Genomic DNA, 144,179 nt, shown 5'->3' with positions numbered 1-144,179 from the left:
AAAGAATAATTTGAATGACAATTGTTATTTTAAAACATTTTATTGTGTGTTGTCATTTAAAGAAAAAAAAAGGATTTACAGGGATAAAAGATGTTTCTGATCTATATGTATAATTTTCAGGTACCCCTTTTAGTATATTCAGCATTTCACTTATCTGCCCCATGTAAGCCCTCCTTGTATATTAATGCATTGTTAAGTTGGCCATGAACATGTATACACTATGAATACATACTGCCCATATCACACAGTGAGGCATCTTCTGGTTCTTTTCCAAGTTCTTTCAATGCTTTATTCAGGTTGTTCAGTGAGGCAAGTCTTCTTGCAGGTATACAGGATTCCTGATACGTGTGATAGTGCCGGACCAATAGAAGGGAAAATGTGTTCCGATGGATATACCGTAAAGGGATTTTTCATTCATACAAGTAGATCCATGATTGAAATATAGTATAGGTAGACCCTATTCTATTTTTTGTGCTATCAAGAGATATTAGAATTTATCAAGCCTTAAAGGATAAGTTCAACTTTCAGAACAAGTGGCATATTCCATCCTTATTTTTGGGTTAAACATGTATATGTTCCAGCTCCTGCAGCCTCTCTCCCTCCCTGTGATAGTGGACAGGGGATCCTCTCCCCGCACCCGCTGTCCCACACAGCCAAATCATGCATTCACCGTTTCCTGTGAATGGATAGACTACAGCTACTGACAGCCACTGTGGCTGATGGCTTGCAGTTCTGAATAGACTGAGAGGGCGCTCATGAGTGCTCTCGTAGTTCATTCACAAGCCCTGAAGCTTGTAAACAGTCAGCCAATACAGAGGTTTAAGCCTCGTACACACGCACCGATTGTTGGCCGTAAATTTTCGGCCAACGTCCGATCGGCCGATTGTCGGCTTGTTAGTATGATGCTTCCGACAACCGACTGCGACTTTTCGGCCGAACAAAATCTGGTGTGCATGCTATAAAATTTTTGTTGGCCGTCAACAGAACAGCCGATTGTTCCTCAGTCAGTACAGATTTCGGCATACAAAAATCAGATGAGCAAGACTGGGCATGCTCAGAGAAGAAAAAACACACGGAAAGTAAACCATCACGTGACATCACTTCTGAAGTTGGTTGTTGTTGGCCGAAAAAATTTGTGTGCAGTCTAGAGCACATTTCAACCAACACAACAACACTGGACAAAAGAAGGCCGATCGGTCGACCAACAATCGGTGCGTGTGTACGAGGCTTTAAGCTGAAAGCTACAGGGCTTGTCTGCAGAAGCTTGACATTGCACCCTTATTCCACTGATCACAGGTGCAATGCTTTTCAGGCTCCTTCAGAAAAAAAATAAGAAATGTAAATTTTTTTCTGCAAAAAATGGACATTTATCATTTTTTCTTAAAAGGTGAACTTATACTTTAACCACTTGCCCACCGCCATCGCATATATACTACGGCGGGCTGGCTCGGCTGCGCAAATCGCTGTATCTGTACGACGATCCGCGGTATCGCTCCTGGGGGTGAGGGTGCGCCGCCAGCGGCATGTTTCTGCCCCCCACTAGGCAGCGGGGATGCCTATCCACGGGATCGGCAGCACCGATTGCTGCCGGGCACCCGCGATCACTCCACGCTGAGAGAGAACACCGGTCAGCTGTTGTAATCTCTCTCTCTCTGTAAACTCTCTCTCTGAAATGATCACAGAGTGCCTGTGACCCTTCTATATAGGAACACAGATCTCTGTGGTCATTTCACAATTCCCTCTCCCCACAGTTAGAAAACACTCCCCTAAGCTCACAATTAACCCTTTGATCACCCCTAGGTTAACCCCTTCCCTACCAGTGTAATTTTTACAGTAACAGTGCGTATTTTTAGCACTGATTACTGTAGTAATGTCACTGGTCCCCCCAAAAGTGTCAAAAATGTCATTAGGGGTCCAATCTGTCTGCCGCAATGTCGCAGTCCTGCTAAAAATTGCAGATCGCCGCCATTACTAGTTAAAAATAAATAAATAAATAAAAATTACATAAATCTTTCTAGTTTGTAGACGCGCAAACCAGTCAAAATATGCTTATTGGGATATTATTTACCAAAAATATGTAGCAGAATACAAATTGGCCTAAAAGGATGAAAAAAAAAGATTTTTAAATTTTTCTTCTGGGCAATGTTATATAGCAGAAAGTGAAAAATATAGTTTTTTTGTTCAGAATTGTTGCTCATTTTTTTGTTTATAGCGCAAAAAATAAAAATTTCAAAGGTGATCAAATACCACGTGGGAAAAAAAGGACATCAATTTTATTTAGGTACAGTGTCGCACAACCGCGCAATAGTCCGTTAAAATAATTCAGTGCCAAATCGCAAAAAAATGGCCTGGTCATTAAGGGGGCAAATCCTACTGGTCCAGAACTGGTTAACACATGTCCCTTGATGCATTCTGTTGTGATTTTATTAACATCAACTGCTGAAACCCTGGGAAAGAGGAATGCCCCCCCCCCCCCCTGAAATGCATTGGCTGTATTTATTTTTCTTAGCCATTAAACATTTCAAAAAGTCCTTCAAGTGAGATTAACTTTTGTACCAGGCACTCCTCCATACACATCCAAGATCCAAGAATTTGCAGTGATACAGAAGGAAATTATCGCCCTGAAAACGTTTTTATGTAAGATACTTTAGCACCCCTCTGAAATCCCAAAGGCAGGATAGCACCTCCAGAGGCCAGAGGCAGGCTAGCATTTCACCCCAGGGCTGAGACCATGGCTAAAATAGGGAGGCAGAGAAAAGATACTTGGCACCTGTCATTTTTGTCTTTTTAAAGTTTTATTGCAAAACAGTTAAGGAGGTAGGGTTAGGGTGGTGTTGCGGCTGCACAGAGAAGTGCAGGATCTGAAGGAGTAGTTCTGCCCTCCTCTCTGCTGCGGACTTCTGAGAAGGGGGGGGGGTGAGTGGGAAAAGATGGAGGAGTAAAGGATCTTGCAAAGGAGTTCTGTCTTCTCTGCTGCCAACTACTGAGACAAGGTGGGGGCAGAGACAAGGGGGTGCCGCAGCTGCAGGAGAGGTGCGAGGGCCACATAAAATGGCCTGGGGGGCCGCATTTGAACCGAGGACCTTGTGTTTGACACCTGTGCCATAGAAGATCACTTGCAGACTCCAGATTCAGATCAATCTCCAGTTTTACAGTGTCAAAATCTTTAAGCTGACATGGCAACACTGTAAATACTTTCCCAAATGTCAGAGCATCCTCAAAATGAGTCACCAGGCCCTTCTGAGAGACCAGCCTTTTTCCTAGCTCTTTCCAGCAAGGAGCCTCCCCTGGGTCTCCTCTTAGGCACCGCTTCCAGCAAACCAGGCAGGACAGCTTCAGGACCACTCCAGCACACATTTGGCCCAAAACAGGCTGTTGGGCTTAACAGCAGAGCTCCATCCAGCAGTACTTCCCTATGCTAAGTGAGAGGGCACATTGCCTGTCCCAAATATTTACATGCTTTCCCAGCATGCACCAGTGGCATAAACCTCCTACTGGATTGACTGAAGGAAATATAAACATTCATAACTTAGTTTTGTTTGTGAAATCTCATTATAAGACCATTGATACCAGTGACACCTACTGGTGACAGTGAGAAATCACAAGCCAATTTAAAGCGGAGTTCCAGCCATTTACTCACCTGTCCAACGGTCCAGCGATGCGGCCGCCGGAAGCCTCGATCCTCTCCCTCGGCGCCGGCATCACTGCTGTGGGCACCCGGCTGTTACAGTTTGCGGCTTCACAGCCGGGTACCCACTGCGCATGCGCGAGTCGCGCTGCGCGCCGTGATTGGCCGGCAATCTTCTGGGACCTCTGACGTGTCCCAGAAGATTGCAGGGAGGGAGGGGGAGAGGAGAACTTCCGCTCAGGGCGCCGCGGCGCTCCGAGCGGAAGTGGGAGCGGGTACCTGTCAAAACTAGGTACCCGCTCCCCCCCCCAAAAAATGACATGCCAAATGTGGCATGTCGGGGGGTCAGGACTCCCTAAAGCGGAAGTTCCACTTTTGGGTGGAACTCCGCTTTAAGCTTAGGGAAAAACCAGGTGAAAAACTTTACAATCATTTTGAGCTAACTATAGCGCAGCTAAAAACAAAACTGACATAGTATGCACTGTTTAGGACAAGTGCTCTACAATACATTTGTAGTATATTTTTCTTCCTCATGTTCAAAAGAAATCTTTAAACACTTACCGACTGCCCGCCGCAGTTGTATGTCGGTACTTTGACGCTAAATACCAAGGTTATGGCAGCAGATAGCTGCCATGACCCCAGTATTTTTTAAAATGGCGGGTAATCGGCTTTCAGGTAAGGGTGGTCCCAGCGGCGTATTTGCCGCGGGATCACACTTACGGTGTGGCGGAAGAGGTGCCCCCCTCCTGCCTCGCCCCGGCCGTTTTCCCTGCTTACCAGACCCGCCGGCAGCAGGGAAAATGACCGGCTTAAAGAGGCGATTTTTTTTTTAAACCCCCTTTTTTTTTTTGTGTCCTTGTGAGGTCTGAGGACTTTTTGACCCCAGATCTCACAATAAAGAGGTCCTGTCATGGCTATTTCTATTGCAAGGAATGTTTACATTAAATAGGTATAAAAATTATCAAATTAAAAAAAAAAAGTGTAAAAAATAAAAATAATTAATAAAATAAATAGCGAAAAAAATAAAAAATAAAAGTGCCCGTTAGCTCGCACGAAGAAGCAAATGCATACATAAGTCCCGCCCACATATGTAAACGGTGTTCAAACCACGCATGTGAGGTATCGCCGCGATCGTTAGAGCAAGAGCAATAATTTGAGCCCCAGACCCCCTCTGTAACTCTAAGCTGGTAACCTATAAAAAAAATTTAAATGTCGCCTATGGGGATTTTTAAGTACCAAAGTTTGTCGCCATTCCGCGAGCGTGCACAATTTTGAAGCATGACATGTTGAGTATCTATTTACTCAGCGTAACATTATCTTTCTTATTATAGAAAAAATTGGGCTAACTTTACTGTTTTCTTATTTTTTAATTAAAAAAAGTGAATTTTTTTTTTTAAAAATTGCGTATGGAATTCAGCTGCGCAAATACGGTGTGATAAAAAATATTGCAACAATCTCTATTTTATTCTATAGGGTCTCTGAAAAAAATATATAGAATGTTTGGAGGTTCTAAGTAGTTTTCTAGCAAAAAAAAAAACAGATTTTAGCTTGTAAACACCAAGTGTCAAAAATAGGCCTGGTGGGTAAGTGGTTACCTGATGAAATATGAAGGGTGCAATTACTAAAATCTCTGTCTGCCTTTTATGCTTCCTCTTTGGCTTCAATAAGTTTACATTGAAGACACTGACCCAGAACAATCGTGCAGCTCAGGAGTTACGATTTTTCTCCAACTTTTGTGATATGCAAATTTCTTTGGGTCAAGGCCTGTTTACGTGTTTCACTAGCTGGTGCATTTCATTATGAATGTTACCTAACACACCTTCTACTAAGGTTGCATTGCAAATTTTCAGTCAGCTGTGCGATGGGCAAGCAGTTCAAATAAATAGGCTGTTCTAATGTTAAGCACTTTAAAGTATGAATCAACATGAGTTTAATGCACTGCAGTGACAAGGCTGGTGTGAATGTGGGGAATACTCCCATAAAAAAAAACAATACCAATGGCTCACCCTATTTATGCTCCAGAGCTGCCAAATGTATCAACCTCCCTTGTCCAGTGCCAGTCCTTTTCCATGCTGAATGTCTCTCAGCATCATACAAATCTCTTCCTGTAAGCTCTGGGTATCAAGGACACAGAATTTACCAGAAAAAAGACCCAAAGGAATGGGTTAACTGATCTCCCAAGGCTCAAGGGCATGTACCCCTGCGGATATTGCAATATATGTAAGTTTGTGGATAAATCAAATTCCTTTACGGACTCTAGTGGTGTAAAAATGTATGAAATAACATCTTTCATTAACTGTGGCACTTCACGCCTATTATACCTAATTGAATGTTCGTGTCACAAACTGTACCTCGGAAAAACTAAGAGGCAACTTCAGGTAAGAATAGGGGAGCATCTCAAAAGTATCCGCCTAAAAGAGGAAACACCCCTAGGATTACACTTTGCCGAAAAACACAACGGCAACCCGAAAGGATTAAAAGTAAAAGGATTCTGGGCATTAAATATATCTCCCAGAAGGTGCTTTTACGGGAAGAAAAAGCCTGGATTTTTAGGTTACATACCTTATCTCCAGTAGGACTCAACACTGAGATGAGTCTCAAAATATTCTTGGAACCTTAGTGATTACTCCCCCTTTCTCTGAGTCAATCTGTCTCTTTTTAGGATTTTTTTTCCTGAATTAAATAGCATAAATATTAAGGTTTCCCCTCCTCTTCTCCTTTTGATAGCCTTTTAAATTCTAGTCTGTACTAGGTACATTATGCAGGCACCGATACTAGGATATGTTCCTAGCAATATGCTCCAATAAGTACGCAATCTTTTTCTGGGGTAGGGACTTTTGTGGTCCTCCTTAGCCCTGTAAGTTTGTTTACAGTTTCTCTGTGCTTCCTCTGTGTGTATATTTTCAAACAACCATGGGTCAAGTTTTTGGATTGCATTTTGGTATAAAAGTGTAATTAAATTTGGTCCAGGGATATTATTATTAATTGTTAATTTTCAGCATTATAGAATATGAGTATGCCCATTTGAATATTGCCTCACAATGCCTTGATAGGCCAGAGGCCTTCTGCGTCTTTATATGTGTGTTATATATTTTTTTTAATTACCAGCAAATGGTTGCTCTGAATTGTTATAGTATCCTTGCACTCTTATTTTTAACATTCCGTAATGTGTACTGTAATATCCTTGAGGCACCACTAGATGGCTCATGACATGATACCCGCAAGAGTTTCTGACCTGGAGCCTAATTTGAGTGATTGAGCGCCAGGGTAAAAAAACGAAGACCGGCGGGCATCATGACGTCCAGAAGAAGCGTGCGCCACGCACGCGAAATGTGTTGACGTCACGCACCACGTCCCGCCCACCAACGTGGCGGTACGACGGGAGTGTATCTGCACCCACAGAGCGACAGGGATCTGCCGAAGCAGGCAATTTGAGCAGCAACCATCACTTCACATCCATCGGATACTAGAGATAAACAACAGGTACCGAACTGACCCTTGGCAACAATGAGATGGACCGGTAAGATTGTTCTTTATTTTTCCCATGGGGGATGCCTGTAATGCCTTTGAGGTTGTAATCAGCTTACCCGTATAGAGACTTTCTCTTAATTGGATCATCTACATGTATAGCCATCCGGTGACCTGTTGAATGCTTTTCATCGCTCTGTTATACTCAGCCTGCATTTTGTGATCCTCCCAGCTACCCGCTCATCTACCCGATGTACTAACAATTACGAATATGAATGCCTGTTATGTTTTCCGCTTGTTGTGCCTACCTAATTAGTCTCCACCTCAATATAAGACTAATCCTAAAAAGGGACGATTTTCCAGCCCACTACACGGCTACACAGGGCCATCTACTGCTCTGTCATTGTGATTCACACCCCTCCAAGATAGGAGTTCTATCCAATTTCTTTCTCTATAGACTTGAGCTAAGTCACGAATCAAGGATCTAGACGTGTCCTCTGACAGATATTCATTCCATGGACGTTTGCAGTGGCTGAGCCCTATAACCACAGCTGTCAATATTACAGCATTCTCTTTTGAGGTGCCCCTAGTGGGTTTTTAGCAGTCATAGGTAATAGGCATGCCAGCACCTATCCTTTGAGCAGGTTGAAGTGACCTATAGTCGGGTGTCGACTGGTCACTCCTTACTTTGGATATTGTGCCTTTCTGGGTGTGGTTGGTGGGTGGGATGGTGGCGTGTGGATTGTTTTGTACGGTGTGTCATCTGGATGCCCTTACGGGCCCTCAAGGTCCAATTGCATCCTATTAGTATGCGATTCTTATTCTTATTGTTTTGGAAATTAATAAAGTTGTTTTTGTCCTGTATTTAGCTACCAATAAAGGTTATTTTGTACTTTAACCTGAGTTGAGCCTCACTTCAATGCAGCCATTCTGAGGCGATCTATTTGACCACCTCTACCCCCTCCCCTTTTTTATCTTGTCTATTTAGGTTGCTGAGGCTCCCCTGCAAAAATTTTTAGCCGTTAGGTAAAGTTGGATGATACATCTCTCAGTCATATTACCTGAGGGAGAATTATTCTCATACCGACTCTCTTTTTTCTTACATATCATGGACACATCCCATGGGGAAGGATCATCAAGAACAAGAGAATGCTGCACTGATGCACTGGACTAATGTCATCATGTCAGCACTGCTCTTTGTAGTATTGAGGACTGTCTACAAATGCAGGACCAAGAAGACCCCAAGCAACACATGACCATGACCTCAGGAAAAAATCAATAATAGATGGAGGGTGAAAACTGGGGTTGAGACACATTTACAACTGGAATTAGGTTTTAATTACTGTGGAGGTTTAAAGGTTGCCACAAAATACCAACTCCCCCTTCACCCGACAGCCTGGCTGCCTGAGAATGAATATATACTTTTTCTAACCCAATGGCTTTCAGATGGCAAGCATAATTTATTCCCCTTCCTGCAAGCCCAGCATATTAAGGACATATCCCTGGGGTATGTGTCATAAAGCTGCCCCACACTCACAGGAAGATGGTGCAAAAAACTGCACTGATGTCAGTGTTCCTGCTTGGCTTTCTGTAACATTGAGCCCACTGATGTTCAGAATTGGAACTAGGCTTTAATTATTTTAAACATTCACAGGACCAACCTATTATGCCCTACATGCCCGCCAGAGCCTACTGTGGTAGACCGGGACTCTCTCCGGGCACCCACTATGCCCTCCCCTGCCCTGTCCCTTCCCCTCCTTCTAGTTCCCTCCTTACCCCCCTCACTCCCCCCCCCTCTTTCCCCGTCACTCTCTACAGCTCTGTACCTACTCTGTGTACCCACTGTGACTGGGCCCCTTACCCAGGTTATACTTGAGTCCACAACTATACCCTGCAATCTTGCCCACTCCTAAATCTTGTGGTTATCCTATGTTATTGATGTTACTGTTGCACCACGCTTTAACCAATTTTATTGTTACCTGCTTATTTTTTATAATGTGTTTCTTATGTGTTTTTTGAGAACTGTCCATACCCTCTGTATACCATATGACAATATTCTCTTGTACCACTTTTCACTTTTCTCAAATAAAATTGTTTGAAAAGAAACATTTACAGGATTCCACAGAATATCATCGCCCCCTTAACCACTATGACACAGCCAGTCTGGGGGTAATATGATTACTCTAACCCCCCAGCTTTACCTTTTTCCTAAAACAATATTCACTCATGGTGGCCAAACAGATCTACAAAAGGCAAGGTGAACATACACTTAAGAATGGAATATATTGTGTATACTTTTTCTTTTTGTATTACCATTTGCATGAAAACAAACATTTTTACACATGTTGTTCTTTTTAATAAGGTAAATATATTTTATATTTTATATATATTTTTCAATTTCATAGGCAGCCAGCAGTTGGAGCTCTGGGTTCCTCTTCATATGTTTTCCTGTTTCTCCTTATTTTCAGTTGAAAATAGAAACATGTTTACCTAAATCAAGCAGAAAGTCACACAAATGAATGTGTCAAAATATTGGCTACTTAAACACCCCCCGCTCACCGCCACCCAAAGATTCAATCGAAGCCAGCATCTGAAAGGAAACACATTTCACAATGCAATCTCCTACAAAACCCACAGTGCTCTGTGAATCCTGTGTCAAGGGTGCATCCTGCATGAAATGTTCATTTGTAAAGCAAAGATTGTGTGTATATAGTGAAAACAGATCTAAACATAAGTTTGAATACTGCACACAAAAATATATTCAATTCAACCCAAACCATTATAGTTTCTATTGAATAAGAAAAGCATGCAAGGATTAGTGATAGAAAGCTAAACCAGTGTAAATAAATTAGCCTTGCTGTATAATATATATATATATATATATATATATATATATATATATATATATATATATATATATATAAAACACCTCACCCAATTAAATACTAATATATATATATATATATATATATATATATATATACAGTGCCTTGCGAAAGTATTAGGCCCCCTTGAACTTTTCGACCTTTTGCCACATTTCAGGCTTCAAACATAAAGATATAAAATTGTAATTTTTTGTGAAGAATCAACAAGTGGGACACAATCATGAAGTGAAGTGAAATTTATTGGATATTTCAAAATTTGTTAACAAATAAAAAACTGGAAAAATTGGGCGTGCAAAATTATTCAGCCCCTTTACTTTCAGTACAGAAAACTCTCTCCAGAAGTTCAGTGAGGATCTCTGAATGATCCAATGTTGACCTAAATGACTAATGATGATAAATAGAATCCACCTGTGTGTAATCAAGTCTCCGTATAAATGCACCTGCACTGTGATAGTCTCAGAGATCCGTTTAAAGCACAGAGAGCATCATGAAGAACAAGGAACACACCAGACAGGTCCAAGATACTGTTGTGGAGAATTTTAAAGCCGTATTTGGATACAAAAAGATTTCCCAAGCTTTAAACATCCCAAGGAGCACTGTGCAAGCGATAATATTGAAATGGAAGGAGTATCAGACCACTGCAAATCTACGAAGACCTGGCCGTCCCTCTAAACTTTCAGCTCATACAAGGAGAAGACTGATCAGAGATGCAGCCAAGAGGCCCATGATTACTCTGGATGAACTGCTGAGATCTACAGCTGAGGTGAGAGACTCTGTCCATAGGACAACAATCAGTTGTATACTGCACAAATCTGGCCTTTATGGAAGAGTGGCAAGAAGAAAGCCATTTCTTAAAGATATCCATAAAAAGTGTCGTTTAAAGTTTGCCGCAAGCCACCTGGGAGACACACCAAACATGTGGAAGAAGGTCCTCTGGTCAGATGAAACCAAAATCAAACCTTTTGGCAACAATGCAAAACGTTATGTTTTGAACCCTGAACACACCATCCCCACTGTCAAACATGGTGGTGGCAGCATCATGGTTTGGGCCTGCTTTTCTTCAGCCGGGACAGGGAAGATGGTTAAAATTGATGGGAAGATGGATGGAGCCAAATACAGGACCATTCTGGAAGAAAACCTGATGGAGTCTGCAAAAGACCTGAGACGGAGATTTGTCTTCCAACAAGACAATGATCCAAAACATAAAGCAAAATCTACATTGGAATGGTTCACTAATAAACATCCAGGTGTTAGAATGGCAGAGTCAAAGTCCAGACCTAAAACCAATCGAGAATCTGTGGAAAGAACTGAAAACTGCTGTTCACAAATGCTCTCCATCCAACCTCACTGAGCTCGAGCTGTTTTGCAAGGAGGAATGGGAAAAAATTTCAGTCTCTCGATGTGCAAAACTGATAGAGACATACCTAAAGCGACTTACAGCTGTAATCGCAGCAAAAGGTAGCGCTACAAAGTATTAACTTAAGGGGGCTGAATAATTTTGCACGCCCAATTTTTCAGTTTTTTATTTGTTAAAAAAGTTTGAAATATCCAATAAATTTCGTTCCACTTCATGATTGTGTCCCACTTGTTGATTCTTCACAAAAAATGACAGTTTTATATCTTTATGTTTGAAGCCTGAAATGTGGCAAAAGGTCGAAAAGTTCATGGGGGCTGAATACTTTCGCAAAGCACTGAATATATATATATATATATATATATATATATATATATATATATATATATATAGAGATAGATAGAGAGAGAGAGTAAATATTAGTATATTTATAGAGGGATATAGTATAAATATTAGTATATACATATAGAGTAAAATAATATATATATATATATATATATATATATATATATATATATATATATACTGTATATAGAGAGAGAGTAAAATTTTATATATATATATATATATATATATATATATATATTTTTTTTTTTTTTTTTTTTGTAATTGGCAATATATTTTTGTTGGTTTTACTTTTATTTTTAATTTTCATCCCCAATGGATGCTCTCTCATCTATATTCTAATAGTAGTAATAAAGGTGCTCTGTTTTAATATGCATAACTGCCCGATTCTTCCCTATAAAATAAAGGTGTCAAATGTAGGCTGAGATCTGTTACGGGTACAATACTAATTTATTGTTATTGATTTTAAGTTTCTATAAAAATATTTATTTTCTTTACATTGCTTACTATATATATATATATATATATATATATATATATATATATATATATATATATATGTACACTGTTTTAAACCAATACCTAAACCCCCTACTGAAAAATACTACAGGTTATCACTTATAACTTTCCAAACCATTTCCAACAAAGAAACCATTTCTAACCTTTAGACTTTACATTCCCACTTTGGCTTCTAGGGTATAAAATGTGTAATTAACAACTTCTTTATTGCGTCCGCAATAGTAATTGCCATGTATAGCCTAAAGGTAAAAAAGTATAAAAAAAAAAGAAAGAAAGAAAAGGTCCCTCTTGGCCCCCTCCTCGTACACTTCCCACATTTAACTACCTCTGTGTACTTGTTATTAGAATCTTACAAACACTTCACCTCTAACAAGGACCTTGTGATGAACACGTAATCTCCACAGAGCAACCTTTGTGTGCAGTAATCAATACATATTCAGTAATATTTCCCTTGCTAACTGTGCTAAGTCAGGCTCAAAAACACTTGCTGGGCAAAGATTAGATTATCAGTTTTCATGAAATTGTCTGCAACTTCAAAGGGCTGTAGAGCTAGGGAAAGCACAGTTTATCAGAGCTCTAAGCGTCCCTTTCATGTCACCCAGATGTACAGCAGTTGTAGGGGGGTATCTTGGATCTGAATTGAGACACTGAGCCACTGGAAAAAATATACAAGGCAGCGTTTTCTTTGGAACATGAATCATTGGTTTTGGGTCAGATATTGACAATAAAGTCTCTTGAATTTGTTAAACAAGGGAAGCTTAATTCAAGATCCTGGTCTGTCTACACTGCATGAACATTTTATCGATAAGCATGAATTGGATGCTCCTTTTTTCTTCCTGTTTTTAAATGTCAATTTTCCCCTAGGTCAACAGATTGTTAATAGTCTGTCAAAGGATGATATATTGATAGTCAGTAAAAGTGCAAGATGTTAGTCCTCACTTATTTCTTTGAGTATGCCAGCAACCTTAGATTGTACGCCAATGTCATTGTCAGATAAATCACCATAAGAGCTATTTATCAAATCTACTGGCTGTACAAGCAGTTCACGATGAAGCAAACACGGAACTATATTCATCATAGAAAAGAAAATTAAGTGGGATTGAAAGTTTCTGTGTTAGAAACATGTAATTATGTGCTGGGGTCAGCCAACTTTGATAAATAGATCTGTAGCAGGCAACCCTAACTGCAGAGGTGAGCTAATGAAAACTATTCTTCACATGAATAACTGATGAACAGTGAGAGATTAACAAAATGCATTAAATCAAAGTAAAAACAAGGCCATCAATATAGAAAGGTTGTTCAGTTACAAAATGCTGCTATAGACCTTTACAGTGTAACTCCATTTTTGTGGGGGGAAAAAATTAGCGCATGAAAAAAAATAAAATAATAATAATATAAGCTTATACAACTGCAACTCAAGTCATATTGTAATTGAATATTATTAAAAATGAACTTTCCTTTTATGTGCAGTTCTGTACTTTTCTGTAAAATACAATGCTACCTGTGTTCTGTACAGTCTGCACGAAAGGCCCGTACACACGTAGCGATTGTCGGCCTTAAATATTCGGCCACCGACCGATCGGCCAATTGTCGGCTTGTTAGTATGATGCTTCCGACAACCGACTGCGACTTTTCGGCCGAACAGAATCTGGTGTGCAGGCTATAAAATTTTTGTTGGCCAACACCAGAACGGCCGATTGTTCGTCAGTCAGTACAGAATTCGGCCGACAAACAGCAGATGAGCAAGACTGGGCATGCTCAGAAAAGAAAAAAACACACGGAAAGTTAACCATCACATGACATCACTTCTGCAGTCGGCTGTTGTTGGCCGACAAAATTCGTGTGCAGTCTTTAGCACTTTTCAGCCGACAGGACAGCACCGGACAAAAGACGGCCGATCGTTCGGCCGACAATCGGTACGTGTGTACGGGGCTTAAGTCTGCACTAAGTCTGCACTAAGATATAAGTCCGATTTTTGCCATAGCCTGCAATAAAAATGTCATTTTTGGTGAGATACTCCCAATAGGAAATCACATCTAAAGGGATGCAGACCCAGCAATTGTCCTCATTAGCGCTCTGTGGGTGCAGCAGCTGATAGATAATTATAAAGACTCTCCCATTAGATTCACTGAGCAAATGGACACAGACAAACAAACAGCTATTCCTTCAAAATAAAATAAGGTAGGAATCTGCAATAAAGTTTGTTATAATCCTTGTAATGTACATAGATCACCCAGAGGGGAATGTTTTTTCTCAACAAAACATACTTAAAGTTTTGTTCTCTTCAGAGCCACTGAAGAAGAGGAATTCCTCGAAACGTGTCAGCCTATGGGGTCTTCAGTGACTATTACACCCATACGTATTGATACATTGGATGGAATGTACAGTGATCTGTGATGCGCAATTTCTTGCTGTCGTTGTGAGTACATTACTTACCGTGCTTTTATCTAATAAATTATTTGTCTCAGGATAATGCGCTAGGTCAGTGCGCCCTCTGTGTGTTTTATATAGCTACTTATATCGTATATCTGATTAGTGTGTGATGACAATAATACTATTTTTACATGAAATGTGCACCAATAATCTCAATCTCTTCATTCATATAAATTGAGCCTATAAACAGTTCTTTGAGGCCTAAAGTGATACTCAGCAGACCATACACTATACAAGCTGATTGTACAATCTCCTTTAGATCAATCAACAATGATGTAATGCATGGTCCCATGTGTATGGATAGAAATAGTTTGAATTTTATAGGTTTGTCCTCATATAGTAAAAGTATTACATTTTTGGCGTTTTTGCAAAGAGAGATCACACAAACACTTTTAGGCAAAATCAAACTGTACATAACATTTAATCAAATAATAACAGATAAAGATATCAAATGTAATAATATTGGAAAATGTAAAAAGAATACTTAGCTTTAGATGCTTTTTTTTTGCCACGTAGTCCCCCGCTTCTAGCTAGTTTTTTTTTCAGTTTTGGCTGTGGTATATACAGGACTAGTGGGTAGCATTTGACTAATTGTAAACCTTAAATAGCAGTGATAGCATACATCCCTGAAAGGGCTTTATATTCCTATAGTGTAAAGTCATCTGAAGAAACTAGGCTTAGAATATAAATATTGTGAGCAAAAATAAAGAAATATTAATATATATAAATATAATATATTAATATATTATATTATATATATATATATTATATATTCATATATATAAATATAATTTTCCATCAGTATGGTACAATTAGGTTGTAGTGTGTATTGCCACCCTTAAACCCAAAAACAAAAAATGTATATATTTTATTTTGCCAATTCTTAGATGTAGTAGTTGTTTTTGTTGCATTAGTTTTCTTTCTTGGTGATCTTAAAGTGGTTATAAAGGCCTAGAAGTTTTTTAACCTTATTGCAATGTATGCATTAAGGTAAAAAAAACCCTCACCACCCTTATATTTTCCTGAGCCCAATCCCAATCCCAATCCAGTGCTGTGCATGAGAGCAGTGGCTCTCCCGGGTCTCTGTATCTCCTCACTGCACAGATTGTTAACAGCCATAGGCTTTCGCTGCTATCAATAAAATTATGTGATGAGCGAGTGGAGGAGGGAGGGGGTGCGGGGTCCCAGCCACCCTGTCTATGTCAATGGGCACAGAATAGAAGGCTTGGGAGCAAGCCTGCACCAGTGCCCCCATAGTAAGCAGCTTCCTATGGGGGCACTTGCCAAAGATGAGGAGCCTAGAGCACTGGTGCGGGACCCGAAAAGAGTTTTTTATTTTAAAGGTACAAAAAAATTGCATTTGTAGCTACTTTAAATCTATAGTTTTAAACCTCCCTTTCCCAGACCATGCTGACCCAAAAAAAAGAAAAACAATTGTGTGCTGTAACTGTTTAGAAAATATATAAATCTGAGATTCAGTTAATTTTTTAGCCAAGTCCTCTAAATCTGCTAGTGCATGAAACACTACCTCTCCCCAGACTGACAATGCTTCTGTTCAAAGGTTTACTCTATTGCTTCTCCATCCAAAGTGGAGACACTCTAAGACAGGAAATGTGTTACTGGATGATCATCAGGTAAAAACAAAAGTAAAATCCCTAAAAAAAAATTAATGCAGCCACCACATTTTAAATGGATGTAAACCCTCACATTTACCCAGTGAAGTGAACAGCCTCAGATGATAGACAAATCCTCCTACATAAGTTTTATTTGTATATTTGCTGTCTTCAGCTTTCTATTCCGTTTAGAAAGTGAACATCATGGTATATTCTTTTCTTCCTGTTCCAGCACTGGGTGTGGAGTCTTGGCATAAACTGTGTGACAGCTGATTGAAGGAAAGGCACCCCCCCCCCCTCCACATGGGCAGAGGAAGGAAGAAACATGCAGAGCTGTGCTGTGCTGTGAATTGACCAGCTCTCTGCTAATCTATCTCTATGTCTATACACCAAACCCAACATATATTTCCAGCTGCTTTTATCTCCTGTGTTGGAGAACTTGTCAGAAGTTATTGTGCTGATAACAGAGGAATGGAGCAGCAGAAAGACACAGGACTTCTGGAGAGATATAAGTGAACACTACTGATATATGTGCCCCAGGTCAAATTTGATGAATGGGGTTTACATCCACTTTAAGGATCAGTAAACTGCACTATCTTACATTTTTGTTTTTGGGTTTAATACCACTTTAAATTGGTTATGAAGGTAAAACGTATTAAGAACGTAAAACGTATTAAAAAAAAAAAAAAGCAGTTCAACAGTAGCAGACCCCATGTTTTTGCTGATGACATATTTATTTTTACCCCTGAATTTAATATTGTTTAATTAATGACAGGAAACTAACATATCCAGGAAGCCAGAAAGCTAACATATTTATCAGGAAAAAAACAAAATCTGGTGCAGCTGTGCATGTAAGCCAATCAGCTTCTAACGTCAGCTTGTTCAATAAAGCTTTGACAATAAATCCTGGAAGCTGATTGGTTTCTATGCAGAACTGCACCGAATTTTTCACTTTCACTGCACACATTTTTCACGCACAAGAGCACTCGTCTGCTCTCATCTTTAACCACTTCAGGATCCTGGACCGGAAGGTTTTACCCCCTTAATGACCAGGCCATTTTTTGAGTTAAATTTAACTGACAATTGTGTGGTCGTGCGATGCTGTACCCAAAAAAAAAAAAAAAATGTATGTCCTTTTTTCCCACAAATAGGGCTTCCTTTTAGTGGTATTTGATCACCTCTGTGTTTTTTATTATTTGCGCTATAAACAAAAAAGGAGCAACAATTCTGGAAAAAAAAACAATATTTTTTTACATTCTGCTATAAAACACAGCCAATAAAAAAAATTGAAAAAAACCTAACTTTTACATCAATTTAGGCTAATTTGTGTTCTGCTACATATTTTTGGTAAAAAAATTCCAATAAGTGTATATTGATTGTTTTGGGCAACAGTTATTGCGTCTAAAAACTAGGGGATAGATTTATGTCATTTTTATTTATTTTTTTTTTTTTACTAGTAATGGCGATTTTTAGCAGGACTGCGACATTGCAGCAGACAGATCGGACACCTAACTAACACCTAACTGACATTTTTGACACTTTGGAGGAGACCAGTCACATTATTAAAGTAATCAGTGCTACAAATATGCACTGTTATTGTACTAATGGCACTGGCAGGGAAAGGGGTTAACACCAGGGGCGATCAAAGGGTTAAATGTGTGCCTAGGGGATGCTTTCTAACTGTATGGGGATGGACTCACTAGATGAACATAAAGATCTGTGTTCCTAAACAGCAGGAACACAGAATCTCTGTGTTCATCTGAGACAGAACGGCGGTCTGCCTTGTTTACATAGGCAGACCGCCGTTCTGTCTCTATGAGGAGCAATCGCGGGTGGCCAGCGAACATCGCGTCCGCCAGACCCGCTAATTGGCTCCCCCTCTGGTGAATCGGCATGTGCGCACCCCCACTGGCTATTACTTGAAATGAAGTACAGGTACGTTGTTTCCCATAATAGAGCCGACTTGCCGCAGTAAAAGTGCAGCGGCTGGTCAGCAAGTGGTTAACCAGTTAATCAACTAAAATAAAGTTTTCAAGCCCTCTAATGTTATAAATCATCAAACAATAAATATATTCTAATACATACAGCGCTATATCCACCTAAAAGCTTCTAAGTGCAATGTGACAAAAAAGGTGGAACTTTATAAAACAATGGTAATGGTACAGCAAAGACAACACAAAGTGCAATACAATGATCAAGCAAGAGAAAGTAATATTTATTCTGGCTTTTAGTAGTTAAAGAAGAACTGCTGTCTACTCACATAATTTGTAATAAAAACATCTTTGCCATTCTGAAGCTTCGCTCCAACATATTGCACTATGCATTGTGATTCTGTACTTGCCACATATGCTGCAGAAATCTCCCTCCACTAAGACAAACAGACACACCTACACCACTGCTTGCCTGCACATTTCTCCTCTCTTGATGAATACACATGGATCTCTGCAGTCTCCTGTTATCTCCACCCTCGTCCAGCCCCCTCCAGCTCTGCAGCTCTCATTGACCCTCCTATGACTCATCCCTCGCTGGCAAACTCTCATGAGAGTGTGAGAGAGAGCTGTGCATGATGTCATTAGCCTAGGCTTTTTACCAGAAAAGAAAGAGGAAGTGGGCTGTATAAGGTATTTACTGGCAAAAAAAAAAAAATTTTTACTATTCAAAGTTAAAACAAAAAAGGGCAGAAAATATTGAATAGATGTAAAGATGAAAAATGACTAAAGAGCTGCTTTAAATGGTTTGGTTTATTTTGTTTAAACCACTACACTTTTGTCTGCCCATCCCTTTTTTTAATTCTGAGTTTTGTTTTTTCACTTGTTTTTATAATGGACCATGCAGTGAGAAATATCAAATGTGGCATAGGTCATTTTTAGGAGGGATGTAGGGAACACAAATGTGTGAGCCTTGAATTGTAAAGGGCCTGTAATAGCCATGGTCTCTAGTAGTCTCAAAAAATTGCCTCTAGTCTATAACTGTCTTCTGAAGGACGTTCCCAGTCTCCAACAACTCCTATATCATGCTCGCAGTCTCCGACCATCTCTTGTTGCATGTCTGCAATCTCTGACAGCTTTTTTTAGCAATACCTTGACTGAATATTTTGTGTGGCCCTTTGGTAATGTCAGGGGCCACAGCTGAGACCGTAGATCAAGAAGGTGAACCCCCATTGGCCTTATAGGATGTGCATTCCTACAAAATTTACACTCCTGTACATGTTCTGGCTTCATGACCTGGCTTTTTCTAAGAATCCCAGGGATTTTGTCAGAATCCAGTCAGGGTCAGTGATCAAGTGACAAACAGTGATATAAAAGCACTGTTTTATACCCATGTCTCTAACTCTCTCTGTGCTCATTTGGAGCTGCACAGTTGAGTTAGAAAGTCATAGGATACAGGGGTTTTTCCTACCGTGTGTGAAATATTTTCCTGAAAAAAGTATATATTTTTAGGGAAATTATTATGCTGCTCTGACTCATTCACTTGTGTGTGGTAATTTAAGCTTGAACTATAGAACTCAGTAAACAGGCTTTTTACATCAAAGTAGCCAAAAAAAAAAAGGAAAATTTCAAAAAAGGAGCTGAGAGCTCCACCTACTGGCCAGATAAAAAACGAAAAACGTTTTATATGAAATCTTTTTTCTTTGTCTAATAAAAAAAATAATTATATTTTTACCATACTTAGGAAAGTATTTGAAGCATACACTGTATTGTTTAAAGCATAGACTGTACAAGATTGACTTATGCTTGCACATAGGGGTTGATTTACTAAAACTAGAGAGTGCAAAATCTGGTGCAGCTGTGTCAATCAGCTTCTAACTTCAACTTGTTCAATTAAGCTTTGACAAAAAAATGGACACTTATTGGGTTCTGTGCAGGGCTGCACCAGATTTTGCACTCTGCAGTTTTCGGAAACAAACCCCATAATGGGAAGAACACAAATATGTTCAGCATCCTTTAAATCAGAAAAGTTGGTTTTAAAAGGCTTTAAGAGATATATCTGAGCAAAAAAAGAAAAAAAATACAGTTGACAAAATTCTTTGGATAAATTGATAGAAGTATTATTTGATTTTCAAATGTTTCATTTTTGAAAAAAAAATAAAACTAACTAAAAAGTTATTATCCGTTAAATTACACATCAAAGTAAAAAAAACATGTTCTTGTCATAAAAATTGATGATTGAAATGATTCATGCGAACTCTGAGACTCCAGCAAAAGCTGAGGTTCCCTGCCAAATGGCATTTTAATTTGCCATAGAACCAAATTCCCTCATGAGAACTATCTAAATGGCTCAAAGACCACCTACCAGTTCACATGCAGCTGTAAATGTAGAACAATGTCTCAGAGTATTTTTTATTTTTCACTTCTCTCAATTTATGAAAGAGTTAATCAGCTGATTTATTTAATGTATTTTACAGTTTAGACATTATAATACACTGAAATCCTAGGATCATAATTAAGAAATGCACAGTAGGTATCAGGTACAGAGCAGAGGGAAATGATTCCTAGCCCATTATGTGTGTAGGGATCTGCTGTCCTCTACTGTTAACTTCTACTATCACAGTTTTATTTATAGTTATGTATGACCCCTTTCTGTGCCGGGGGGGGGGGGGGGATTGCTTCAAAACCCCAAAAGGAGGAAATATAGAGAGGAGAGCTGACACCACATGCACATTACTGCAATACTGTATTTCATCCAGACCAGAAGTAGAGACCATTAAGTAATTGTCTATGTGTTCTGACTGTTTAACAGTAGCTGCCCATAACTTCAGAATCCTGGTCTTTGTCCTATTGTTATTATCTCACATGCACAGAGCCAGGTAGCTAGCTCTGCACTACTATATGTGCATAGTAGTCACCTTCCAGTATATTAACAGGTGAACCTGTTTATTGCAATAGAGTTTATATGCAGCATCTGTTATTTTGGTTAACCCTGTCCCTTCTGTTCTGGGATGTTTTAGCTAGTTTTAGGTTAGAGGTGGAAAACCAGCATAGGCAAGAGCCAGGTTTAGCATCCTACTGCCATTTCTGGTAGTTAGTGGTCTGGTTGTATGTCATATTAGAAACTACTAGGGAGGGACAAAAGCACAGAGTAGATAGGTTGACTGTGAGTTCAAGAGCCACACCACAGCTGCATCCCAGGCTGATTGGACAACAGTTAGAGGATCCCCCCATCACCACTGATCTTGCCTTCAAGTCTCCAGCACAAGAACGGACAACACATTGTAATCATCCTTAGGGGCATCTGCAGCTGGGCTTTGCTGCAACATTCATCTGAAGGTATCTCTAATAATAACTATATATACCCAGGTATATGTGCATCAGGACTCCTATTGGGCCCTTTGCTGACAATACATGTTTGTACTGTATGCACTGTTGGATGTAAGTACTTTTATTATTCTTTTCTTATAAAAAGCTTGTATTATTTCCATACGGGTGTGCATCTATATTCTTGTGGTTATTGTTATACGTGGGTTGCAGCAGTTTCTCTGCTCCCAATAGCTTTGATTAGATAATTTCTGAATTTTCCAGGAAGGAAATTCCCTCTGTTCCCAGAGGCCCTGTGCTGGGTGGAGGTAATGCTAACTTTATTATCAAACCCACTCTTCCATATTCTGAAGGTTCTTGTTTTCTTATTTACCTACAGGTTTAGCACACTATCCTGCTTTAGGAGATTCATTTTTCATGCCCCATCCAAAAAGAGGACTACCAGTGCATTACTCTACATTTGTGTATTTGTTGAAATAGGTAGGGAGCGCTCGCTCACCCCCCCCCCTCCTTTTCCTGGCCTGCCAGGCTGCATGATCCTGGTATGGATTTGGGGGGGGGGCACGCTGTTTTGTTTTAAAATTTTGTTTTAAAATTTTGGCGTAGGGGTCCCCTTAAAACCTAAACAGACCATAGTATAGATTGGGGGGCACGCTGTTTTTTTCTGACTTTTCTATTGCCATCATTCTTTTATTTACATTTACGATGATGCCTGCCCTGCTGCCTAACAACCAACTATTCTTCATAGAAAATTCAAATTGGTTGATTGTTTTTTGACCAATCCAAAACTAATTGCACATGTCTATCCTCTCCCTCTCCTCCTCCTGATGCATTCTATTGGCTAAATAAAACCGCCTGAAGCTGTAATACGCTTGTAAAAGGCTGCAAAAATGCTTTAAAAGCCCAAAAAATGCAAGTAAATTGCTATGCTCATATGTGAATGCTTAGCTGCAAGCTTATGAGATGCTTTAGTTATAGAAAGTACAGAAATAAGAAATGTTGCATTTATCATGCAAATGTATTAACAGCATAAAACATGTAAATGACCATTCACAATCTTTACAAATCTTATTCTAGATCAGTACCATGGACAGGGATGGGCCAACAAGACCATATACAGTCTGTGATATACTGACAACAAAAATACTTCCCATTAAATTTGATACAGCATGTAAGAACATTCATGTTTAAGTCAGTTCAAAATAAACATTATATTTAGGGACAATATAGTATAGACGAATGCCTACCTTAATTGCATATTGTTGTAAATTGGATAGATACTTGGGTCAGATCTCATCTATATGCACTCAATACTTTCAAACATACAATTTTCTGTAATCTATAACAAAAAAATGATCTCAACTGTCATTTTGAATCATATTCTACTAAAAATGGCCCAAAGGTCTGTACATGAGTGTGAATGCTCTTAGGGCTCTTTCACACGGTCCGCCTCCGTAGGCAGATCCGTGTTGCTCAGCAGGGGATCGTAAACACAGATCCTCGCTGAGCAGGAAGGTGACATCTCCCTCTCCTCTCTGTGTGTGGAGAGGGAGGTGTCAGAGCCCCATGCATCTCTATGGGGGAATCGGATGCGAGCGGACCGCTTGTCCGCTCTCATCCGATCCCATCCAAACTGATCCCCTGGACGGATGGAAAATAGGGTTTCCATCCATCTGGATTTCACGGACAAGATCGGATGCGGATGGCAGCGGGTGTCAGCGGACATGCCTCTGCTGACATCCGCTGCCCCATAGGGATGCATGGAGGATCCGATCAGGTCCGCCTAAAAAACTGACAGGCGGATCTGATCGGAGCGCTCCTGTGAAAGGACCCTTATTATACTCTAGTGATTAATCAGCTAAGATAAAAAAAAAAAAAATGGGGACATGATCGTTGAATCCAACTTAGAAAATATTTTTACCAAAAAAGTAGTTGATGCTAGTAATAGACTTCCACCAGGGGTAGTAAGTCAGTCATCAGTAAGTGAATTTTAAGAATTCCAGGTATTATATATTTCTATATTGTTAAATAGGTCTAGCTGGAATCATAGTTACAAAATGAGTCTGGTTAAAAAAAGACACAAGTCCATCTAGTTCAACCAATTAAGGGAAAAAAGTAATAAATATATATGTATGTGTATATATATATATATATATATATATATATATATATATATATATATATATATACAATCCTATACATACAATCCTATACCCACAGTTGATCCAGAGGAAGGCAAAAACAAAAAATAACGCATGATCCAATATGCTTTAGAAGGGGAAAAAATTCCTTCCTGTTCCCCCAAGAGGCAATCAGATTTTTACTGGATCAACTTTACCTATAAATGTTAGTATTCATTTATATTATATGTATCTAGGACATAATCCAGGCCTTTCTTAAAACAATCTACTGAGCTGGCCAAAACCAGCTATTGAGGAAGCCTATTCCACATTTTCACAGTTACTGGGAAGAAGCCTTTCCATATTTGGAGATGAAATCTCTTTTCCTCCAGGTGTAAGGAGTGCCCCAAATCAGTGTAACTATGTATATACTATACCTGCCTGATGCCCCTGGAAGCTGGAAATCACTAAATTGTTTGAATTGGATGCGTGGATGCGCTGGATCTAGTGCCTCCCTGTGCCTTTAAGGAGGGATGGGCTCCCTCCAGGCAACCCTGCCCTTAATCTATCCACTGCTATATGTGCTCCAATTTGGGAGAAAGTTATAGATTTAGGACCGCAGTACACAGAGGGGCCTTTACATAAGCACTGTGGTTCACGCACATACATATTTGCAAATGTGTGCAAACAAAACCCACTGTTTTTAACAAAAACGTCTAGATAGAATCGGTTTGGCTGTTTTGCAGGCTAGCTGGTAAGTGTGCTGGGAAATATTTGTTTGTGATTCTCTGTATGGTGCTTGTTCTAAACAGTTGATGTCCTCCTGTGTTCATGATGCATCTGGCTGACTGCTGTGGAGAATAGTGCATGCTTCGTGCTACCAGTTGCACACCAAGAAGGAGAAGTGTTCTCTAACATAAGTTGTGTCTGAAGTGCATAGTTTTAACAGTGTTGGGCCCCTTTCACACAGGGATCCAATCCGCCTGTCAGTTTTTCAGGCGGACCTGATCGGATGCTCCATGCATCCCTATGGGGCAGCGGATGTCAGTGGAGACATGTCCGCTGACACCTGCTGCTATCCGCTTCCGATCCTATCTGTGAAATCCGGACGGATGGAAACCCTATTTTCCATCTGTCTGGAAGATGGGATCAGATGAGAGCAGACAGGCGGTCCGTTCTCATCCAATCTCCCTATAGAGGACAGCGGGGATCTGACAGCTTCGTCTGTGCACACAGAGCGAAGAGGGAGCTGTCATCCACCTGCTCAGCGGGGATCGGCGGATCGATCTCCCGCTGAGCAGAACGGACTCTGTCGGGCGGTGCGCCCGTGTGAAAGAGTCCTAAGAAGTATGGCCACTAATTACAAGGAGTTAAAGTATAACTAAAGGGGAGAGGATCTAGAACACCTGTGAGTTTGTATTGCTGTCTGTCTCTGTTAGGGAGATTAAACCCTCTCTATTTGTCCTGTTTATCATTTACATTGACAGTGAAAGTAAAAAAAAATCCCAAATTGTGGGTTGTTCCTAGAAAAGTGATAGAGGGGAAATCTTCCAATGAGTACACTAGTTCTGGCGACCTGGGGGTCTCCAAGGAATTACCTTAATTTGCAGGGATTTCTTTTCACTTCCTGTTTGGGCTATGGGACAGGAAGTGAAGGGAAATCTCTGCAATGGTGAAAGAAAATCTGACAGGGGTTATAACCCTCCCTTGCTCTATCCAAAATGAAAAAAAAAAAAGTTTTGCCCTAAGTTCTTTAGCTGTGCAGGTGTACTGCTCACTTCTAAGTCAGGAGTTCTGCCTTAATGTTAACTTCACATAATAGCAGCTACTGCCTATGGTTTAGGCATTAGTGAGTGCAGTGCCACAGTGTCCCAGCTAGGGCTGCTTAAGCCCTGCTCACAGTTGCAGCGCTGTGTTATTTAAAAAAATCTATGCCCATACAGCCATATCATACATTCACAGCGATCTGCTAATTAATGAACTACAAGCACCATCAGCCACTGCAGCAGATGGCTTGTAGTTCTCAATGAACTACCAGGGCACTCATGAGTCATCACCACCCTCGTAGTCCACTGACACTTTCTGCTGTTGGGCAAGGCCCCTTTCACATGGGGTGGACTCTGTTCACAACAGTAGGGGATCTGTCTGCTGATCCCCTGCTGATCAGAGCAGAGTGGGCGGATGACAGGTCCATGACAGGTCCGGACAGAGACTGCTCTGCTCTGTGGGCTGCCCTCTGATCCCATCTGCCTAGATGGAAGAGCGACGGATCCCCTTTCATTTGTTTTAGCAGACCAGAATGGATCAGAGGTAGACAGGTGTAAATGAACACAAGTCATTTTACAGTCGCCAGTCCATAGGTGTGAATGGACCATCTGATCTGGTCTATCTGAAGAACTGACAGGCGGACCTGGTTGGAACAGTGATGTGAAAGGGGCCTAACTGTTTGCTTGCATGTAGGTACAGGCAGAGAGCTGTCAGCAGTGACTGCAGGAGCCTGACATTGCACCCGCAATATACTGATTCTTTGCAGGCTAAATGGTAAAGAGATAAATGCACATTTTTTTAAAAAGCAAAATTATGTGCATTTACTTTATTAATTTTTTCTTCACAAAAGGTGAGCTTGGCTTTTAAACATTTGGCTGGCCTGAAATAACATTTTTACATACTCAACAATTTTTTTTTCAAGTAACTTCAAGAATCCAAATACACAAATTTAAATGGCTCATTCAGAAGGGCATTCTGTTATGGATATCTGGGATAGAAGAGGTGGCTAAATACTGTGTGCATGCCCGTGGGCAGGAATTTTTACTGGTGGCCATCCCAGATCACCCATCTGAATACACACTAAATCACTTGAAAAAAAAACAAATATTCTCTGACCACACCAGTCTGTACAATAATTTTTTATAAAAAAAAAATTATATATTTAGAAATATTATAAATAGGTTTATTGTGTTTTTTAACTTTGTGGTTTGTACTATTGCAGCATATTTTCCATCATTTAGACTGAACGAAGACTATCAGTAGCAGATGGAAGTTTTCTTTGGATGGAATTTGTAACAGGAAGTCAACTGTGTATAGGAAAATCTCTCCCCTCTTCCGCCACAGCACCATTTTTATCTTCATGATCTTCTGTTCTACTGACCTCCTCAAATTTGTTTTCATACAATTGCGAAGAGTAGAAAAAAAGCTGTTTAGTTAAAAAAACAATATGGCATTTATGTTGGCCTATTAAAATGAAACATCTTTTTACCAAAGAAAATGTGTAAAAAAAAATCTTTCATTTTATGAAATGCAAAATACTTTATTTTAAAACAGCACTGTTCTTTATATTTTGGAATTTTCTACAAAGCTGTGTACCAAAGACATTTTATTCTGTTATGTTGGGAAAGCTGAATATACAAAATGAATATTACAATTATCAATAATCTGTCACTTGCAAATAGAAGAATGATAGAGCTGGTAGAAGAATGATAGAGCTGGTAGAATTTTTAAAACTATTTTAAGAACAACCCCCCACCCAAAAAAAAAAAAAAAACAATGGGATGACTAGTAGTCAATTTACCCAGCGATTTACATATACATTGCACATTCACATCAGTCCCTGCCCTCAAGGAGCTTACAATCTCAGATCCCTATCTCGCATTCGTACATACACATAGTAAGGCCAATTTAGACAGGGGCCAAATAACCTACCAGCATGTATTTGGAGATTTACTAAGGGTCCTTTCACACGGGCGGTCCGTATGTCCGTTTTTCATCCCATTTTTTTTGCGGATGAAAAACTGACATAATGCATGTCAATGGGATTGCGGATGTCAGCGGATGACCATCCGCTGACATCCGATTTGCGTCATTTCCTATTAGTTCAGTTTTTTGGAACCCTATTTTTCTTTCGTTTAAAAAAACGGAACGGACGCAAAAACGGATGTCAGCGGTGTCATCCGCTGACGTCCGCAATCCCATTGACATACATTATCTCCGTTTATCATCCGCAAACGGATGGTATGATAAACGGACATACGGACCGGATGACACAAGTGTCATCCGTGTCCGTTAAAAAAAAAGTGCCAGAGCGGATCAAAAAACGGTCCGCCCCGTATGAAAGGACCCTAAAACTGATGCACCCAAAATCTGGTGAAGCTGTGCATAGTAATCAATCAGCTTCTAACTTTGGCTTGTTCAATTAGGCTTTGACAATAAGCCCCCGTTCACATCCGCATAATTTGACATGTGATTAGATAGGTCAAATTGCATGTCGAATTGCAGTCTATGGCTGTCAATGGGAGAGTCCCATTTGTTGTGAGATCGACTTTGTGGCACCGCACCAATTTCCAAAAGTAGTTCCTGCACTACTTTTGACGACTTCAGGGGCGACTTTATTAGACATCTGTGCATGAACCCGCATAGATGTCTTTAAAGTCACCCCCGAAGTCGGACTGAAATGCGAGTTTGAAATTGTGTGAGGTTAGGTGAAGTTGCACGATTTCAAAGCCGTTTTCAGTGTGAATGAGGGCTAAAACCTAGAAGATGATTGGTTACTATGCACACCTGCACCAGATTCTATGTGCACAAGCTTTGATAAATCTCCCCGCCTGTGTTTTTGGGACTGAAAGGACAATAGAAGGACTGATTCTGCTTTGTCATTCTATGAAAAAAATACATTTAACAGTTTTTTTAAAAAGAGCTCTCCAGTTCCCCACATTCAAGTCTGTTGAGACGGGGGGGATTATTTGTTGCACCAATATCACATTTGATTTACTAATATTATTATTATTATTAATATTATTATACAGGATTTATATACCGCCAACAGTTTGTGCAATGCTTTTTTTTTTTTACTAGAGACTAAAGGCAACAAGCTATTCACTTTGCAGAGAAATTTGTTCCAGAGCTTAGTGAATGAGGTGAGCATATGCTCACGTTCATCATCCAATAATGGGTAGGTAAACTTTTTTTTTTTTTTTCCTTGGAAGTGATTGGGTATTCTTTGCAAAGTGAAACTTCATCTCATTTACTAGGCACTGGGGCAAATTCTCTTACAAAGCAAACAGCCTATTTGCCATTAGTAAATCACCCCTTATATAAAAATATATAAAACTGAGCCACAAGAAAAAAAGAGACGCAGGGGTTGATTTACTAAAGGCAAAAAGGCTGGTTAATTTCCAATGTTCCCAAGTTTAATGGATGTGGTGAAGATTAATTTTGCAAAGAATACCTAATCCCATACAAGGAAGATAAAAAAAAAAAAAAATTTTGCTTGCACATGATTGGATGATTAAGGTCAGCAGAGCTTCACCTCAATCACTAAAGGCTCATACACACTGAATGAAAATCGGACGAAATATCGTCCGATTTTTCGCGCTCTTGCTCAGCGGTCATAACCGTTTTTATTTGACAGTGCATAATGTTGCACGAAATTTCTCGTCTTATCTCTTTTTTTTCTTGGGACGTTTGATCGCAGATTGTGATGTAAGTACATGTACTTCCAATCATGCGCGGTCTTTCGTATTCGATTTTTCGCGGACGTATTGCATACACATTAAATGAAAATTGGTAGTGCTGAGGATGGACAATGAAAATTTTGGAGTTTGTCGGAATCGTCTGCTGAAAGTTGTGTACACACTAGCCGATTGTTCCTCGGACAAAGATTTTCGGCCGATTTTCTTATAGTGTGTACCCCACTTAACCCCTTGCCGACTGCCACACGACTATTTACTGCGGCAGTCAGCCTCTCCTGAGCAAAGATAAGTAGGGGTACGTCGCTCGCCGCAGGCGGCGCGCTCCCGCCCCCGTTCGTTTCCTGCCTAGCCAGGGCGTGTGACCGGCGGCTCTGATGTCCACCGGCCACTCGCAATCTCCCACAGGAGAGGGAGAAAGACAGACGGCTGATGTAAACACAGCCGCCTGTCATTCTCCCTGAAGTAATGACAGAGGCTATGCGATCCTGCTATGTAGGATCGTATGTCTCTGTGATTACTTCACTAGCCACGCCCCCTAACAGTTAGAATAATGCCCCTAGGGACACACTTAACCCCTTGATCACCAATAAAGTTAACCCCTTCCTTGCCAGTGTCATTTTTACAGTAACAGTGCATATTTATAGCACTGATTACTGAAGTAATGTCACTGGTACCCCCAAAAGTGTCAAAAATGTCAGTCAGGGGTCCGATCTGTCCACCGCAATGTAGCAGTCCCGCAAAAAAAATCGCAGATCGCCGCCATTACTAGTTAAAAAAAAACAATAAAAATGACATAAATCTTTCTCGTAGTTAGTAAACGCAATAACTTTTGCGCAAACCAATCAAAATACGCTTATTGAGATTTTGTTTACCAAAAATATGTAGCAGAAAACAAATTGGCCTAAAATTTTTAAAAAAATTAGATTTTTACTTTTTTTTTGTTGAGAATTTCATATAAAAAAATTTGAAAAATATTGCTATATCCGTTAAATTCACGCAGTGCCGAATCGCAAATTAGGGCCTGGTCTTTGAGCAGCCAAATCTTCCGGGGCTTAAGTGGCTAAGCTCTGGAGATAGTTCCCTTGCAGAGTATAACCTTCCTTGCAAAGTGAACAGCCTAATCGTCTTTAGTAAATCAACCCTATAATGTTCAAAAAGAGGGAAACGAAGTAGGTCAATATAACAGAAAAAAAAAAAAAAAACAGCAAAGTAAGAAGGTGGATTTTAAATATTTACTCCAGCACCATAACTTTATACATTACAAGATTACAGGTATAAAGAGGCAGTCGGAAATATTTCCCAGGGAGAGAAAAGTAATGGGAATTACAGGAATACTGAGGAAACCCCCAATCCCCCCCCCCCCCCAATACAGGTGGCGGTTTTAATTGTAACCATTTTAACCCAATCAGCATTACAGACACCTGTGGATCAGTGAGGTTAGAAGCAGACACATCACAGATGCCTCCAAGGTGACGAGAGACGAATATATTATTTTCCCACAGCCATTTTTTATAGGAGTTCCACTTGCTTAGCTAAGGGTAAAGTTCCTGAAGAGTATTTCTCACCAAATCATAAACCTTTGACTGCTAGTTTATGGGATACCATTTCACCATAGGCCGGTCTCATTCAGATGCAGAACATCTACTGGCTCATAAAGGAAGCCTTTGATTCAAGAAACAGTATAATATTTACCATAACAATCAAAACAGTCACACATTCTTTACTCAGAGATCTAAACTAAACATACAAACTAGCCCGGCAGATTTTTTACAAGACTGCCAAATTGAAGTCGTCGAACGTGTGACGCTTTGTAAGAATGAAATCCTAAAATATAGGCATCGCTTAAAAAAGGCGAATGAGAAATAAAAATGGTTGTTATAGTTCATTTACAGTACTGGTGGTGGGAACATTATCATTTGATCTGTAATGTTAGAAGGCTGTGTGGAATGCTCGGCAAACACGATTTCTCATGAATTATACATAATAATGAAAATGATACTTAATGGAAAGGCTGGGAAGAGGGCAGGTATTTCCATCACCTAGGGGTGAAAGACCTGCAAATTAACAACAAGACGGTTCATTGAAGCAGGTAATGGACTGGTGTGTGAACACAAGGAGTCTTTGTGGGAAGGAGTGTGATTATTAGTTTAGTTGATGCTAATTATTTCTACATGAACATTGCATGGAGCTACAGTAACAATGGTAGAGTGGATGGGATTTTCAATATTAGCAGATCCACTTTTCTCTGCGCAGAATTAAGCAGGTCAATAAATGTATGTATTTGGGGTTTATTGTTATATATTATCACTAAATGATTATTACAGCCTGCATGCGAGAACCATTTCATCAGCAGCAGTGACCTATCCGACATGTGTACAGGGAAAAGCTATAATTGGCCATCAAGCAGTGTAGCAAAGGACAATTTAAGGCCAAGTTCACCTTTTTTCACATTTTTGTGCATTTAACAAATAAGTCAGCATTCTTCCCTTCTCAATTATATTTAAAGCATATCTGAAGCTATGAATAGTGAGTGAGGTTTTCATTGCTTTCTTGGGAGATTCACTTTCCCTATGGAGTTGATTTACTAAAGACAAATAGGCTGTTCATTTTGCAAGGGAAGCTGCACTTTGCAATGGAATTTTCCCCAGAGCTAATGAATGTGGGGATGTTTCACTTTGCAAAGAAAACCTAATCACATGCATTACAAAAAAAAATGCAATTTGTATTATTATTATATAGGGTTTATATAGCGCTAACAGTTTGCGCAGTGCTTTACAACATGAGGGCAGACAAAACAGTTACAAGACAATTCAATACAGGAGGAATCAGAGAGTGTGGGGGCAGAATAGGTGGGGGCAGAATAGGCTGAAGTTGGACAGATTGGGGTAGGGAGTTGCATAGGAAAGGAGAGGCTTGGGAAAAGTCCGGGAGCCGAGCATGGGAGGAGGTGACGAGGGAACTAGAGAGCAGGAGGTCTTGGGAGGACTGAAGAGAACTAGTAGGATGGTATTTTGAGACCTAAGTTAGTGATGTAGCTGGGGGCCGAGTTGTGGATGGCTTTGTAAGTTATTGTTTTGAATTTTTAATTTAATTTACTGGGTGAGTGGAAGCCAGTGTAGGGACTGGCAGAGAGGGGTACCAGACACTGAACGGTTGGAAAGATGGATGAGCCTGGCAGCAGCATTTATGATAGACTGAAGTGGGGGTAGTCTATGTAAAGGTAATCCCGTGAGGAGGGTGTTGCAGTAATCGAGGCGGGAGATGACCAGGGAGTGAACTAGCTTTGTGGTTTTATTGGTTAGGAAGGGGTGTATTTTGGAGTCGTTGGGGAGGTTAAGGCAGCAAGATTTGGACAGTGTTTGGATGTGGGGCCAAAAGGATGTTTCAGAGTCCAGGGTTACACCTAGAACCTTGGCATGTGGAGATGAGCTGATAGTAATGCTATCAATCTTGACAGAGAAATCAGGGGAAGGGGCACGTGGGGGATTCATTTTTACAAATGAGTGAATGATGAAATTCAGCAGGGCTTCACCTAATTTACAAACTGTAAAGTGCACCACTGCAAGGGTTAAACGCTAGGGGACTTGTTAAAACAGATTTACTTACTTGATCCTTCGCTCCTGCATGCTGCTAGACCAGTCCCTGCAGTGTCTCCCCTATGCCCCTGCAGTCTAAAGTCCTGACATTATCAAGACCAATGTGGGATCCATATCCCTTCATTGGACAGATGATGCCAAAAGACAGTCCACAGCTGGAGCATGGGGGAGTGCCACCTGCTGGGGACCTGCAGGTAAGTTAAAGAGTTTACTTTCCTCTAGACTAAACATGCAATTTACCCTTACAGTGTAGGTGCACATTTTCAAATTTCTCATTTTTCTCATAGCTCATCTATTGAGAAAGATTAGAGGTACTGAATTTATTCTCTCTTGAGGAAGAGGCAATTAAGAGGGGATATGATTAACATGTATAAATACATTAGTGGTCTATATAGTAAACTTGGTGTAGAGTATTTCACTTACAGACGGTAAGGGGGCAGGCACTTTTTAAGTTTGGAGTAAAATAAATTTACCCTTCACATGCAGAAAGGCTTCTTCAAGAGCAGTGAAACTATGCGATAGACTCCCTCAAGAACTAGTTCTGGGCAGCTCAGTAGATTATTTAACCACTTGCCGACCAGTCATGTTGACTGTACTGCGGCAAAGTGGCTCGTTATCGTCGACCTACGATTTTGCGATTTCTTTTACCAAAAATATGTAGCAGAAAACAAATTGGCCTAAAATAATAAAAAATTTTGATTTTTACATTTTTTTTTGGGGGGGGGGGGGATTTCATATAAAAAATGTGAAAAATATTGTTATTTTTTCAAAATTGTCGCTTTTTTTGTTTATAGCGCAAAAAGTAAAAATCGCACAGGTGATCAAATGCCACCAAAAGAAAGCTCTATTTGTGGGGAAAAAAATGACATAAATTTAATTTGGGTACAGCCTTGCCACGACCGCGCAATTGTCCATTAAAATAACACAGTGCCGAATCGCAAAATATGGTCTGGTCAGGAATGGGGTAAAACCTTCCGGTCATAAAGCGGTTAAAAATACGCTCATTGAAAATTCAAAGACATGTAGCTAAATACATTTTGGCCTAAATATATGACAAAAATTTAATATATTGGATTTTTTTTAACTGTCAAAGTAGAAAAATATTGTTATTTTTTCAAAATTGTCGCATTTTTTAATTAATATCGCAAAAAATGAAAATTGCACAGGTGATCAAATACCACCAAAAGAAAGCTCTGTTTGTGAAAAAAAAAGGACGTAAATTTAGTTTGGGTACGGCATTGCATGACCGTGCAATTGTCAGTTAAATTCGCACAGTGCCGAATCGCAAAAAGTGGCCTGGACGTAAGACAGTAAAATCCTCCGGTGGTAAAGTGGTTAAAAAAGGGCTGGATGCATTCCTAAATGTACAAAATCTAACTGGCTACTAATTTTTAGAGGTAATAATGCCAGAGAAGTTGATCAAGGGAATATCTAATTGCCTCTTGGAGGATCAGGATGACGTTTTTTTCCCCCAATAGAGTGATTTGGACCGTGCTTTATTGGGTTTTTTGCCTTCCTCTGGATCAAATCTGGGTATAAGATAGTGTGTATAGAGTTTTTCTTTTTGTGTTTGTGTATTTTTTGTTTCAATTGGTTGAACTAGATGGACTAGTGTCTTTTTTCCCACCTGACTATGTAGCTATGTATTTCTTAAAAAAAAAAAAAAAAACCAAGCCTGCCCCAAACTAAGTAACTTTTTTGAGTGGATTTAACTTTCCAATTTTACAAATAAAATTTTTTTTCAACAAGATGCAATGGATAAAGGTAAAAAAAAAAAAAAAATGCAAAAGTATACTTGTAGCAGAAAAACAAAAACACAGACATGCAAAATAAAACTTTGATTTTGATACCTTAATTACCAAATTTTCCCTTGCAGTAACTTTACGTTAAGTTACATACTGTTGGCATTTAATAAATTCACCGCTGCTCAACAAAACTGAAGCTGTATATTTCTATTGAAGAAAATAAAATCTGCACATCAGTCAAGTATCGAGGCAGAAAACAGTTCAGCTTTGTGAAGACTTTCCACCTCTTAATGTTGGCAGGGTCACCATTTGCAAAGCTAAGCTTGGGTTATATGCTGTGTAAAGTGCCAAATGCACAGAATAAACCAGCCTGGGGGTGTTTATAGTTATCTGTTCTCTCCTCAGTAAATGAATACGAGAGCTTTATGGATGTTTCAGCATTCCTAATTCCTTATGCTTATGGTATTTTTTATTTTTTTTGAACTGGCTAAAATGCGGAGGCTATCTACAGATCTAAAATGTCTGCATCTATACAAAAGCTTCATTTCAGCAAGAGACTACAGTAATACCTCTATTTGTGACTGTTCTTGAAAACAATAGCAGCTAATACTGTGGCTCTTTCACAGTGGGTGGGATTTATGACATCACCATGATGTCATTATACATTACGCAGTTAATACTTAGCGATGCTGTTTAACCACTTCTGGACCCGAAAGATTTGCCCACCTTAATGACCAGGCCATTTTTTTGCGATTCAGCACTGCGTTACTTTAACGGACAATTGCGCGGTCGTGAGATGCTGTACCTAAATGCAATTGATGTAATTGTTTTCCCACAAATAGAGCTTTCTTTTGATGGTATTTGATCACCTGTTCGATTTTTTATTTTTTTTTGCGCTATAAACTAAAAAAGAGCGACAACTCTGAAAAAAAAAAAAAAAAATAATATTTTTCACATTCTGCTATATAACATTCCCAAAAAAATAAAAAAAAATCTATTTTTTTCATCCTTTCAGGCGAATTTGTATTCTGCTACATATTTTTGTTAAAAAAAAAAATCCCAGTAAGCTTATTTTGGTTTGCACAAAAGTTATCGCGCCTACAAACTAGGGGAAAGATTTATATGTCATATATTTTTATTTTTTTGCTAGTAATGGCAGCGATCTGCATTTTTTTAGCGGACTGCGACATTGCAGATCGGACCCCTAACTGACATTTTTGAAACTTTTAGGGGGACCAGTGACATTACTACAGTAATCAGTGCTAACAATATGCACTGTTGCTGTAGTAATGACACTGGCAGGGAAGGGGGTTAACCTAGGGGTGATCAAGGGGTTAAGTGTGAGCCTAGGGGAGTGTTTTCTAACTGTATGGGGGGGGCCTTGTAAAATGAACATAGTGACTTATGATCCTATATAGGAGGATCACAGGAGCTCTGTGATCATTTCAGAGAGAAGGACGGTTAGCTGTGTTTACAACAGCAGACCGTCGTTCTCTATCAGCGGGGAGTGATTGTGGGTGCCTGGCGGCAATCGGTGCCACCGGTCCCGTAGATTGGCATCCTTGCTGCCTAGTTGGGGGGGGGGCACACGTTTGCCTCCAGGAGCGCTCCCGCGGATCACTGTACAGCTACGACGATTCACACAGCCGAGCCAGCCTGCCGCAGTATATATGCGGTGGGCGGTCATCAAGTGGTTCATTGTATAACTAGAAATTGTATTATTCCTACCTTTTAGATGATAGGGGTTTGTACCACTAAAAAAAATATATTCTAGGTCATCCAATTTTCCAATCTGTTCAGATATGTAAACCTGTCTTTTTGGCAATCATAAAGAAATAAGTCTTTAATGATGATCATTGCCACTCTCAACAGTATCATTTGTATCTGGAATATTCAACTTTCCTAAGTCCATAATGCACATTCTGATTTGAGTCTAATAGGTTATATGTAACCTCTGAATGAGCCTCAGATGCTGCAGTGCTGATTATTGACATTTGGACCCTGAGGAGTTGAAAATGTTCACTGAAAAAAGATTGAAGATTCACTTCAATTATCCAATCATGCGAAGATGAAATAAATAAACAGCAATTTGCTTTTCACAAGATTGGATAATTGAAGTGAACCTTCACTCTTTTTTTGAGTGAATATTATCAATTCCTTTAGTGAATTGGCCATCTTGTGTTCTTTATCGGTTATTATATACTTCCAGTTTAGAAAGTGGCTAATTTTTTGTAATGGAAAAAAAATGACATTATTTTATATTTCTTGGATTTGCAGTATTTAGGTCTCATATCTTATGCAAGGCTTTAGAGATTACATAGAACATTCTGCATCATTTTTAGTTTAGTTTAAAATCAAATGTCTTTATGTCATCAGAGCTTGAATGTGACAATAAGATCAGGTATCTAGATATTTATAATCTACCTAGAGAACTGATCCTATGCCCCTTCTCCCACCAACTAAAAACAATTAAAGGTCCAGTTTACTCTCCAATCTATAAGCATGGGCCTTCTGCTCTCACACTCTCACTTCCAGGCAGAGAGCAAGTATACCAGTAGGAATTACGCAGGGCTTTTTTTCTCAAGGAATAGGTGCAGGAACTGCCCTCTTGTGAGTCGCTGCTTGTCGCTGCCCCCTACCCTCCTCTGATCACCATCTCTTGGTTCCACCCCCTACCCACCACCCAGTACTGCTCCTTTCAGAGAATACAGACTCAAGTATCGTTTAGTGGTGCTATATAATGTGTACGGAATTTGTTAACCTCCCTGGCGGTATGATTCTTTTGGATTTTAGGTGCTGAAAGCGGTACCATTATTTTGCATGTACTTCTTGTGAATGAGCAGCCCAAACCAACTGTATACATTTATTATATATATATATATATATATATATATATATATATATATATACACATATATACATACATATATACATACATATATATATATATATATATATATATATATACATAAAAAGTACAGTAAAACTGCAGGAAGGGCACTAGGGGGAAAACTAATGTGATTTTTTTTTTCATTTTTTTATTGTATCAGTGTGTTTGGTGTGTTTTACATTTGAATTTGCCGCCGGTTCCACCCCCCCTGTGAACGTCACGTCGCAGGAGACGGAAGCCGGGGCACGGAAACGATCGGGAGGAAGAACCGCCGCTAGACACCGCCGGGACACATCGCTGGATCCCGGTGACAAGGTAAGTAACCCTGCTTACAGGATCCAGCGATGCTTCTGGCAGTAGGGTGTGTGAGTGTGGCTCAGGGTTACCGCTTTTGGCTCTGAAATTTAACCCCGAGCCACACTCGGGAATACCGCTAAGAAGGTTAATGATAACAAGAAAAGCAGTAAAATAAATCCCTTGTAGCCAGCAACAATATACCCCACCTCAGCAAAAATAGATCCACCACAACAATTAACTCCCCCAGCATCCATAGGTCCCTCCAGCAATAATAGACCTCATTCCAGCAACAATGGTTCCCCCACACAACTATAGACCTCCCCACACAGCAGCAATGAACCACCCACAACAATATACCACTCCGCCCCCTACCCTCCTCTGAGCACTATCTCTTGGTTCCACCCCCTACCCACCATCCAGTACTGCTTCTTTAAGAGAATTTAGAAACAAGAATTGTTTTGTGGTGCTAAAAAATTTGTATAGAATTTAACCATAACAAGAAAAGCAGTAAAATAGATCCCTTGCAGTCAGCAACAATAGACCCCGCCCCAGCAATAATAGATCCCCCACATAACAATATACCCCTCCACACAGCAGCAATGGACCATCCACAACAAAATACCACTCCTCACAACAAAATACCACTCCCCACAACAAAAGATCCACCCCAGCAACAGTAGACCCCCCCTGCAGCAACAACAGATCTCCCAGAAGCCTGCATCAATAGACCCTCAAGGAGCCAGAAACAATAGACCTCTCCCTCAAAAGTGGTTCCCTACCAGCAATACAAGACCCCCAGCAACAATAGATCTCCCACCAGCAACAACAGACCCTCATACAAAAAACAAATCTCCCTAGTGACAATATATCCCCCAGAAGCCAGCATTATTAGACCCTCCAGCACACCCCATACCCCTTGCTATTACATACATTCAGTGCTGGAGGTGCCGGACCTGCGTTCCTCCACATTCCCGCTGAAAAAAAGCCCTGGAATTACGTATTTATATAAATCATGCCATATGGAATATTTTCAAGCTCCGATGTTGCCCTTGGTCCCAACGTTGCACGTTTATGTTATTTGACGGTTGCTATTAATAGAACAAAAATCTGTAGAATCGAAATAGTGACAGATTCCTCCAATTAAGATACATTTTGGTTGATTTACTAAAATTGGTGAGTGCAAAATCTGGTGCAGCTCAGCATAGAAAACCCTTTAGCTTTTAGGTTTTTATTGTCAAAGCTTAATTGAACAATCTGAAGTTAGAAGCTGATTGACTACAATGCACAGTTGCACCAGATTTTGTACTCTCCAGTTTTAGTAAATCAACCCCAATGCTTATACACAAAATTGCTATCTTCTGTGAAACTGCTGATCCAAATCCAGAGTCCCAGTGGCAATTATATATTTTTTCCAAAAAAAAGAAAGAACTCATACGTGTGAAGGAAAAGCTTCCTGTCTCCTGTTACATATACTTCAGGACAGGATGGTGTAAATATTCAACAATATGTATGTGAAAACCTTGCCAGAATACATTTACATCTACAGAGATTTTTATTGTGTGGCCAACCTACACAGCCTTTGCTTTATAAACCTTCATAGCAGTACTCACTCATGCAAACTTTGCCCTCCACTTACTTGCCCTCCCATTAATTGCCCTCTATTTAATAGAAACATTATCTGTCAGCCTATCAGGCTGCAGACAGGCTTTTCCATAGCAACCATAACCCTTAAAGCTCAGTAAGGAAAGATCAGTGAAACATGAATTCCATTTAGTTGCTAGTGGTTACTAACCCTTGACATTACCCAGATAAAGTCTTAAAAAATAAAAAACATGAATCTGAAATTAAAAAGTTGACCTATAGACACAAATTACAAGACAAATATACAAAGATTAGTCATATCATTAAAATCACTAACAGGTAAAGTGACTAAGATTGAATATCTCATTAAAGTGGCACCTGAAAGTGGGTGGGATATATTAGGTAGCAAGTGAATATGCTTTCCTTGAGGTTGATGTGTTGAAAGCTGAAAAAATTGGCAGGGGTAAGGATTTGAGCAACGTTGACTCTGACAATGGCTAGCTGACGAAGTCAAATTATCTTTAAAACTGCAGTTCTTGTGAGGTGTTCCTGGTCTGCAGTGGTCAGGACCTGGTCTGCAGTGATTTCCTTCCTTGGACCCAAAATTGGTCCAAGGAAGGAAAACCAGCTAACCAGTAACAGGGTCATGGGCGCCCAAGGCTCAGAACACACAGTCTATCTCAGTTTGCTGCGTTTGGGGCTGCGTAACCACAGACTGCTAAGGCGTTCCCATAATGACCCATGTCCACAGCCAAAATTGCCCACAATGATCATGTGTGCATCAGAACCAAATCACAAAGCAATGCACTGAGGTAACCTGGTCTGAGGAATTAAAGGATGGTTTTAGGAACCCAACAACTTTGAGGTGTTGATCACCAAAATTCTTTGGATCTCAATCCAATAGAGTATCTGTGTTATGTGCTGGAAAAACAAGTCTGATCCATGAAGGCCCAAACTCATAACTTACAGAACTTTAAGGAAATTCTACTGATGGCTTGGTGCCAGATTCCCCAGCATACCTTCAGAGGTCTAGTGGAGGCTATGTCTCACACGGGTTATGGTGGGTGGTTATAATACAAGAGCAAAATTCACTATTGTCCAAAGTAAGCATCTGCAGTCACCAGGATCAAACATCTATCTAGTTTAATATTATCAATTCTTTAGATGGTTGCTGTTGCCTCACCTGTCTTTAAGTCTAATTGTGACCCTCTCTGTAAATGGCCTCTTTAAGATCCAGGCAAGGGGAGGAGTTAGGTTTTCTGTATCTATTACACGTTGGTTGCAGGGTGGGCGTGACCTGACAAAGGAGATCTTGCAACCGTGGCATAAATTCCTTCCTGGTTGCCTGTCCCTCTGTGTTGCGGAGGTTTGCTATGGAGCACGGTGCTGGCTGGACTGGGCGCATGCGCAGTAGCCGCTGCACACCGAGGACCGGCTCCGGCGACTCCCAAGGTACTCTAGCTGTCAATGAGCTTCACTGGACATTTTCCACCATCGAATCTTACAGCGGCCATTCTGGAGGGACGACTTCTACTGATATATGCCTCATTTTTAATGGAATCATGTGTGTGCATTGAGTTGTGTCTAATTTTAGGTAATGTTAAATAAACAGGATTACAATAGGACGGCCTCTCTTCCTTGTGTTATTTCAAATTAATACAGGTGTGTCTTGTAAAATTTGAATATCATTAAAAAGTTTATCTATTTCAGTAATTCAATTCAAAAAGTGAAAATCATATATTATATAGATTCATTACACACAAAGTGAAGTATTTCAAGCATGTCTTTCTTTTAATTTTGATGATCATGGATTTTGGCTAGTTTAAATCCAAGATTTTGTGTCTCAGAAAATTAGAATATTATGAAAAAGTTCAATATTGTAGACTCATGGTGTCAAACTCTAATCAGCTAATTAACTCAAAACACCTGTAAAAGTTTCCTGGGCCTTTTCAATGGTCTCTCAGTCTGGTTCAGTAGGTTACACAATCATGGAGAAGACTGCTGACCTGACAGTTGTCCAGAAGACAATCATAGACACCAACCACAAGCAGGGAAAGTCATAAAAAGGTATTTGCTAAAGAAGCTGGCTGTTCACAGAGTTGAGTGGATAAAAAAAGTGTTGTAGAAAAGGAGCACAAGCAACTGGGATAACCGCAGCCTTGAGAAGATAGTGAAGCAAAGGCCATTCAAGAATTTGGGCGAGATTCACAAAAAGTGGACTACAGCTAGTGTCAGTGCTACAAGAACCACCATAAACAGACATATCCAGGACATGGGCTGCAACTGTCGCATTCCCTTTGTCAAGCCACTCCTGAACCAGAGACAACGTCAGAAGCATCTTACCTGGGCTAAGGAGAAAAAGGACTGGACTGTTGTTCAGTGGTCCAAAGTCCTCTTTTTGGATCAAACTAAATTTAGCATTTCATTTGAAAATCAAGGACCCAGAGTCTAGAGGAAGAGTCGAGAGGGAAAGAATCCAAGTTGCATGAGGTTCAGTGTGAAGTTTCCATAGTCAATGATGATTTGTGGAGCCATGTCATCTGTTGGTGTTGGTCTACTGTGTTTTATCAAGTCTAAAGTCAGCGCAGCCCTGGAAATCCAGGAAATTCTAGAGCACTTCATGCTTACCTCTGCTGACCAGCTTTATGGAGATGCTGATTTAATTTTCCAGCAGGACTTGGCACCTGCCCACACTGCCAAAAGTACCAATACCGGGTTTAATGATCATGGTAACTTGATTGGCAAGTAAACTTGCCTGACCTAAACCCCAAAGGCAATCTGTGGGGTATTGTCAAGAGGAAGATGAGAGATGCCAAACCCAACAATGCAGACAAGCTGAAGGCCGCTATCAAAGCAACCTGAGCTTCCATAACAGCTCAGCAGTTCAATAGGCTGATTGCCTCCATGCCACGCTACATTTATGCAGTAATTCATGCAAAAGGAGCCCATACTGTGCATACTATACTATACATGTTCATACTTTTCAGCAAGCCAACATTTCTTTCTTAAAAAAAAAAATATATATATATATATATATATATATATATATTTTTTTTTTTTTTTTTTTTGGTCTTATGTAATGTACTAATTTTCAAATATACAACATTTTGGGTTTTCATTAGCTGTAAGCCATAATCATTAAAATGAATAGAAAGAAATGCTTGAAATATATCACTCTGTGTGAAATGAATATATACATTATATGAGTTTCACTTTTTAAATTGAATTACTGAAAAAATATATATGTATGTACACCCCTCACATTTTTGTAAATATCTTTATATATCTTTCATGTGACAACACTGAACAAATTACACTTTGCTACAATGTAAAGTAGAGAACACCCCTAAGTGAAAATGTCCAAATTGGACCCAAGGTGTCAATATTTTATGTGGCTACTATTATTTTCCAGCACTGCCTTAACTCTCTTGGACGTGGAGTTCACCAGAGCTTCACAGGTTGCCACTGGAGTCTTCTTCTACTCCTCCATGACAACATCACAGAGCTGGTGGATGTTAGAGACCTTGCACTCCTCCATCTTTTGTTTGAAGATGCCCCACCAATGCTCAATAGGGTTTAGGTCTGGAGACATGCTTGGCTAGTCCATCACTGTTACCCTCAGCTTCTTTAGCAAGGCAGTGGTCATCTTGGAGATGTGTTTGGGGTCTTTATCATGTTGGAATACTGCCCTGCGGCCCAGTCTCCGAAGGGAGGGGATCATGCTCTGCTTCAATATGTCACAGCACATGTCGGTATTCATGGTTCCCTCAAACTAGAGCCCCCCAGTGCCGGCAGCACTCGTGCAGCCCCAGACCATGACACTCCCACCACCATGCTTGACTGTAGGCAAGACACACTTGTCTTTGTACTCCTCACTTGGTTGCCGCCACACATGCTTGACACCATCTGAACCAAATAAATGTATCTTGGTCTCATCAGACCACAGGACATGGTCCCAGTAATCTATGTCCTTAGTCTGCTTTTCTTCAGCAAACTGTTTGCAGGCTTTCTTGTGCATCATCGTTAGAAGAGGCTTAATTCTGGGATGACAGCCATGGAGTCCAATTTGATGCAGTGTGCGGCGTATGCTCTGAGCACTGACAGGCTGACCCCCACCCCTTCAACCTCTGCAGCAATGCTGGCAGCACTCATATGTCTATTTCCCAAAGACAACCTCTGCATATGACGCTGAGCACATGCACTGAACTTCTTTGGTCGACCATGGCGAGGCCTGTTCTGACTGGAACCTGTCCTATTAAACTGCTGTATAGTCTTGGCCACCATGCTGAAGCTCAGTTTCAGGGTCTTGGCAATCTTCTTATAGCCTAGGCCATCTTTATGTAGAGCAACAATTCTTTTTTCAGGTCCTCAGAGAGTTCTTTGCCATGAGGTGCCATGTTGAACTTCCAGTGACCAGTATGAGAGAGTGAGAGCGAAAACACCAAATTTAACACACCTGCTCCCCATTCACACCTGAGACCTTTTAACACTAAGGAGTCACATGACACCAGAGAGGGAAAATTGCTAGTTGGGCAAAATTTGGACATTTTCACTTAGGAGTGTACTCACTTTTGTTGCCAGCGGTTTAGACATTAATGGCTGTGTGTTGAGTTATTTTGAGGGAACAGCAAAATTACACTGTTATACAAGCTGTACACTTACTACTTTACATTGTAACATGTGTTGTCACATGAAAAGATATAATAAAATATTGACACACATTTGAGAGGTGTACTGACTTTTGTGAGATACTGTATATATATATATATATATATATATATATATATATATATATATATATATATATACACTATATATATATATATATATATATATATATATATATATATATACTGTATATCAATCCAAATGAATATAATAATTTTAATTTTCTAATAGGTTCTACAGCAGCATGGTTCTGTTTTTTTTCACTCTAACACAGTGCTATTCTTCCACGATTTATTTGTTTTTACACTGGTGGTGCATTAAAAATGTGGCCTCCTTTACATATCTTGTATTGTGTCTGTTGTGCAAATAGTTTTATTAGTAGTCATGAGAACATTTTGAAGATAAAAATTCCAGCAATAGGCAGTTTTGTGAATCCAATGTGCGCACATCAAACTGTCTCTCCAGAGGATAGGCAGTGGCTGACATCACTTCCTTTGACAGTAAACATACCATTTTCCTTTAACATTCAGGTCTGGATTATTTTAAAGCAGTTAAAAAAGATATCTTTGGGAACAGTTACAAAGAATTTGTTGTTAAATGTCCATGGGATATACATAGACTGATTATTTTCTACTTTAAAGGAAGTGATGTCATATGAGATATTATTATAGCAGATAAGCGGCAGTTTGTATTTATGCACAGCAAGAAAATGGCCTTGAGTATTATTATGCTTTCTGAATTTCTTCCGTTGATTGATATCAGAACAGTATTCTTTACAGAAGTAGCGCTGGCATGAGAGAACTGCTCTGTGCCCATAAAGGGACTCTTTTGTATGTCTGGTTGCCAATATTAATGTCACTGTTGGATAAAGCTGTGGTTTAATACTCAAGTGATTAAAGCTTTTTTTTTTCTTTCTTTTCCTTTTTTTTTTCTCTCTCTCCCTTTTAATGCACATTTTGAACAGGTTTTCACAGAATAATATTCTAAAGAGTCTATGAAACCCTTTGTCAGTCGTAAAATGCCTGCAGTATTCTCTTTACATATCAATGTATAACTTATTTTTCTATTTATATTTTTAGAACCTTTCTATGTATTGCAGAAGAGAAGAAATACAATCATTAAAAAATATGCAGTTGAAGTATACAAGATAACAAGTATGTTGTGACTACCATAACAATGGCATAACTGAATGAATCCATTACAAAAGTAATCATTTAAGCCAGCCATGTACATTACTGTGAGATTATGCAAGTTTCTTTATACACTATATTACCAAAAGTATTGGGACGCCTGTCTTTACATACACATGAACTTTAATGGCATCCCAGTCTCAGTCGGTAGGGCTCAATATTGAGTTGGCCCACCCTTTGCAGCTATAACAGCTTCAACTCTTCGGGAAGGCTGTCCACAAGGTTTAGGAGTGTGTCTATGGGAATGTTTGACCATTCTTCCAGAAGCGCATTGTGAGGTCAGGCACTCATGTAGATAGGAATGCCTGGCTCGCAGTCTCAGCTCTAATTCGTCCCAAAGGTGTTCTATTGGGTTGAGGTCAGGATTATGTGAAGGCCAGTTAAGTTCCTCCACCCCAAACTCACCCATCCATGTCTTTATGGACCTTGCTTTGTGCAAGGGTGCGCAGCCATTTTGGAACATGAAGGGGTCATCCCCAAACTGTTCCCACAAAGCTGGGAGCATGAAATTGTCCAAAATGTCTTGGTATGCTCATGCCTTAAAAGTTCCCTTCACTGGAACTAAGGGCACAAGCCTAGCCCCTGAAAAACAACCCAGCACCATAATCCCCCCTCCACTAAATGATTTGGAGCAGTGCACAAAACAAGGTCCATAAAGACATGGATGAGCGAGTTTGGGGTGGAGAAACTTGACTGGTCTGCACAGAATCCTGACCTAAACCCAATAGAACACATTTGGGATGAATTATAGCAGAGATTGCGAGCCAGGTCTTCTCATCCACATCAGTGCCTGACCTCACAAATGTGCTTCTGGAAGAATGGTCAAACATTTCCAAAGACAAACTCCTAAACTTTGTGGATAGCCTTCCTAGAAGAGTTGAAGCTGTTATAGCTGCAAAGGGTGGGCCAATAAAATATTGAAACTACAAACTAAAACAGGGATGCTATTAAAATGTGCGGTTAAAGGCAAGCTTGCAATACTTTTGGTAATATAGTGTATCTTTTAACATAGTGTAAGGGCCTTTCTGATTTGATACAAATAGAAAAGATTGTTTAGGTAGGTTCTGCACAGCCACAGGGACTGGCTGTTACCATTTCTCCCCATGTCCAGGATCCAGAGTACAAAGTAAGGCAGTCAGAAGCATGTAATGTACAGTACAGCACACAGTGGTGCAATCTGAAGTATGTAATATACAGCAAAGTGAATCGAGTAGAGCAGTCAGGAGTATGTGAGAGCCGTGCTTTACATTCCCTTTTCCATGTTGTGCTTTACATTCACTGTTCCACACTGCCCCATTCTGTACAATACCTATTACTGAACCATTCTGTACACTGTGCTGTACATTCACTATTTCACACTGCCTCATTCTGTACATTACTTTTTTTACATACTGTTGCACTCTGTACACTGTGGTGTAGACTGGGCTTTCTGTAAAAGGGATAGTTGGTTGTAATTCCCCCAAGCTAAGTACACCCAGTCCTCTTTTGAATTGTAGTATGTATATCCAGCTTAAAGTGGTTCTAAAGGCAGAAGGTTTTTTTACCCTAAAGTGGTAGTATACTCCGCTATATGACTTTTACCTACAGGTAAGCCTATAACAAGGCTTACCTGTAGTACAATTAATATCTTCTAAACCTGCACGGTTTAGGAGATATTCAACCTGCATGCAGCTGCTGACGTCTGCGGTGCATGCTCTCTGAAGGTCCGGGGGACCTTCAGAGCTCCTTGACGGATCTTGCCGGAAAGTGAAACTCCCGCAGCTCCAGCCACTCACAGCGCCGGAGCCGCCGAACCAGAAAGAGATGCCGAGGGAGCATGTCAGCTCCCTCAGCGTTGTCCAGAGGACCGTGTCGGGGCTTAGTTCTAAGGTAAGTATTTCATAATGAGCTAGTATGCGATGCATACTAGCTCATTATGCCTTTGCCCTGCAGGGTTTTTTTTTTTTTATGAGTATACAATTGCTTTAATGCATTAGGGTAAAAAACCTTCTGCGTGCAGCTCCCTCCTTAAATTAACCTGAGAAGGATGTTGATCCAGAGCTGTGCCCGAGAGCAACATGGCTGTTCTCTCTCTCCACCCTGGCTCAGAGGTAGCAGCCAATGGCTCCTGCTGCTATCAATCACAGCCAATGAGGAGGGAGCAGGGACGGGGCTGAGCAGCACTTTGTGTGTCAATGGACACCAGAGCCTGGCTTGGGATCGAGCATGCATGAGTGGGTAAGTATACCATGTTTGGTATTTTAAAACAATTTTTTTTTTTTCCTTTACAATCACTTTAAATGTAGCAAATAAATTGGATTTGAGGAAACAAGTGGGACCTATACAGATAAACGTAAGGGACCTAAACAATGCCTAAGGCAGCAAGGTAATAAGGGCATCCAAAATCACCACCCCCAAAATGGTACACAACTATGTAAATAAAATAAGCAACTGAATAAATACATTAAAGGATAACTAAAACCCATAAGTGCAGTTTACCGATCCATAGATTTGGTAAAAGCATTTGTTTTGTTTTTTCAAACTAAGTGCATTTTCAGCAAGTTTCAGCAAGTACAGAAACCACCCAATAATTAAAGATAATGCAGTATCTTTATTGCTTACTTTTAGTTGGCCAGAAAGCACCCCATATGTAGTGGGGATGAGCAAAGAAAGACAAGTTTGAAGTCTAACATGGATAGCAACCTTGGCTTCCTCCATAGATACAGATTTTTTTCCTTCAACCAAACTGTCAGCCTCAGTCAGAGTCGCTGTACTAACAATCTGATGTTAGTACAGCAATCTCTCCCGCTGAGCTGGTTTTCCAGCATGCACGTTCGACAGAAGTCAGCTTCTGTCAGACCGACAGGCATAAACACAGGATGAGCTGAATGTCGGCCAATATCTCCTGACATTCAGCCCATGTGTAGAGGGCTTAAGTGTGTTATTCACAGGAATACCAGGTGCAATAAAACAAAAAAGTGCGCAAAAAAATGAATACATCTGTAGTTCTATCCCTGCAGGGGCCACTGATTTTATCTGGTTCCCCCCAAACAGTACAGAGGCCACCATCTACCCAAGCAACAGTCCAATCACTCCGGTGTAACGTGAGAATTACCTACCCCGTGAGAAAAACCTACCCTCGTCACTTCCGGCGAGGAACAGCTGAGTAGCGCAGCAGTGCGCATGCTCAGAGCCCCGGATACCTAATGAAAGAGCTGAGGACCTGACTAGTGCGCATGCGCACTAGTAGGAAATTATCACGGTGTCCGTGAAAAAAACCTACCCACGCCATGCTTATATTAAAACAGCTGTGCTGCAATATAAGTAATCCCCGCTCCTGTCCCTGTCACTGCCCTGATCTTGGCTAGTAAATATAAAAGCGGCTCTCGGTTCCGTGATTTATGTTCTCATACACCCGCCGCCGCTTTTATATTTACTAGCGGAGATGAGGGAAGTGACAGGGATAGCAGAGGAGATCACTCGTATTGCAGCACAGCTGTTTTAATGTAAACGCCGAATGACATACAGTGCCGTGCAACCGGAAGTGACGAGGGTAGGTTTTTCTCACGGGTAGGTAATTCTCACGGAACACCGGCTCCAATAAAAAGTCTAGGGGTTTTCTTTTTTTTCTTACTTCTTGCTTGAAGAGCTTGAAACAGGGAAGGGGTTAGGGCATGGATATTCCAAAAGGGGTAGCAATTGACTATAAGATGACAATCTTCTCCTTAAGCAACTGTGAACATTGAACAGTCTAGGGCCTCACAGCTGGGGACCATACGCCAAGTCTCTTCGGCATCTAATTACTCTGCACCAATGCACTGCCACTGGTACCAAATGCAATCTCAGAAACACTGCACAGTACAGGAGGGCACTCTTCTCTAAGCTCACAGTCCACGGCACTGCTAAGGTTGGGGAATTAGGTTGGGCCAGTATCAGAGATCCCGTGACATCCTTCCCTAAGTGTCATGGTTTAGCCTACAGTTTCTTGCCTGTGTAATTCTCTCCTCCTTGCTGCAGTGGTTCTGCTAGAACTGTGATTCCTTTCACATGTGCTGTTTGGCTTCTGTGCTCATTAATGAGCATCACCTGCTATACCTTGTGTTATTTTATTCCCTTCCATCACTTTCTGGCCCTCCTCCTAGTTTGCTTCCTTATTTAGGTCATGTTCAGTGCCAACCCATGTTCCTGGTGAGGATGCAGACTGGAGCTTAGACTCCATGTCCTGGGGAACCCTGGGCTGTTGTAGGGCTCATTACCAAAGAAACCTGACAATAAGCTCTAGAAACTTCTTCTAAAAAAAACTTCTTCTGTGAAACCCTGGTTAAACCAGACCAAACAATTATGGCTCCCTTGATTGCAGAAGTAGCCAAAAACTAAATTTACCTAGCATCCTACACTAGGAGGGTGCAACAGACCCACCCTATCAAATAACTCATAAGCTGCAATATATTACATTTCAATTTTTTGATTTAAATTTTTTAATATGATTTAACGAGACTTATTCATTGGGAAAGAGCTGTTTAGGCTTGTAGAATTGCTACTCTATATATTTAACATAAAGTATTTATTTTTGTCCCATTATATGTAGTAAATAAATAATATCTAGGCTATTTGCATGTATTCACTGATAGTATTTTGTTTTACGAAACTACATTTTTTACAACTCCCAGCAAAATCGAATCTGCTAAGAAAAGGTACATCATACTTCGCGCTCTATTTTTCAAAGGGAAAATGGGGGTACGCAGTTTTGGCACCTCCAACACTGGATGTATGTACTGGAAATGGGTGCTTAGATGTGCTGGAGGGTATATTGATGCTAGTGGTGCAATGTTGTTGGAGGGGACTATTATTTCTGCGGTGGAGGTCTACTGAAGTGCTGAGAGAAATGGGGTGACAAAGATCATGCCCCCATCTGAATATCTGTTAGGAATCTACTACATGTATATGAGGCCTATAGTTTTCAGTGGGCAGTTGGTGAAAATCTGGCTTTGAGAACCCCCACAGAATGGTTCCCTAATTGCACAGACAGTTAAGACTTACTATTACCTTTACTTTCACTGCAAGGAATTAAGTAAAGTGTTAAACTAGACATAGCATCAGGTAAATGTGTGTAAGTAATTTGTAAGTGTAACTCATCAAGTTCAATCTCTCACAGAGATTACCGTACTTCCACAGATAATGCCTACATCTTCCCTTCTCCCCAGAAGGTTGGCAGTATCTTGGTTCAGGCATCATTCAGGGTCAGCATCTACTTGCTGGACTAAAATCCTTCCCTTAGTTGTCACAGTCATGTAAATCCTGTAAAGTAACCTTTATGTTCTAGGCTATTTGTTCACCTTGCCCGATACAGATCAGCCCCTACCACTACCAACACTAACTGATAGCTTCTCACTGTGCCCCTGCATTCTAGCACCCAAGGATGTGTCCTAGAAACTGATGACATAATTGGTTGCAAATTCATACCAGATCCTTATCTGGTGAACAGATTATTGGGTGGGGCTGGGGAAGACCCAGCTGTCATGGTACACGTGGGTACCAATGACATAGGCAGAGGAAGATGGAGGGTCCTAAATGATTTCAGGGACTTAGGTGCTAAGTTGAGGAGAAGGACCTCCAAGGTAGTATTTTCCGAAATACTACCTGTACCTCGAGCCACACCAGAGAGGCAGCGGGAGATTAGGGAAGTTAACAAGTGGCTGAGGAGCTGGTGTAGTAAGGAGGGTTTCGGGTACCTGGAGAACTGAGCCGACTTCTCAGTCGGCCACCGGCTCTTTGGTAGGGACGGATTGCACCTAAATGGGGTGGGTGCAGCCGTACTGGGTGAGAGGATGGCCAAAAAGTTAGAGGGGCTTTTAAACTAGGGAATGGGGGGGAGGGTACAGATGTAGAATTAGCCAGCGGTAAGCAAGTTTCAGAGGGCAGAAATGGGGGCATTAGCGGTAGGGTGTTCGGAGCTCCTAAACCCAGGGTGGGTATGGGGAAAAATCAAGAGAGTAGCCTAAAAACATTAAATGAGGATATATGTAACCGGTCAAAATTAAGAGGTTTGTATACCAATGCCAGAAGCCTGGCCAACAAGATGGGGGAGCTGGAGCTGCTGATGTTTGAGGAGGACTTAGATTTTGTGGAGATAACTGAGACTTGGTTTGACAGCTCTCATGATTGGATGGCGTCCATTGGATGGCGTCCATTCAGGGATATTCCCTTTATCGCAGAGATAGAGAAGGTAAAAAAGGGGGAGGGGTATGTCTGTATATTAAGAACAGTATACAGGTAAATATGAGGGATGATATTAATAATGGAGCTATGGACGAGGCAGAATCCCTATGGGTAGAGCTTCAAAGGGAAGGCACGGTGGGGAAGGTAATATTGGGCGTATGCTATAGGCCCCCCAACCTGAGGGAGGAGGGGGAGGCGGACCTCATTTTACAGATAGGATTGGCAGCAAGGACGGGAAACGTCATTATAATGGGGGACTTTAATTATCCAGATATAGACTGGGCAGAAGGAACCGCACACTCAGCCAAGGCTAGGCAGTTCCTAAATGTTTTGCAGGACAATTTCATGGGTCAGATGGTGAATGCACCGACGAGAAAAGATGCGGTACTTGACCTGCTGATTACCAACAATTCAGACCTGCTCACGGATATAGAAATACGGGACAACTTAGGAAACAGTGACCATAGGTCAATAAGTTTCAGTATTAATTACAGTTATAGGAAGCAGAGGGGTAATATAAGGACGCTGAATTTCAAAAGAGCCAATTTCCCAAAACTGCGCTCGCTGCTGGAAAATATCAATTGGGATAGAACCCTGGGAACAAAGAACACGGAGGAAAAATGGGAGTGCTTCAAGAGCATACTTAACAAGGGGATTAACCAGTGTATTCCAAAGGGAAAGAAATTTAAAAGAGCAAAATTAAACCCTGGGTGGCTAAACTCCAACATAAAAATGCATATTAGTGCTAAAGAAAAGGCCTTCAAAAAATACAAGACTGAGGGGTCATTGGCAGCATTTAATCATTACAAAGAGTGTAATAAGAAATGGAAAGGCGAAATCAGGGCGGCTAAAATAGAACACGAGAGACATATAGCGGAGGAGAGTAAAAAGAACCCCAAGAAGTTCTTTAAGTATATAAACAGTAAGAAAGCGAGGCCAGAACACATTGGCCCCATAAAAGATGACAAAGGTAATATGGCCACTGAGGACAAAGAAAAGGCGGAAGTGTTAAATCATTTCTTCTCTTCAGTCTTCACAAAAGAATCGGGGGGCTACACGAGCCTAGCTTGTAAGGCCGAACTAAACAACACACCTCAGGAAGTGCCGCCATGGCTAACAGAAGATAGACTTAGAACTAAACTAGAGAAACTTAACATAAACAAATCACCGGGACCGGATGGCTTGCACCCGAGGGTTCTTAAAGAGCTCAGCCAGGTGATTGCCAGACCCTTATTCTTGATCTTTAAGGATAGTTTACAGATGGGTATGGTGCCAGCTGATTGGAAAAAAGCCAACGTGGTACAAATATTTAAAAAGGGGCCGAGGTGTATCCCGGGGAACTATAGGCTGGTCAGCCTAACATCTGTAGTCTGCAAGATTTTGGAGGGGATATTAAGGGACCATATACAAGACTTTAGTAATGAAAACTGTATTATTAGTAGCAATCAGCATGGATTTATGAAAAATCGTTCTTGCCAAACCAATCTATTAACCTTCTACGATGAAGTGAGCTGCCACCTAGATAAAGGTAAGTCTGTGGATGTGGTGTATCTGGACTTTGCAAAGGCCTTTGACACCGTTCTGGCTCCAGGGGAGAGTCCAGAGGGTGATGATTAATGGGGAGTACTCGGATTTGGCAGGTGTGGAAAGTGGGGTCCCCCAGGGTTCGGTCCTGGGACCAATCCTGTTTAATTTATTCATAAATGATCTAGAGGAGGGGATATCTAGTACAATCTCGGTATTTGCAGATGATACTAAACTAGGCATGCCAATATCTTCTATGCAGGATTTGGAAACCTTACAAGCAGACCTGAACAAAATAACGGGGTGGGCAACTACATGGCAGATAAGGTTTAATGTTGAAAAATGTAAAGTAATGCACTTGGGGGCCAAAAACCAGAAAGCAAGCTACTCACTAGGGGGGGAACCTCTGGGTGAGTCTAAGATGGAAAAAGACTTGGGGGTACTGGTAGACAAAAGGCTTGAAAGTGGCATGCAATGCCAAGCCGCTGCAAGTAAAGCCAACAGAATACTGGGATGTATAAAAAAGGGGATTCACTCCAGAAATAAAGAGATTATTCTCCCTCTCTACAAGACTCTGGTCTGGCCACATCTGGAGTATGCTGTCCAGTTCTGGGCACCGGTCCTCAGGAAGGATGTGCTGGAATTGGAAAGAGTCCAGAGAAGGGCAACAAAAATAATTAGGGGAATGGAGGACATCAGGGAGACTATGAGGAAAGGCTACAAGCACTGAACCTATTCTCTCTGGAGAAGAGAAGATTGAGGGGGGATATGATATCAATGTACAAACATTGTACTGGCGACCCTGGCATAAGGAACAAACTATTCAGAGTAAGGGAATACAATAAGACGTGTGGCCACTCACTAAAGTTAGAGGAAAGGCGGTTTAACCTTAAAATGCGTAAGGGGTTCTTCACTGTAAGAGCAGTAAGGATGTGGAATTCTCTTCCACAAGCAGTCATATCAGCAGGGAGCATTGATAGTTTCAAAAAACTGTTAGATGGTCACCTTAGAGACCACAACATACAGGGGTATACAATGTACGGTTAAAAGCAAACACACACACACACATCATAGGTTGAACTGGATGGACTGTTGTCTTTTTTCAACCTCACTAACTATGTAACTATGTAACTTATCCAAGTACACAGCCTGGCTAACCAAGAAAGGGAGGTCAGAGAGCATATACAATAACCAAACCACTGCAAGGCGCTCATGCTATAATGCACCAGAATGTGAACTGTCCATGGGCCATATGTGTGGGATTAATGATAGTGATGATTGGAAGTCCAGAGCCCAGAAACATAAGTACCCGGAAGTTAGATAAAACACAGTTTATTCCAACAATGAAGCAGCAATGAAAAAAGCAAGAAGCCATAGCTGAATGGGGAACAGCATTACTAGAGGTGAATCTGATCCCAACCTGCAGCAGAAGAGGTTTACCGGAGGGCCCTGGTGACGAGGGAAAACCTGCGTATACCGAGATCTGGATTTGAGGGTAGATCCTGTGTGAGAAAGCCGCCTGCCGTGGCAGAACAGCAGGGAAGCACAGGTTACTGAAAATAATGTGGCTGGAACCCAGGGATCAGCTGATCCACCAACAAGAAGCTGAACAAACAGGAAGTGAAGTCGGTTGCCAGGACTACATGTTTCGGGGCACAACCATTTTGACAGCCGACAGAGACATTATATAGGCATGTTAAATGCTTGTTAAAATATATATATGTCACTTTTGCTGCAGTACATCCTACAGGTACACAACTTAATAGACAGTTTTAAGGCATCCCCCAAGCATGCTGTTTAAAGTTGTAATGCTACCCTTTAAGACTTAATAAAAGAGCTGATCCCTGCTGAACGGTATTTTGCTTTGTTTGCTTTTTTTTTTTTTTTTTTTTTACATCAGTACATGTTCCCAGGACAGTGCCCAGCACTCCATGCCCTTTGCTTGATGTTGGGAGTTCCCATGCAATTTTGATCAAGTTCACAAGCCAAGAGGGATATCTCATTTAGCAGGAAATTTTTTTTTATTTCTATATGTCACTTTTACTATAGTACCTCCTACTTATATACCACTTCATAAGCAGTTTTAGGGAATCCCCTAAGAATGGTATTTAAAATAATTGTGCATTTTTTAATGGCCCACATTTTTTTTTGGCATTGCTACATATTCTCCCATGGCAGTATCCAGCTTCCCTTACCCTTATTTGACAAACCCTTACCTATTGGCCTTGACAATGTAAGAAATAGATTTTCAAAAATTATCTCTGATTAACTTCAACAGGGTTCCCATTAACCACTTGCCGACCGCCAACCGCAGTTTTACTGCAGAAGGCTGGCTCGGCTGCGCGAACCGATGTAGTACTACGTAGGTCACGCGCGTGGTGCTGAGGGGTGAGCGCACACCACTGGCGGCGCACTCCCGCCCCCACTAGGCAGCAGGGATGATGATGCACGGGGCTGGTGGCACCGATTTCCGCCAGCCACCCGCAAACGCTCCCTGCTGAGAAAGAAGAAGGGTCAGCTGTTGTAAACACAGCCAACTGTTCTTCTCTCTGAAATGATCACAGAGCGCCCGTGATCCTTCTGTATATTAAAATATCAGAGAAGCCAGTCAGCAAATGAGCTGAACGGTTAATCTGAGAAACCGTGCTCATATTAAACGTGCATAATATGAATGATTAGCTAAATAAATAAATAAATTATATATATATATATATATATATATATATATAATTAATTTTTAAAATTGTATAAATAAATTATATAATATTTAATACAAACAAGTGCTTAAAGTGCTAATAAAAAGTATATAAATAAATAAATGAGCATGTGTGTTGTGAAAAAATGTCCAAAAGGCATCAATGTGAATCACAATCACAATCACATAGAATAAATTGAATGTCCATAACAACACTGTGAATCACACGTGCAAGGGTCACGGGATAACGTGACACGTCACTCCCGCCGTTTGGAACGCAGGTGGAACGCAATCAACGTCCCTGCATGTTTGATATAGCGATTTGTTTCCTGAATGTACCGTAAGTGTTTTGAGCCTATACAAATGTATTAAATCTGCAATATTACACTATGAGGCCTCTCTCTTTCTTTGCCCCACTTTTTTATGAGCCATCGATGACATTATGAGGAATTAAGACTATTCCAAGTGGCTTTATTTTATGGTGGCCCCAAGTGGAGAATTCATGCCTGTGGTTTAAGGACCCCTTTACAGTGCTGTGCAAGTCGTACACTTACCTTTGATGAGTAGCCAATTTTACCAGTGGTGGATTGAGGCCCATTATCTGATCATTGATGCCTTTTGGACATTCATTTTTTCACAACACAGCATGCTCATTTATTTATATATTTTTTATTAGCACTTTAAACACTTGTTTGTATGAAATATTATATTATATCATTTATTTATACAATTTTAAAAAGTAATTCATTATTTATATATTTTTATTTATTTATCTAATCATTCATATTATGCACGCTTAATTTAAGTGTGTTTTTTTCAGATTAACCGTTTAGCTCATTTGCTGGGCGGCTTCTCTGATATTTTATTATTCAGCCCTTTTTAGGTCTTACAACCAGCAGCTTCCTTTTGTATTACTATTTATCACGTAGTTTTTCCACAATTGTTCATTTTTTACCTTCACATATTAACCACATGCGCAGGTAGTGGACACATATCGCACGGTTCATTTTTTACACATCCTTCTATATATGATCACGGGTCTCTATGGTCATTTCACAAACCTCTCCCCCCACAGTTAGTAAACACTCCCCTAGGCTTACATTTAACCCTTTGATCACCCACTAGGTTAACCCTTTCCATGCCAGTGTCATTATTACAGTAACAGTGCATATTTTTAGCACTGATTACTGTAATAATGTCACTGGTCCCCCCCAAAAGTGTCAAAAAGGCCATCTGTCTGCCACAATGTCACTGTCCCGCTATAAATCGCAGATCGCCGCCATTACTAGTAAAAAAATAAATAAATAAAAATGACCTAAATCTTTCCCCTAGTGTGTAGACGCGATAACTTTTGCTCAAACCAATCAAAATACTATTATTGAGATGTTTTTTGCCCAAAAATATGTAGTAAAATACAAATGGGCCTAAAAGGATGAAAAAAATTCGATTTTTTAATTATTTTGGGAATGTTATACAGCAGAAAGTGAAAAATATTGTTTTTTTATTTTAGAATTGTCGCTTTTTTTTTGTTTATAGCGCAAAAAATAAAAATCGCACAGGTGATCAAATACCACCAAAATAAAGCTCTATTTGTGGGAAAATAAGGACATCAATAGTATTTTGGTACAGCATCACACGACTGCACAATTTTCCGTTAAAGTAGTGCAGTGCCGAATTGCACAAAATGGCCTGGTCATTAAGGGGGCAAATCCTTCCGGTCCAGAACTGGTTAAAGTGAACCCCCAGCTCCCTAAAACGTACCTGAGCCCCACCTCGATCCAGCAATGTGCATGGCTCTCCCAGGTCTCTCCCTACTCATTGGTCGAGACAGTAGCCATTGGCTCCAGCTACTGTCAGTCAGAACCAGTAAGCCAACGAGGAGAGAGCAGGGGCAGCACCGAGCTACACATGTGAATGTGAATGGACACACGTAGCAGTAGCTCAGGAGCGAATCTGCCTGAAAGTCCCCATTTAAAGCTGCTTGCCATAGGGGCACTAGGTAGGAGGAAGGGGCCTGGAGCCCTGGCAGGGGACCCAAGAGAAGGAGAATCGGGGATGCTCTGTGCAAAAAATTTATAGCACTGATTACTGTAGTAATGTCACTGGTACCCCCAAAAGTGTCAAAAATGTCATTTAGGGGTCCGATCTGTCCGCCGCAATGTCGCAGTCCCGCAAAAAAAATCGCAGATCGCCGTCATTACTAGTTAAAAGAACCAATAAAAATGACATACATTTCCCGTAGTTAGTAGCTGCGATATCTTTTGCGCAAACCAATCAAAATACACTTATTGCGATTTTTTTAACCAAACATATGTAGCAGAAAACAAATTAGCCTAAAATGTTAAAAAATTTAGATTTTTACATATTTTTTGGGGGGAATTTCATATAAAAATTGTCGCTCTTTTTTTGTTTATAGCGCAAAAAGTAAATATCGCACAGGTAATCAAATACCACCAAAAGAAAGATCTATTTCTGGGGAAAAAAATCACATAAATTTAATTTGGGTACAGCGTCGCACGACCGCGCAATTGTCCATTAAAATAACGCAGTGCCGAATCGCAAAATATGGCCTGGTCAGGAATGGGGTAAAATCTTCCGGTCTTAAAGCGGTTAAAAATAAGCTCATTGAGAATTTTTTTGTCAAACACATGTAGCTAAATACATTTTGGTCTAAATATATGACAAAAATTGAATTTATTGGATATTTTTAACTGTCAAAGTAGAAAAATATTGTTATTTTTTCAAAATTGTCACGTTTTTTTATTAATATTGCAAAAAAAATCAAAAGTGCAGAGGTGATCAAATACCACCAAAAGAAAGCTCTGTTTGTGGGAAAAAAAGGACGTAATTGTCAGTTAACCACTTAAGCCCCGGAAGATTTTACCCCCTTCCTGACCAGGGGGTTTTTTGCGATTTTTTACTGCGTGACTTTAACAGACAATTGCACGGTCGTGCTACGCTGTACCTAAACGAATTTCACGTCCTTTTTTTCCCACAAACAGAGCTTTATTTTGGTGGTATTTGATCACCTGTGCGATTTTTTGATCATGCGTTATAAACAAAAAAATAGCGTAATTTTTGCAAAAATAACAATATTTTTCACTTTTTTTTATATGAAATTCCCCCACAAAAAATGTAAAAATCAAAATTTTTTAACATTTTCGGCCAAATTGTTTTATGCTACATATGTTTGGTAAAAAAAATCTCAAAAAGCGATTGGATTGGTTTGCGCAAAAGTTATCGCGTTTACTAACAAAGGGAAAGATTTTTGTCATTTTTGGTGTTTTTTTTTTAACGAGTAATGGCGGCGATCTGCGTTTTTTTTTTGAGGGACTGCGACATTGCGGCGGACAGATCGGACCCTTGACTGACATTTTTGACACTTTTGGGGGTACCAGTGACATTACTGCAGTAATCAGTGCTATATATATGCACTGTTACTGCAAAAATGACACTGGCAGGGAAGGGGTTAACTGTATTGGACAGGGAGGGGTTAAGTGTGTCCTAGGGGCGTGATTCTAACTGTAGTGGGACAATGCTATTGGTGTAAAAACAAAGATCAATGGTTCTACATAGTAGAACCGTCTGATCTCCATTTTTACACAGGGGAGAATGACAGGCGGCTTGTTTACATAAGCCGCTCTGCCTTTCTCCCGCTGTACCGATGATCGGCGAGTGAACGGCGGACATCGGGTCCGCTGGTCACACGCCCGCACTCCTTCCTGAACGAGCCGAGGCGGGCACGCGCTCGCCCGCTATTGGCTCTAATAGCAGTGACAGGCGAGCGACGTAGACCTACGTCACTCCGCCTGGCTGGGGCTGACTGCCGCAGTAAATATACTGTGCGCAGTCGGCAACCGGTTAAAGTCGCACAGTGCCGAATCGCAAAAAGTGGCCTGGACGTAAAGCAGGAAAATCCTCCGGTCCTAAAGTGATTAAAGCTTGAAATTTTTGGATGTGTTCGCCAAAAAAGCCCTCAAATCAAACCCAAGTAGATTTGCCCATCACTAATAGTGATCTATGGGAGGCGAAGAATTGCTGATGACATAATTCTCTCAGATTGCACCTCTCCCCCTTGGCAAAGTTACTTGCTTGGAATTCTTTTTTTTTTTTAAATAATAAAAGATAGCTTTTTTATTTGCAGTGTATTATGACATATGAGGAATTTATTCACACAAATTTGTAAAATTACCAATAAGTCTACTTGACTGCCCCTGCTTTTCCACTAGACTGGAATTCTGACCACAGGAAATAATTTGCACATCATTTCTCAGCATGCTTACACAAAGTCAGGACAAGGCAGACATCCTAAATCTTGTCTTCCGTTCAGCTTCGTAGTAAGACTGCCCCTGGATGTTCTCCAGTAGTTCCAGCATACTATGAAATTTAACAAGGCCATCTGCCTTTTGTAAAAAGTCTCAGTCATTTCACACCTTTGTGCAAATAAGGGTCCCTTTCACATGTATTATGCAAATAATGGCCACCCTGTTCCCATGTCCAGTGTGTGTCATATAATGTGTTACAATGTCATAGAGAGGTCACTGTTTACAGTATCTCCCCTGTAAGACACGATTCGCCTATCACAAGTTTAATAATTTAGGAAGATACTAAAATAATAAGCAATGCAATTGAGTTCAAACCTTTCATTTTAATCAGATTCCCATTTAAAAGATTATTAAAGTTCTTCTTTTTCAATAAAGAGCAAAACACTCTGCGCCGAAATACAATCTTTTTATAGTCATTTCTGAATATATCCGAAAGCAAAAAAATAACTGTCCTTTTATATGATTCTCACAAATTAAAGGCCCAATAAAAACAGGCAGAGAGGAAAATTAGATTTACTGATGATTATGACTGAACTGAAACGACTATACATGATTAAAAGGTAAACTAATGAACAATAAATGTACATTAATGCATATTACCATACGTGGTAAAATATGTGTGTATAACAGGCATCAGACTTGATGGCCCGTTGCGCTCCCATAACCCACAAACATCAATGTAATCTCCTTCATATACCCTGAAGGCTCTTAGAAGCTGCTAAATGCCTGTCCATGACAATTTTGTCCAAACAATAATAATACATGATAGATCAATGACAATGAAGTTTTGCAGTGATAATTCGATATAGATTTGCTAACTTTTGTATGAAATTCAATTCTGTTTGATCGCATCTTCATATATTTTATCTCAGCCTGCAGTATTGATTTTGCAGCTCAGGTACCAGCTGCATAAGTTACTAAATGAATTAATAAAAAATTATTTATAAACCATTTTTTAAAACATCTATTTATTCTATTTTTATGAGGATCCAGGATGATTGAAACCAGCAGATTAAAAAGGTTTTATTTGCCTTCACTACTCTGCAACGTTTAAAATACTAATTAAAAAATATTAGGTCATAAGCTTTCTTAAGCTTTCTCGGTTAAAATTAAATCAGGCTTTTTACATTTTAAAATGCATTAGATAAAGTTTGTGCTAACGGGGGTAAAAGGGTAAAATTTTTGTTAGATCATGGGTTATTTTTCGATATGATTCTTCACATTATATTTTTGATAAAATGTTTATTATTTGACCCCTATGCAAAATAAATCTAATATTTTTCAGCTCACCGTGGAGGCTGTATAAGGTCTGATTCACATCTATGCAGGTTGCAGCTGATGCAGATTCCAGGTGCATTTTGCCTTTTTAATCCACGTTTTTAATCCATGAAAGTCTTTGGAACCAAAAACAGAACCTGCTGGTCCCTGGCCCTTTCCATAAGATGCACAGATGTGGAAATGACCCAAAGGAAACCATGTTGAATGGATTGTAGTGTGTTTGTGCAAAACTGAAAACGCACTAAAAAAATGCATAGGTGTAAACCAGGCCTCAATATTTCCAGCATGTAGGCCTCTTATGGCACTTTTCCACTGCAAGTACCGGATCGGCTCTACTCGGCCCTGCTTGGCCCGGTTTGCTTTTCCACTGCTGGTACCGCATGGTACGGTGTTGGAACGGTTCGGTACGGTACGGTATGGTTCATCTTCTATTTTGTAGAAAGAAAAAAAAATGAATTAGTTACTATAGGCAAAACCTCCAATTGTGCTCCTGACATGTTCTTATGACGCTGCAGGGGCTGTGTTTTCTGTTGTATAGCTGCACATACAAGAAGGACTGGTGTTCCGTGAGAATTACCTATCCGTGAGAAAAACCTACCCTTCGTCACTTCCGGTGCTCGGCATTGTATGTAATGCAGCGGGTACATTAAAACAGCTGTGCTGAAATACGAGTCATCTCCGCTCCTGTCCCTGTCACTTCCCTGCTCTCGGATAGTAAATATAAAAGCGGCGGCGGCTGTATGAGAACATAAATCACGGAGCTGAGAGCCGCTTTTATATTTACTTGCCGAGAGCAGGGAAGTGACAGGGCCAGGAGCGGAGATTACTCGTATTTCTGCACAGCTGTTTTATGTAAGTGCCGCGTCGGTAGGTTTTTTTCACGGTACACCGTGATCGTTTCATACTAGTGCGCATGTGCACTAGTAAGCTCCTCAGTTCTTCCATTAGGTATCCGGGGCTCTGAGCATGCGCACTGCTGCGCTGCTCAGCTGTTTCTGGCCGGAAGTGACGAGGGTAGGTAATTCTCACGGGGTAGGTAATTCTCACGTTACACCAGAAACAAGGGATCATCACAGGAACATGTCCCTCCTGCTGTCCCAGGCTGTCCCCAGCAGCCCGTCAGGCAGTATGGAGTCCCAGTGAAATTTACTACAAGAGGGGTGGAGGAGTAAACAGGCCTACTAAAGAACACCGCATTATCATTCTTAACCTAAGCGTATTTGCCTAACCATGAGAATGGGGGGCAATATTACTTGGTGAGTTACCATCCGATGGGAGTGATGACACAACGGTGGTGGAGTTTTGTGGTGATTTAATCGTAATTGGCCTTTACTGGACTCACTATACACAATTGTTTTTTCTCTTGGATTTTTTTTTATTTTCTTTGGATTTTATCAAAAATGTGTACTAATACTGCGCTATGGATGTATGATGTTTACCCTCAATCCAAAATGCTGCTGTTCAAAAGTAATTAAAAAATGACAAAAAAGGACACACAGCGCAAATCGGAATATATAAAGTGACTAGTGCCAAAATTCTTGTGTAGGTGGGTGAAAACTGTGCAATATTGCAAATAAATAAATGAATAGTAAATTAATAAATTAAGTAATTCTTTCTAATCTGAATCATACAGTGCTGTGAAATCAAGTTAAAATACATATGCGTGATAGAAGGCAAATCAATATACCATACCATATACCATACCATATAATTTGATAACCCCCCGGAGGAGGGCGAAACGCGTTGATGCAATTTCCGGGTCACGTTTGAATCGTACGTCACTTCCGGTCTCGGTGGAACGCTAGCCGGGACCAGTGCAACCCTTGCAGTCATCGCAAGTCCGGAAGTCCTTTCTGCATAGGAGATTGTATCTTCACTGAAGGCTTGTTATCACTCCTGAAATGTGAGTTTTTTTTCTGCATTATTTAATAAAGCTTATGAAACGGGATTACACTATCTTGAGTTTTTCCCTCCTATGGTCCCACATTCTTTGGCTTATTGAGGAAAGATTGGGTATTGGAGTCCACAAGACTAGTCTCAAAGGAAAAGAAAAGACCCACACCGGACTAAGTGCGTTTGACCCATATGCAATATTGCTAAGGGGTCCTGGCAGTCTGGTAAGTGGAAGTATCCACAGGGAGTGGACCCCCTCACCATTGCACCTTATCTTTTTGGCACAGATTGTCAAAAGTTTGTACAATAAAGAGCACTTAAGCACATTGCACCTCCACTGGCTACTTGCTTAAGGACTTTTTGGGACTTTGTTGGAACTTTATTTATTTATTTATTAATTTATTCATATTTAAATTATTTATGCACTATTGTATGGTATATTGATTTGCCTTCTATCACGCATATGTATTTGCACTTGATTTCACAGCACTGTATGATTCAGATTAGAAAGAATTACTTAATTTATTAATTTACTATTCATTTATTTATTTGCAATATTGCACAGTTTTCACCCACCTACACAAGAATTTTGGCACCAGTCACTTTATATATTCCTGTTTGCGCTGTGGGTCCTTTTTTGTCAATTCTTTGGATTTTATATTTTCATTTTACACCAGAAAGACTATTTCTAGGACAATTATAATATCACTTGTTTATATTCTATATTTTATGTTTACTCTTCTCTATACAGATACTGTATTCGGGAGTTGTCAAGTATTTGAATCACTACCGTATTTTCCGGCGTATAAGACGACTGGGTGTATAAGACGACCCCCCCTAATTTTCATCTACCGGTAATACTTATACTTAGGTTACCTTGGAGATATTATACTCGGCGTATAAGACGACCCCCCATTTTTGGGGGATTTTTTTGAGGTTCAAAAGTAGTCTTATACGCCAGAAAATACAGTATTTTGATTATTTTAGTGGTTGCATTGCGCTACTGGTCACTCACGTATATGTGTTGTTTTATATGTTTGTATTTCACCAATTTTTTAATAACTATATACAGCCTTCCCTGCAAATCAAAGAATATGTTTTATGCTACCATATATTGCAGATAAATAGACTGAAAAAAAAAAAAAGACCGACCTGCAACAGTTCCATTATACAGCTAAAAGATTGCAGTCTGCGCCTGCTATTGAAACATTCATCATTTTAAATATGGTATAAAAGTTTTGTTTTACCTAATGTATTTCACACATATATATATCACACACACACTCAGCTGATGCATCTACTCTTCAGTTATTGATCAAGTGCAGATGCGCTATTATTGTGAATATTGACAATGTCTGACAGTAGAGCACATCAATAATCAGCCTGGTCACACATGGGAATAATTAGCTTGCAAATCTCCAAAATGTGTTACATATCAAGAAAATGAGCCATTTGCCTGAATGTATTATTCAATGGAATAAATGTTTATTTCAAAGCACATTGAATATTTATAGGTGATAGACTGCAGCTTGCGTGATCTTTCAATGTCCATTTTTTTTTTTTTTTTTTTCCAAGTACAAATGATTTTACTTCTGGGTTCAGTGAGTCATGGTTCAGAACAGCAAGACATAATCGTAAAAATATTTAGCAGGAGCCAGAAGCATAAGGCAGTTAATGCAATATTTAGCTTCCCTCTTAGGCCTAAATATAACAGTTGATTCTAGTTTACACTCAACAGGACAAATTATGCAGATGGCAGCATGAAAGATTTGCTCTTTTTATTACTAGAAAGCACGCACCTAAGATGTCAGAAGTTAAACAAGTGTAAAAGGTAATATCTGTAATTTTAATGCTGCAGGAAGAAAGAGATTAGAAATTTGAGGATTCTCTAAGTAAATATAGATACACTTAATGGTAAACAGATACGTTGTAATATCAGATAGGGGCAAATCCTAAATTAGCCTCAAAAGAATTTTAAGCAGTTTATCAGTAAAAGAATGTATGACTTATTTTTTAATATGGAAGGCAATTGTTTTTTTAAAAAAAAAAACAGAGATAAATTAGCTGTTTTTTTTTTTTTTCCAGCAGTGCGCTCTGGACCAAAATGAGTAGATTTATTGAAGGTCTGAAATCTATATACTTTAATTACAACATATGTTAGCTTTTGAGCAAAGGCATAAGAAGATAAGAGCTGATCAGTTCCTGGTGGTAGTCTGATAAATGTTCTGCAGAACATAATGAGCATAAAACATATAAAATATTTCAAATTGTGTTAAAACAAGTTTGCTTCTGCTGTGTTTTTGAAACTGGGATTTTGTATTGGTTCATGGAATTAAACCTCAAAAAGATGTCATTTTAATGAATAAACAATCTGATATCTCATGGCTTATAAATGTAACACAATATAAGACCAACCTTATTAACCACTTCTGGGCCAGAAGTATTTGCCCCCTTAATGACCAGGCCATTTTTTGCGATTCGGCACTTTGTTATTTTAACAGACAATTGTGCGGTCGTGCGATACTGTACCCAAATAAAATTGTTGTCTTTTTTTCCCCACAAATAGAGCTTTCTTTTGGTGATATTTGATCACCTCTGCAATTTTTATTTTTGCGCTATAAACAAAAAAGCGCGACAATTCTGAAAATAAATAAATATTTTTCACTTTCTGCTATATAACATTACCAAAAAAAAAATTAAAAATCAAAATTTTTTAACATTTTAGGCCAATTTGTTTTCTGCTACATATTTTTGGTTTAAAAAAATCGCAATAAGCGTATTTTGATTGGTTTGCGCAAAAGTTAACGTCTACTACCTACGGGATAAGATTTTTGCCATTTTTATAGTTTTTTTTACTAGTCTGCGATTTTTAGCGGGATTGCGACATTGCGGGGGATGGATTGGACCCCTAACTGACATTTTTGACATTTTTAGGGGGACCAGTGACATTACTACAGCTAAAAATATGCACTGTTACTGTAATAATTACATGGACAGGGAAGGGGTTAATACTGTAGGTGATCAAGGGGTTAAATGTGAGCCTAGGGGAGTGATTCTAACTGTATGGTTATGCTTGCAAAATGATCACAGAGACCTGTGATCCTTCTATGTAGGATCACGAGTCTCTGTGATCATTCCAGGGAGAAGAACGATCAGCTGTGTTTACAACAGCCGACCGTCCTTCTCTCTCAGCGGGGAACGATCGTGGATGTCAGGTGGCAATCGGAGCCGCCTGCTCCATGCATCAGAGTCCCCGATGATGAGTGGGGGGAGGAGCACGCTCGCCCCCTAGCTGCAGGCGCACGATTGACTTATACCTATGTCAGTTTGCGCAGGAGAGGCTGCATGCCGCAGTATAACTGCGGCGGGTGGTCTTTAAGTAATAATACTGCAACAAAGTGTATTTTATTTTACATAAAACACTGGGGTTGATTTAAGCTGCGGTTGCAGGAAAGAGATTTGCACGACTCCCCTATTAACACAGACAATGTGGACAGGGGAATCCCTGCTGCCGAGCAATTGTCTTCTCCCGGAAATTGCATCCAGCAGGTTGGATGTACCCAAGTTGATCGATCAATCAGCTTGGTACATTCAGCCTGCCCATTAACTGTTTGCATGGCTATGGCCGGCCTTACTAAAAGAGGAGAGGGCAAAATCTGTTGCAGCTGCGCATGGTAGCCAATCAGCTTCTAACTTCAGCTTGTTCAATTAAGCTTTGACAAAATAACATGGAAGTTGATTGGTTGCTATGCAGAGCTGCACCAGATTTTGCACTCTCCAGTTTTAGTAAATAAAAATCTCATGGAACACACCAAAACATGTATGTAACTAATACTGTAGAATGCATTTCCACCAGGTTCTTGAGCTTATCCTCGCCATGTAAAGCTGGTCAAGCACATTCAAATCTGATTGTACAGTCTCTAAACTATCTTCTTTAAACTCACCACATGTTACAATCGAACTGTACAACGTCAATTAGATTGACCAACAACTATTGGCTTGGATAGAAATTGAATGGATAGCTTTTGCGGGTCCTCAAACAATATTGTTTTTATAATTCTAAAGGAGCCTGTACAAAGATTGTAAATGGTATAGTGACCTTTAGGTCTATTGCAATGTCCTTCCTAAATAAATCATTCAATTTATATCCAATAAGAAAGGCCCCATAGTTGTTGGAAAATATAAATAATATAAATAAGCAATTCTACAATCAGCTTAAAGGCTAAGGCTCAGCTCATACTAAGGGGACCTAGACCCCCGACAAGCTGCACCCCATTCAGTGCAATGGAGCCATTCTAATCAGAGCAACTCAAGTTGCTTCTGACTTAGAAAAAAGTTTCTGCACTACTTGAGGACAACTTCAGAGTGACTTGCATTGACTTCTGTTAAAGACGTAATTTGCAAGCCGTGATGAAATCGTGAAGTCACACTGCGGCGCAGCTTTAAAGTTGGGCGACTCTGAAGCCGCGCTAGTGTGAACTGAGACTTCGTTACATTTCCCAAAAAAAAAAAACATTTTGCAGAAAATTTGTTTTTACAGGCGCCTGCAGAGCATTTCAACTGTGATCACTTGCAATGCAGACACTGCATAGAGCTTTCTGCCCCTACCCCTATATAGGAAGAGAGTTCCTGAGCTGTAGGCAATGTGAATGAACTAAGAACTTAAGCCCCGTACACACGTACCGATCGTCGGCATACAAATGTTCGTCTTTTCTCCCCGGGATGTCGGTGTCTGTTGAAAAGTGCAAAGACAGCACAAGGACAGCACAAGAATTTTGTCTGCAGACTTCAGCTGACTGCAGAAGTGATGTCATGTAATGGTTAACTTTCCCTGTGTTTTTAATTTTCTGAGCATGCCCAGTCTTGCAAATCTGCGGTCTGTCGGCCGAATTCTGTACTGACAGGCGAACAATCGTCCGTTCTGGTGTCCGCAGACAAAAATTTTCATGTTTGCACGAAAGACTTTTGTCCGCGGATTGTGCGCAGACATCTGTCGGAGGCACCATACTAACACGCGTACAATCGGCAGATCTTTCGTCCGCCGACATTTGTATGCCGACGATCGGTACGTGTGTACGGGCCTTTACCGATTAGCACACTCACAGTTCATTGATATTACAAGTCTGTCTGCCATGGTGGATGGTGGATCTAGTTAATTCACTCACAGATTCCTGTGAATGATTGACATGGCTGTGTGGGCGAGCCCTGCACAGCCGCACCAATTTCAAAATGTAACAGCAGGTGTGGAGAGAAGGACACCCGCCTGCTGTCAGAGGGGGTGAAGGGGTTAAGGGGGAGGATGCTGCATGTCACATAATATTAAAGGTGAACCTATCGTTTAAGCACAATCTCCAATGGGTCCTTTGTCAGTTCACACATGTTAAGGCCTGTACACATGACCAGAAAATCATACAAAAAAATACCGCTTTCGGCACAATCCTGTGATAATCCTGATGGTTTGTACCCAGCTTTCGTCTGAAATTTTCAGAAGGGACAAACACAAACATTTTTCTCGTACGATACCTGATTGTACAATTTTTGTACAGTTTTCATCCGAAAATATAATACAAATACACTAAAACGCATGACATTACTACTGATTTTTTATTCTGTTGTACGAGAATTTTCCCTATTTTAGTAGCCTCTTCATTTTTGATCTGGAGATTAGCATGCAAAAAAAAACCGACCATCATTCGTCCGAAAATCATGTTTACTAGGCTTAATTGTAAGTACATTGTTCTCCAATTAACTGCATGTACAATTTTAGGTATCAATTTAATAATTCCTGTATTTTACCTTGAATTAATATTTGTACGAGGGCTCATTTACGCCGACCTACACACTATAATATGTACCAGGTGCTGAAAACATGCCTTTAAAAATATGATAATTATAGTGAGTGACAAGTATGCTGTAATATACAGTATATGCAAGTAAAAATCACACTTATGCATATAGGAAACCTATACACTTTGTTTAATGTAGCAGCAAGCTGTGACCACTAACAACAGTACTATACCATCTAAATGTCGGAAACATATTCCCTTTATCTCAAATGCAATTATAGAAGGATGTATATCTAATGAAATACAGGCAACCTATAACGAAAAATAGAGAACCAGTATATTGTTCTAACACTGATGTTTTTATTTTTCTTATATCTTGTTCAGTCTTGGCTCAGACTGACAGAAATGCTTCCAACACTTCACAGGAAACAGAAGCAAACTGAATTCTGTCATGGACATTTACAGCTAACTCCAGCATTGTACATATCTAAATGCCTATACCAAGTGTCCTTTTCAAATTCTTTTTTTTTTTTTTTTCTCTTGCATTTGCACTTTCTTTGTGGATTTTTTTTTTTTTTCATTCCCCCATTGCCTTCCTATTGTTATTCACCTTGTTTATTGCTTCAAGCATCTCTGACACACTGGACATCATCTGAAACTACAAACGACAGGATGCAATAAGCTTGAGAATAGCAGTAATCTGAGGAAGGTTCTTCATTCACTCTTGCTCCTAACTCTCTGTCTTCTTATCCTACATAGAAAATAAAAAAATCAATACCACCTCACAGGGCTTGATAAAAGCCCTGGACGACTACAGCAGGCATGCAGCATATAGTAAATTAAAGTGATCAAAATTTTCCAGTCGACTCTAGCCTATAGCCTACATAAACTAACAACCCTGTCTGCCCACTCGCTGTCACCCCACAATCTTTTTTTAGCCATGTCTTTTATTATCGTGCAAACAATATGTGAATGCATGTGTGCTTCTACTTGGATTTTAGCCATAGAAACAGGTATTTGGAGAGATGGTTCGATTACCGGGTCCTGTGTTTATGCCACAACCAAAGTGTTGAAAGCAAAAGCAGTATATTTTAAATGCAATGCTCTCGTAAAATAACATTATACTGCTTTTTATCCAATTTTCTAGGTCTGCTTACACTGGCATGAAGTAAAATGGAAAGGTTTTCGCTGATGTAAAAACAAGAACGCTCTGTTGTTTCCTTAAGACCTTTCAATCTTGGTTTGACTTCAATGTTTGCAGCGATATTCATTGTGTAGAATACGGACCCTGCATGCACTTGCTTGTCGTGTGGTACATTTGTTGCAAAAATCTGCAATGGGAGTGACAAGCATAAGAGGTGTTTTCACCTTAACATTCTGTCTTCAAGGTTCATATTAGCAAAATGAACATTAGGGAATTTAATATTTTACTGCGTACTTTCATTCTCCTGCAAAATGGACACAATAAAAGTTTTTTCTATTGTTTGCTAGTTTTTAGTAGGATTGGTTCATAAGTACCATAAGCCTCAACAAAATAATACATGTCTAAAACAGATAAGCTACATTGCAAGAAAATTATCAAACTTTATAGCATAAAAAAACATCCAAAGTCTATCTATATAAAAAAAAAAAAGTGTTTCACTTGTATTTGCGTTTTACCCTACTACAGCTCAAAATGTTGTCCAGTATGCACAGCAATGGGAAACATCACCAAGCAAGGTCATAAGTTCTGGAATTGGCATTGGTCATCAACTCAGGAGTCAAGTGATCAGTTTTGAGGGCATTTGGGGTGTAAAGGCTAGCCTGGAGGGGTTGTGAGACATTTGGGGTGTAAAGGCTAGCCTGGAGAGGTTGTGAGACATTTGGGGTGTAAAGGCTAGCCTGGAGGGGAAGTGAGACATTTGGGGTGTAAAGGCTAGCCTGGAGGGGCTGTGAGACATTTGGGGTGTAAAGGCTAGCCTGGAGGGGTTGTGAGACATTTGGGGTGTAAAGGCTAGCTTGGACAGATTGTGAGACATTTGGGGTGTAAAGGCTAGCCTGGAGGGGTTGTGAGACATTTGGGGTGTAAAGGCTAGCCTGGAAGGGTTGTGAGACATTTAGGGTGTAAAGGCTAGCCTGGAGGGGTTTTGAGACATTTGGGGTGTAAAGGCTAGCCTGGAGGATTTTTGAGACATTTGGGGTGTAAAGGCTAGCCTGGAGAGGTTGTGAGACATTTAGGGTGTAAAGGCTAGCCTGGAGGGGTTGTGAGACATTTGGGGTGTAAAGGCTAGCCTGAAGGGGTTGTAATTGCAGGGTATCAGTTTGATGAGGAAGAGGGGATTGGGGATATCAGTCAAATAGTGTGGAGTTTGTTGTTTACAGGTCTTCAGTCCTGCAAAAAATGTGAATATCAATAATAATATTATTATACAGGATTTATACAGCGCCAACAGTTTACGCAGTGCTTTACAATATAAAAGGGAGACAGTACAGTTACAATACATTAGAATACAAGAGGGTCCTTCTCAGAAGAGCTTACAATTGAATAGAGTGGGGCAAGTGATACAAAAGGTTGTAACTGTGGGGAATGAGCTGATGGAAGCGATAAAAGATTAGTTGGAGGAATGATAGGTTTCCCTTAAGAGATGAGTTTTCAGGGATCGCCTGAAGGCAGCCATAGTAGGAGATAGCCAGACAGGTTGAGGTAGAGAGTTTTAGAGGATGAGAGAGGCTCTAAAGAAGTCCTGGAGACAAGCATGGGAAGAGGAGACAAGTGATCTTGAGAGCAGGAGGTCTTGGGAGGAGCGGAGAGGATGGTTTGGGTGATATTTGGAGACAAGATTGGTGATGTGAATGGCTTTGTATGTTGGAGTTAGTATCTTGAATTTAATTTACTGGGTGATTGGAAGCCAGTGTAGGGATTGTCGGAGAGGGATGGCAGACAATGAGAGATTGGTAAGGTAGATGGGTCTAGCAGCAGCATTCATGATAGACTGAAGAGCGGATAGCCTATGGAGAGGTATGCATATGAGGAGAGAGTTGCAATAGTCAAGGCAAGAGATAACAATGGAGTGCATGGGTACCTTGGTGGTTTCATTAGGCAAAAAGGGGATAATTTAGGTAATAATGTAGGGAGTCCTTGTTATCAGTCCATAGTATGAGCTATGATCATCATTCCTGAAAAAAAGCTTTGGGTCACAAGTTGAGGAAGAGCTATAGGTAATCACAGGACATTCTGTATGTACAAAGGATCAACACAATGTGTGCATGACATTGCTCTATTCATGGGTACTGAGCTTAATTGTCAGCATGGGTACTATACACATGAAGCGTGCACATTCTCCCAATGTTAAAGTGGTTGTAAAGCCACTTTTTTTTCTTACTATAGTTCCTGGTTTTAGATAACACGATGTTCCCCAGTGTATGTGATTTATAAAAAATATGCTGCCTAATACTTTATTTCAGAGCGCCGCTCGGGGCTCACGTGACTGCCCGCTGGTCTCCTCTACCGATCTGACAGCTGCAGGGGGAGAGGCTGAGAATCCACCTGCTGATGTCAGTTGGGAGGAGGGGAGGAGAGGAGGAGACTGGCAGGCAGTCACATGAGCGCAGAGCTGCGCTCTGAAATAAGGTATTAAGCATATTTTTTATAAATCACATACACTGGGGAACATCATGTTATCTAACACAGGGAACTATAATAAGAGAACGCAGATATTTTTCCAGCAGAAGGGAAGGATCAGGAAGCAGGTGGGAGCTGACAGGCAGGGAGGGAGGGGGAGAGAGGACAGGGAAGACACAGCAGATGATGTAGGCTGGCAGAACCAGGCAGGATCAGCCAGGTATATTAAGTGATAGAAGGGGCCAAATTACACGGCACAAGCACTGTGCTGTATAACTTGCTTTCAATTAACAGGATCCATTTTTATTTTTATTTTTTTAGGGTTACAAATGCTTAAAGCTATCCATAGATAATCGTTTTTTTTGGGGGTTTTTTCGATCCACCAGTGGGTGGATGGTGGGGGAGTCCTCCTCACTGGGACATTGTATTCTGACAGTGGGACTCGTCCGCTGACAGAATACATTGAGCAGAAGCTGTAGCTGATTGGCTGCAGCTGGCTGATCAAAAAAAAAATGTTCCAACAAGCCCATTCATTAGAAGTGCATTGTTATATCAGATTCTGTGAAGTGGGAGCAGTCACACATGAATCGAAATTCGGCAGGTTCCTCCTGAACCAGCAGAATATTGATTAATCTATGGCCATTTTTAAGCATAGAACACACGGGCTGAATGTTGGATGGCATCGACTGGTTCAATAGAAACCGGATGACATTCAGCCCGTGTGTACTGGAATCGGTCCGACAGAAGCTAGCTGTTCAGCCTGCTTCTGTCGAAGGGGAATGATCAGCGCTCTCAGCCAATGGCTGACCAGAGTGTTCCGGCGGGGGGGGTGTCCCCCTTTCAGAACACAATAGCACAGTAGGGGAGGTCGCTGTACAAACATCGGATAGTTAGTACAGCAGCTCCTCCTGGCTGTCAGTTTTATTTCATTCAGCCCTGCTGGGCTTTAGTTCGGGTTTAATTAGAGTGCTCCAGTTTCTTTTTACAATTCATCATTGTACTGGTAGATAATTACCTTTCGCACAAAGTTGGCTCTAATTTATTTGTCAGGATGGCTTAAAATATTGGTCATAGACTCCTGTTAAAAAAATGTTTAGTTATTTTTCCTTTCATTTCAGTCCTCAATGTTTCTTTATGCATACTGTTTATAACAACACGAGTGCTTGACATGCATTATTGAGTGCATTAAGGAAAGGATTTCTACATAGCCAGCACAGGTCCCAGCCTAGGGTGGAAGGTAGTCACCAGATATTATTTTGTTAACAGTGACACAACCATTAACAGAGTGGGGCAATGATTTCCCTATATCTTCTGCTTGTCATTTTTAGGTAGAAAGGACTTGGACTAGGCACTCTGTCTCTTTCAGCCTCTCATACCTAAACCCCAACATACCCTATTTGACTATGACATCTGATCTTCCTAGTGTGATACTATGTCCTGATTGTGTATGATGGTGTACCAGAGTGGAAGGGAGATGGTGCACTACTTTGGGAAGGGGGTATTGTCAAGCAGTATAAAAAGAGCCCTGAGTTTGGGTATTTTTTGTTCAAACATCATACAAAGTGAAGGAGAGGTATTTATAAAAGGGAATGTCCTTAGTTCAGATGTGTTTAAAACATGGTAAATGTCTTTGTGCATTTGCCATGCATTTCAGTAGGCCTACTTAGTGCACAAAAATGCTACTTTTCCGATATTTTAATCGTTCACAGCATTAAACCAGTAGTGTACCTCTGATTGCTACACTCTAACCATTTGGAATATATTACTTTACATGAGAAACCAATGCATACTATTTATGAATTCAAAACAGTACTCAGAGTTTGCTACCATAAATGATCGGATCAGGGCATTTCCAACTTCGATGCATTTAGCACTTGACTTGGTAAGGATATTTTGAATGTCAGGTATGAGCAGGTTCATGAGTCACCTATCATGTATACCTAAAAAAATCAATACTTGAGTGAGTCAACATGCAGGGCTTTACCACAATTTTGATGCCTCAGTGATCAAATTCTATGCATTGACCCATATTCATCCCTATGAAAGATGAGGTGATATAGACAGGTCACTTCTGAGTTGTGAAACCAAATGGATACAGACCCCAAAAGCTATCTTTGCACCAGATTTGGAATGAAACCTTAAAGCGGCGCTCCTCCCAAAAGGGAAAGCTTCGCATGTTTGCATCCCTGCCCTCCACTGCCACATTTGGCACTATTTGGGGGGGGGGGATACCAGTCAAAAACTAGGTATCCGCTCCCACTTCCGGGTAAGATTGTGCGCAACAATTGTGGGGATCTACAAAATTTCCAGCCCCTACTCCTTCCACCCCCCGCTGCCTTCTTGGAGACACACAAGTTCCAGAAGACATCGGGACCATTTAGAAAGCGCATCCCTACTCGTGTAGGAAACAAGCCGTGAAGCCACAAAGCTTCATTTTCCATTTCCCTTAGTGAAGATCCTGCACCCACAGCCAATGGAGGAATCGGCTAGGGGTGCCAACATCAGGGGAATACCTGGAAAGGTAAGTCCTTATGTTAAAAGTCAGCAGCTGCAATATTTGTAGCTACTGACTATTATTTTATTTTTGTTATTTGACAGGCTGGAACTCCTCTTTAACTTTCAGATCTTTTCTTTAACCTAACCAGTATGACACTCTAACAATATTTAACCCTAGTATGATGATGTATAATGTTTGGCCTAGCAGATACAGTATACATTAATCACCTTCCTATACTAGGAAGCCCAGGACACCTTTGTTGTATGATAGCATCAGTCACTATAAACTGTCCTTTCAAATGTCCCTTATGTTTACAAATCTCTAGATATGTTTGATGCTAGCTTTGTACTTAGATATGAGAATGATGAGTATGTAATTTATTGTAGCCGTATTTGTATCTATCCAATTTTGTGAATATGCACATCTATCCTAATAAATTGCAGACTTTAACCCCTTCATGCCTGAGCCTTTTTCTGACATTTTTGCCTGCAAGTTAAAATCTGTTTTTTTTTTTTATATAGAAAATGACTTAGAACCCCCAAACATTTTATATATATATATATATATAATTATTATTATTTTTTTTTTTTTTACAGAGACCCTAGAGAATAAAAATGGTGATCTCTGCAATATGTTATGTCACACAGTATTTGTGCAGCGGTCTTTCAAGCGCAATTTATTTTGAAAAAAATACACTTTCATGAATAAAAAAATAAAAAAAACAGTAAAGTTAGCCCAATTTTTTTGTATAATGTGAAAGATGATGTTACACCAAGTAAATAGATACCTAACATGTCATGCTTTAAAATTGTGCACACTCATGGAATAGCGACAAACTCCAGTACTTAAAAATCTCCATAAAAATGTATACAGGTTACCAGTTTAGAGTCACGGAGGAGGTCTTGTCCTAGAATTATTGCTCTCACTCTAATGATCACGTGATACCTCACATGTGTGGTTTGAACACTGTTTACCTTTGCAGTCACGACTTACGCATGCGTTCGCTTCTGCATGCGAGCACAGAGGGATGGGGTGCTTTAAATGTATTTTTATTGTTTTTATTATTTATTTATTTTGACACTATCCCTTTGAAAAAAAATTTCTGATCGCTTTTATTGCTGTCAGAAGGAATGTAAACATCCTTTGTGACAGTAATAGGCAGTAACAGGTACTATTTATGGTGAGATTTGGGGTCTATAAGACCCCAAATCCCTCCTTTGCATTTAAAAGCATTCAAAACACCAAGTTTGGCTGTTTTGAATGCTGTAATTTTTTAATTTGGGGCCTTTAAGTCTTCTGTAAACAGGAAGAGATGTCATGACCTCACTTCTGGGTTACTAGATCTGAGACCCAATCAAAGCGGAATTTCCAGCTTAGTTCAGATCTCAGGCCAGCCAGCGGACAAGCCGGCTGGTCGCTCGTTCCTCCCCATGGGATGAGAGAGCCTAGGCGAGCTGCGGAAGTAAGCAGAAGACGGGTACATCCCCTCTTGCTGATTGGGAAAACAGCCGAGCGGCTTAATATCCACATTGGCTGTTATCCCAAGAAAGCCAACTGCAGGCTCTAAAAAAACGGGACAGGGGTAATGCCTGCAGTACAATCTCTTCAAGCCGAGGCCACATATTTGCGTACAGTCGGCGTAAAGGGGTTAAAGTGGTTCTCAAAGGCTTAAGGATGTTTTACCATAATGCTTTCTGATTTAATTGCCGTTTATTAAAGTGTTTGTTACCTCAGCATTTCAAATTCCTGATATGTGCCTGCTGTACTATATACTTGTATGAGAAAATATCCTGTTCTCTTTGTATTGCTTCCTTTGTGGGGAATCCCTGATGTTCCTGCCAGTCCCTCTGCTTTCCCGTTAAAAACTGACCACACTAAGCAGGAGAAGACACCATGGTTAGTTCTCCAGCTATGCTGGGAACTCAGGCTGCTCTCCTCCAATGATCAGACTTGTCCTGACACGCCCCCCCCCCCCCTTTAATTAAAAAAAAAAACATTTTGCGCAACAGGAACTCCCCCAGCCCTCTAAATATTTACCTGAGCTCGATCTTGATGAGGCAGCAGTGGGAGCCAAGGTAATGGGGGCAGGGCCAAGCTGCGCTGTCTACGTCTCTTGATGCAGGCAGTGTGGCTTGGGGTTGAGCCCGCATGAGTGCCCCCATAAGAAACAGCTTCCTATGGGAGTACTCTTGAAGAGGAGGAGCCAGGATCACCAGCAAGGGACATCAGAAGAGAAGGATCAGGACTGCTCTGTGCAAAACATTGCACAGAGCAAGTAAGTATAACATGTTTATTTTTATTTTTTTTTTAATCCAAAATTTTTGATTTACGCTGCTCAATTGTTGTGGACTGACGGAGCACACTATATTGGTTATTCTGTACTTTCCCATCCCTATCATGATTTTGTGGGCCAATATAGACACTCTGGAGTACACAGTTTGTTCTGTGCCCACTTTTGTTGCTGTTCAGGGTCATTTGGAATTTTTGATGCAGCCAAACATCTGAGATCCAGTACTGAGCTTTCTATATACTCCCCCTCTCCTCTGGTAAGGGGGAGTTTCTATCAGTGATGTCGTGATGATATAATCAGTTCCTTGTACTGCACATGCGCAGGGCACTTGTCCATGTTGCTCAAGAAGTTTCACACTTTTTTGAGCATGCACCATGGTGCTGGGACACTTAAAGGAGGGGGAAACACTGAGTGGCAGCCATTAGGCACATGTTCCAAATCTGAAATCTCTTTAACAACTACTATATGTCCAGGGTGAGTGATAATACTTAAAGCGGTAGAATACTAAAGAAAAAAAAACCCTGCAAGACAAAGGCATAATGAGCTAGTATGCATTGCATACTAGCTCATTATTAAATACTTACCTTAGAACGAAGCCCCGACATGGACCCCCGGACACTGTTGTGGGAGCGGACATGATCCCTCGGCGTCTCTTCCGGGTTCGGCGGCTCCGGCGCTGTGAGCGGACGGAGCCGCGATGACGTCACGCGGGAGTCATTTTCCGGCACTTCCCGGCAAGGAACTCTGAAGGTCCCCCCGGTGCAGGTTTAGGAGATATTAATTGTACCTACAGGTAAGCCTTATTATAGGCTTACCTGTAGTTAAAAGTCACAAAAAGCGGTATACTACCGCTTTAAATTGGTTGTAAACCCTTACATATACCCAATGAAGTGACTGGCCTCAGGCAATACACATAGATGAAACAAATCCTCCTACATAAGTTGTACCTGTTTATCTGCAGCCTTCTCTTCTTTACATCTGTTCAGTCTAGAATTTATAAAGCTAGTCTGGGCTGTCAGAGAAAAGGGGGGGGGAGCTAAAGTTTTAACTCTGCAGAGCTCAGTAAGGAGAGCTTTGACAGCTTATTGAAGGGAAGGGATACACCCTTCTTCACACTGTCAATCAACTAGAGCTCCCTCTCCGGTAACCTTTTTTCTCTTGGTGTTGGGAAAACTTGTCAGAAGTGATTCATGCAAATAGCAGAGGAACAAAGCAGCAGACAGAAATTACACTTTGAGCTCTTATTTGAGACAAGTACACACTATAGAGGGTCAATGCTTTGTTCATATTTCATGTCTGAGCTTTAAAACTACTTTATTTTTTATCAAACTTTTATTTTAGCACCTTATTGTATTTTAATCCATTTACGGAGTGGATTTTTTCTGCTCAAATCACAAAAATAGCCTTTGATACATGTATTGAAAAAGTTCCCCACTCCCCATTTCTGGAATACATGGTGAGAAATGCAGATAATATTAGAAAATTTGTAGCAGAAGGAAAGGTAATGATATTAAATGTCTGTTTCCTGATTCTGGCCTTATTAGAGTTAGTATTACTTATATTTATATTTTATTGGTATATACATTTCTCTTTACATTTAGGAATCAATGTCTGCTGTTCATGTCCCCCACCCCCCATCACTCCACTGTGATGGGTGGCTTTGTTTGGTTTCTTTGCGCCAGCCTTGCTAGTGCTTTCCAGTCTGCAATATGTAAGTGTGACATCTCATTTTTGCTAAATAAGTTCATTGTAACAGAAAGAGTTAAACTTGAAACAAAAGTCTCAATCCATTTAAAATGTGATAAAAATGTTGTATTGCAGATTTGTAAAATAGTACATACCTTTTCATACCTGATATTAGAGATAACTTCTGTTCATTCTGACAAAGCCAAGTGTGAATTGTGTCGAAGTTGGCAACCCCGTGATCTTTTTTTTTTTCATTCAATAGGTTTTTATTGAATTTTTACATAAGAAAATATCAGAACAGATATAACAGAAATTCCAGTTTTTCAACAGGTTCCAATGCATGCACACAAATACATGAACTATAACAAAGAGAGATCAGGAATAACCAAAGCATTACAGGTTGTAAAGAGGTATGGCAAGTGAAAAGAGAACAGCACTATATAACTTCAATTTGACATTAGTTATGTTCTTGTTTGGGAGTAGAGTGGGAGTGAGAATCTCCACCATTCCGGACCTAGAACCCTAAAGGAGCATTGTCACTAGGTCCGATCGGAGGGAGCACCCCCACTATCATTATGGTCAATAGGCAGGTACTATTATTTCAAGAGAGTCTTAGTGCCTGATTTAGATAGGGCCAGCTTTCCCAGGACTTTTGGAATTTTTTATATGATAGGGAATTGATTGCTAGAGATTTCTCTAGGAGATAATTGTCATTAACAAGAGATATTACCTCAGATAGATTGGGAGTGGTAGTAGATCTCCAATTGCGGAGAATAAGGGTTCTGGCTGCTAACAGTATGTGAGTTACCATTTGTCTATGGTTGTGCAACCCCGTGATCTGATGATTTTTTTAACAAGTTAAACTCTGCATATAGTTTTGACCTCATAAGTATTTTTCATGTATACTAAAATATTTTAAATAGTTAGAATGTTACATTACTCAGAGATACTCTACTGGTTTATTATTGTGAACAATTATTTGAAAATGTCTACAACTGTGTTGGAAAACCAGTATTCATTGTTATTGATGTCCATGGGGATCTTGTGCTCTCCATGCCTTTTATAGTCTTTTTTACAAAAATAAAAGATTAACTTTTTAACTTTGGGTTATTGTATGAGGTCTGTTGGTACCCTGAAAGTCCCCAAATAGACCCATAAATCTACATTTTTTTTTTTTTTAGGAGATGCTCACTTTAGTGATGTGGTGCCTTGATTCTTTACCCACCCTACCTTAAAGTACATGTTAGAGAATGTCTGAATCAAAGCTATAAACCCACTAATATGTTTTTTGATCCTGGAATTGACCAAAACATAAAAAAATCATAAACCATATCTCAAGAAATATAAGACAACAATCCGAAACAGTGCACCACTGTGCTGTACAACATTTTAAATAAAAGCATCTTTAGTTTTTTGCCCTTCTATATGTAAAAAAAATATATATTTTGGACAACAGAGCCATTTGCAAATATACTGTATTTTAAAATTAATGTTATCTTCCAATGCATAGCGTGCACTTTGATCTTTCTCCCTTTTTTCTTTTACAAGATCTGACTTTGCATTGAAGGCTTTGTTTTGTTCCATCACCCATTTATGATCTTCATCAGAATTATTGATCCATTTCAGATCATTTATATCCTTAATTATTTAGCTAGGACCATTGCTTTATCTCTGTTCTGATGGGAAAAAGCAGCCCTGTGGTTAACTGCATCCCCTAACAATGACATTGAGAGATGTGCTAGTTTGAAGCCCAGGATCACCTTGTGACCTTAGACAAGTCACTTTGTCACCAAAATAGATTTTAATCTATATTCAATAGCCCAAGTCTTTCTCACTTTTTCTGAACTTCTGTTATTATTGCAAATGCGTTAGAATTCAGTTGCTGGTGCCAATCACAAGCTAGCCATTCTCAATCATCTTGCTACGTATTTGAAATAAGGAAGAGGTTTTGAATGTCACTCTGTTGTTATTGGCTGCTTCTCACTATATTACAAACCAGAAAGTAATTAGATAGCTTTCTTCCTGGCCCTTCATTTGTCCGCTCATCTCTATTACACACTCAGCATAATGTCTCTGCCTGGATTTGACCTTGACTTGAGCTCTGTGTTGAACCTGGACTTGTGAACCTAGACTCATGAGTTCATATGGTCATTCTTTCCTTGACTAAAGGGTACCACCAAATTATCATCCAGTAGGTTTAACCTTTTTTCTTTTTTCAGGCTCTTGTCCTGTTGTAAATGGTTGTTTACCAGCCAAGCTCAAAAAACTGAAACATAAAAACTGTTCCTTGTTCCTGGAATTCGAGTTCCAGTTGGACGCCAGCAACGGCTGCAGGGCAAGACATTTTACTGGAAGTGGAACAGAAGCAAATGATTTGCCGATCCGATGCAGGCACTGTGGTACTGCTAGATGGTAATATGTAATATGGGAGCGTGTACTTTTTGTGGTTTAATAAATAGATTTTTTTTAACTATATTACCCTGTGAGAGCTGCTTTGTTTTCCTTATATAGTGCACACGCAGGAGAACTTGTAAACATTTCCCTGGGGTGTATTGGTGCTGGTGCATATGAATTTGGTAGGATTTACACTGTATCTGATATTTAACCATCATTCTATTATATAGCAGTCAAATCCATCTGGTAAGGATCCTGTGTAAGCACTGTGGGAAGCACTGACTGTTGGGTATCTCTTTCTAATTGCCAACCATCACAAGGAGTGGAGTTGTTGTGTTTTTCCAGATCTGAAATATTACTACGCATACAACACTTCAGTACTTTTTGTGTGTTTATAGACATTTGTGGACATTAGTAGTAGGTGACACGTTTGGTTGGTACATTTTGATTATACTACTTTTGCTATAAATATGGTATTTTTATGAAATTACACATATACATTGATAAACCATGTATAGATTGATGTATATTTATGAGTTTATTTGGAATAATTTGTATAACACATTTTAGGGCATGCAGGTGTCTTAACACAAATGGGTTATGCAGTGTTTTTTTTATATAGAATTGTTAAAGGTAATTTTAGTCAAACCATTTTAGTTTTGAATAGAGCGTGGTATGTTTTTTTTTGGCAGTGGAAGTGGTCTTCTAATATTTTAAACTGGTGAAAATATTTATTTTGGCAGGTAGTAGGTTTAAAACCTTTGTATTGTTTCTGTCCCCATTTGGGAAGTTTCTACTCACTTCTCGTCTATTTGACAGGTATCTGACAGAACAGGAAGTAAAGGAAAATTTCCCACTTCCCAACACACTAAGAAAAAAAATATTTTACAGTGAGGAAAGCTTTGAACCTCTGTCAAGGTGTTATTGCTGTCAGTGTACCCATTAGGGAGATTTAAGCCTATTTTCTGGCCAGTTGACAAGTGTCAGACAGAACAGTAAGAAAAGACTCCTCCATGGGAACACAAACACTCTATAAAATCCGAAAGAAAGAAACTTTCTCAGGGACACAAATAGCATTTAACACCTGACAGAAGATCTAACCTTTCCCTAAAACTACCAAAATCGAACAGGTAATATTTACTTTATCTGTAACAAAAAGAGCTCCAACTCCTATCAAATCTATAGGCTGCCTGCACCTAATCCTCCCAACACTGATAGACTCAAATGAAAACAAAATGATTTGTGGCATTTAACCCTTTGAAATGTCATAGTACAGTTGTGCTCAAAAGTTTGCATACCCTGGCAGAAATAATGACATTTTGTCATTAATATTGAAATTATAACTAATCATGCCAAAAAAATGTATTTTAAATGATAATGATAACGGAAATCACCCAAATGTCCCTGGTCAAAAGTTTACATACATACCCGGGAAATGTTTGACCCTGGTACAGACACACATACAGATTAAAATGGCAATTAAAGGTCAATTTCCCACATCTGTGTTTTTAAATTGCAAAGAGCACCAAAGCTGGGGGAATCTTGTAAAAATTGATGGCAAGATGAATGCAGCATGTTATCAGAAAATACTGGCAGATAGTTTGCATTCTTATGCACAAAAGCTGCGCACAGTATGCTCTTGGACTTTCCAGCATGACAATGACCCTAAGCACAAAGCCAAGTTGACCCTCCAGTGGTTACAGCAGAATGGATGGACTTGTGTCTTTTTTCAACCTGACTAACTATGTAACTATGTAACTATGTAATGCAGCCCTGATGCCTGCTAGCCTGTGCTTAAAAAAATATGGTCAACTTTTGTGGATAGCAAGAGCTATTTCAATGTGGACACATAACCACTTCTGCTTTATCGTTTTGGCTATGAGAGGTTGTGACAATTTAGGATATCTACCTGTGGTTCCTAAACACATCTGCATTTGGCCATATAAGACACTTGCCACTAAATAGAATTACTTGCAAAATATAATTTCTGCTGATAACATTTTATAAACAGGACACAAAATTCAAAACCATATCGGGGAATAAGAAAGGGACTGGAGCTATGATAAAATGTCATTGACTACATTTGAAATCAAATTGACAGCTAAAGAATTGCAGGTATTAATTTAAAATTATGAAATTGTGATGAGCAGAAATGTGTTTTTGGAACAATACATATTTATTCATTTCACGGATCCAGTCCTTCAACGCCACACTTCTCAGATGTTTTAAAGTATTTGGAGAAAATGGATAGATGCATCTTCATTGAAATCTATAATTAAGATTGGGTACATTTTTAGTGGAGGGGGAAGACCTGTCAAAGAAATGAAAAGAAATAAAAAGGAAAGTTTTCTTATATACCATTTGCTCAGGAGTATTTGTGATTATTTGTGAATATTTTGGGAAAATTAGATGTTGTATCAAATGTACTAATGCTGATATTGCTTGGAACAGTAATTTGACCTTCGTTTAAATGTTAGTATGTCTCTTTTTATTTTTTTTACATACATAGTTACATAGTTACATAGTTACAGAGGTTAAAAAAAAAACACCAGTTTATCCAGTTCAACCTATGATGAGTGTGTGTGTTTTATGTTAATAGTACATCGTATACCCCTGTATGTTGTAGTCGTTAAGGTACCCATCTAATAGTTTTTTGAAACTATTGATGCTTCCTGCTGATACTACTGCTTGTGGAAGAGAATTCCACATCCTTACCGCTCTCTTGGTAAAGAACCCTTTACGCAGTTTAAGGTTAAACCGCTTCTCTTCTAATAATAGTGAATGGCAGCGTGTCTTTTTTTTATTTTCCCTTTCGCTGAAAAGTTTGTTTCATATGCTAGGGTCACCCGTATGGTATTTGTATATTGATATCATATCTCCTCTCCAGCGTCTCTTCTCCAGAGATAATAGGTTCAATGCCTGTAGTCTATCCTCATAGCTGAAGTCCTTCATTCCCCTAATTAGCTTTGCTGTCCTTCTCTGGACTCTCTCCAGTTTCAGCACATCCTTTCTGAGGACTTATGCCCAGAACTGGACATCACACTTGAGATGCGGTCGAACCAGTGTCTTGTAGAGGAGGAGAATTATCATTTTATCTCTGGAGTGAATCCCCTTTTTTCTATATGCCAGTATTCTGTTGGCTTTGCTTGCAGCAGCTTGGCATTGCATGCCATTGCTGAGCTTGTTGTCTACTAGAACCCCAATGTCCTTTTCCATCTTAGATTCCCCTAGAGGTTCTCCCCGAGTAAATTGCATTCATATTTCTGGCACCCACATTTATTACCTTACATTTTTCAACATTAACCTCCTTAGCGGTAATCCCGAGCGTGACTCGGGGTTGGTTTTTCATATCAGGAGCGGTAATCCCGAGTCACGCTCGGGGTGGATTGCAGAGAGCGCAGCGGTGTTCTCTTACCTTATCCTGGCGATCCAGCGATGATCTCTCATTGCTGTGACCGCCAGCCGAGAGTCCCGCCGCTCCTCCGTCGGTCTCCGTCGCTCTGATCACTTCCTAGTTCCGTTCCCTGCAGCAGCAATGCTGCATGGGAGCGGAACTAGGGAGGGAAATTAAAAAAAAAAAAAAAAAAAAAACGTTGCACAAAACACATTTTATATTATATATATATATATGCATATATATACATATATATATATATATATATATATATATATATATATACATATACATATACATATGCATGCATATATATATGCGCATATATATATATATATATATATATATATATACACACACACACACACACACACACACACACCGGTTTATATATATATATGCATATATATATATGTATGCATATATATATGTATGTATATATATATATATATATATATATATATATATGCACACACACATATATCTATATATAATATATAATGCATGAATTATAATCTAATCAATAATATAATTTTATTATATATATTATATATTAAATAATAAAATAATATTATTGATTCGATTATAATTCACGTGTTTGTGTTTCAAATTTATCACATCTGGGATGTCTACTAGACTCTTGTTTTGGTCAGGTTTAAGTCAGTAATTACTAAGAATTGTAGGCCTATAATACATAACGCCAAATTTCCATGAAAAGAATTGTACCGCTTTTAGTATGTAGTTCCTGACATAATCATACCGCCAGGGAGGTTAAACCTCATTTGCCATGTAGTTGCCCACCCCATTATTTTTTCAGGTCTTCTTGTAAAAGGTTTCTATGTCCTGTGTAGAAGTTATTTCCCTGCTTATTATCATCCACAAATACGGAGATTGTGTTGGTTATCCCATCCTCTAGATCATTTATAAATAAATGAAACAGGATTGGTCCTAGGACAGATCCTTGGGGGACCCCACTTTCCACACCAGACCGATCCGAGTACTCGCATTTATCACCACCCTCTGGACTCGCCCCTAAAGCCAGTTTTCAATCGAGTTACTCACCCTATGATCCATACCTACGTACCTTAGTTTGTACTGTAAACATTTGTGTGGAACTGTATCAAATGCCTTTGCAGAGTCCAGATACACCAAATCCACCGGCCTTCCTTTATCTAGATTGCAGCTCACTTCTTCATAGAAGGTTAATAGATTGATCTGACAAAAACAATTTTTCATGAATCCATGCTGATTACTACTAATGAGTAATGATACAGTTTTTATTACTAAAATCTTGTATTTAGTCCCCTATCATCCCCTTCAATATCTTGCAGACTATTGATGTTAGGCTAACTGGCCTGTAGTTCCCAGGGATATATTTCAGGCCCTTTTTTTAAATATTGGTGCTACGTTAGCTTTTCTCCAATCAGCTGGTACTATTCCCATCAGTAGACTGTCCATAAAAATTAGGAACAATGGTCTGGCTATAACCTGGCTGAGTTCCTCGGGTGTAAGCCATCTGGTCCCGGTGACTTATTTATGTTAAGTTTTTTGATTCTAGTTCTGATGTTAACCATGTGGGTGCTTCCTGTGACATGTTAATAACAATAACATTAGAGTCTAGGTTACTGTATCCCCCTATTTTCTTTGTAAAGACTGAGGAGAAGAATTTATTTAGAACCTCTGCCTTCTCTCTGTCCTTCATAGCCAGATTCCCTTCATTATCCTTTATGGGGCAAATATGTTCTGGCATCACTTTCTTACTATTTATGTATTTAAATAATTTCTTGGGGCTTGTTTTACTCTCTTCCCCTATCTGCTTTTCGTGTTCTATCTTAGCCGCCTTGATTGTGCTCTTACATTTCATATTGCATTTTTTGTAGTGCTGGAATGCTGCCCCTCAGCTTTGTATTTCTTGAAGGCCTATTCTTTTGTTTTTATAGGCATTTTTACGTTGGAGTTTAGCCACCCAGGGTTTATTTTAGCTCTTTTAAATGTATTCCCTGTCGGAATGCACTGGCCAATATCTCTATTAAGTATGTAAGCACTCCCATTTTTCCTCAGTGTTTTTCCTCAGTGTTCTTTGCTCCTAGGATTCTAGCCCATTTAATATCATATAGCATAGAGCGCAGTTTAGGAAAGTTTGCTCTTTTGAAGTTCAGTGTCTTTGTTTTACCCTTATGTTTCCTATTTCTGTGATTTATACTGAAACAAATTGACCTACGGTCACTGTTTCCTAAGTTGCCCCTTTTTTCTACATCCGCAATCAAGTCCGCATTATTCGTAATCAGTAGGTCTAGTAACCAACATTGTTGTTGGTTGCTTTTGCTGTTTACTTGTTATAAAAAAAAAAGTTATGAAACTGTATATACAAAGTTTCAAATTAGGCGAGGAGGGTAGATACACTCTAGCAGCCATTGCTGGCAAAAATGGATCAGAACAGAAACATTGACATATATAGAATGTCATACAATAAATGCGAAAGTTACACACATTTTTCTAATCGGTAAAAAAAAGGAACCTTTGTTGGCAAACACTAGGAGTGTGCAAATCAAAGCTAAAAGTGAGTAGCACTCTTTGGCTCTGAGGAAGAGGGTTCGCCCTCGAAACACGTCAGCCATAGCAGATTCGTGCAGACATCAGCACGCTAACCAGCACTGTGGAGTGCCTTGGCTACCTTGGAGATTTTTTGTCCGATCATGTTTACATGTGTGCTATCCACAATTGTTTGTGAGTATAATGTATATTATTTTGGATTTTAACAAACCTTTTTTAGTGTTAATGCACAAGGTCGGTGAACCTATCTCTTGTTGTTGTTTTTGGGTGTGCAAATCAGCCTGGGACTAATTTGCAGGCTTTTTACTAAACCGACCCTAATGTTCGAAAATGTTCGAAAATGTTGAACTTTGTTGGGAACCCTATTGAAGTCTATGGGAAGGGATTCTTAAAAATCAGTTCTGGTCATTTTTAAGGCTAAAAGGAGAAAAGATTTTTTAAACAAATGACATGACACTGCCATTAGGAACATGCACCAAAGCAAAAAAAAAAAATAGCTTACATTGGGGAGGTGGCATAGGAAAAATTATATTCCTTTCTATTACATGCTTGGGAGATGTCCAATGTGCTGTACAATTCTCACAAACAATGTCAGAGACACTATACGATGGCATTACATACTTTGCATGTGTAATTTATTAAATAAATAATATAGTATAATGTAGCATAATTTATGATTTATTTTCTGTTTCTGTGACTTAAATACAGCAGCACCATCCCAATCTGATGTATTACAACTTGCACAAAAGTATTTTTTTTAGATAGTTTTGGCTGTGACGCCTGGTTTTTATATGGCAATAATAAGCCTGAATTAAACAATGGAAGTAGCAACCGTAATAAATCTCAAAGCTACAAAAAAGTTTACTCTTGATAAAATAAAGCTAAAGCCATAAGCTTCACAATTGTAGCAACCTCTGTGTACAGTATAGGAAAATTTAGTTGGGCTCCTCTGTAGGCAGAGGAGCCAGGGTTCATTTGTGTAGAGTTAGCTGGCAGAGGTCCAAGGGCTGAGTCTCTGTTACCTCCCCCTGGCTTCAGGAACTGCTAGAGGGTTCTAGAACTTAGAGGGAGGAGGAGCAGAGATTAAGCCTGAATACTTATGGAGTCTCCTCCAATCCCTGGGTGGGGATGGCCCAGAAGATGGAAAGATGAACCATAAATATTCTGGAGTCTGGCCACGTGGGAGCAGAGTCCAGGGTCCAGTTGCCTGGAGGGGATCTCTGCCCCTTGGCATAAGAAAAGAGCCCCAATGAGACCAGAAAAAGATGAAGCCTCACACCCTTTCAGCCTCAGCTAGGCTGACCTGAAGCCATCCTGAAATCCAAGGCCACCTGTTCAGCAGGAGGTCTGTGAAGAAGTCACTTGAGCATCAGGATTCACCTAAGGGACTGAGTGAGTAACTTCAACCACTACACCCCAGAGCCTCCTAGAGGAGAAGCAGTCAGGTGCAATACCCAGCTTGCTTACTACCAAGGCACAGTTCAGAGCCTCTTAGAGCCAGTACAGCTACCCTACACCTCTTGCTTGGGGAATCTAAGGAGCAGCCAGGTGCATCAGCATTTTCTACAGGGAGAGATAGTAGTGTAGTTTATTGGACAGTGGGAGAAAACCATGCAGATGAGAGCAGGTGAAATTTGTACAGCCCTGGCCAAAAGACACTGGAGGGGACCCGATGCATGCTGGGTGACTATACTTCTATCTGAGGTGCACATGTGGCTCCAGGTATTTGGCTGGAGAGCGGAGTCCAGGTGGGGAGGGGGCTGCTGCCTCTCCCCAGCACAGGCTGCCATGCGGCCTCAGGTGGTCGACCTAAGGGCTATAGTCACAAATCCTGAAACCCAGGGACTCTTGGGGGCTGACTGAGGGATGTTGTCCATGGTACTATGGGAGAAGGTGACCTGCTGACAAGGGCCTTGTGAGTACAAACTTCCCACAGGGATCCTAGAGACGGTTGCTGTTAGAATCCCCCTCTTGGTGCTAGAAAGTCAGCGGGCTGGGTGTAAGCTAAAGGAACACTGGCTAGTGTCCTGAAGATACAGAGTTCACTGAGTCTGCTGCTAACATAAGCCAAGGACTTATTCTAATATGCAAGTGATGTATGGTTCAGCAGAAGATCTGCTATTTAGCTCCACTAAAGTGAGGCCAAGTGAGAGTTGTCCTCAATTGTACATAGTTGAATTTGTAGTATCCCACTAATCCCTTCTCCTCTCCAAGTTCTCCAAATAAAACAACAAAACAAATCCCCTAGACTGGTCATTGAAGACAACGAGCGAAAGTGTGTGCGCACCTGGCAGAGTGTAAAAATACTCGGTATCTGGCAACAGAATAATCTGAGGGAGACACAAGATGGATCCATACTCAGCAGTTCCTACAGGGGCGGTGCTACACTTATAAATGGCAGTAGGGTAGTCCCTCTAGTTTTGGGAGGGGGAAATCCAGCAATCGTGGCCATGGAACAGGTAGATTGCTTTGCCGCCACAAAGACAATCCTCAGAAGTGCTTCCCCTCCTTATATGCGGAAGGGTACAGGAAAGTGGCTGCAAGATATCATCACTACTTTTTTCTGTTGCTGCTCCCCAAGATCCTCTTCTCGCATCCATCCCTGGCTTCTGTGTGTAACAGAGGAGCAAGGAGGATCATGGGAAGAAGTGCCAGAACATGTAATAATAATTTCATGCACCAACTTCCAGGCACTCTCTGCATATATGGAGGAAAAGAACTTCTGGGGAGGGTCACTATGGCAGAGGTTCTGAGGATGAATGGTGTATTTTCTATGTACACTGCATTAGTTATTATTGACCTATGTATTCTGCATTACTTGATACTGTGGCAATTCTGCATTGCTTACAATTGACCCCTGCATTGTCCTAACCAAAATATATATTGCTTCGATGGACTGATCCCAGCCAACTAGGCCAGAATTCAACTCAGCCAGCCAGACCAGAACTTAGCCTAGTCAACCAGGCCAGACCTCTTGCTCTCACAGAAGACTCACAGAAGACTCCCAATGTGGTCAGTTAAATCCTGTGAGTAGGAAGGAGGAGGTGTGGCCAAGCCAGACTATGTGCATCTATAGACACACACAGCCCAGCTAGGGAGGCTGACACTTATGTACATAGCTTGCTGAGGGGGCACTTGGAGGAGAAGAGAAGTGGATAGTGTTGGTGGGGGACTTCAGAAGAGGAGCTAAGAGATCACTTTGTGCAATACTATTGCACAGAGCAAGAACAGGTATATATACCCCCTTTTTTGTTTTACCTAAAAAAAAAAATGACACCCTGGTGATCTTAGATCTTTTCAGGTTGTTCGGATAGATATCCATCTCTCCAAGGTTGCATATCCCTGCTCTAGTTAGTTCCAAGTACCTATTGAGAAGTTTTTCCTTAGGAGACTCTCTAACTTTTGAAGTGGAGAAAGCTTTTTTACAATAAAGAGTGTAGTAGACGCAAATAGCTTTTTCAGGTTGTTTAAAGTGGAACTTTACCCATATCAACTTGATAAAAATAATGTTCTGTAGCACACCCCTAAGGAGCTGCAAATGAATTTGGATCCCCCAGTTCTGCACAGCCAGGCACACTGAATCTTCACAAGCACCCCAGAGTCAGAGAACTTTGTTTTTGTGATTTATTGAGGATAATACCTTAAATAGGGATGGGAGGTTATGGGATGCCCACTTAACTTCAGAAAAATTTCAATAACAACTTTAGGGACATATAGTCTTCTTCTCTTGTCTCCTGCACACACTTGCTTGCAGGGCCGGCCTTAGGTGTTCAGGCGCCCTGTGCGAGCTAATCCTGTGGCGTCCCCCCCCCCCCCGTGCATTTTCTTGCACCTTTTTTGCACTTTATTTGACTTTTCTTTTTTATGATCACTAATAACCTAACCCCCCTTACATCAGAGTCCCCCCACACAGAGCCCCCTTAAATCAAAGAGCCCCCCCTCCACACAGCCCCACTTACATCAGAGACCCCCCACACAGAGCCCCCCTACCATCAGAGATCCCCCTCACATCAGAGACCCCCCCACACAGAGCCCCCCTCACATCAGATATCCCCCACACAAAGCCCCCCTCACATCAGAGACCCCCCCCCCACATTAGAGACCCCCCACACACAGAGTCACTCTCACATCAGAGACCCCCCCGCCCACATCAGAGACCCCAACACAAAGCCCTCCTCACATCAGAGACCCCCCACACAGAGCCCCCCTCACATCAGAGACCCCCACACAAAGCCCCCCTCACATCAGAGACCCCCCACACAGAGCTCCCTCACATCAGAAACCCCCCACATCAGAGACCCCCCACACAAAGCCCCCCTTACATCAGAGACCCCCCACACAGAGCCCCCTTACATCAGAGACCCCTCACACAAAGCCCCCTTACATCGGAGACCCCCCACACAGAGCCCCCCCTTGCATCAGAGATCTCCCCACACAGAGCCCCCCCTTGCATCAGAGACCCCCCCACACAGAGACCCCCTCACATCAGAGACCCCCCACACAAAGCCCCCCTCACATCAGCTCAGACTGCAGCAGTAGGAGACCGAGGCACAGCCGCACAGAGGGAGGTAAGTGGCGGCCGCGGCCTGTGTTAACCCTGTCCAGGCCACGGTCGCCTCTTACCTCCCACTGTGCGGCCTGATCTTCTGCGACTGCGAGCTGTGATGGCCGCACGGCGCCCCTGTTGCCCATGGCACCCTGTGCGGCCGCACAGCTCTCACACCCCAAAGGCTGGCCCTGCTTGCTTGCACCAGCTAAATCACTGTATGATGATCTGACAGGCTCCCAGTCAGATTGTAACAAAAGCCCTTTTCAGGCAGTGACTCACAGCCCCTTGCGTAGCAAACAATGTAGTGAAACAGCTTGTCATTTCTCCTCTGTGGCCACTGCTCTCTGCACCACCTCTTCATGCATTTTCAAGCCACCTGGCTGCAGATACCCCTCTCATTAGCCCTCCAGGCCACCCTCCACACCAGTCTCTCACACTGACCCTTCTCCAGCCAATCTGGCTGCCTTTCAGCAGGAGAGGACAACCTACCCCACCACCACCTCCAGACTAAGGGGTTCCTCTTATGGGCCACCGACAGCCTTCTTAGTACTGCATCTCCATCATCCACCTGACTCCCCCTGCTGGCATGGCCCATGTCTGTTTTTGGGATGTAAATTGTTGTGGGTGCGCTAACCAAAAACATTAGTGGCTGCGCTAAGAACTCCAAGAACTAAAGAGTATAGAAATGTGTAAAGAAAAATTAGTGCGCTCAACTTAAATACAACAAGTGAAGTACATAAATACAAATAAATGTACAATATATATGAACAATGTATAGGATACAGTGGACTAACAGATACTATAATAACCATAAATAGTGTAATAGAGTGCAAACAAAGGTTATGTGGGTTCTAGTAGTAAAAAGTCTCTCAACAGTGTTATAAAAGTGACTCCTTTAAATAGGTAAATGCGGGGAACGTGACCCCTTGCGGACAAAGTGAACAGGCAACTGTGTGTTTATAACCTCATGATACAAACATAGGCAGTGGAATGGCTCCTTACCAGATCCCACTTCAATAATATATGAAGTAAACCAAATGGAAGGAATCCCAAACGAAACCATACACCAACACTCTGTGTATCACCACATGCTGTACAGGTAAATAGATGTCTTCTTACCAAATTACCAATTAGGGTAGGTTTTTAACCACTTAAGCCCCGGAAGATTTTACCCCCTTCCTGACCAGGGGGTATTTTGCGATTCGGCACAGCGTGACTTTAACAGACAATTGCGCGGTCGTGCGACGATATCCCTAAACAAATTTGACGTCCTTTTTTTCCACACAAACAGAGCTTTCTTTTGGTGGTATTTGATCACCTGTGCGATTTTTTGATCATGCGCTATAAACAAAAAAAGAGCGACAATTTTGCAAAAGTAACAATATTTTTCACATTTTTTTATATGAAATTCTCCAAAAAATGTAAAAATCTAATTGTTTTAACATTTTCGGACAATTTGTTTTATGCTACATATGTTTGGTAAAAAAAAATAGCAAAAAGCGTATTTTGATTGGTTTGCGCAAACGTTATCGCGTTTACTAAAAAAGGGAAAGATTTTTGTCATTTTTGTTGTTTTTTTTTTAACGCGTAATGGCGGCGATCTGCAATTTTTTTTGTGGGACTGCAACATTGGGGCGGACAGATCGTACCCTTGACTGACATTTTTGACACTTTTGGGGTTACCAGTGACATTTCTACAGTAATCAGTGCTATACATATGCACTGTTACTGTAAAATGACACTGGTAGTGAAGGGGTTAACTTTTTTTGAGAGGGAGGGGTGGTGTGTGTCCCTAGTTCTTACTGTGATTGGCTGTGGCTTGAGCTGTAGGAACAGTGATCAACGGTCCTTCATAGTAGAATCGTATGATCACTGTTTCTACACAGGGGAGAATGACAGGTGGCTTGTTTACATCAGCCGCCTGCCTTTCTCCCTCTCCACCCAACGATCGCAAGTGAGCGGCGGACATCGGGTCTGCCGGTCACACGTGCGGGGGAGTCCGTGACCGCGCAGGAGCAGGAGCGTGCTCCCCAGAGCCTCACAGGCTAGTGACGTACCCATACGTCACTTTGCCTGTGAGGGGCTGACGGCCGCAGTATATGTACTTGCGGCGGTCGGCAAGTGGTTAAGGTATACGTTCCATAGGGAGACTCCCCAGAAAAGATGTCCCTGTTGAGTTCCTATAGATCCCACACTAATGGACTTGCTTCTCCTTATGGATGCAAATGACCAAGTATTGGAGGTTCAGCCCTCCCATTGTGTGTTTCCCAAAATGAGAAGGAATAGCCAATAGTGCATTATCTTACAGTACGATTTATTAAAAATCCCAGCGGATGCCTTGTGAGGGGAAACGCGTCGGGTGGAGTAGCCGTGTAGTCACGACACACAGCGTGGTCCGCACTGCAGACGGCCGCGCCAGTTTTCAGAAGGAGCATACCTGTCTCAAAATCCTTTTTGCCATGTACAGTAAGTGTTTGTCTTTTTTTAATAAATTGTACTGTAAGAGAATGCACTATTGGCTATTCCTTCTCATTTTAGGAAACATACAACGGGAGGGCTGAGCCTCCAATAATTGGTCATTTGCATCCATAAGGAGAAGCAAGTCCATTAGTGTGGGATATGATACACAGAGTGTTGGTGTATAGTTTCGTTTGGGATTGCTTCTATTTGGTTTACTTCATATATTATTGAAGTGGGATCTGGTAAGGAGCCATTCCACTGCCTATGTTTGTATCACAAGGTGGTAAACACACGGTTGCCTGTTCACTTTGTCTGCAAAGAGTCACTTTCACCGCATTTGCCTATTTAAAGGAGTCACTTTTATAACACATTTGTGTTGAGACTTTACTTTACTAGAACCCACATAACCTTTGTGTGGACTAAATTTATGGTTATAGAGGGGTATCTGTTTAGTTCACTATATCATATACATTGTTCATATATATTGTACATTTATTTGTATATATGTACTTCACTTGTTGTATTTAAGTTGAGCACACTCATTTTTCTTTACACATGTCTATTTATGGAGTAGTCATCTCAGCCCCCTTTCAGCTAGCGCTATTAGCTGAGGCTCCATAAATATTCAAGGCAGCTCCTCCTAACCTCCACCCACTAATTCTAGAAGATTATTCATTTTTCTAGACCAGGGGGAGGCACCAGAGAGCTGGCAGGATGAGTCACCCAGCTGAACTCTGGTAAGCCCTGACCCAGATTTCATGGCTCAGACTTAGCTCTGAGCCAAACTAGAATGTGCCTACACTAAACTCTAACACAAAGGTGGCTTCCATATTCTGGTAGGTCCCCCATCTGCAGACCCCCACAACCACCAGGCCAAAAAGGCCAAAGGGCTCAGGAGCGAGCACACACGAGTGCTTTGGGCTTGCTATAAAGGCACTCAGCAGGGGGGGGGGAGAGCCCAGAGTGGGTGGGGGGTCTGAGAAGATGAGGATCAGGACTGCCCAGTGCAAAACCATTGTACAAAGCAGGTAAGTATGACATATTTGTTTCTTTTTTTTGTTTTTTTAATTTCCTTTGATATCACACAGGTCCTGCTGTGTATTTTTGGGTCTGTGTGCCAGCATGTAATTTTATATTAACCTTTTTCCTTGTAAATGTAATTGCTTTTAAAAATCAATGCTCCTGGCCAAATTGAATTAAAAAAAATATATATATATTTTTGCATTGGTTCATGTTCCCCAGGTCAGTATCCCTCCACCTTTCCCCATGCTATTTTTTGACAACCCTTTGCTTATTAGTCCAGAAAATGGCCATTTTATATTTGATTTCAATAGGGTTATGCATCTGAACTTCTTTGAAGGTTTCCGAACCTTGCTCAATCCTAGCCAAGGACAGTTGTAATCCTTAATCAAGATATATCAAAATACTAACCAGCTTCAAGGCAGTGTTCTTCCAGCCTCTGGAATGTGGTCAGTAACTTGTTCAGCCTGAGGGGCATGCTTTTTGAACTCTCTAATGGGAGTTTTAGAAGCAGTTTTCAGTTGGTCCACATTGGTGACATGTATGTGCCAATACCCACTGGTGAGATTGAGCATGAGGAATTTTTTGACCGGTCATAAGGTGACATGAACTGTCCTCTCTGACAGCACACTGGCCACATTGCAAGACAGCAGCTTCATCACCTAAGCTCCTGCTAGTGGTCCAGCATGGACGCCCAAAATCCATGGGGTCCTCAGTTTGAAGGGTGCCTGCATCCACACTGGACCCTAGGTAATGTGATATCATATCACTGGGGCAGCAATTACTGCAACTTTCCTGAAGTGAATTTACAAGGTTCTTCAGCAGCACTTCTTCCAAGTGGTACATTTCTCTAGGATGATAGCATGAGATCTGCCATCTTCCCCTTGAAAAGGGGATCCAAATGTGTCCTACACGTAATGGCTTCTCTCCTCATTTCCCATATCCAAGGGTCCTTGTGCAGTCATTTAGCCTGTTGGGTAAAGGCTCTTGTCCTCATTATTATAGGGTCAAGGTGTTATGCTAGCGGAGTCCCCCCTGGCCAACTAGGACATGATTAGAGAAACCAGTAATGGTTTCTCTCCTTCATGGCCAAAACCCTGGGGTCCTTTTGCAGGAATTTTAGCATGAATGAGCTCATTCACCACAAAGTAGTAGCAAAGGACCCTGAGTTGCTGAAAACAGTGCCCTCAACTAGCTAACCTCACCCAAGTGGAACAGGTAAAAGGTGCCCTTGGAGGATATCCTGAAAGCCAGGTACTTAAGAAACACTGCACCACCAGGTTCAGAACATGTGTCAGGCAAGGCACAAGTGTGAAATTTCCTTGGAAAGTATGATGGTGCCATTGTGACACATGATTTTGCCTGGCACAAGCTGGTGTGAGGTCTGTCACCTCCTGGTCTCCCCCTGAAAAGCTACCAGAATCGTTGGTCAAGTGTGGCTCCCGCCCTCCATACATACCAGCTGAAAAGCAGAAAGACAGCATTTTGCCTTTACCTTTACATAGTCTTTTGGTCACTCAAGGGACTAGTGGTTCTAAAGAGTCACCAGATGAGGCCATTAAGAAGGAGATGGGCAGCATGACCAGCTCAAGTAATGTGCCATGTCCAGCATCCTTCCCAGCCACCAGCAAATGTACCCAGTGTGCCATGAAAGAGTTGTGATGTCCCTGCCCATACTCGTTGGACCAAGTGACTGTCGCCATGTGGACCGGGACCTAGTGACTATGGCCATGTGGACCCTTGCTGCTAACTGTGTGGTCCAGTGACACATTAGGTCATTAACTTCCACAGGCTGGTGGAGGGCAGGGATGCCCTTCTGGGCAAAAAAAAAGCAGCCAAATACGTGCCATTGTGGTGTAGCACAGTCCAAAAAAAGTGGAAGTGGGTCAACTCCACCAGCTGGAATTTTAGCAGTTGTAAAGCAAGCAATGTATGCCAAGCAGGCATTGAGAGGCTGGGTGTGGAGGATATTAGGTGACTTTTTTTTCTTTTACTTGGGTAAGAGACACCTACATGGTTAATAATGCTACTGTACACGGCGGCGTGGTGTTTAGGAAACCTATGACAAGATACAATACTATGATTATCCCTACACTCTGTGGCCCCATGCTGCCCTTTTTCCCAGCAGGGCAGTGAACAAGGGTCAGCAGGGCAATGTTCAGAGTCAGCAGAGCTGACAATAGGGGTCAGTAGGGCATAGGACAGGAGCCCCCCTGAAAATATCAAAAATATATTTTTGCTAAAATTACACTATTAATATTAGAGGACACACATTATTAGATGACACAAATGTAACATAACTTACAAAATTCATGCCAAATCTAAAAGTTAAGCGTTAATAAAGCCCCGTGTGTGACTGAGGTATTGGGGCTCATTCACATGGGTGCTGTGGTCTGTACAGTGTGAATTAGTGTTGTTTTTTTTTTTTTTTTTTTTGTATGTGACTGGAGTTGTGTCCAGGCAGTATATGTTATGCTATGGGGATACAGCTGCAAGTCCCGATGTGACAGATGTGTGGGTGCAGGTATACAGCCCCGAACACAGACAGTGTGCATTCGGGGCCACTCACCCACACCAGCACACCTGTCAAATTACAACCTGCAACATGTGGCAGCAGCCACACAAACAAACCACTCATTTACACTGTATAGGCAAAAGAACCCATGTGCATGGGCCTTTAATATAAATTTTTACATTTAATATTATTTTTAAAACTTTTATTATTTTTTAAAAATGTTATGTTTTTCAGAACTCTGCCAGGGGGGAGAGGGGGGGAGCTTTATTGAAATATCAGGGGTCGAAACAGATCTCAGATGTTTCACTTTTGAGACAGAGAAAGGGACTGAGCACAAAGAATAGGAAGTGCTCTGTGCTGAGGGACTTCTTGTTTATTCACAAACTGAAGCATAGTAAACATGGTTTACCTTGCTTCATTGATGAATGCATAGAGTGAGTGGTCAGTCCCGATCACTCACTGTGTTCATTATGAAAAGGAAGGTGCTGGTAATCTATATATTTACCAGCCCCTTCCCCCCGCTCTCCATCCTGAAACATTCCCCACAGCAGTCGGTGGGAGAGGAGAAGGAAGCTGGCAGCACTGCGGGGGAAAGGCAGGGGAAGAGAATGGTGGACAGGAAGGACAATCGGGGTGGTTGGGGGCAATTACAGAGACGATAACCATGGCTTTGTCATGTACCTTGTGGCAGAGCCTGACGTGTAGATTGAGAGTCTCATACAGCCCCAGATGTTGTGACAGTGGCCGCGAGAGCACGGGAAGGTAAGAGTGCCTGTAAGATCTTCCGTTGGTTGCAGAGGCGTGTGGCAGGTGTGTCACCAGAGTTGGGCTGGAGAGCTGAAGCCGTGGATGGCAGCAGGAACAGCAGACCCCAGGCTGGGTAGGCAGTAGCTGGTAGCAGATGCAGTAAAACTGGCAGCACATAGCAGATGGAGGACCAGTGAACAAGGCACAATGCAGAGCAGGACAGATGGACAACTGGATGCAGGTTCAGACAAGCCATGTCAGAAACAGATGATCAGGTATAAGCATAAACAGCAGGCAGAGAATGCTCAAGATGCAGGTAGAGGTGGCAACAGGATATCAGGCAGATGTGTCGAGATAAACCAAGTTTTAATGGCAAGGTGAGATCAGGACAGGTGGAGTTCAAGCGTGGTCAGGATAAGCCGGGTCAAACACAGGACTCAAACACAGGGAACAGGAACATGAGTAAAGCTTCAGATCAGACAGCAATGGACTAGTGCAGCTGCTGCACTTATATAGGCCCTTTGGCATCAGCGTTAATGGCAAACAAGTGCATGTATGCACACTGGCGTTCTCATCTGCATGCAAATTTTTGTGCATGCCTATGCCCGGCAAGATGGGCACCTGCAGATCCACATCTGCGCATGCAGATTTGCCTTTATTCTGAAGCTTTGGCTGCACTATGCCCAGTTCATCCCTCACAGACTCTCTCTCTCTCTCTCTATCTCTTTGTGCCAGCTGAAAGTGGGCTTCTCCTCCTCTCTCTCTCTCTCTCTCTTTGTCAGCTGCTGCAGAGCCATACTGGAGATTGGTTCTGTAATCCCCCCCCCCATCCCCTGCCGCCCCATAATCCTCCCTAGGGGCACAGCATTCCAGCTGGAGGGTAAAGGGGGTGAGGGTGGTATACCACCCCAGCATCCCCCCTAGATCCGGTCATGAACCTGAAGCTCAATCCTAATGAATACTGCAAGGGTAGGCCAGAGAAAAGATCCTCTCGGCCTCTTTCAGTTCACCTTAGGTGTCAGAGGTAACAATATACGTATATGTACTGACATTTACACATCCCAGATAGATAAAGCTGGTTTCAGGCCAAAATGCAAGAGGCTTATTTTTGTTGGACCATAGCAGTGGACATAGGAAAGCTAAAGGTGCAGATCTCTAAGCTTTGAACAGGTTTCATTAATTGATAGATCAAATAAATATAGCCAGTACCTTTAGCCTTCAAATCATACCAAAGGTGCTTTCTTTTCAAGAAAATTGAAGATGCTTCTAATAATGGGGGCAAGTGGATCCCATACCAACCCCCCTTACCCCTTTCCATATGGCAGCCACATTATTTGATTTGATTTTCCTTTCTTTCCAAACACTGCTTTTAGAATTCTGTGTGTAGACACATTTTGAAGAGATCTTTTTCAGAGATAAGAGAAGGTCGTATGTGGTCGTAGAAGGTCAAAAAAACAGTGTTAAATAAATAAAATAAATCCAGACAGCTAATCTGGGACTGAAAGGGTTGACTAGCATTTTGCAATAGTATGTATGCAGGCAGCAGAATCTCAAACACACTGCTTGGCTCAAACTGTTTGTGCTCTTGTCTGCTATTTTCAAGGGTTTTTAATCACAACTGTAGCAGATTGATCAATGACAGATATAAGCAACAACTTTTGCATGCCAAAGGTGCTGGATATTTTTATCTGAGATAATATTTCTCTCTTAAAAAGGGCCCAGCTCTGCTATGTATTAATTAAAATCTAAATACTAAATATTGATTGATGCGTTATCAGGCAGAGCAGTTGGGCCCTGCCACATTGATTTTTTGCTGTGATTTATTATCATATTTAAGAAAAATCATTTTGTGTGATTATACGAGGAAATAGACTTTAGTGAGGGTGTAATTCTTTTGTATCACTTTTGTTGTGAGGAGGATGGACCAATTCCTCAGTTGTGTCTAAGATTGCAGATATCCTTCATTGCTTCTTCTCTTTGGCTTCCGACAGCTAATGCTTTAAGCCTGCTTGGTCTTGTCATTAGGAATAATGGGTATTAGGATTAGCTCTTTAATCACAACTAAGATTCACAGATGGTATGAACCTAACATCTTCAAATTATCAAATTATTAACAAGTATCTATTTGTAACAGGTTTACCTCCTACAACAAAAGACTAAGTCAATGGGGAGGAGTAGATGTCAAATATATATATATATATATAAATACTACTCTCTTCTATAATAATATACAATGAAAGCATCTAGTACTACAAGAAATGACTAATAAAGTTAAGATACATATTATAATATGTTCAGAGGACTAGGTAAGCAATTATTTCATTTATCTGAGACACCTTAATAAACAGTAATTTTATACTGAACATACACAATTGCAGGTCTATGAATGGGAAAATATGTTTGTTACAATATACTTGCAATACATTTTTTTAGATCTATATGATGTGATACAATATACATAATTAGATGTATTTAGTCAGGCTTTTTTTCTCAAAGAATAGACTCTTGTGAGTCGCTGCTTGTCTCTGCCCCCTACCCTCCTCGGATCACCATCTCTTGGTTCCACCCCCTACCCACCACCCATTACTGCTCCTTTCAGAGACTACAGAATCAAGTATCGTTTGGTGGTGCTATATAATGGGTATGGAATTTGTTGATAACAAGGAAAGCAGTAAAATAAATCCCTTGCAGCCAGAACAATAGACCCCCACCCCAGCAACAATAGATCCACCACAACAATAAACTCCCCCAGCATCCATAGGTCCCTGCAGCATTAATAGACCCTATTCCAGCAGCAATGGTTCCCCCATACAACAATAGACCTCCCCACACAGCAGCAATGGACCACCCACAATAATATACCACTCCGCCCCCTACCCTCCTCTGAGCACTATCTCTAGGTTCCACCCCCTACCCACCACCCAGTACTGCTTCTTTCAGAGAATTTAAAACCTAGAATTGTTTTGTGGTGCTAAAAAATGTGTATAGAATTTGTTAATAACAAGAAAAGCAGTAAAATAGATCACTTGCAGCCAGCAACAATACCCCACCCCAGCAATAATAGATCCCCCACATAACAATACACCCCTCCACACAGCAGTAATGGACCACCCACAACAAAATACCACCCCCACAACAAAAAATCCACCCCAGCAACAGTAGACCCCCCCCCCAGCAGCAGCAACAGATCTCCGAGAAGCCTGCATCAATAGACCCTTCAGGAGCCAGAAACAATAGATCTCTCCCTCAACAGTGGTTATCTACCAGCAACACAAGACCCCCACCCCCAGCAACAATAGATCTGCCACCAGCAACAACAGACCCTCACACAAAAACAAATGCCCATAGTGACAATATATCCCCCAGAAGCCAGCATTAATAGACCCTCCAGCACACCCCATACCCCTTGCTATTATATACATTCAGTGCTGGAGGTGCCGGAATTGCATTCCTCCACGTTCCCGCTGAAAAAAAAGCCCTGTATTTAGTAAATACATCTGTACAAATTCTTATTAAAACAGATTATGAGCATGGTGGAGCAGCCAGTGTGTTGCCCACACATTAGAGCAGTATTATACTCAAAAACAAAAAATGTATATATTGCAGCTTACCAATCCTTATAATGCAGTGGCTGCGTTCGTTTTCTTTTTAGACTTGTTTACCTTTATTTTCACCTGGTGATTCAGCTAGTACACATTTCCTGTCTTAAGCAGGCCATACACCATGGGATGCAAGAAAGAAATTTGAATGATTTCCCCATCAACACAGACAGTACTGACAGAGCAATCCCTCCTGCTGAGCAAATGTCTGCCCCGACGGGAAGACAGTGATTATTTCTAGCGGCTATAGCAGCCGCTAGTGATAATTGCAAGGGAATCTGGCAGGCTGGTTGTATCCAAATTGATCAATCAACTTGGTACATTCTAAATGGTGATCGACCGATATCGGTTTTTCGTTGCTGATACCGATATTTTAGTCAATGCATATTGGTATCGGCCGATATGGGCCGATATTTTCGTACATTTAAAACATTTTTTTTTTCTTTGACAGTTACTCTTGTGGAGGGATCTGGGGGTCTGAAAGACCTCAAACCCCTCCTCTGCACTAAAAAGCATTCATTGTTTTGAATGCTGTCATTTTTTTGAATCTGGCGCCAGTACCCGGAAGTGATGTCATGAATTCACTTCCAGGTTTTTGCATGGAGACCCGATCAGAGCCGAATGCGACTTTGATCGGGTCTTCGGCGGCTGTGCAGGGAGGATGCCCGGGTCTCCCGATGGGGGGGGGGGTGTCCCCTCCAGCTCCTTGCAATGACAGACGACCGGCTTCTCAGCCGCATCGGTTGTCATTACAAGACAGCCTACCATTGATGCCAGTACCTGGGTGATAACTCTAGCTGCAGGCATCACTTCGGTACAAGCACTTTCCCGAAATATTGGCAATATTGGTCACCTTGGTGGCCGATTCCGATATATCGGGGAAAGTGCAGATCGGCCCTCGATATATATCGGCTTTGCCAATAATCGGTCGATCCCTAATTCTAACTACCCATTAACGGTTGAAATCTCGGCCTGTTCCTGCTGAACCGACCGAGATTTGAACTGTGTAAGGCTGACCTTAGGGTGTCTCCATTTCACTGCAAAGCAATGGAAACACTCTTGAACCAGTGGCGGCTGGTGCTCAAAATATTTGGGGGGGCGCAAACAGAAAAATGTAATAGGCATAGCTTTGCGGCAAAAAAACGCTGTAAAAAATTGCATGACTTTGGAGGTCACAAAAGTGTGAAAGGGGCCTTCAGTAATCAAGGTATAGTATTCCCCCTTCAATGCAGGGTGGCCAGCATGCCCCCTTTCAATGCAAAGTGACCAGCGTGCCCCCTTTCAATGCAGAGTGACCAGCGTGCCCCCTTTCAATGCAGAGTGACCAGCGTGCCCCCTTTCAATGCAGAGAGACCAGCGTGCCCCCCTTTCAATGCAGAGTGACCAGCGTGCCCCCTTTCAATGCAGGGTGACCAGCATGCCCCCTTTCAATGCAGAGTGACAAGCGTGCCCCATTTCAATGCAGAGTGACCAGCGTGCCCCCTTCAATACAGAGTGACCAGCGTGTCCCCTTTCAATGCAGAGAGACCAGCATGCCCCCTTTCAATGCAGAGTGACCAGCATGCCCCCTTTCAATGCAGAGTGACCAGCGTGCCCCCTTTCAATGCAGAGTGACCAGCGTGCAACCTTTCAATGCAGAGTGACCAGCGTGCCCCCTTCAATGCAGAGTGACCAGCGTGCCCCCTTCAATGCAGAGAGACCATCGTGCCCCATTTCAATGCAGAGACCAGCATGCCCCCTTCAATGCAGAGAGACCAGCGTGCCCCCTTTCAATGCAGTGGCCAGCGTGCCCCCATCAATGCAGTGACCAGCATGCCATGCCCCCATCAATGCAGTGACCAGCGTGCCCCCATCTATGCAGTGACCAGCATGCCCCCTTCAATGCAGTGACCAGCGTGCCATGCCCCCATCAATGCAGTGGCCAGCGTGCCCCCATCAATGCAGTGACCAGCGTGCCGTGCCCCCTTCAATGCAGAGAGACTTACCTGCAGCTTATCCTCAGTCCCCCGCGTCTCCTCGAGTCCTCCCGCCTCCTCCTCGGCCAATGGCATGCGTTCGCGTTTTGGCCAATCAGGAAGCGGGTCTAGGACCTGCTTCCTGATTGTCCAGGAGGAGGAACCGTGTGACAATAGCAAATTTTCATTTGCTATTGTCAGACAATGGGTGGGCTCGGGGCGCACTGCTCTGCGCCCCGGGTCCTCCCTTTTCTGAAGCCTATTAGAGCATCTGGCTCTAATCAAGTGATTAAAAAAAAAAACCCATTGAACTCCATGCGTCCGGCGCCCCGTATGTAAATTAGGGGGCCGGACGCATGGATGGGGGGGTCGGTGCCCCTGCGCCCCCAACGCACCAGCCGCCACTGTCTTGGACAGCAGTATTGTTAATCCAAAAAGACAGAAATGCTAGATTCACTAGCAGAGTTAGATGTCCTTTACATAAGTGACTAACAATTTAAACCCAAACTCTACATAATACTTCTTAAGCAGTTACGGCAGCAGTTTTTTCCTCTTTTGAGATAAAGGTTTTATATAAATGAAAAAAAGCGCAGCGTAAGCACCAGTCAGTGATACATGGCGTGTCTCAACACTAACTTCCACTTTTGCTGGATAACTTGGTCTGTAAAAGGAAGTTGAAATATAACTTTCGTCTCATTGGCTGAATCAGCAGGTGAATAAAGCGGGAGGAAAAAAAAAAAAGAAAGAATACAAATGCAACCTCACATCTAAGAACTGATAAGCTGCAATATATTACATTTTTATTTTCGGTTTAATAGCACTTTAAATATAGTGTGGAAATGGTAAACGAAGGACAGTGCCTAAGATGCCACAATAAGAGGTAGGCAGGCTAATGGATTCTGCAAGTAAAGAAAAATACCTGTTATTCTGCCAGAAATCCAGTGTCCTTTAACTTGTTTACGTAGCTAATATCTCAGACAATGTCTTCAGCTTTCTCAGCTATCCTGTGTGAACTACAAAACCCCTCCCCTTGTGTAATGGTGATGAGAAAAGAGGGGGGGGTACTTGTAGTACAAATTAGGAGCAAGCAACCTAGAGTGACAATGCTTCTTCTGTATAAATACACTACAGTGAATTATTGTTTTAAATCTAGGACAGAAAGTGGCAAGATCACCAGTTGAAAATAAGGAAAAATCCTGAAAAAATAACTGCAGTCACAGCATCTAAGGACAGGTAAGCTGCAATATATTACATTTATTTGGGGGGGGGGGGTTGAAATGCACTTTAATTCTGTTTTGCATTTTCCCATATGTACAGTTGGGGACATGAAATGGAGCTCAAAAAAGTCACAACACTGTAGCCCTTAGTAATTATTAGCAAAATATTAGTACTGTTAACAGCCATACTTACGTCATTTAAAAAAATACTTTTTTTGGGGATTACATGCATGAATTACAATAAACAGACTTGAAGAACAAATCCCCAGATATCCAAATGGACATTTGGTCCAGCCAAGTGTAAACCAATAAATTGTACCTCACTCAGTGGCTTTCATCTAGACATCTGCTGCTGTGAAATTTCGGCTCTTGTCTCGGCAATTTACTCACAGGACCAGCCCAGTTTCTTTCCTGAGCAATGCTTTGTAATGTGCTGGATGGCAAGGCGGGTTCAATGCCCCCTTAATCTAAATTATGTAATGACATGATGATGTAATGACGCCCATTCCAGAGTAGGCGAGCTGCCGCATGATCCTCCACCGCCTCCCGCTTCCCGCCCCCCCCTATGCATCTTGTGGCCCATGCGAGTGTGGGACTGCGTTAAGCCATCTAAGCGAGGCCTGTGTTGCTGGACCCCAGGTCTCTGATCCCTTCCCTATTGCTCCTGCCATTCTCATCTGCCACTGCTGTGGGAAAGCCTTTACATATTGGCCCCTTCACCTCTATGCAGGCTGCAGGACTTCCCTCCACTCCCATATACAGAGGATGTGGATGAAGAGGAGCTATGCCCGTATTGGACTGCAGTGATGGAGGGGGTAAGCCTGCCTTCAGGGGGAATTTTTGTCAAGTAATGCGAGAGAGCCCTATGAGGGGGAGAAGATAGGGGGAAGACCCCTAAATTAGTAGAAGGGGAAAATATTGTTACAGAGATTTGTGCCCTCTAATAGCAATCAATAATCAACAGAGGGCCTCCTATTTTTGTATGCCCTGTTTGACTACTGTGCTCCATATAGCCACTCCATTTATGTGTTTGGGTATACACTTCACCTGTTGGCCCAAAGAGACTAAGTTTATATCCGATCTCTGCAGGCTGTGCTAGACTGCCCTGAATGTTGGACTGTCCTTTACTCTCTCCACTTGGCCACTCTTTTTCTTGGTGGTAATCATTCTTTTGGTGGCTTAGGCACCTTTTTCTTTTTTGTGCCCTCCTCTCTTCTCCTTAGGGTCAATACCATATGGAGCCAAGGACGAGAGGCGAATCAAAACCCAGTAAAGTAATTCAACCTGCCCCTAGCCCAGGGGGCATCCAACGCTATATGTCAGCAGAGACTAGTGTGGTGGAAGAAGGGCCTAATAGCCCTAGACAAGGAGCCCCAGGATGGACTGGGAGGGGAAAGCAAAGACCCATAGTGGAAGAGCCCTCAGCAGGGAGGATAAGTGGCCTAGGGGCAACTAGACCAAAAAGTATTGGAGGGGCCCCTCAAGGGGGACCTAAGGCACAAAGTGGAGGCTCTAAAGGGGAGAGTCCAGCCTTAGCAGAAGGTGATGGAGACCTGGAGGACCCCAAAGCATGTCTTCCCAATATTAAGGAAGCCTCAGCTAGACTGCTGGTCAAAATGGAAACATCCTTGAAATTGGATATAGCAGCAGTCCAGGCAGATATTGGACAGGTACTGGTGTGGAGGAAGTTGAGAGGAGGATAGATGTACATGATCGAGTATTGGACAATTTGGGTAAACAGATAAAGCTGCTGCAGAGAGCTAATCGTTCCCTACTATATAAATTAGAAGATAAGGAGAATCTAAGTCAAAGGAAAAATGTCAGAATTAAGGGCTTGCCAGAGAAAAATGGGCAGGAAGACCTGAGAACAGTAGTGTGGGGTCTCTTTAATCCTATGATGGAGAAGGAACCCCACAGAAACTTTAAAAATTGACAGAGTGCATAGGTTGGGAGCATATTGAGGTCAGGGTGGGGGCGTACCAAGAGACATGATTGTGAGGTTTCACTATGCAGAAAAGAAGATGATAGCTCCGGAAAAAGCCTGGAATTCTTCTGGGATTACTTTAACAGGAGCGAATCTACAGCTTTATGCTGACTTGTCGGCTGAGATCCCAGCAATAAGGAGACTTCCTAAACCCCTGATAGAACAGCTGGGGCTCTTTAATATCTCCGATCACTGGGATTTTCTGGCCTGCCTCAAAGCGAAAAAATATGGTCGCATTACGGTCTTGAGATTCCCAGAAGATTTGGGAGAATTTTGAAACAAACTCAACCTACCACCCCCTGGCATTGCCAGGGTGGGAGGAGTCACTGGATGTGCCAATGTTGCCAAGGGAGAAGGGATACCCCCCAAGTGGGGAGGGAGGCAGGAGGCGGGAGGGGGAGTAGGTGGATGGGGGGTTGGGGAAATGGGAGGATATTTCTTGTCCTTCTCCCTCCTCTCTCCTCCCTCTCCTCTCGTCTCTGCTCTCGTCCCTTTCTCCGTTTTCAGGAAGTGATGGGGAGAAGAGGGCTGGAGGGCTTGCTGATCCAGTGGGTAGAGTTAGATCAGAGCGTCGGAGTGGTATCCCCCTGGGAAGGTGTGGACGGGAAGAGGCACATGGTTATGTGTCACCAGGTCCATGCAAGGAATAAGATCTGGGCATTTGTCCAGCCCTCCGAGGGGTTAACCTCTTGGGGAGGGCGTGGGGGGGATTGAGGGGTTTCTTTTTGGGTATAGGGGATTTCTTTCTTTTTTTCTCCTCTATCTACAGGACCTCTCTGGAAAAACATGTGTTAGTTGCTCCTGTGGCTGCCTATGGCCTTGGTTAATTTAGTATCATATAATGTGAAGGGTTTGAATACACCTAGTAAAAGGTATAAGGTAATTGAAGAACTGCATCACTTTGGGACGGGGGTGGCCTGTTTGCAAGAAACACATATTATACATGATTCAGGAATTAAATTGTCATTCCGCCTTTTGCCTATGTGGTCTTATGGCGACTCGGTTTCGAGTCACTCACGAGGAGTGGCGATTGGATTCAATAGAAATACCCTGTTTTCGCTAAGATCCTGAAAGGAGGTTTCTGTTCATCAAGGGGAAACTATTTGATATGGAGTGTACTTTTGCAACTATTCACTCCCTTAATAGAGAACCAAATAAGTTCCTGTGAAAATTTTTGAAAAGGTTGATGATATTTAAAGAAGGGAGGCTTATTGTAGCGGGAGACTTTAACATGGGGTTGGACCCACGAGTGGACTCATCTATGGGGGCGTTTTCATCTCCCACTGCAACAGCAGAATTAAATTAGAATCTTACTGGGGCAATGTCAGTTAGTGGATGCTTGGAGGGTCAGAAACCCTAGATTAGGAGATTATACCTGTTATTCCTCAGTACACGGCTCATACTCAAGGAAGGATTATATTTTAATAGAACATCAATTATTAACCTACCTCAAGAAAGTAAGCCCATTACACTCACTGACCATGCCCCAGTGGTGGCCCAGTTAGACTTATCAATAGCAGTATCTAGAGAAAGGGCTTGGAAACTAAATGATTTGCTCATTTAGGATCCTAAGATAATTGAGAAGATAGAAAAGGAACTAGAGAGCTTTTTTGTTATTAATGATACACCAGAGAATTCACGGGCCACTCTGTAGGAATCGCACAAGGCTTATTTGAGGGGGATAATAATAAGTATTGGAACACAAAAAAAAGGGAAAGAGGAAGAAGAAGGAGAGGAAGAATCAGTTACTTAGGGAGATTCACACTTTGGAACAACAAACTAGACCCAATGGCATCCCTGAGCAGAGAGAATTAATTGAGAAGAGAGGGGAACTGATGGTGCTTATGGAGCAGGAGACAAAAAATGCATTTCATATAGTCATGAAAGAAAAATACCAATGGGGAAATAAATCTGGGAAATGGCTAGCCAAAGCAGTAAGGGAGAAAAAAATGCATCCTATATCCCCAAAATCAAAAATGAGAATGGAGAAATAGTACAGGAATCGCTCAGGTATTCCACTCCTAATATAGTCAGCTTTAAAAAGTCGGACAGAAAGAGGGGGGTAGGGAAACTAGGAAGGAAGATCTGGCCGTGAGGGAATATCTGCGGGAGCTTGATCTCCCAAGGCTGCCAAGGGAGGAGCTAGAGGATTTAGAGGCCCTGATTACACATGAAGAGGTTGGGTGGGCAATAAAGAACATTGCCCTGGGGAAGAGCCCAGGCCCTGATGGGTATTCTATTATGTATTTTAAAAGCTTTCAAAAACTCTTAGCCTCTAAATTATGTACATATTTCAACACAGTGGGGAAAGGAGAGAGTTTAAGACAAAAGTCTCTGCTTGCCCACATAACTCTTATTTTGAAGGAAGGGAAGGATCCCACAGCATCGACAAGCTATGGACCAATTCCCCTTTTAAATACAGACATACAAATCTTTGCTTAAATTATAGCAGAAAGACTAAAACTTTTATTAGCAAGATGGATACATAATGATCAGGTAGGCTTTGTCCCTGGGTGAGAGGGGAGGGACAGCTGCCTTAAGTCACTTCTTTTGATTCATGAAGTGAAAAAGAAAGGCATTCCGGCCGTACTACTGTCGGTAGATGCCGAAAAGGCCTTTGATAGGGTCGACTGGAGCTTCATGTTAGAAGCTCTTAGGCATTGGAGATAGGATGATCTGATGGATCTCAGCATTCTATTGTCATCCAATGGCAAGAATAAGTGTGAATGGCAGTTTGTCCCTTCCTTTTGAATTACATAACAGGACTAGGCAAGGGTGCACCCTCTCCCCAATGTTGTTTGTTTTGGCCTTAGACCCTCTATTGGCAGCAATCCATAAAAATTCAGACATTAAAGGGGTACGAGTGGGGGATAGGGAGTATAATGTGGCCGCATATGGGGACGATATATTATTTTTTATCTCTAACCCTAGGTTAACACTCCCGATAGTGCTGAGGGAATTAGGGAGATACGGGAAGCTATAACATTTTAAAGTTAATATAGCTAAATTGGAGATCTTTAACATCATAATATCAAGGAGAGAACAACAGGCAATCCAGCCTAAATTCCCTTTTGTATGGTGTAGAGAAGAATTGGGATATCTTGGAGTTAAATTAACTAGATCACCAGTAACCATATTGAATAAGGTGAAGGAACAACTGAACTCCCTAAGACACAGACCCCTTTCATGGTTGGGCAGAATAAATATAGTAAAAAGAATTGTTCTTACCAAGCTCATATACATATTTCAAATGGTCCCAACTACCCTCCCCAAGGTCTACTTCCGAAAGTTAAGGGCATTGATATTAAAATATATACAAGCGCACAAACATCCTAAAATCTCCTACGCAGTTTTACCAAGGGGAAAAGGTCTGAGGGGTAGCAGCCCCCAATTTAAAAAAATATTATCAGGCAATTTCTGGGGAAGATGGACTGGGTTCCATTGCTATACCGGGATTTGGCTAATAACACATGCACATTGACTAGGAACACGTTAAGGATATGGGATAGTTTATGTAGAAAGGTTCACTGGGATTATAATTCACCTTTAATTTAATTAATTGACACAAATTATTTTAAACCAGGCAAAGAAGATTATTTATATTTTGTTAGATGGGCAAATAGTAGAGTGAAACAATTACAAAACATAATGGTAGGGAATAAAATGTGCACTTTTTCAGAAATAACACAAAAATGGGGGAATATGCCACTTGATAACTGGAGATAAACACAATTGCAGCACTTTGTGCACTCCCTACCTCAGCCTCTGCGAGGGAGGGATAATATGAGACCAATAGGGAAACTGTTTAGCTCTCCCACATGCATTAAACATAGCATATCAAAAATAGATAAGATTTTATTTAGGGAATTAGAACCCGTATACTCGCCATATTTAGGGAAATGGGAACAGGAACTAGGGTCCCTTAAAGATGAAGAAAAGAGGAAGAAAGATTTGAGATTAGCCTGTTATTCATCGGTTAACTCAAGGACAACAGAGATGTGCTATAAGCTATTTGCTAGGTGGTATCTCACCCCGCAGAGGGCTCAGAGGTTCGGCGCAGAGATATCCCCAAATTGTTGGAGGGGATGTAAAGCCCCTGGAACATTTGTGTATTTGTAGTGGGAGTGCACAAAGATACAATTTTTTGGGAAGGGATCACCAGGGCAATCCACCACATTACAGGAAACTGTATTCAGGTGGAACCTTGGACTTGTTTGTTTCACAGTACGGAGAAAAAGGTAATGGTGTATAAAAACACCCTAGTGCCTCACCTATTGAATGCAGCTAAAAGCCTCATACCGGCATTCTGGCGAGTGCCAGAAGCCTCGAGTATGAAGGATTGGGCCGTAAGGGTGGATTGGGTGAGATCCATGAAAGAAATTATATCTGCAGCAGAGGATTCCTGTAGGAAGTATCAGGACATATAGGGGGACTGGATGAAGTTTAAAAAATGGAGGATTATATAAAGATGATGAGTGCCTGAAGTTGATAGGTGATACAGCCTAGAAGTAAAAATTACCTGGACCTCAGAGGTCTGGGGTAGGGTAAGGAGATATAAAGCATAAGAGCAGAGATGTATAGTAACGAAGTATAACTACTTCACTACTGTACTTAAGTACTAAAAGGCGGTATCTGTACTTTACTATTTTACTAGAGTATAATTTTTTTCTCCTACTTCCACTTTTACTTCTGTACATTTTTTTCGATGAGTTTAATACTTTTACTCCGATATTTTCTTTATGTGCTGCATCGTTACTCGTTACAATTATAAAAATGTTACGAATCATTTCATTCCAAACCCGCACTGCCGCTGACTTTTTTTACTCGAGTCTCACTGTCTCTGAGACTCACAAGTCACGAACAATCCCCGACCCGATGCGATGGCTCAGGGACAGAGCCTCGCCGCCTCTGCCCTCCCTCGATTTGGCCCGAGTCCCGCCTCCCACTCGGCTCTCAAGTGAAGTGTTGGTGGCAAGAGAGGAGAGACACCTGGCTGCGGAGTGATCACTCTGGGCCCTGGCTGGGGGAGGGACTGTGAGTTACTAGAGTCTAGACTACTAGACTGTCTCTGGGCACTGTGCAGCGTGGCCGCCCAGTGCGGGAGAACTGGATGGGGGTAGAAATATATTCTTCTTTCAGCAGGGGGGACTGGACTGGGGACTGTGGAGAGAGAGGCTGGAGGACTTAAGACAGCCTAAGGTAGGAGAAGTAAGAACTGTCTTGAAGTCAAGTCACTCACGAAGGGGATCGGATCTATACAATGGGGGGAGGGACCTGTCCTGGCCTGGCCTGGCCTGCCCTACTCTAAGGGGATCTATAATGGGAGGGGGACCCTGGCCTGCTCTAAGGGGGCTCTATAATGGGAGGGGGACCCTGGCCTGCTCTAAGGTGAATCTATAATGGGAGGGGAACACTGGCCTGCTCTAAGGGGAATCTATAATGGGAGGGGGACACTGGCTCGCTCTAAGGGGGATCTATAATGGGAGGTGGACCCTGGCCTGCTCTAAGTGCGATCTATAATGGGAGGGGGACCCTGGCCTGCTCTAAGTGGGATCTATAATGGGAGGGGGGCCCTGGCCTGCTCTAAGTGGGATCTATAATGGGAGGGGGACCCTGGCCTGCTCTAAGGGGGATCTATAATGGGAGGGGGACCCTGGCCTACTCTAAGAGGAATCTGTAAAGAGAGGGGGACCCTGGCCTGCTCTAAGGGGATCTATAATGGGAGGGGGACCCTGGCCTGCTCTAAGGGGGATCTAAAATGGGAGGGGGGACCTGGCCTTTTGACTACTTTCTTTAATAACTACATAACACAATACTTGTACTTTTACTTTCAGTACTTGAGTAGTAAATTTTAAAATAAACTGCTTGCAATACTTAAGTACAAAAAATGTTGAATACTTTAGTACTTCTACTTAAGTGTGGTGCTTAAAGAGCACTTCAACTTCTACTCAAGTCACTTTTTTGATAGAGCACTTGTACTTTTACTCAAGTCTGGGTCTCTAGTACTTTATACATCTCTGCATAAGAGAGATGGCTTTTGGAGATGGAAGGAGGATAATGGAGAATTGAATAGGAGAAGATTTGGTTAGTAATTACTTAAAAATGTATTTATTTTTTAGGGTGGGGGGAGGGGTCATTAGGATCGTAATACATATAAAAAATGTTTATACATGTTTGTTGATTTTTGTAATGACTTAAAATTTTATGTTTCTTGAAAAATGAATAAAATAGGAATATACTAAAAATCATGGACTGCATATAGATCAGTTAAATGCTGGAAAGTACTTTATGTGAGTACTCGCACAAATACCCACAAGTAGCTGTGTATAATGCTAATTTGAAAAGATTAGAGTAACATTCTGGGGACAAGAATTTATTTGAAAGTGTACGTGCAAATACACACAAATATGCATGCAAATATGTACAAAATAAATGTCAGAATCTCAGCCAGGAAAACAGATGTTCAAACATAGGCACCCTGTGCAAGCACCCCAAGATAAATCTCCAATAACTATAACTTAGTAAAACAGAAGTAGAAAGCAGACGCTACCATGTACCTGCACATACCTGTTGAGATACTATTACAATACACATATTTTCTAAAGGACGGCCCTTAGGTATGCCCCTACATCCCACAATGAAATGCAGACACCAGTTGAGACACCCACATTTCATATAATGGACATGAAGTACATTTAGGCCCCTTGCAATCTGATCTGGTGCGCTTCTCCTTCAGTGCGGGTGCAGGGAAGTTAACTCGTGGTTTTCGTATAGGTTAGCTGCCCTTTGACCTAGACTTCTATAATGTCCTCCTGAATGCATAAAATATAATAGAAGTCTAAGGCAAAGTGCAGCTAACCTGCACGAAAAGTGCACTATTCCCACGCTAAAGGAGAAGTGCACTGGATTTGTGTGAAAGGTGCATTAAGCCTGGTACACACTATGAGTTTTTTTTTTTTGTTCAACCCAGCAGGTTAAATGAGAAAAAAAATGGTCTGGTCCTGGTTGAGCCACTGTACTAATGTTCCAACGTTAGTTTAGCCAAACGGACGGCTTCTATCGGACCGGCTGGGATACACACGGGTCAAATTACGGGGCTTAAGGATCTGGTTTTCTTTAAACCAGGCAGATAAAGGCAAAGTTCTTTTTGCATTTCTGGAGATTTTAGAACTATGTGGCAGAAACCTGTTTGTGCCTACTTTATGGCTCTGAACTTTAATTTCACTAGGTTATATTTTAAGAAACACGAACACTTTACAGCATCATTATTTTGTACCAGAAGTTAAAGCAAAAGGAGAAGCAGGGAATTGCTGGACAGAGTAGCATCAAAAGGCTGGGGGGAGGAAGAATATAGACACACATTGTCACTTTGCCCTTAATGGGCAAGATGAAAATAAATATTTAATCATTGATTGTATACATACATATCATAGCAAACCATGTTAAAGATGCAAAAAAAGATATTAATTACTATATTATATATTATTACTATGTTATAAGTAGTAGCAAGCAAAAAAGATTGTTCACCTTCAATTTAAAATCACTGACAGGAGCCACAAGAAGGAATAAAAAGTCCACATATGGGCCACAACATACCTATAGGCAATTGACAGGAGGTCTTTATAATCCAGAAGGCAGTATTTTAATCAATGTAGCCTGCCTATATAGACACTTTAGCTCAACCCATTGAATAATCACATTGATAAGCATCCAGAAATGCATGTTCTAACTAAAGGTGGCCATACATTATTTGATTCTCTTCTACAACTTTCCTTTAGATTTCCAAAACCATATAATATGAGGTCAAACCTAAACGCTTTCAAGTTGCATGCAATCAGGCAAGCCCTTGCACTACACAGTTAAAAGGTAAAAATCTAAAGGAAATTGAATAAGAAAATTGTATAATGTATGGCCAGATTTACATTCCTTGAAAGTGTTACAGTCAACTCTGAAAATGAGTGTTAAAAGTTAAATTTGCACCACCTGAGCCAGAGCCATTGTAATAGCTATCTGCTAAGCCAGTCAAAAACAGAGGCGTTTTATCAGAGTATGAGCTATTTTGCTGTGGCGCAAAGGCAATGTTTTCATATTAGAGTATGAGCTATTTTGCTGTGGCGCAAAGGCAATGTTTTCATATTATGGTATATGAGAAGTAAAAGTTTCCACAGAATCTTAAAAAATATTCTTCTGGATGTTGCTAATTTTTTCAGCTTCTAGAGTTTAAAAGATATGGGCAATGTTCTATGACTGTAAAAATGTGATTGCAGCGCTGCTTAAAATTGATTGCTAATACTAGTTTTTAAACATCAAAAATTCATAAATGCATAAAAGATCAAAAACTTCATTAAATGAAAATGTGATCATAAATAGTGCTTTAAATAAATGTCCATTAATCCATCCTTGCGGTAAGATGAATCCTTCCACTGTATTCATAAAAGTGCTTGAGTGCTTGGTCTGTGCTTTAATCGGGGTCTCCCCCTTTGGTTATCTACTTACCACCAAGTAGTTAATATCAGGCATGAAATAGACTGTTGCACAGTGCTTCTCCAATTAGTAACAGATCGTTGCTTGAAGATAGAGATCCATCCCCGGTATCCTCATAAAAGAAAACAGATCATAGTGAAGATCGTTTTAACAGGGCATTTATTGAGGTAAAATTGTGGGGTTTATACTCACAAACATAATATAAACGCATGCAGGAATACAAAGGACGGCTCGGCGGTTAGTTGCTCCCGCAGCATACAATATACCAGCCGGGAATCACGTGGTACTCGCTCGACCAATCGCTAGACGCGTTTCCCTGTAAGACACAGCGTCATCTGTAGCTCTGGAGCAACAGATGATGCTGTGTCTTACAGCGAAACGCGTCTAGCGATTGGTCGAGCGAGTACCACGTGATTCCCGGCCGGTGGATTGTATGCTGCGGGAGCAGCTAACCGCCGAGCCGTCCTTTGTATTCCTGCATGCGTTTATATTATGTTTGTGAGTATAAACCCCACAATTTTACCTCAATAAATGCCCTGTTAAAACGATCTTCACTATGATCTGTTTTCTTTTATGAGGATACCGGGGATGGATCTCTATCTTCAAGCAACGATCTGTTACTAATTGGAGAAGCACTGTGCAACAGTCTATTTCATGCCTGATATTAACTACTTGGTGGTAAGTAGATAACCAAAGGGGGAGACCCCGATTAAAGCACAGACCAAGCACTCAAGCACTTTTATGAATACAGTGGAAGGATTCATCTTACCGCAAGGATGGATTAATGGACATTTATTTAAAGCACTATTTATGATCACATTTTCATTTAATGAAGTTTTTGATCTTTTATACATTTATGAATTTTTGATGTTTAAAAACTAGTATTAGCAATCAATTTTAAGCAGCGCTGCAATCACATTTTTACATTTCTAAAAGAGCACCAGCACTTTTCACTGCAGCTAGCAGCTTTATTAAAACGCTATTTTAACTATTAGCACATATATTAGCACATATTTTTGGCACTTCAGCACTATATCCATAAGCGCGGGGTTCCCATAGTCCTAACAATGTTCTATGACTATTCACATTCTGGTCACTGAAATAAATTCAACCTAGGTTATAATGTGAGATGTAGTATTTACCACTGCCAAAGGTAATGAACTATAGCAGCATCAAAAAGGCTACAGTTCTACATCAGTAGCAAAAATATAAAAATTCCTTAGTTTACCTGGACGTATGTGTACATTTGATTACCATGCATCAGATGCTGGCAAAGAAATTGGAAAACTGCACTATGCATCAGCTGCTTTAAAACACTTCTATAGATTTTTTTTCTCTTTAATTCCCTTATCGTTTTTATTTATTTGGTTAATGGTATTGAACAGATTTTAGTCTTAAGACCTCATTTAGCAAGGGTTTATGCAGTCTATAAGATATTTAACCATTCACAGTCAAGTTTATCTTATAACAAAATGGAAAGTTTGTATTTTCCATCATAAGAGTTACCAGTGAACGGTTAGCAGCAACTACAAATTTGGTTGCAGCCATTAGAAAAAGCTAAAGATGAAATGTGTTGGTCTTTATTGAAAGTTTTCTATATTTTATATTTTAATATTTTATAGTTTCCTGGTCTAATTACATATCTATTGATAAGTATAACCACAGCCATATCATAATCTTTTTAGGATCACCTCTTTAACACAGAACAGTTTATTGTTTTACGTTGTACTTGTCCTACTTGGCATTACTTTAAAACTTTATTGGTGTAACAGATATCACTGACCTGCCTGGCTTTACAGGAAGGCGTGCTGTTCCTTTCTCAGCCTGGACTGATAGCAGAGATCCAACTTCTGAAAATAGCATCACAATTGGCTTGGTTTGGTATAGTTTGTGCAGCCCTAGACAAAAGATGAATAAAATGCTTCCCCATACAGCTTCCAGGTTTAGTAAGAAAGCAAATCTCCTATCCTATGGCTCTCCAGGACAGTGTTTCTTTTTCCCTGACAGTCTCTTGGTGTTTTAAAGGCAGTCTTTCACTCTCTTCTACCCACCCCAGAACACTCTATCTCAGTTTATTTTCCAGGGCAGGTTTTCCCAGATGGCAAGGATTACCTGCCAAAAATTTGTGGCAGTGTTGAATTGTAAGTCTATTAACTTGCTGCATATTTTCACTGGCAAGTTGTACACTTGCAGAGCACTTGAAGAACAAGTTTTAGTTGACACGTTTCCAATTTGTAGCAAATTTGCATGGCAAGTCTCTAGCAAGAGCAAGGTTGCAGTGGTAAGTCTACAGCAAGAGCTCTGCAATTCTACAGCATGAAAATTCAGCCACAGTGACCCCTGTGGTGGGATGACTATTGCACAACATAACTGAACCAGAACTTGCAAAGAAAGTTGATATGGAGTCATGCAATGCGGACTTGCTGCAATTGCACAAAAAACTTGTAAAGCCTGGCAAGTCTAGGAATAGCTTAGCAAGTCATTTTAAAACTTGCAGCACAAGTGCTTGCTATCTGGGTTATTCATGACATGGCATCCCCTTTTCACCATTGCCTGCTTCACACACAACTTACTGATCAACCTAAATACAGCTCTCCATGCCAGAATGAGGGTGTAAAAATCTTCTATAAGATCCCATAATGTGTTGTTACAATTCTATTTGTTGATGACAGAAAAGTGTGCAGCCAACTACAGTATCGGCATGGCCCTGCTGTGTGTAATGGTATTTCCTACCCAGGCTACAGGGCACCCAAAGCCTGTCTTAGCTGATTATGGACTAGAGCTATCACGAGCTGGAAACTTTGTATTTAGTTTAGAATGGTTCACCACACAGAAAAATGAATATTTACTGAGTACTCATGAACCACCTGATTCAATACAAGCTTAGTAATGTGGATATCAGGGAGCCCTAGTTCACATCAATGTCCAGTCAAAGTTGACAGGTAAAACTGTTTAGGTTTTCACCTAGTCTTTGCTGTACTACACCAGTCCTCTCCTCTTCCTTTTCTCTTTAATCTTCTGATCCTGAAAAACACCGGCTGGTGATGCTGGTACACCCTCCTTTACTGCTTCTAACACATAGGCAGCCTGATGTAATCAAAAATACCTTTACAAATAATTTTTTTATTGCCACCTATTAGAGTCGAACCTGGACAAGTCCGAATGTGACTGGTGATGGCGAAAGCAGGGGGAGGAGGTTATAAATCAAAGTCATCTATGGATCGGATTCTACAGAACTTAGATTAAGGTAAACTGAGAGAACATTCTGATTTAGAAGAGTTGCTAATTTTCTAGACAGAATTAGCATTTCACTAAATGCTTTTTACTTATTGTTTGTAATTGCTTTTTAACCCTGAAATGCAAAAATATCAACGTCAGAAATTAGTTTGTGTATTAATAATAGTAATTATCACTAGATCACTGCATATCTCTAGATCACATATACATTCTGACACTTATAAGCTTACATTGTATGTAATTAATTCAATAAAGATCACATTAGAATGAATTATAGCCTTTTATCACATTAATATAATAAATATTATGACAAAGTAGCAAGGAAGTAGAATTTATCTTTAGAGAGCCAATAAGAAAGGAAGGCAAAAGGTCTGAATGGTTCTCTTCAGATGGAGAGGTTAATCTTTCTAGTGATATTTTCTCCTGGTCAGGAAATTGGTGCCTATTAATATTTTGTTTTAATCTTTAATTATCCTTGTTTTACACAGAAGTGTATATATAGAACTGTATTCAATTGCATTCAGTTGTCATGCATGTGGCTCTTTACCAATGGTGGCACATTTCTAGGAAAAGCTAAAAGCTATGGACATCTGATGTCAAAGATAAAGGTTTAAATGACGTGAAGACAAGGGGGCAAGTGAAAGTCAAACAACGATCATATAAACTGACAAATATGTTCATACTACTGCTGCATCTAGAACCCCGATTTTCCACTACAGACAGTTGAAGATTGATTGGCTAAATACATTAAAAACTGTGTCTAAAGCCAAAACCCTTTCTTTGTTTTTTTTCTATCCTGTTGGGGAGATCTTCCCTCCTTACCTGTTCCGAGACACAATAGAAAATGGGAGGAAGCTATTCAGAGAGAGGAGAAATCTCTACACAACTATCACTAGAACAAGTGTTCTCTTAAGGATTACCCCTCACCATCTCTTCCGGTGGCAACCACAAAATTTGGATTTCCCATCACCTTGTGTCCCAGTGACAATGGTCACTACAAGAAAAACTCAGGGTACTCCTCCCCAGTGGAGACACAAGCAACAATAATCAAAAGTGTAATCAACTTCAGTTTGAAAAAAGTAAAAAATATACAGAACAGCACTTGCTTAAATAAAAAAAAGTGCACTATTCACTTTCTGTTCATAAATGTCCACCACTGAAGGTCCACTTTTCTTGCAGATGACACTTCTTTCTCAGGTTGAATTACTGCCATTGTAATGCAAACCAATTCATCTAAGCACAGGCGGTCATAGATACAACCTCCATTATCATTCTGGCCTGGGCACAGAGTAATACTGAACAGTGTTCACTTGAGTACTGTTAAAGTGCCAAAACTGTGGACAATAAAGCATTGATATAGTCTTAAACAGTAAAAGAGCTTAAACAAGCCCTCACTGGCCTCTCTTACTGCTTGCACTGTTAAGTAATTAATTCTCCACAATCCTCAAAGATCACAACAAAGATTCTCAGGTTGGATTTTAGTGTGTTTTTAAAAGTATACAGAGAGATAGGTGTTGGGCGCTAGTTACCAAGGAGAATGTCCACCAATGGCACAGACAGATGACAGGTGAGTGCTTCCAGACTTTTCACTTGTAGCCAATGTTCAGGGCAGCACTGGCAGGCAAAAGACAGGAAATCCCGCTGGCAGCAAATAGAGTAAAACAGGCGCCACTGAAGTAACTTTATTGTATGACAAGCATAATACAGTAACTTACATGGGGGATTGCTCTAGTTCATTTTCCGTAGGTGGTGGTTCCTTGGATATTCCGGGGACAATATCCAAGGAACCACCACCTACGGAAAATGAAGTAGAGCAATCCCCCATGTAAGTTACTGTATTATGCTTGTCATACAATAAAGTTTTGGCTTACTTCAGCGGCGCCTGTTTTACTCTATTTGTTTTTAAAAGTATAGAAACATCTACTGGGAGAGGACTTGCAGGTTGCCAAAGATTGTGCCTTACATAGAAAGTAAAAGGGAAAGAAAATGTGATTTCAGTGCCTCTTATGAAGTTTGAAGATCAATTTCTCAACAATGCCTATAGCTACATAGGTGTTTAAAATCTTGTTTTAAAGTAATTGTCTTGTTTTAATAATGAATATGTTTTTAGTGTGCAAAGTCTGGGAACAAGCTTACTTTTAGTGCAAGATTCAGGACCACCCACCACCCTAAGAAGAGAAGTACCCATGTCACCAGACCAGCTAAATTAACTTTAAAAAGTTTGTTTTTGTTTTGTTTTGTTTTTGCAGGGGGAGGGTTATGTAGAGGGTGGTAGGTATAAGATTGAGTTTGGCTTTAACATACCTAAAGCTTCATGTAGAATTCCATGTTTCCGTGCACTTTAAATAGTTTGTTTGGGCCGAGGTGGCCCAAACCAATTTTCCATTAATAAACAATGTGCCTGCTGTGTGTACGTTGGCCCAAACAAACTATTTCCATTACTAAACAATGCGCCTGCTGTATGTGCTAGAATATACAGTGGTATCATTAGCAGCATTACAGATGATTTGCTGTCTGCTCTTAGAATTAAAGAGTTGGACTGTGTGCTTCTCGGCCTATTAGGAGAAGCCTTGTATTTTTATCCATAAATATAAGGCTTCCTCTGACTGGCCAAGGTGGACGAGAAGCTCAGGTCAAACAAACTATATAAAGTGTATTAAAGCCTGTAATTTTACTTTGATATATGGAAAGGTTACTGAAAATTACAGTGTAGAATAGGAACACATGGTGGCCCTTAATCACAGATTTGACTCTTGGTATTTATTTGAAGTTTTGGAACTAACCTGAATATTGCCTACTTTCTTCTCTGTTTGGACACAAATAAAGATTTTCTAATGATACTTGTACTATATGAGTGATTTTCAAATGAGCCACACTACAAAAAATAAAATTAAAAAAAATCATTAATGATTGAAAACAGAATGTTGCAGTTAAATGAATCCATTCACCCTATATACACTAGACAAAAGTGTCCATGATTAATCACAATATTCATCTAACAATCGCTATAGAAACAAATGGGTGTGATTACGCTCAGCAATCTGCAATCAATTTCAGGCAGTTTGTAGTCATGCAACTCACTCAACTTAAAAGGACCTTTGTAGTTAAGGCCTAAATGTAGCGACTGATGAGCGATATCATGCTTACAATTTGGACCAGTTAGACATTTACCCATACTCAAAGGAGTCATCTGAGCACCGGAACCAACCCAAATACATAACCATCGGTGGCAGCGCAGACACATTGTATTCTCTACTTTACCAAAAAAAAAACTTTTGATTGCATGAGATGTTCATTTAAACCTCTAGAAATTCAGAAATGGCATACTACTATAAATGATGGCTGCAGGGAGCATTTCCTTCTATTATCCAGTCATTTTGCCTATTCTAATAGTAAACACACTAATATATTGTTTTGGGGGGAAATACTGAATTATTGATATTGAATATTATTACTAAATATTGAACTTGTGAAACAGTGCATTTGTCTGGTTGACGTTTTCATATTTTATACGCAAGTGCGTAAATATCACCAATGCATTTGCCAGTTTCTGAAATGTTCATTATAAATTCCCAAAAAGTCCCCTGTGAACATTGTTTTCCCAATAGCCACTGGCAATAAATCCCATTCTGGCCTTTTCAAATTAATTACAATCTAGGATCAATGGCCTGAAACAGCTTTTACCACACAGATTAGAAGTGAAGTAGGTGAAGTGTGAAAAGGCATTTAGCAACACAAAAGGCCCTACCATAACTTGGTACTTACAGTAAGGAATTGCCAAAGAATATTAGATGTATCTGCATATACTTAACATGTGAGCATGAACTATGGAATCTGAGAAAATAGCACAAAACAGTAATTCTGTTTCAGTGATTTAAATTGAATGAAGTGAATTAAATTAAATTAAATAAATACAAATAATCAATAAGTGAATAGTTGCTCAAACATGCTATGTGGCATTGAATTTACAGTTTTTAGATTAAGATTGAGTAAAAAAGTAACTAAAATAATAGGATTAGTTAAGTAACTATTTACTAGAACAATAAGGGCAACCGCAAAGAGAGGCTCCGATTCCAGCACACCAGCATCTCGCAGAGGAGAAAATGTTTCTAGAAAATGAAGATTAAAAGAAAAAATTAGATAAAGGAAAAAAAAGAAGCAAGAAAGCAGAAGGGAGGGTTAAAAAGGAGATAGATACAGCTTAAGGTGCAGGCCACAACTAATTTGAACATACCTGCAATATCAAGGGTCTAATTGCTAAAAGGGACCAATCACAGTCTGTGGGTAGATAACTACAAAGCAGTAGGCTGAAGCAAACCATGTGAATTAATCTGAAAAAAGGTCAAGCTGATATAAAATAAGTTACTCATTTTAGGAACCTATAAGGGTTGGGGTACTTTTTAGTGAGTAAATCCCAAAGGACACTTTGCCCTTGAGCAAAAACCTAAACAGCAATACAGACCTAGATCATAGATCCTGCAGAAGATAGAACACTACTGATTTCTTTTGTGGCATCCTCAAACATGCACAATAGCATGCACATCCCAGTAAAGAGAAGGCTGTAAACGCTAATCTGGAGAAGTAGAAAGCATTGCTGTTTCATTTTTTGCCCATGAGGAATTTGGGGTAAAAGGTCTTTTAAAAGTACACATCCCCTTTAAATAGAAGTCTATAAAAACTATATTTATAATTGTCATATTTTTTTAACAATTACATAGAATTATTACATTTCAGCAGGATAATGGCATTAAGGGTAGTTCAATGGCATATTAGGTTTAACCACTTCAGCTCCAGAAGGTTTAGCCCCCCCCCCCCTCATGACCAGGTCATTTATTTGCAATATGGCACTGCGTTACTTTAACTGACAATTGTGCGATCGTGCCCAAATAAAATTGATGTCCTTTTTTTCCCACAAATAGAGCATTATTTTGGTAGTATTTGATCACCTCTGTGGTTTTTATTTTTGCACTAATAACAAAAAATGACTGACAATTTTGAAAAAAAACAATATTTTTTACTTTATGCTATAAAACATATCCAATAAATAAATGTAATAAATCAAATGTATTCATCAATTTAGGCCAATATGTATTCTGCTACATGTTTTTTGTAAAAAAAAAAATAGCAGGGCTGACATTGCGGCGGACAAATTGGACACCTGACACTTTTGACACTTTTTGGGGACCAGTGACATTCCAGTGATCAGTACTAAAAAAAAATGCACTGTCATTTTACTAATGACACTGGCAAGGAATAGGTTCACATCAGGGGTGATCAAAGGGTTAAATGTGATCCTAGGGAGTGCTTTCTAACTGTAAGAGGGGTGCTTTGACTGGGGGAAAACAAGGATCTGTGTTCCTGCTTAGCAGAAACACAAGATCTCTGTCTTCCCCTCTTACAGAACAGTTGTCTGCTTTGTTTACATAGGCAGACCGCCATTCTGCCTCTCCTGAAGACGATCAGTGGGTTCACCCTGTACCCGCTGATTGGCTCCCACTGTGTCCAATCACAGCAGTGGCAGGTCGCCAGCGGTGTGCGCATGCGCACCAGACCCACTGCACGAAATCACAGGTACGTGATTTTGTGCAGGAGGGCCGCCCTGCTGCAGTATATCTGCGTGGGACGGTCCTTAAGGGGTTATTGCTGTTAAAGAATAAGTTCAGCTTTTGCAAAAAAAAAATAATAATAATAAAAATCTTTTTGCAGGTAAAAAAATCTGCATTTAATATTATTTTACACTGCAGCCTTTAAAGCATTGCAGCAGATCATGTATGCAATGTCAGGATTCTGCAGACTCTCAGTTAGCTGTCTTTCCATACCTCCCATTTAGGCAGACAGATACTGACCTGCAGGAAGAATCAATGACCTATAAGAGCACTCACCAGTACCCTTGCAGTTCTTTGACATCTACAAACCATTTGGTGCAGCAAACGGCGGTACTTGTTGTTCATTCATTCACACGAAACTGTGAATGAATGAATGACGTGGCTGGGTTGGCAGAGCCCTGCACAGCAGCACTGATTTTGAATGGTGACAGCGAGTGCGGGGAGAAGATCCCCGCCTATTGTCACAGAGTAGGGAGCACTGGCGACGGGAGGTGGATGGATAGGGGCATGTTACCTATTGCACCCTCAATATAGGTGTAATATGTAATATGCTCCTAATGGCGAGCCAAAGTGTCAATATCTTGTACAGCGCTTTACAATATAAAAGAGAGGCAGTACAGTTACAATACATTTCAATATAGAAGGATTAGGAAGGCCCTGCTTGTAGAGTTTACAATCTAACAATAAAAGTTAAAAATTAGTTAGGGGCTCTCCCATTGATGAAAAAAATGTGACAGATACTAAAAACTCTGAGCAGGTAACAGCGCTTGCTCATGGGATACAATTAACTCTACGCCATCAATCTAAAGCATATGTGACATAAACATATATGAAAAAAAAAAAATAATAATAAATGAAATAATCTGTGCACCACTATTCACATCTAAAGTGCCTGTGCCCAATAAAAAGAAAGTCCAGTGACAAAAAGTCCAAGGGACTCTCCCATTGATCTATATGGTAGGGTAGTGTACAGTAAAAACATGGTGCATCTAAAGTATGATTTGTGGTACACTAGCTAAGGGGTGTGGGAGAACTCATACTGGGTTTTATGCATCCCAGTACACTTGTACCTAAAATGTCTCAGTAATGTAATGCAGCAAGAACTGTTGGTGGGATAGGAGGATATATTTAGGAAATACTGACTAGAATGCACTCAGGCAAATCATAGCTAAACAATGGGGAGATTTACTAAAACCAGTGCATGCAGAATCTGGTGCAGCTGTGCATAGTAACCAAGCAGCTTCTAAATCCAACTGGTTCAATTAAGCTTTAACAATAAAACTTAAAAGCGGATTGGTTACGATGTACAGTTGCACCAGATTCTGTGTGCACCGGTTTTAGTAAATCGCCCCCTATGTTTTGGCAATAATGTAACAGTAAGATAAGAAGCAGCACTCATTGCCAAACAGCAGCAATAAAGGCTCATACACACTGGTGAATTTTTTCCTCTAAACGGCTTTTACTCATAGAGGCTTAAAAAACAGGCATAAAGCCATATATTGCGCATGTGTTTACATACATTAAGGTGAGTTTAGGTCTATCAAGCGTTTGAACGTTTATGGATTCCATTGGCTAGAATATCAATTTATTTTGGCCATTGGAATGAATGGACACTTAATCGCTAAATGTGTCTAGCATTTAGGTGTGTTTAGGCACATGAAGTGTTTTTCTACCTAAAAGCTCCTATCCTGAGAGTGCTGGTGATGGGTTTTTTTTCAGCCTGTAAACACTCCTCTTCTAATACACCTAAAAACACCTATATATGCATGGACACAAAGGCTAAGTGACATGTTTTAACCTCAGTGTGCATGAACCCCAAAAGTAAATAAAATACTAAAATGTATAAAAGAAAATATATGTTAAAAAATTGTTTGTACAGACATAGGTTCAATAGCTATTCTCATATATATTTTGGTTGGTAGTTCTGTAATTAAGTGGTAGTGTTAGTTTAACACTTGAATTATGTATTGTTTTGTCCAGGGCTTTTTTCAGCAGGAATGCGGGGGAACGCAGTTCAGGCACCTCCAGCACTGGCTGTATGTATGTAATGGCAAGGGGTGCTGGAGTGTGCTGCAGGGTCTATTGATGCTGGCTGCTGGGGATCTATTCCAGCGGGAGGGGATTTATTTTTGCAGAGGGGGTCTATTGTTGCTGGCTGCTGGAGAGACTTTTGATGCTGGCTGTGGGGAGACCTGTTGTGGCTGTGGGGGGTCTATTGTTGCTGCTGGGGAGATTTCGTTTTGGGTGGTCCATTGTTCTGGGGCGGGGGGGGGGGCTCTATTGTTACTGGCTACAGGGAACCTAGTTTACTGCTTTTCTTGTTATCATTGACAAATTCCATTCAAATTACTTATCACCACAAAATGATACTTTGTTCTCTAAAAGGGCAGTAATGGAAGGTGGGTAGGGGGTGGAACCAAGGAACGGTGCTAGGAGGTGGGTAGGGGTGGAGAAAAGGGGTAACTCAGAAAGAGGGAGTTCCTGCACCTATACTCTGAGAAAAAAAATCCCTGGTTCTGTCCAGTGGAACTACAAGGCTATGATGCAATTTTTCTAACTCTGTTTTTCTGTTGTTTTCAAAAAACCCAAAAGGGCGCAGCCATATGTCCAGCATCATTTTGACTGGTAAAAAAGTGTGTTGTATACAGTAAATCAGTACTGAACACATAATGTGGAAGGTTAGTATATTAGGTAAAATTTTGGCATTCGAACAATAAAAAAGGACATATAGAAGATATCACTTACAATAAAAGGCTGGAAAAATCAGGTATGTTCTGTTTTAGGAAAAAGAACATCAACATGTTTACATTAATATATAGTATATGTAAAAAAAAACATATGAAGAATTTTGGCAAATTAAAATTTTTATCACATCGACTATACAAAGGACAAAGTAATATGATTTTTCTATTTGTTTACAAAGTGGTTCTTTAAGCCTTGAATGTCTTACCGCATGAAGTTGTAATGACAAAATCAGTAAAGGAATTAAAAAAACGCACACTGAAAAATTTCAATACAGCTAAGATAACCACCGTTATCACAGTTACATCCAACGCAACTCCTTTGTGTCTGGCTGACACAAAGCTTCAGAGCTTAAATCTTGTCCATAACCTGAGTTATTGTTATTGAGGGGGGATTAACTCCTAACAATAGGATATTTGCTGTCTCCTCTCTGCAAGAATAAAATACCTTGGGGTTGATTTACTAAGAGTGGAGTGTACAAAAATTGGTGAAGCTCTGCATAGAAACCAATCAGCTTTCCGATTTTTTGTCAAAGCTTAACCACTTCCCGCCCGCCTTATTACAAAATGACGGCGGGAATGTGGTTGTGTTATCCTGACCGGACGTCATATGACGGCGGCAGGATAACACAGCTCTGGGCGCCCCCCGGGGGCGCGCAGAGCGGCGATCGGTGATGCGAGGTGTCAGTCTGACACCCTGCATCTCCGATCTCGGTAAAGAGCCTCTGACGGAGGCTCTTTACCATGTGATCAGCCGTGTCCAATCACGGCTGGTCACATAGTAAATAGGAACAGCCGTTGATCGGCTTTCCTTAGTTTGTGCCTGACAGGCACGAGCAAAGGAGCGCCGATCGGCGGCTCCCCTGACGGGGGGGGGGGTCGGCACTGGTAATCAGATCATTGATTACCAGTGCAGACCCTCGGGGGGGGGATGCCACTAGATCCACCATGGATGCCCACTATGACCCCAGGGATGCCCACTATGACCCCAGGGATGCCCACTATGACCCCAGGGATGCCCACTATGGCCACCAGGGATGGCAATCAGGGCTCAGGGAGCCCCCCATTGCCCTCCCCATCAGTGATGCCCACCAGTGTCCTCCCTATCAGTGCTGCCCACAAGTGTCCATCTTTGCCATCCTTTAGTATCGCCCACCAGTGCCCATTATTGCCCACCAGTGCCGCCTATCAGTGCCCATTAGTGCCCATCAGTGCCGCCCGTCAGTGCCACCCATCAGTGCCCACCAGTGCCGCCTATCAGTGCCCATTAGTGCCCGTCAGTGCCACCTATCAGTGCCCATCAGTGCCACCTATCAGTGTCCATCAATGCCGCCTATCAGTGCCCAGCAGTGCCGCCTATCGGTGCCCACCAATGCTGCATATCTGTGCTACCTATCAGTGCCACATATCAGTGCCTATCAGTGCCGCATATCAGTGCCACCCCATCAGTGCCACCCCATCAGTGCCACCCCATCAGTGCCACCCCATCAGTGACTCCTCATCAGTGCCTGTCAGTGCAGTCTCATCAGTGCTCATCAGTGCAGGAAAAAACTTATTTATTTACAAAATTGTATAACAAACAAAAAAAAACTTTTTTTTTTTTTTTCAAACTTTTCGGTCTTTTTTTATTTGTTTAGCAAAAAGTAAAAATCGCACAGGTGATCAAATACCACCAAAAGAAAGCTCTATTTGTGGGGGGAAAATGACATAAATTTGGTGTAGGTACAGTGTTGCATGACCGCGCAATTGTCATTCAAATTGCAACAGCGCTAAAAGGGGAAAATTGGCCTGGGCAGGAAGGGAGGGAAGTGCCCTGTATTAAAGTGGTTAATTGAGCAAGCTGAAGTTAGAAGCTCATTGGCTACCATGCACAACTACACCAGATATTGCACACTGGTTTTAGTAAATCAGTCTCCTTATTCCTTAGAAGACCTACATAGTTCAATACTCGTTTTTATAATTACATGACTGGATTATCCTCTACATAGGCCTCCTCTACATAGGCCTCTTAGACAAAGAGCTGCACTGCCTATGGTTAGTGCAGAAGATAGCAGTCAGAGTGTTAACAAACCAACCTTTGTATGCCCCTATAACAATAATTATTTATTCAATTCATTAAAATAATTTCTTTCCAACTTAGCCTAATAATTATCAAGGCCTATTACTTAGGCACCAGCAACTTCAAATTTCTGGTGTAGCCTCACATGCCATTCTGCCCTCCTCAGTTATTGGGCAAAGTATTATAATATGATTCCCAAAGATCTTGTACTACCACTCAGCCCATGATTGATCATGTGCAGTCACATTATTATTATTTAATATAAAACTCCAGGTATTGACATTTATATTCTGAGACCAAAAGGCCCATTTACACGTTTGTCACAGGAATTTGTTTTGTATGCCAAGGCATGTTGCATCTACCTGATGATTTCTTAAAGCCAATCATACATGGATCAAAATATATCTGATTCCCTAGGGACCAGCCAAAGTTTATTCCATGCATGAGCTGGCTGGTTGTACACAAGTCAACCTATCGATAAACTTGTGTACAACCAGCCTGTCTGGTTTTTCTTGAACAATCGGTGCCACTTGCTATAGCTGACAACACTGTTCCCACTGTCAGAGTGCAATATTACAATGGGAGTGATTCTACCATCCCCTAATGTGTGGATGGGGGAATCCGATTTTTTTTTTTTTTTTTTGTCTTTTGTTTTACAAATACAAATTAATTATGTATGGTCAGCCTAAAGTAGTTCAACAACCATCCATACACCATAAAATGTACCCAACCCATTTTTCCCAATACACCTGAACACAACACATGCATGCTTTGTGGTGCCCTAAAGGACACGTGTGCTGCTACCTGCATTGGGGGCCCCAAAAACATATGCACAACCTATGTCTACAAGGCATGTTGATGTAAATAAAGTGTGTAGTCAGCCTAATCCTAGATTGTACACCTCACCAAAATCAGAAATCTTATAACCAGAAGAAAGTAATCACTGCATGTTTCTAAGGTCTACTGAGCACCCTTTTGCAATTATTGTTTCTGCAACAATAAAAAAAAAAAAAAAAAAACTAAATAAATAGTTCAAATATCCCAAATGCTCTCCTAAATCTGTGGTTCCATGATACACTGGGTCCCAAGTCTACTGTCTTCTAGACTGCAGTGTACAAGGATCTTTTTTTTGTAGGGTTCCCATTTCACTGCCTGGATGATGTGGACAATTCTTATTGGATGTTCAGCCAGGAGGTTCTCCTAATGTTGCAGAAAACCATGCACCAGTGGGCACAGACTGCAGACAGGGTACTGGTCTCCACTCCCAGAGTTGCCGATGAGGGACATCATATCGCATATTCAGATAAGCTAAAAAAAGAGATGGGAGGAGGATTTGTTGGGGAATTGTATGTGTCTGGAGATATGCTTAAGTGAATAAATAAATTTTACCCTGTTTATTTGTATACTATCCCTTCATGGCTAAGGGATCAGAGGGTGTATATGTGGACCCAGCACCTATGTGTTTGTGAGAGGGCACCCTGCAGTCTGGGTAGTTAAGCCAGTTCCCAGTACTGGGGCTCATGCTGTTTTACAGGGGTGGGGAGCCAAGACAGTGGTGTTAGGTCTAGTCCAAAGGGAATCTTATCCAATACCCGAGGCCCATAGATATAAAGGCCCAGATGTTAAAGTGGAGTTCCACCCATTTTTAATAACTTGGATTACATAGATGTATGTAATCCCCTTTAAAACTACTTTTACCAAAGGAAACTTTTTTTTCTTTTGCTAGTAAATACCTTATTTTCTTCTTTATTCATCCTCTCCTCACTTTCGGGTCCGGCCGCCAATCGTCGATTACGTCATTCGGCGATACGCAGGGGGTGCTGGGATGTATCTCATGGCATGAAATCTTGCATTATTACACAGGAGTCCTAAGGTGTAGTGTTTGTATTGAGGCCATGCTCTGCCCCGCCTCCGCCCCACCTCCTCTCAGTGAGCTGTACTGTATGTATTGTATTGAGGCCGTGCTCTGCCCCGCCTCCGCCCCGCCTCCTCACAGTGAGCTCAGTAAGGATATAATGCTTTCAGTCCTTGCTCACTGAGAGGAGGCGGGGCAGAGGCGGGGCAGAGCACGGCCTCAATACAAACACTACACCTTAGGACTCCTGTGTAATAATGCGAGATTTCATGCCATGAGATACATCCCAGCACCCCCTGCGAATCGCTGAATGACGTAATCACCGATGGGCGGCCGGACCCGGAAGTGAGGAGAGGATGAATAAAGAAGAAAATAAGGTATTTACTAGCAAAAAAAAAAAAAAAAAGTTTCCATTGGTAAAAGTAGTTTTAAAGGGGATTACATAGATCTAAAGTTACTAAAATGGGTGGAACTCCACTTAAAGCACCTGGGCTTGGAGAACCTTCCCTACCCCCATCACAGACAGACCCTCCATCACTAAACCACCACTCTCTCTAGGTATTGGCTGGGCCCTTAAAGAGGAAGTAAACCTTCCTCAGGAAGTTGTACCTATAGGTAAGCCTATGATAAGGCTTACCTATAGGTACTGTAAATATCTCCTAAACTTGCACCGTTTAGGAGATATTTACCTTTAATGCAGCCAGTGACGTCATTGGCGCATGCGCTCTGAAGGAACGGCTGATCGTGCCGTTCCTTCAGAGCCTCGTGCCGTGACCGTCGGCTCCCGCGCGCGTGCGCGGGAGTGACGTCACCGCGGCTCCGGCCAATCAGATGGCTGGATGCCGCGATCCCGGAAGACGGGCGACATGTCATGTCGCCTGTCATACAGGTAAGAGAGCGGCACGGCGGGGGCTCGTTCTAAGGTAAGTATTTCATAATGAGCTAGTATGCGATGCATACTAGCTCATTATGTCTTTCTCTTGCAGGTTGTAAAAAAAAAAAAAAATTTTTAAACGAGTTTACAACCTCTTTAAATCTTGCACAGAAATTGTGATTAGCCATCATATTTAAAATTTGGCTGCTGAAAGAATGTTAAAACTCAGTCAAGCTTCACTTCATATTTGAACACATCTTGTCCCACTGCTACATTCCTGTCCTATTTTTTTTATATTGCCCCACGATCACAAGAGGTTTCTGTAGATGCAGAAAACACTTATTATGTATTACAATTTTTCCCTGACTTGTGTAATTTAATATAAACAAAAGGGTACATTTTACTATACAGCAATCTTGTTTTATAGTGTAATAGAATAACATTACTATCAGTGTTTTTTTAAAGAACAAAAACACATTGGGGTTGTTTTACTAAACCTGGAGGAGTGCAAAATCTGGTGTAGCTGTGTATGGTAGCCAGTCAGCTTCTAACTTCAATTTGTTCAAAAAAACCTGGACGCTGATTGGTTTTTATGTAGAGCTGCAACGGTTTTTGCACTCTCCGGTTTTAGTAAATCAATCCCAATATCTGCCTGTGAGTTTTATGAAAGGTCCCCCAAAGGTTTCTCTAACTTTAAAATAGCTGGCAATAATATTTACAATAGTGTTTCTATTTTAAATATGAACCCCTTTAGCGCCGGTTTACATAGGAGCTACCCTACTTTCAGGGGCGACCTCCGAGATCGCGGTGCGAGCAGCGCGCCGCGACCTCGGAGCGGCCGCCACAGACTTCATAACATTGAAGTCTATGGCGGTCGCCTCCTGGTCGCCCCAAAGAAGCTCCGGACCCTTTTTCTAGGTCGGAGCGACTTGTGTCGCTCCTATTAGAACGGGTCCACAGCTTTCCTATGGGAGGCGACCTGCGGCGACCTGTGAGGCGACCAGGTCGCCTCACAGGTCGCCCTAGTGTGAACCGGGGCTGAAAAAAAAGGAACTGTGGTTGCCAAGTGCCCTCTGGTGTAGGTCAGCTTATCCCAAGTACTGCTTGACTTGTCTGTTCTTGTGTATGCTGTATTGTGTATAAAGACATATCAAGCACACCTCATACAGCTGGTGATCCCAGCAAGAATTACACGTCTTTCAAAGCATTCTCTTTTACCCTTCTGAATTTGAAGTGTGTGTATGCATAAAGTCTAGGATCTGCTCTGTGCATATTACTTGGAATACCTGCTGGCATGACTGGCACTTCTGGTCTTTCCTGCTTATTCACATACAGTCTGCTGCAATTGAAAATTTATAGCACAACAATTGAATAAAAGTCACAGACTGAAAATTCCCATCTTAGCTGTCACTTTACTAACACTGTTTAGGAAATGAAAGTAATAGCATTACATTACATAGCAGTAGAGCATGTGAACATGTGAAAAATCACAGCAGTTCACAAAATGCACAAAAAAAAGTGTGTCACACTTGGGGTGCTACTCATTGGTAATAGCATCCCAAATGTGCCAAGAAAGATGTGTAGCTTTGAGCAGGAAAAAAAGTACAGCAAAAGGTTAAAAAAAACACCCAAAGCTCAAAAATCTACATGCCACTTTTTGTGTGTAGGGCTATAACTTAATAATGTTGACAATTAAAAAATAGCAGGAGATAATTCCCTCATATGTCCCCAAATGTTTTTTAAGAATGGACTATCTCGGTACCCAATGATTACAGATTGGATAAAGATAAAACATACATTTTTTTATAATACAAAAATGTGTAAAAAAACAGATATCCAAATACAATCATTTGGGGACCAAATATTGTGAAACAAGCAAACACATATTGCACTGATGCTTGGTACCCTCCACAGTGGAAAATGCAGGAATGGTTAGTCCTCAATGAAAAGAACCTCCGCTGCATGTTTCGTGGATGACAATGAAAAAGGGGGAAAGGGGAAAAAAGGGAGGGGAAAAAGGGGAAGAGGGGGGGAGGAGGGAAAAATGACAATTATGATGCTGGCAGGGACGAGTGGGCCCCAGTTTGTGAATTGACCAAGTTGAATTCCCTGAGTACAAGATCTTTTCTTCCCCCTCTTGGAGTGGGTGTGGATCCCTCCGTTTCATCCACCTAGCAATTCAATCTACTTTATTCTATCCCAGGTTAGTTGGTTGTTGTATAAGATTGTGCCAAGTAGGGTATATGCCTTACCTTCCCCCCCCCCTGTCCTGCCCCATCTCCTCTTACCCCCTCCTCCCTTCCTTTTTTTCCTCACCTTTTTCCCTACCCTTCAATATTCCCCTGTCCTCCCTTAATTTCTTTTTAATATCCCCCCCCCCTTTCCTGCCCCGTCTCCTCTTACCCCCTCCTTCCTTCCTTTTCTTCCCCACCTCTTCCCCTTCCAGATTCTTTCCCTTCAGTATTCCCCTGTCTTTCCTACATTTCTTTTTATTATTCCCCCCTCCCCCTCCCCTTTTTCCCCCCTCTTCCCCTCCTCTTTTTTCCCCTTTCCCCCTTTTTCCTTTCCCTTTTTTAGTGTTTCCTTTAATCTGGTTTCTTACTTTTTCCCTTTTTCCTTCTTTTTGTTAGTCTTCTATTTCCTGTTTAGCAGGGCCCAACTGTTTACACTATTTTTTACTTGTTTATTTTTATTTGTAGCCTTGACTTACTATACCAGTCTATATATTCACCCTTTTGTCCCCCTGTGCCCACCATGGGGGAAATTTGATGGTGCTGCTGTTTTGGTTACCCCTGAGTATCAGTCCTAACTGGTAAGCAACAGTGTTATCACGCTCCATTCATTTTTTTCACTTGTTTTATCATCTTGTATCCTTAATTGTTTGTTATATTATTTTGTTCTTGTTACAGAGACTATTTAAAAGCATCCCTCCTGAAGAAGCGGTGTAATCGGCGAGGGTTTAGGGTTTACAACCATTTTAATTGCTTCTGAAGGGAAATGGACAATGAAACTTTCCTTATTAAAAAACTCTAAAAGTACCCCAGGAGGTAATAATGAACCAGACCCTCCCATTCAGAAATCAGGCTTGCAGGGACATAGTAGAATGAACAGCTTTTTTTTCTTCAGAACATAAAGGTAGGAATCTGCTACAAAGTTTGTTATATCCTTGCAATGTACATAGATCACCCAGAGGGTATCGTTTCTTTCTCAGCAGAAGTGATGTTATGCTTTAACCACATCCTGCCCACTAACAGTATATATACTGCAAGAGAGCGGCACAGCTAGGCATGTTGCAGTGTACTTCCTGGTTTAGTGGTGCACATGTGCTCCCCCTGCTGACCTGTGCTGTGATTGGACACAGCACATGTTTGTCAGCAGGTTACAGCCAATGATTATGGCTGTACACCTGCTAATTGGCTCTTTACAAAACACACAGTACTCTGTACACAGAGATTGGTCTGGCTGTTTCTTCTTCTTGAAATCAACTCTGAGTCCAAGGAGAAAAAGCAGCCAGATCTGTTGGTAAAAGCAGCCCACATTACACTTGTTAGTCATATAGATAACTCCTTTATTGCCCCTTGCTTTTAATCTCTTCCCAGCTAGTGCCATTAATATAGTGAACAGTACTATCTTTGATCACTCTATTAGTATCTCTAGCAACTTCAGTGTCAGTTAGGGACCCTCCTAGCCAGTGTCTGTTGAAGAGAGAAGAAAAGGAATCCCTAATGCCACACATCCATGCATGTGGTAATAAAAGAGACAACCCCAGTCCGGGCTCCCACCAGGCCACTCCCCCCCCCCCCCCCCACACACACACACACACACACACACACACACACACACACTCAACTCACTGCTGTAAAAAAAAGGCAGCTGGCAAAGTTTATCACAACTTTGCTCAGCGCTGAGATAAAAACAAACATTGTATCATTTGGTTCTTTTAGATCAAAAGGGATGAACTTCAGTCTGTAAATGAGGGCAGTTTAACCACTTAAAGACTAAGCCTTTTTCTGACATTTGTTGATTACACGTTAAAATCAATATTTTTCCTAGAAAATTACTTAGAAACCCCAAACATTATATATATATATATATATATATATATATATATATATATATATATATATATATATATATATATATAAGCAGAGACCCTAGAGAATAAAATGGCAGACGTTGCAATATTTTATGTCAGACTGTGTTTGCGCAGCGGTATTTCAAATGCAATAAAATACACTTCAGTGAATTAAAAAAAAATGATTTGAGTGAGTGAGTATGCCCTATGGTTCTGAGAAGTGGGATTTATCTTTTCTATGAATAGTGTAGGACCCACTGAAAATGGGGTACTCTGGCGTAGTGGTGGGCTTAAGCACAATATGGCCATATGGTGTGACTAAATCCCCATATTTACTTAATAAGAGCAGGTGTTTAGCCTTGGAAGATTTGAAAGCAACTTTTTTTTGTGTATGTGTGCCCTATTATATTGTTCAATTAAAAAAAAAAACTAAACAGTGGTTAGCCCAAATTTTTTGTATAATGTGAAAAATGATGTTACACCGAGAATCGTGAGAGAATAGTGATCTTTATCCTAAGCAAAAAAATTGTGATTCTCATTTTATCCAGAATCGTTCAGTTCTACCAGTAGAGAACAAACACCACAAAAAGAACTGCTCTATTTATCTGAAAAAATTATATAACGTTATTTTCCACACGGTGTTGCATAACTCAGCAATTGCCAGTTTAAGCAACACAGTGCCTTATAGCAAAAAAAAAAATGCCCTGGTCATGAAGCGGGTAAAACCCTCTGGTGGTCAAGTGGTTAAGTGGCATATAGAGTTTTTTTTTATGAATTTTATATACATGTAAAATATAGTAGTCTAATGTAATAATTCTTATCATTATGCATTACTATTTTAAATAAATGTCTCTTATATATAAATTGTATTTAAATGTGTACATATGGGGCAGCTATATTTGCTCATTGCACATGCAAGCTCTGCTTCCTGCTTTTCAGAGCTACACAATAGTTCTGCTTTACAGCTCCATCTCACAATGGAAGTCTATGAGTCAACCAACTCAATGAAAGCAACATGCTGCCTTTTGCGTAGACATCTTGACAGGTGAAACACTGAAAGGCACTGCTTGCACCGAGCTATTGGGAACTCCTTCTCGTGCCCTATCTACAAATATTTAAATTATTTTATAGTGCTATTAAAATCACAGCAATAGCAGGGCGGCACAGTGGTGTAGTGGTTAGCACTTTCACCTAGCAGCAAGAGGGTCACTGGTTCAAATCTCAACCACGACACTACCTGCCTGGAGTTTGCACGTTCTCCCTGTGCCTGTGTGGGTTTCCTCCGGCTACTCCGGTTTCCTCCCACACTCCAAAGACATGCTGGTAGGTTAATTTGATCCTGTATAAAAAAAAGAAAAAAATTGGCCCTACTGTGTATGTATGTGAGTTAGGGACCTTAGATTGTACGCTCCTTGAGGGCAGGGACTGATGTGAATGTGCAATGTATATGTAAAGCGCTGCGTTAATTGACAGCGCTATATAAGTACCTGAAATAAATAAAAAAAATAAATAGATATGCAGTCAAAAATATATTGCACTAGCAGCCACTGATTTACCTGCTATGCCTAACCTTATCTATAGTTTTCTGTTACAGCAGTATACGAAGGTGTGTATATATGACTGTGCAGTCCAATAGGCACCAGAGTTTGACCCAATACTCCATCTCAGCTTCTTCTCCTGCAAAAGGGTGTGACTATCACTCAGCTCTGCCAGCACAGAGCACTGAAGTAGGTGGGCAAAAATCAGCATTTTCACCGAGTAAAAAGGTATTTTAAAGCATTCCCAAGCAAAAAAAATAAGTCACAAATCATAACGGAGTACAAGACCATAAATAAATACAAAGGTGTAGGACTATAATTGAACTTTAACATATATAAAAAAAATTGAAAAAAATGAAAAAAATGTAAAAGTGTTTAAAACATACCTAACAGTTCTTGAATGTAAATAACATAACAATATCGCAAAACATGCATTCAAAATATGGACCTACCTAAAATACACTATACACTACACTTTTCCTATCATAACCTGTATCAGATTTCCCATCACTGTGTTAGACTAGCCAGAGGCAAGAAAGTGACCAGAATGTCCGCCGAGATTTTTACATAAGCAGGATATTCATTTTGGCTATACATTCATGTTTGTACACTGGGCAGGAACACCTGGCATGACTGGCATACCTCAATAAAACTACGGTGATCACCCAAAAATGAGTTTAACATGACGGTGTTTCTGCCTGGAGATTAGAAAGTCACAGGCTGTTGACTTAGCAAAATGAATATTCACCTTGAAAAATTATATATTCACTTTACAAAGAGAATGTAGGGCTCTTGCACAAGGGGGGCCAGGAGGGGTGGTGAAAGCAGGCAGCTGAGCCGTAGTTTTACTGCTCCCTGGCCACCCACCTGAATGCTAACATTACAGCCTGACGGGGCTGTATACTTATCAAACTAGTCTATGGAACTCAATGAGGCTGTACCACAACTGTGAGCCAAATAAAATTAAAAAAAAAAAATAGGCATCAGGAGGTGGCAGTAACACCTACTGAATGCCTGCCCGCTGCTACTTAACGGCTCTCTGAAAAGAGATCCCCCTCAGATCACTTTTCAGAGGGTGATAAGCTCTGTCACCTATCTGAAAAAAAGTCTGTAAATGACGATATCCTATATTCACTCAGAGCACCCAATCAGGTGCGAGGGTCAAAAAATGAAATTTTTTGCTACTACATGATTGGTTGATTGAAGTGAACACAACTTCACCTTATTGACTAAGATTAGTTGCATAGGCGTGCACATGGGGTGTGCCGGATATGCTTGGTGTGGTGTAGATTCCCCTTGCTATTCAGGCCCCCCTTGTGTCCACCCTTAACCCCCTCCCCCCTCTACACACACATACACACACAGCGCTGCTGACTTCCCTCCACTTCCTGCCAGCTGCTGCTGCTGCAGGCACACAGGGGGATATTTCAGAATGGAGAAGGGAAAGAGGCCAGTAAATGTGCCATTTACCAGCCCCTTCCTTTTCTGCATGAATAAAGTGAGTGTTTACTGTGTTTACTATGCTTCCGTTTGTGAATGAACAGGAAGCAGCTCAGCACAGAGGACTTCCCATTTAATCGATGTCCAGTGCAGCTGAGGCTGCAGAGAAAGGGGCTGGGGCATTTCTGCCCTCAGCCCCTTTCTCTGTCTCAAAACTGAGACATCAGGGGTCTCTTTAGATCCCTGATATTTTACCAAAGCCCCCCAAAGTCCAGGCAGGATGCGCTTTCTGCCCCCATCAATTCCAATGCCACCCCAATCGCAGCGCGATTTTAGCGCAATTGTCACCTGACGGGCAAACAGGATCGCGGGATGCCTGTCACCCAAAAGAAGTTCTGGCAAACTTGCGCCACAATTGGGGGTGCAATTAAAAATTACGGGGATCACAAGCGCGACCCGCGGTTTGCGGTGATACAGGATCGGGGGTAGAATTGCAGCGATTCCGCCCGCGATCCAGATTGTGTAGATGTCAACGGAGCCTAAGAGTGTGTTAGTTGGTATTGATGATGTTGCTACTCGCAACTGGTTTTCCAGGTTTGCATCAGTCAGTCTGGAGCATAGTCGACTCTTTGTGGTGGTAAGTTTTGAAAAGAACTGCTGGTGGGTATAGATGTCTGGTACTGCTGGTGGGTACAGCTGGCTGGTACGGCTGTGGGTACTGCTGGCTGGTACTGCTGTGGGTACTGCTGGCTCAGGCTGGTACTGCTGGCTTGTACTGTGCTGTGGGTCCTGCTGACTGGTACTGCTGTGGGTACTGCTGGCTTAGGATGGTATTGCTGTGGGTACTGCTAACTCAGGCTGGTACTGTGCTGTAGGTACTGTTGGCTGGTACTGCTGTGGGTACTGCTGGCTCAGGCTGGAACTGCTGGCTGGTGGGTACTGCTGGTTCTGACTGGTACTGCTGGCTCTACTGGCTCTGGCTGGTACTGCTGGCTCTGGCTGGTGCTGCTGTGAGTACTGCTGGCTCTGGTTGGTACTGCTGGCTCTGGCTGGTTCTGGCTGGTACTGCTGTTACTGCTGTGAGTACTGCTGGTTCAGGGTGGTACTGCTGGCTCTGGCTGGTACTGCTGGTTTTGGCCGGTACTGCGGGCTCTGGCTGGTACTGCTGGTTCTGGCTGGTACTGCTGGTTTTGGCTGGTACTGTGGGCTCTGGCTGGTACTGCTGGCTCTGGCTGGTACAGCTGGCTGGTACCGTTGGTTCTGGCTGGTACTGCTGGCTCTGGCTGGTACTGCTGGTTTTGGCCGGTACTGCGGGCTCTGGCTGGTACTGCTGGTTCTGGCTGGTACTGCTGGCTCTGACTGGTACTGCTGGTTTTGGCTGGTACTGCAGGCTCTGGCTGGTACTGCAGGCTCTAGCTGGTACTGCTGGTTTTGTCTGGTATTTCTGGTCCTGGCTGGTACTGCTGGCTCTGGCTGGTACTGCTAGCTCTGGTTGGTACTGCTGATTCTGGCTGGTACTGCAGGCTCTGGCTGGTACTGCTGGTTCTGGCTTGTATTGCTTGCTCTGGCTGGTACTGCGGGCTCTGGCTGGTACTGCTGGTTCTGGCTGGTACTGCGGCCGCTGGCTGGTACTGCTGGTTCTAGCTGGTACTGCAGGCTCTGGCTGATACTGCTGGTTCTGGCTGGTACTGCTTTGTGTGCTGCTGGCAGGAAATGCTGGCTAGGAGAAGTGTAGCAGCACCGTCCTGGAGGAAGATGCAATATTTCCTGTAATGGTCACAGGCGGAGTGCATTTGATATCACTCCACCTGTGACTCACTCAGACTGTCAGAATGGAGCCGGAACTATACAGGAAACATCGACTCCGTTCTGACAGATCAGCTGAGAGACAGACTGGGGCCAGACCAGATGACTTTGCGGGCCGCATACAGCCCGCGAGCTGTAGGTTCCCCACCCCTGCTCTACATAAAGATGGGCTAAGCTATAAGAAGATTGGCAAGACCCTGAAACTGAGCTGCAGCATGGTGGCCAAGACCAAACAGTGGTTTAACAGGACAGGTTCCACTCAGAACAGGCCTCACCATGGTCGAGCAAAGAAGTTGAGTGCACGTGCTTAGCATCATATCCAGAGGTTGTCTTTGGGAAATAGACGTATAAGTGGTGCCAGCTTTGCCGCAGAGGTTGAAGGGGTGGGGGGGTCAGCCTGTCAATGCTCAGACCATACGCCGCACACTGCATCAAATTGGTCTGCATGGCTGTTGTCCCAGAAGGAAGCCTCTTATAAAGATGATGCACAAGAAGATCCGCAAACAGTTTGCTGAAGAAAAGCAGACTAAGGACATAGATTACTGGGACCATGTCCTGTGGTCTGATGAGACCAAGATACATTTATTTAGTTCAGATGGTGTCAAGTGTGTGTGGCAGCAACCAGGTGAGGAGTACAAAGACAAGTATGTCTAGCCTACAGTCAAGCATAGTGGTGGGAGTGTCATTGTCTGGGGCTGCATGAGTGCTGCTGGCACTGGGGAGCTACAGTTCATTGAGGGAACCATGAATGCCAACATGTACTGTGACATACTGAAACAGAGCATGATCCTCTCCTTTTGAGACTGGGCCGCAGGACAGTATTCCAACATTATAACGACCCCAAACACAACTCCAAGACAACAACTGCCTTGCTAAAGAAGCTGAGGGTAAAGGTGATGGACTAGCCAAGCATGTCTCCAGACCTAAACCCTATTGAGCATCTGTGGAGCATCCTCATACTGAAGGTGGAGGAGCGCAAGGTCTCTAACATCCACCAGCCCCGGGATGTCGTCATGGAGGAGTGGAAGAGGACTCCAGTGGCAACCTGTGACGTTCTGGTGAACTCCATGCTCAAGAGGGTTAAGGCAGTGCCAGAAAATAATGGTGGCCACACAAAATATTGACACTTTGGGCCCAATTTGGACATTTTAACTAAGGGGGTGTACTCACTTTTGTTGCCAGTGGTTAAGACATTATTGGCTGTGTGTTGAGGTATTTTGATGTGACAGCAAATTTACACTGTTATACCAGCTGTACACTCACTACTACTATATTGTAGCAAAGTGTTATTTCTTCAGTGTCGTCACATAAAAAAATATAATAAAATATTTACAAAAATGTGAGGGGTGTACTCACTTTTGTGAGATACTGTATATATATATATATATATATATATATATATATATATTTATATATACACACAAACACACACGTATGTGTGTTTGAGCTTTGGGGTGCAATAGGCTGTGCACACCTATGCTTAGTGGTCATTCGGTTTGCTGAGTGCAAAGCCTCTGCCTCTTTTGTAGAAAGATCTTTTCATTTTCGGATCCCCTGACTGCCATCTCTTGTCTATGGTAGGTATTAGAGTGAAAACATTAACACGCTTGTCTTACAAACACAAAATCCCCTAATAAAACTACCAATGAAGCAAAACCTCAAAACCTCTTAGAAGGCTAAAATAATTTTGTCTGTGAATTTTTTACCTCTACTTCTAAATATGTTCATCATTATGATCATACTTGTTTGCATAGAGTCTGCAAGGTAATAAATGCGTTCGAGGAGCATGGCTTATTAAAGAGGGATTTATGAACGCCTCGGTGACAGCCCTGAGTATGGACAGAAATCCTGCAACAGATGTAGACTATTAATTAGCACCCTGTAAATGCAGGCACTACATTTTAATACATGTGATACTACTGAGGATAATGTCTGAAGAGGCACTTTAACTGAGTAAAATTGGACCTTTTTTTTAAATATACACTGGCTTGTGGAAATCTCTACATTTCTACGCCTATCTAATTTACCATTTACAAAAGAGGAAGATTAGGTCAATGATACAGTGGTACTCTCTTACAATTCACAAGTACAATAATTTAAAAGTGTACTTAGTGTTAGGCGTTAAACATTTAAAGGCGCGATTTAGAGCATTACGGGGAAATTGCTTAACCATTCTGTTCAGTTTTATATGCAGTTTGTTTCCTGTCAATTGTGGTGATGAACTTTGTAATGGAAAGCTAATGCCCAGTGGTTGTTAATAAGGGCTGTGAGTGAGTCAGGGAACAAACAACTAGCACTTCATCTTACTCAGTACAACACGATTGTCTAAGGCTGGATAGCGTACAAAGGCTGAACGGCAAGTTCATATTTAACATTAACTCCTTCAGTGTGTCCCCTGGCGCAGTGCAAGACATGTCGCTGTTACAAGGTTAATTGAATATAAACTTGATGGTATGCAAAGGAGTACAATAAAACCTTTTACACTTAGGAGTATTGTGGGCACCCACATAACATACCTACAGACTATTTATCACAAAGGACATCAGTTTTGAGCATAGAGCTGTTTTTTGGGGTTTTTTTTCAAACCAAAAGAAAAGCATTCAGAGTGGAGAAACAGGGGAAAAAAAGTTTTCAACTAGTAAAAGGACTTTTTTTTGCATGTTTTTTTTCTACAGTGAAAATCTTTAATCCTTATTTGTCTTGTAATACCATTTTTGTTTAAAAAAAAAAAAAAAAAAGCAAATTGAGCAAACCCTTCCGAATTGCAACATTGCTACTGGTTTGCAAAGATCACCCATTACAATAGTTAGTGCCCTAGAGTTTTATATAACTTTAAATAAACTATATATTTTACACAACAAATTGTTTGCTGAATGGCCACCTAAATAAGCATTTTCACCTTCAGTTTTTTTCTGGTCAGAAGATTTACTATAGACTGCTGAGAGTAAGGGAGGAGTATAACTAGGGGTCGACCAATACCCTTTTTTCAAAAACTTGTGCGCTGCTATATGTATAATAAATACTTACTTCAAAAACCTGATTACGAACAGCTACGACCATTTATTAGTGATCTCACACTACAAAAGAAATTAATATTAGTAAATTAATAGCGCACTATCAATATACTACAATTTGTTTTTTCAGGACCGATTACGATTTTTGGCCACCTTTCAGGACGATAGCCTACAATAGGTGCCAATATACTGTACATCACCATCACCTGCCAACAGATGCAGCATGTCACTTGCCACC

Source organism: Pelophylax lessonae (assembly GCF_965119305.1).
Source record: "Pelophylax lessonae genome assembly, chromosome: 5".
In the NCBI taxonomy this organism is placed as follows: Eukaryota; Metazoa; Chordata; class Amphibia; order Anura; family Ranidae; genus Pelophylax; species Pelophylax lessonae.
Note: the sequence above shows the minus strand (reverse complement) of the source record.